Raw genomic sequence first — 134,634 nt, 5'->3', positions numbered from 1 at the left:
ATGAAACCGGAAAGAATATATACATTAGAGGAACCCTGGTCAACCCACAAACAAGGAGCAATGCAATTGCTTTCCTAATCCCACAATGATGTAATCAAAGCTTCTACAATTTAATACCTAATCATACCTCATCTTCAGCCCGCTATTAAAATGAAACCGGAAAGAATATATACAATAAAAGAACCTGGTCAACTGACAAACAAGGAGCAAAACAATTGCTTTCCTAGGAAATTTTAGACACTGATCTCCTTGATCAGAAAAATAACAATAATAATAATAAATAAATAAACCCTTCCGAGATGTACTTAAAAAGCCGGTAAAGAAGTAGCAGACCTGAAAAAGGATAGTGAGACGAGCAAGAGGCGCGGTACATGTCTTGCTAAAGGCACCCGCGATACCACCGGCTAGAAGCTGCTGCACGGTGCCAATCTGCGATTGCTGATTCAACGACGACTTGTTCTGACTTTGTTGCTGCAAAAACTTCCTGGCGCCGGCGTCGACGACGGCTCCATGGGCAGAGTTAAGAGCCTGCTGCCCTCCTTCGACCACTACACCAACTCGAGCTTCCATTTTCAGTTGCCGTATCAAACGGTGTTGGAAGCTGGCACAAGAATGGCTGATCTTGATCTCACATCCGTCTTAAAAGGAAAAAAAGAAGAAAGAATTTGGTAGCAAAGTTTGACGTTGAACAGAGCAAAAACCCTAGAAGAAGAAAACGAATAAGCCCTAAAAGAACCAAGATTATGGACTATGGAAAATTGACCCGACGGATTTATTAACGTTATTGTAACGAATGCTCTTTTTATGTTTTCATTTTTTTTTTTTTTTAATTATATATATATATATATATTTATTATTATTATTATTATTTTTTTCCCTTTTCTGAAGTTATAATTTTATCTAATTCATTTTAGAAGTTAATATTCTTTTTATTAAATATTGATAAAAATGAATAATATATTAGACTTTTTTTTTGTCGAGAATTAGAATTTTATCATCTACATCAAAGAATATTTCTCTCAATAACGAATTTTATAAAAAATTATTTTTCTTACGTAAATTTATATCAAATGTAATAGATCATATTTTCATGTTACACGAGTACGAGTACTCGTAAAAAATGTAAGAGATATTGATATCCTTAATAATATTTATTATTATTATTATTTATTGATATTTTAACCTTATCTTTAAAAAAATAAAATTTATTTTATTTAAGGTAGGTGTCCAGGAATTAATTAATATATATAGTATAATTTTAAATTATAAAATAATCTTTAATTTTGTTTAATAAATTTTTGTCAGAATCATAAACTTAAATATTGGAATTAAAAATGGATTCGCTAAACTCATAAATTAGAATATTTAAAGATGAAAATGAAAATGAAAATGAAATAAAAATAGAATAATTAAAAATCAATTATTTCAAAGTAACAGTTAATATTGACTCGTTTATTTATTTATTTTTACAAAAAAAAAAAAAACCAAATTTTAATACCGACCTACTCTTCTTTTTTGTTTTTCTACAAAAGAAAAAAAGTAATTTGACTTAAACACGTGTTGTAAAGACTTTTATTTTTGGCCCAAAATTCGCAAAATCCACCAAATATATTCAATACCGACTCAATTTATAAAACTATTCATAAATTTTAATAATATCTTTCAATATTTTAAAAAGTATTAAAAATACGAGCGGGAGCAACTGATAGAGCAAATTCTGACTAAACTCGATCACTTGGGGGTTGTAGTCTTTTTGAGCGCATCTTTTTCATATCAATCAAGCGGGTTTCATTTCATTTTCCAGATGATGATGATGTCCACTCTTGGCTCGATGCACTTAACGAAAGGGAACTCTCACGATAAAGAAAGAATTTCCTTCGTAATTAAGGAGCATCCTTTAAGTAGGGGTGCGTTGGACTGCCGACGAATAATAGGTACCCCACCCCAAGCAGAGTTAGTGAGCCATGTAATAGGTTTTTGACAGAAATACACTTAATTTTGTATAGAAACAGTAAATTTTTTTTTTAAATACATTAACAAAAATACAGTTCAACTTTAAAAAGTTTTATTGATACATTTACCGTTAATATTATATTTAAGAAATATCCATAAAATTTTAAAAATAAACAGTAACATTATTTACCTTTTTAAAAAATTATTGTGGTCAATATACGGATGAAAACCATCTATAGATACCTTATAAATTATTTTTAATGTTTTAATGTTACTTCGGAGAGTTAATATGTATTTTTGAAACCTAATATTAACGGTAAAAGTACTTTTAAATTTTTTTTAAAAGTTGAGTTTTTTTTTTCTTTTTTTTTGAGTTTTTAAAAAAAGATTAAAGATATTTTTGAAATTAAAAAATGGAAGAATATTAATGAAACTTTTCAAAAGTCAAAAATATATTTTAAACACTTTTAAAAGTTATATGGTATTTTTTTAAAATTATTTAAAAAGTTCAATGATATTTTTAAAATAAGGTTGTCCAAAACTAACCGAATATTTTTTTTAATCTTTTTAATTTAAGGTATTATTAAAATTTTAAAATATATATATGAATATTTTTAAAATAAATGCAAAATTGAAAGATATTTGTATTAATTTAGCTTTTATAAAAAAAAAATTATTTTTAAATCTAAGGGATAAAAATAATAAATATAAATATTAATAAACTTTTTTCTTTTTTCTTTTTTTTAATCTTGGCCCTTCTTACTAATTGCTTTTATCTTCTCAATTATATTGGTTTTTGTTACTGAAAAATTTTAATATTGTATGACAATAATTTTTACCATAAACTTTTAATTATATCGGATTAAACTTAGAAATTAGCATTGATTCTAACAATAAATTTTAAATATTGGTGATGTAATAGCCAAAAATAAATAAAGAAATAAACAAATAAAAATAATTATAAAAAGTAGTTAAAATAATAATAATAAATAAATAAAAACAGCATTTCCCCACTTGTCTCCACTAACCTCTCATCACTTCCCACAATTATCTCTTGTCAACTCATCCTTACACATGAAAGTAACCGTTACTGCAAAAAAAAAAAAAAAAAAATATATATATATATATATATATATATAATCTTTAGATGTATTTGAGGAGAAAAAAAGAATGAGAATGACCTTTACCCAAATGAGATTCACCTGAGATTTACGTGTTCATTTTCTTTTATCCTATTTTTTGAGAAATCACAACAAATTATAGTTAGATCTTCATTGATTATTACAATGGTCTAGCTTTGAGTTAGAAACTAAATGTCAATCATTTATACGATTCTTAAATAGGCCAGATTAGTAATATTAGATTAAATTTTTATCAGTAGCCAAATGAATAGATTAAAAATAGAATGGCCAAAAAAACTTTTGAATAGGAAACACTGAGATAAGAAAAGATTTGGAAATAGAGATCCACCCTAAATTTGGAATACATGAGAACATAATTAAAAGGCAACAGATAAAAAAAGAAGATTAGGGAATTAAAAACCACAAACTAAATATGGAGGGAAAGGTAGCGTAAATATAGAGAATAGTAAAGCTCAGAATAACTTGGTACTTTTTATACAACAGTAATCATGAAAAATGAGATTTTTAATAAAAATATAATTATAGATATATAACATTCGAAGACTTCTAACCATGGATCAATATAAATTAGAGAAACAATTTTGTAGAAATTCAAACTCGAAACTGATGTCATTGGCTCACATAGGTTGACTTGGAGTTCAATGGACTTTCATTAAGGATAACGACGAAATCAAACTTTCATTAAGGATATATTCGTGACAACGACTTAAGCTAGCCAGGTAAGTGACCTTACTATCGGCATGGTTGTATTTTGATGTTGACACGTGCCTTGTGGTTCTACACGTGTCATATATATTGATATGTGTGAATTGTTTGTGGATCGATATGCTTCCTATATGTTATGTTATGTTATAATATGTGGATTGTAGGATAATAATTATGGTACGATGTGCTCAAGGATATGTTTGAGATAGGATATGAGAATGATGCACAAAATGAAATGTAACGATAGGAGTAGGATACGTTCATGAAACGTTAAGGTTAGGTTATGTACCGGAGTGCTACGGATAGGAGAGATTGATGAAAGAATACGGTTAGGTTATGGGTAAAAAGGGATAGGTTTGTGATAGATTGATAGAACGATAGCGTTAGGATACGTTATTGTGACGATACGACTAAGGTACGTTACGTAATGATATGTCTGTGATAGGTATAAGAACGTTAAGGCTATGGTAAGTTAGAGAACGATATGACTATGAAGTGTTTACGTTATGACTTGTTTATGATATGATACATTGTATGCTAGATTATTGTGCTTAAGTATGTAGTTAGGTGAACGTGAATGTATGTTATGTATGCTTTTAGTCTGATGTGATGTGTAATGCATGTAACGATATGAGGTCCTTGAATGATTATGACATGTTTGCATGGAATATGTGAATGTGAACAGCATGAATTGTATGACATGAAACACGGTAAACTGTCTGGAACCATAACCCCGATAGAAATGTGTATGAAATGTGAAATGAAAATGAGAATGACATGAAGCCTGAAACGTGACAGGGGGGTTATGGTCATTAAAGATAAATGTAGAAATAGGGGGACCTCATGCATTAGGTGTGTTCATGCATCTGAGGGATACCCCCATCCCATCACGAGGGTACGGACATGTACATCCAATGGTAAGACAACGATCGTTATGCATTGCATAGCACTGCCGTGACGGTTCTAGTTTTAACGGGTCCCGACATAAGGGGCTCCCAGAGTATGCCCACTAGCTAAGGACTGTGGGCCAGCGGTGTGCGAACTAGCTGGTGAGCCCATACTCGCACGTATGGGCTGTGTGTAGAGTATATGGTACACATCCACGATTACCCGTTAGGACAACACCGTAGGGAAAACGAAACGAAAGATAGGTCCCATCATTTCATTGCAGGTGATTGTTGCATTTAACCTCAATAGTGGGGTCACTTACTGAGTATTTCTTTAAATACTCAAGCCACGTGCTACTACATTTTTCAGGTTAAGGCAAGGCATTCCTGTACGGCTGACGACGGCATCGCAACTCGAGATCATGGCACATGCATAGGATAGTGGTATTTATTTTCTTAGACTTAGGATAGAATAGGGTGTTTTAAACTTAAATGCTTATTTATTTCATTTCGGGTCTTTTGTTGTGTCGTTTTAAAGATGTTTTTGAAACACGTAAGTCCATGGCTGTGTTTAAAGTTAAAGGTTATGTTTTATGAAATTTAAATGAAGTCTTCCGCATTCAATGTTTATGGTATGTATACAGTAGCGACCTTCAATTAAGTAAAAAAAATTGGATCGTTACACGTAATATTAGTAATTTCAATAAAAAAAATTATGTGGGATGAATACACCAATCAATCATTAAAATTACTGCAAATTCAAAATTCAACAAATTAGCGAACAACATTCTTTCATCCATAGTAATTTAAAAAACATTATCATTTTAACGACCATCCTAAATCATAGATAAAGAGAATACGATTATATAACGGCTCATACACTTGTATTACAATGTAAATTCTAGTAGGGGTTAGCCAAACGATCCCTAATACTAAATTTGTCTTGAAGGGTAAGAGACCACATCTTGTAGTGGTAGAGGCATGAAGTCATTCTTCATGTGATTATATTATTGGATACCTTGTATGTGGAATATCAAAGGGTCGTTAGTTAACTTATAATAGTGAACCAGTTGGATACACATGGTCTAAATTAGTGTCGTGAGTTGACACGACTAGGGTCGTGCCTTAGATGCATATGCTTTGCGATGCCATTACATTATTTTATGAAGATTGCTCAAATAATATCCAATTATCCTTCGACAATCAACGGAAAAAATAGTGCAAAGAATCGCAATAAACGCATCAATTTAAATAATATTAAAAATTTACAAAATTTATATTCATTAAATAACTTTATCAAAATTCATCCATTGTAACCCAAAAAAAATATTTACCGAGTATAAGATAAAATGGATACCCTTAATAAATTATAGATAAAAATCAAATTTTTGTTCTGAAATTTAAGAATATAAACACAATAATTTAACCCTTTTTTAACCAAATTGTTTTCTTTGAAAATACAAATGAATCATATTCCACGTAAGCATTTCTTACGTGTTACAACTGAAAGTCGGTCATTTTTGACCGATTCAACTTTTGTGTCCTTCAAAAGGAACTACACATGTTACACGTGCTTTCCTTTATAAAATATAAAAAAATTACCAAAATCGTCATTTCCAAGCCTTAATTTATTAATTTAGAACATCATTATTATAATATTTTTTCGATCATATTATATTATGGCCACTGTTTTTTTTTCATCCAACTCGACTGATTTAAGAATATATTGTGACCAAGAGATCGAACATTTAAATTTTTTTACATTATTAGCAGCTCTCGTCAAATATAAGATGACACTTCAACAACTGTCATCTACTCACCGAACTCGAGTTTGAAGATTGACTCTTGAAATGAAGCAATTCTCGTCAAATATAAGATGACACTTTGATAAAAATCCAACCACTCATCAATTGCATGTATCTAATAGAGCAATTACAAGAAATAATGTAAAGAAGATTTAAGTATCAAATCAATAAAATAATGGAGTGACAATAAATATCATTTGACATTTGAAGATGATTGAAAGACATTTTATCTTATGTAGTTGAACTACATTTAAGATTATTTATTTTATATCTTATTTTCTCCCATTTATATTTAATAGGTTTTATGGTAGTTTGCAGGTGGAGGTTGAACTAGATTATGTTTGAATTATTTTTTTTTTGTCTATTTAGAGGCATGCAATATTCGAAATCACGGTGGAATACAAAAACCTAGTGTTTGAGACCTTTGAACGTTATGTTTCTTTCAAACCTTACTCTATGTTTGATGTTGAAATCGATTCATTAGATTAGTCACTATTTCTGGAGTGATTCGTCTTGGAATCTAGGAGTGATCATCATAGACTCCAAGTTTGATCTAAGAGTTACTCATCTTCTAACCCGCTCTTGGTTGAAATCATTCGTTAAGTTATCTTCTTTGTAAAAGTTTGCAAAGATATAATAAGGACCTCTAGCTCTGCAAAGTCCAGTATTGTTGACACTTATCACACTTCAACAACCGTCATTTACTCACCGAACCCGATTTTGAAGATTGACTCTTGAAATGAAGTAGCTCTTGTCAAATGTAAAATGATACTTCAACAACTGTCATTTACTCACCGAATCCGAGTTCGAAGATTGACTCTTGAAATGAAGCATCTCTCGTCAAATTTAAAACGACACTTCAATAACTGTTATCTACTCACCCAACCCGAGTTTGAAGATTGACTCTTGAAATGAAGTAGCTCTCGTCAAATGTAAGATGACACTTCAACATCTGTCATCTACTCACCCAACCCGAGTTTGAAGATTGACTCTTGAAATGATCGTTTTCCCCTACCGCGGTAGGGATGCAGCATTTTGAGAAACTAATTTAACAAATTTGGCCAACTCCAATTTCATCTAGGATTATAAAATTCTTACACGTTGCTCAAATTTTATGAGTATAATGTCTGAATCAAACAACCTAGCTGCCCATGATGTCCCAAACCGAACATCCTCAGCCAACAAATCAATTAAAACCACTCATTTACAAACCCTTCACCATTGCCTTCTAACCCAAAGTTAAAATGCTGAGCTGCATTGATCGGAAACGGTTCCGTGAGAGTGATCCCGCCGTAATTCTGGTGGAGCCCCAGAGTTAAGGAAACGTTTCCCCCGCCCCCGCCACCGCCCATATGGGCGGCTCCTGCAGCCACATGAGGGTGGTGGGTCGGAATGAAATTGGAGTTGGACAAGTTCAGTTGGTTGTGATCTTGATGTGATGAAGATGCATTGTTATTATTGCCGTTGTGGGATGAAATATGATCGTTGTTGTCGTTGTTGTCGTCGTTGTCGTTGTTCTGATGAGATTTCCGAGCTTGCCTTGTTTCTAGCATGTGGATTTCTTCCACCATTGGCTTCCAAAGTCTCACTCTTGCATTAATAAACCAATTTGATACCTGAACAAAAGTTGATTCATAATTCAACCAATCCAAGAAATTTCATGAAAAATAAGAACGTGTCGAATTCAAATTTAGAATCCTACTCCGAACAGACCTGGCTTCGCGAGAGACCAGTTTGGCTAGCCAGCATGAGCTTATCCGTGTCAGTAGGATAGCTACAACATTAAAACAATCAAAAGCTTAAGCGGATAGATTACAGTAAATTTAATCTTTTTCATCCATTCAAATTCTCAACGTGTTTCTTACGGATGAAGGAAATGTTCGAAGAGCCACGCTCGGAGGACAGTGACAGCGCTCTCCGGGAGGCCTCTTTGAGGTCGCCAAACGGGTTGGTGGTTGACAAATGGTGCATTATTGTTGTTGTGAATGGATGTTTGGCAATATGGGTTGTAAGGCTGCTGATTCTTCTTGTTGAATTGGAGCTGGTCGGCAATGGTGTTCTTTAAGAATTTGAAATGCTTAAACATGGCTGTTACGGCCAAGTTCATGTAGGGCGCTGCATTGCCAAGCCCTGCAGCGTATTCAAATGTTGTAACCACAGCTTGCATCTGTTGATAGTAAAGCTTATATCTTTTGTATACCTGTGGAAGAACATGAACAACAAAACCGCAACTTTCAGCTATCAGTTAGTAGATATCGTTTTCTTTAGACTTTTACTTTTGGGTCTTCTCTCAAAATTTTTAGACCGCCTTTAGATTTCTACACTTTTATAAAAAATGTTTCGTTCTTCTCCCGAATTGATATAGGATCTTACGTAACGATTAAAAAATAACCTAAACTTTTGACTACCTAAGATTCAATCATGGATTCCATTCACAATTCTCTCTTTTTTTTTCTTCAAAATTGAAGGAATTAAAGGGTTGCTTTAATAGAATTGTTGGGGGGTTAGTTCATTATTTTAAATCTAATCCATTAGTCCAATCAAAATCCGTCACGTCAATCGGTGAAAGTAAAAACAAATCTTTTGTCTACCAATGTAGAAATGATTTAAAAATGCATGAACATAATGAACACACAACAATAATAAAATAGCAATCAATGCAATTAGGAGCGTTTTTTTTTTCTTGGGGTTTGCCAAAGAACAATCAGGAAGTAAAAACTAGAAAGATCGGCAACAAAAAACAGTAAATTTTAAATTTTGAAACAACGCCACATCGAATCGATCAAAAAAACATCTGGGATTTGAACGAAATGTCGAAAGATTATGAAATTAACGTTTAGTAGAACATATATACCTCGTCCAGCATGGTAACAAGCCTGGATTTTTTCCTCCGGCTGTCGGCGCCGCCGTCGTCGTCGGTAGAGGTAATCGGATCAGGAATATCACCGGCCAAGCTTTCAAGAAGAGGGTCAAGGAGGAGGGGATCCGGCGGCGAGTTGTCAAACAGGTCATGAAGCAGCTGCTGAGCGGGCTTCAAGAATTTGGAGGCTTTCAAAAGGGAGGCGGAGTAGCCAACAAAAGGGAGGGCAGAGGCGTAGCGCTGCTGGAGGTTGAGGTCAAGGGACAAGGGTTGGTCAGGGAGGAGCGGGGGGACATGGGCGGAGGCGGCGGCGGCGGTGGGCGGAGGAGGAGGAGGAGGGTATTGAAAAGAGGGATTTTGAGGAAGTGGGTGGGAATCAAATTGGGAGGAGATCAAAGAAGGAGGATGATATAAAGGAAGCAAAGCAGCGGCGATGTGGGAATTGTGATTATTGTTTGCAATTCCCACACGAAGCTTATCTCTGCAGCTCTGGTGTGGGACATGGTACACTTCAAAACCCTCCTCCGCCATACCCAACACACACACACACAAAAGCTTAAAGAAGAAGATGAAGAAAGAGTTGTAATTATTTAATTAGCGAAGAGGAATGAATGATTGAGGAGAGAAGGAAGTGATTGAGGATTGTAAGAACACAAACACACAAACTAATACATAACATACACATAAAAATTGCATCTTTTTTCTCTCTCTCTCTCGGGATAGGGTTTGATGAGAGGTGAAGAGGGGAGCTGTCCATTTCAGCTTAGGGATTCTTTTTCTTTCTCTCTCATTTTTGCCCTAAAAGATAAATAGATTTAAACTTCTGACATTTTGATTGAGAATAAAAGAACTTTAGGTCGGTTGGCCCGTCTTACTTACTCAATTATTTGTTCACTTACCCTTTGTTTATTTATAGCTAGAGAATCGAATTCACTTCAAAATTCAAACACTTTGAGGTTCTAGGCATGGAACGGAGTCACTACGAACAAGTTCCGAGAGTTACAAAGGAAACCTCGAGCTCATATTGGTCATGGGTTGAGAACGGGAATTAAATTCACTGAAACCTAATTTACCGTTGTTCCTCAGTAGCTCAATGGTAGAATGAAATTCGGAATGAAAGGGTTCACTTTGACCATTAAGAGTAGGTAACTCGTTGCGTCCCCTGTGTCTTTGTTTCTATTGCATTCTATCTCATCATATCAAATTCTATTCTGCAATAGTTGAGAATCACTGTCAATACCGTCTTTCTCTTCTCTTGTTCATGTTTTGAAATGGGTTTGTTTTTGTTCTTGAATTAGAGTTTGAAGTGGATAAGCACAAAAATGGATTAAAATGAAAATGAGGAGTGAAGGTACAAAGTAATGAAGCACAATAAATTACGATGGCCCCATGTTGTCTAAGCAATGGTTGCAAGCAGCAGGGCATCGTACTGCTGTTATTATTTTTCCCATTAATTTCCCCTTTCATCTCTCCAAATTAATTATCCTCTTAAATTATTTAATAGTCCAAGAAAATAAAATAAAAAAAGAATTATATACAAAGAGTGTAAAATATGGTATATTTTGAACAGAAGGGAGATTTGGTTGAAGTGAAAGGGATTGTATAGTCAATATCCAAAACTGAGTGCTTTCAACACATCCCAGACTCCTAAATTATACCCAAAAAAATTATGAACAATTTTCCAAAAATGTCAGTCCTTTTTTCTAATTTTTAATATTAGATTTGATGGATTTCAGCTCGATTTTCCTTTTTTTTTTTCCTATTTTTTTTGTCAATTTTATCCAACAATGTTATCCATATATTCTTTTTCATTAAAAAAAAAAAAAAATCTTTTAAATTGACTTAACATCTTTTTAGGAAGCTATGTGAGTAAGAACAAAACAAAGGGAAAGAATGCCCTTTGAACTTGTAGAAATGATTTCCATTCTTAGAAGCAAAGAGAGAGAAAGTAACATGATCATGTCACAAAAGATGCAAATAAATGTTGGGAGTCATCATCCATCAAATTTGAATTTCGAACCCTTATCTGAATATTGAATATTAGTAGTTTCGTCCTGTCGAGAACAAAATATTCCTTAAAAATAACAATTTAAGGAAATTAAAAATTGAATGGAAAAGAATGTAATAATATTAAAAAGTTTTAGAAAGTAAGTTAAAATAAATAAATGAAAAGAAAAATAATTATTTGAGTGAAGTTAATTAATAAATTAAGATTTAAGGATTAGGGAAAGATCCGGTTACTATTGACGGAGGTGGCGGTGGGTCAGATGACGTCGTCATCTGTGTGTTTAAAAAATGGTTCAGATGCCAATTTGTCGTGTTCTGTGTTTTGACGGAACGCTCTCTGAATTTGTTTTTTACTGCCTTTTTCTTTTTCCACCGCTAATCATTTATCCCCTACTCTACACTTATTATTATTTTTTTTTTAATTTTATTTAATTATATTGCTCACTCTTATTTTAATATAAGATTTAAATCAATTATAATATATATATAACTGGATTTTAGAATTATTATAAGAAGACAAAAATACCTTAAAATGTTGAAATGACAGAGTGGAAATTATAATATTTTTTTTATAGATTAAATTTTAAATAATGATATTCAGACCGGGAGATGCACGTAGTTACTGTCACACTCACTGTTGGCGGCTCTTTTTACTAAATGACTGTGGTAATTTCTCATTTTGGTCTAGTGAACCATTTGTCCATGAAATGACTGCCTACTACTACCCGGATGTAGACGCATTACCAATCCATTGTCTTTTGTTACACCAAAAAATTGTTCTCGAATTGAGCTTAAACACATATTTAATGGTCGATCTTCAGGTATTGTAGTCTCCATCGTAGTCAACATCACAATATCCAACTAGATTGTAGTATTTGTTTTTTTTTTTTTTTTTTGTACAAAAGATCGTTGTCGATTGTACCTTTAACATATCTTAGGATCTATTGAGCCGCATCCAAATGAGGTTTCTTTGGACTTGGCATGTACCCATTAGTGATACCAACGACATTCTCAAAGCCCTTTGATTGGTTCATGTAGATCTTTCGATCCAAATCTTCGTGCAATAAATTATTATTCATACCCATCTTCCATAATTTTCAATTTTTACTTGTTGAAAGCACTAGTGAGATCATTGTCTAGTCCATATTGTTGAGAAACCCCTCGAACTACAGTTTGAGCCTTGTATCTCTCGATTAATCAATTTGGATGAACACTTTATTTTATAAACCTACTTGTAAGATATGGGTTTGACATCTCCTAATCTTAAACTAGTTCGCAAAATCTTACTCTATCGCCTTTTGCGAGGCCGAGTTTTTTATACTTCTTCATAAGTCTCTAACTCTTTTAACTCCATCTTCTAAATTAGCTTCATTAGCATACTTTTGGATTGCTTTTTACCGTCTAATTTGTTGAGGTATCATTTCCTTTTCACCAGGTTTGCTTGGTTGAGTCACTTCTCGCTCACCAATATCAATGCTATTTGAATCTTCAGACACATCAACACTTGACCAAATGTGTGCAGTTTTCTTGGCCATCTCTTATGGTAGAATTTCTTCAATGTTATTTGAGTATGGTAAGACTTTCTTCTCTGGAGACAACCACACTTTCACTGCACCACTTTGATCGCCAGTCATGTGGTTTGAGTTTCTTGAATCAGTGATCCAATCATTCTAATAATCTGTATGCTCTCCTATCATTGTCATGAGCACTAACTCATCTTTATATAGCAATAACGAAACTTTTGTATTCTGGTCGCATCCTGTGGATGATGATCATCTTCATTTGAGCTTCTCTGATGATAGACTCTGAATCTAGTTCAGTAATCTCCCAACAGATCAACTTAATCATGTGGAAATATTGAGTAATCATCATGTCGTTTTGTGAGATTGATAACAACTCGTTCTCCAAAAGTTAGCATCATATTGTTCTTTTTTGAGAAAAATGTCACGACATGCTTTTTTTCGATATCTTATCATCTCAAATTTGTTCAAACATCTCTTCTTCTACTATGGTTTTCAAAGAAAACATTAGTTTGTCTGCTTTCATTCTCCATTTGCGCAAGGTGCCATTAGCATCGTCTTCTAGCGGCAAAGTTTTGCTTTCACCAACGAACTCTCAAAGATCTTGTCCTTATAGATATGACATTATGCATGTTGCCCACCTATTGTAGTTGTTACTATTGAGTTTCTTGGTTCCTCCAATGACCTGAAGATCACCATCATGTTGGCAGTACATTAGTAGTACCAAACAAGCTAGTTTTCAACACATAACTTATAGAGTCACAGACTACTCACAACACAAAAAAACTTAGTCACTAATAATCTTAAGAAATCATTTTTTTTGATGTGGAAGATCAATCAGAACTGCAACCATAAAACATATTACGATTTTAAAAAGATTTAACAAACTATACCAACCTTGCTTTGATTGGAATTACTTGTATTAAAAACTTAAAGTAGTGTGGACTCGTTTTTACAGTAGAAACAAAAAGACTTATTCATAGAATATCTAAATATTTATTCCTAAAATATCGAGATACCTAAAATACTTAGGTATCTTTATTTATAAAAAAAATAATTAGATATTGTTAAGGGTATTTAGTACTAAATTATACCTTACCATATATATTATATTTAATATTTTATTATAGACAAATAACTAAAAATTTGACTTTTAACTGTATTTCTATTTATTATTATTTTCATCTCCTTGTAATTCATTTGAGTACTCGTATAGTTATTGGATTTGACCGCAGTACGTTAGTAATGATAGTTTAATTTAAAATTTTAAAATATTCTTGAAATACTCTTTAAATAAATATATATATATATATATATATACACGTATGAACTTTCAAAATAATATTAATATCCTTATCTATGATAAAAAAAAATTATTTATCTATACTTGAAAGATGATTTATAAATAATAGTGTTATTATTACTAATAAAAATTGTTAAACGTATTTATAAATAGCAAATTCTTTTTTTGTAATACATAATTACCCATTTACCTCATTAAACTATAAACTAAAGGCACTAAAATATTCTAAGCCATGGACTCTCCACTTTCACGCGCTTCATCCTCATAGCAATCGGCCACGACCACGCGCCGCTGCACATTCTTATACGAGTAGCAGCGCGTGATGAGTACATAGACGCACATATTGGCAGCCGAAACGGCAGCCAACAGCCAGTAAAACTTGTCGAGGCGGCTGCTGTTCAAGTCCTTGCCGAACCAGCTCTTACCGGTCCGGCGGGTGATGTTGTCGACCGCCGTGATCAGCAGGCTGCTCAGAAAACTTCCGGCCCCAATTACGCTCAGGTAAAACGCAATGCCGAGGCTCCTCATTGAATCAGGGACTTGATCGTAAAAGTACTCTTGGAGGCCGACGATGGCGAAGCCGTCGCCGATTCCGACGATGAGGAACTGTGGGGCCAACCAGAACACCGACATTGTTTGGGAGGCGGTTTTGGGATTCTCCGCTGCCACGTGGAGCCTCTTTTTCTCAACCACGGCGGCTGTGATCATTGTAGCTATTACGAACAGCATTCCGATGCCGATTCTTTGAAGGATGTTGATGCCTCTCTCGTTGCCGGTGGCTCGCCGGAGTAAGGGTACGAGGAGCTTGTCGTAAATGGTGAGAGAGATGATCATTCCGACGGCGGCCAGACAGAAGATGGTGGTCGGCGGGAGGGTTAACCCGTCGCTGATTTTCCGGTTCAAATTGGCGGCTTGTTTGATGAAGAACGTTGAGGTTTGGCCTACGGCGACTCCGAACGGCAGAGTGGCCAACCATATGGGTATCATGTTCAATATTAGTTTCATCTCCTCCACCTTCGTCACCGTCGCTAGCCGCCATGGACTTTCCTTCTCCGCCGGTGCTCCACTTTCTTCATAAATCGCTGCTTTGTCTAGAAATCTGAATTCCAAAGTTTTAATTTTTATTATTTGGAAATGTATTTAGGAGATTAAAAATGGGGTCGGTGAGCTAACCAAACCGACTACAACAAGTTACTAACTTACGTTACTCGCCCGCTAATTTATATAACCGAACAAGTTACTAATGACCGTAGTATAATTGTTAGTAAACGTAGTAGAACAAATTACTGAATTGTTAGTAGATTTAACCGTAGAATTGGCCGTAGTCGCCAAATTGTGGACTAAGTTTTGTGTTTTAACTACGAAGTTGGTTACCTGTTCTTAACGTAAAGTGAAAGTTTGCCAAATTAGTGTTTTAACGAGTACGATTGTCAAATTACTGAAAAGAAAGTTTAGGAAACTAGTTAGTCCTTCTTACACTGTATGTTCTTTTCAATACAACAACAAATTTTTTACTTGTTTCGATGTATTTTTTTTATTTTTTATTTTGACATATTTCGATCGAGGGTCACATCCAACATGATAGGTTAAGTTAAGTATTCAAAAGATTTATCCCCTAGAATCGTTCATTTACTTTTTTTTTTTTTTTTTTAGTTGTTTCGACGTATTTCTTTTTACTTGGAAAGATGGTAAAGTTAATACTTACTTGAGCTTGTGGGTGTGGTACAAGAACCTCCCATGAGCGTTATTAGCCGTCTTAGGAATTTCATGCAACAAACAAGGATTTGATGGGTAAGGAAGCTTTCTCTTTCGAATGGCTGCCACAAGAACCTGCAACAACGGCGTCAACGGACTTCCAGACGGTCGTCGGTACCGATAAAACGGTCGTCCGATGACAAAAATGATTATAGAAACTGCCATCACCGCTGTAAGAATCAAATCTCCAGCTCCCCAACCGATATGATCCTGTACATAAACAATAACGGTAACGCCAAACAACAATCCAGAACAAAGGCCGAAGTTCCACCAATTGAAGTATGACATTTTTTTCTTTCGTTCTTCTGGATGATCGTCGTCGAATTGATCGGCTCCAAAGCTCTCGAGCGACGGCTTGTGGCCGCCAGTTCCTATGGAGATCAAGTAAATAGCAAGGAAGAAGATGATCTCATGGATCTTCCTTGGTTGTGTGCAGTCCTTATCAGTCCTTTCACACGATTTTAAACTCGAAATCGTGGCCGACATGGTTAATAGAATCAAACCCTGTGGAGAAAATATTTAACCTTGAATTATTGTTTACCATGGACATCATATTCGACATTGATTAAACATAATTTGATATTGACATTAGAGACAAGAAAAGAACGAACCAAGACGTAGAGAACGGAAGAGAGGAGGACGGTAGCGTAGCGGCCAAAGTACGCGTCGGCGAGAAAGCCGCCGAGGAGCGGCATCAAAGTGGTGACGCCGGTCCAGTAATTGACACTCCTGGCCGCCGTCTTCAGCTCTTGATCAAGAACTTTGGTCAAATAAATGATCAAACTTGTGGCGATCCCAAAATAACTCAGCCGCTCACCAAACTCAATGGCTGCAAATCCCATAAGTTTTCAAAAAAAAAGAAAGTTTGATCATTTATGTCAAATAATTGGGAAATTCATTACCTATGATGAACAGAGAGGCTTTCCAAGCACCGGTGGAAGCTCTTAAAGGAACTCTCCCTTTGTAATCAACTGAAGAATCAGCAACCCATTTCTCATCATCACCGCCGCCACCGCCGCCGCCATTGACTTCTGATCTTTGCAATTCTTCTCTCTCGGCCAAGCTTTTCATCATCCCAAAAAAACCCAACACGAAATTTGGTTTCTTTTTGAAAAGCTATCCGCCACCAAAATCTTGGATCTTAGCTGCTCCACTTTCCACTGGTTATATAGCCCAAGATTTTGACCGTAAAACACACTTAATTTTCTTACCCTCTATGGTAAAAATGGAATAGATGACGTAGTTGAAGTTAAAAACAGGAACTTTTTGTCTTGTTTTTTCATGGTGTGGTGTGTGGTTAGTGAGGGAATAGGTTTGGTAGCCAATTTGTGTGGTGGGAAATTTGAGAAGTGGGTTAGAAGCTATACTCATTAAAGTGGAATAATGTTTATATTCCACCATACAATGAATATAATGCAATTTTAAGAAAAATGATTAAGCCCTTACATTTGGTTTAATTCTTTTATTAACATGGTGGGTACCATTTCATCGGGGAAAAGAATTAGTTCAGCACGAATTGGTTGAACACAACTATCTGTGGGAAACACTCGCACACTTTATTAATAAGACCAATCGAGGAGAAATAATATTTGTGGAAACACTAGCACACCTTATTAAGACCCATAGAAAAAAGATAACTATCTGTGGGAAACACTAGCACACCTTCATTAAGACCAATCGAGAAGAGATTTACAAAATACTCAGACTACAACTTTGTATTGTTTGAGATTTCTTAGGATGATGATCTAAATAGGGTGGAGGGGTATTTATAGGTACTCAATCCATTCCTAAAATTTCTCAAGTTTCTTCTAAAATACATAAATCATTTTCTAAATCATTTTCTTAACATAAATATAATTACTCATACAATGGTCCGGCTTAACCTTATTGGGCAAGTGATGATATTTTAACACAAATCTACTCTCATTTACATTTTTTTTAGAATTGAGACAAGAGTAATCTTGAGAATATGATGATTAAGAAAGACTTAAAAAGAATTAAATGTTACGACTTGTACCAACAATTTGCACATTCCTTTTTAGTGGTTCAATCATAAGAATTTTAAAATTAAGCGTGTTTTGTTTGGAGCAATTTTATGTTAGAAAGACGTTTTCACTCTTAAAATCGAAGAGTAAATAACATGATTTTGTCACAAGGGAATGTCAGGACCATTACATGCAGAATTCATATCCAAGTCCTGATTCGAGTCATGGGTATCGATTATTACACTGTTACTTAGTTGAAATAACTTTTAATGCTCGAGCACGAACGGTATCTCCGTACTGGTACGTTATTCAACATTGAACAATACTTGAATGTAAACCCAAAAGCAAAAGGTTTGATTTGTATTGTAATTAATTTGAAATTAAGTTGCCCATTGATTTAATAATGTTGTATGGAAATCTATAATTAAAGCCCTAAGATTTGGTCTAGAGAAAAGCAAGCATATCACTATTTATCAAAGTTTAAAATATTTTAAATTAAACATGATGGATCAAACATTGTTTATTCCCACCATTCCAAAAAATAAATAAATATTGTTCCCACCCAATATAATTAATTAATTAAGAGCTGTCCCCCATGTAATTGACCAACTAAAACCAACTTTTGACCCTTAATTCTCTCTTAATTATTCTATCACATTTTTTAAAAATAAATTCTAATTCATATCCAACGAAATTAATTTATTTAGTTCATAGTTTACACGACGACAAGATATTAAGTACTATTAAAAACATACAGTCTTGTACCATTGTGGATGACTTTTCAAGACCAAACAAATGTTGTTCGAGGGGAAGATTTTTAAGGGTGCAAAAGAAGTAGTAGAAATCATGTAACCCAAGAATTATCGGACAAGAAATGTACTCTGAAAAAAGAGGAGTGGTCCTCGATAAGAGAAAAGTCTTTGTGAAGGGAATGACTAATTTTGAAAAACTCGACTTGAGAATAAAACTAGATAAGAAGAAAATCATGAGCATATGAGTCAACGAAAACAGATACAGACGTTTCGGATAAAGCCAAAAATTAAGTAAAGAACCAACCGCGGAAGAAATCGGTAGATATTCCTTTTGATTGTGGTCATACCACTCCATTTAAAGATCATAATTAAACTACTTTGAATGGTTTCTTCTAGAAAACTTTTTTTTTTTTTAATTTTTAAATCCCCTCTCATCCATCCAATGGCTTACCCATATGACCAAATTCAGGACAGTGAGCTTCTATTGCAGTCTTTAGTGGGACATTATATGTTTGACTTTGACTTTAATTATTCCATGTATGAATGGAATGACAAATATTGGAGAAGTTAATTAGTTAACAAATGTTGACTTTATTTTCCGAAAAGAATTCGGTAAATCAGTAGTCAAACTCGAACAAAAATCGACTAATCTTACCTACATTGTATTCAATATGCGACAATAATCATTCAAAAAGACAAAGGGACATCGTTAGAACTTATGTAATCGTAAGTAAAATGGTTAAGGTTTGTTTGTCATTTTGTTGGAAAAGGAACAAAAGAAAGTTACAGTAAAAGGTAAAAAAAGAAGGCAAAAGAGTGAAAGAGCAGCCAACAGAAGCAGCTTTGGTTTTGGCTTTGGTATTGGCAGTGCGTGTGAGATTCATGGAGGTCAAATCCATCATATTCTCACTAAGATTCTCTCTTCACTTTCATTTTCAATCTCATATCTCTCCCTCTCTCTTCATAATTTGATTTGGATCCCATACCTTCCAAACCAAAATTCTTCAGCTTTTCTTTAAGGAATATATTCTATTCTATATCTTTATCTCTAACCCACATGCTATATGATATGCTAAACAGATTCCCACTAATGTTTTTCATTTGTTTCTCTCGAACCCGATAAGTAACGATCGAAAAGATCACTGATGAGTGTTGATTGAGTTGAACGGACGTTGTTTTTTTAGAAACTTTTGATTTCGTTTGATGGGATAATTCGAGAAAAAAGAATACTTTTCTTTTTACTAATTTGTAAAGAATTAGATTAGATTGCTGTATTTCACTTCAGTGTCTTATCAGTTTCTCATTCTCTTCAACATTTGAAACTGTTCTTTGATGTGTCATTCCATTATTACAACAACTTGATTTGTAATATTGAAAAACAATTGTATTGGTAGCTGAGTCAGAATCATCTTCAACGGGAGATGTTCGTAGTTTAGCAGCCTGATAAATGATAGGAGGGCGGTCTTTCTTTCTATTATTATGGTGTGTTCGATCCTTGTGGAGGGGGAAATTCTACTATGTCTCCAAGCCCTTCTTTCTCGTCCATTCCAAATTTAGAATTATAAATCTGCCCACAAAAGAGAATAATACTTTTGGGTCTGAATCATCAGAAAAGGTTAAAAACTATCATAATTTTCTCCAGCATTACCTTAGCAAAGCAGAGAAAGAGATGGTGATACCAAGTAGTCTAAACAAGATTGGTCCGTCCATGCTATATCAGTAACAATCACTTTATTTGATTGGGGTGTCTGTGGTATGTGGAAGGGTCTTTAAATGGTGCTGGACAATCTCTGTTAAACAAAAGGAAGTTTTACTACTTTACATCTGTTCTGTTTGATGATGAAAGTCTCACATCGGCTAATTTAGGGAATGATCATGGATTTATAAACAAAGAATACTCTCTCCATTGGTATGAAGCCTTTTGAGGAAGCCCAAAGTAAAGTCATGAGAGCTTATGCTGAAAGTGGACAATATCATACCATTGTAGAGAGTCGTGTTCGTCTAACATGTTCAAACAGTACTATATCTTCAAACATATAATAATCTTATCAATACTCCCAAAATATCTATCTATAGATCATAACAATGATCGAGGATGAGTTTAATATCAAATTTGGAACCGTTAATAGCATATTTAGATAACGGAAGCACTTTTCAAATTCTATGAACGAAACTATTGGAAAAATGGATGTTGTTTAAAAGGGAGTAAAAGAGGAGAAAATGTATAAGAAGATTATGAACAAGTGAAAAGGTTGAAATAGCCGCCCACCTCTGCAGAAGTCAACAAGTTATCAAAAAGCCAATGACAAAACTATTTTGCAAAACAAACTTCTCATCTAACCATACCACTATTGTAACTGTAGCACTAGTGGCGTTTTGTGATGGAACCTAAAATCCACTAAGCTGTAATCGAGTGGACACTTAGGTAAAACATGTGGAAACCAGAAGATTAAAGCGATTATGATGGTTGACCATGAAGACTTGGTCTTATTGGACTAATCAATGGGAAAGAACTATTACAAAAACGGGTCGAATATAGCTTTTCGACCAAGAAGACAGCAAGAACAAAGCATAGCATCAAATGAACCAGAACCGAAAGAAAATGAAAACAGTTATCACTTTGGTCTTATCAACAAATCTACAGCAACTGAGCAATTCTAAGAAAGCTAAAAAAACCCTACAGAAGCTAGAAAAATATTGAAGAATAGTGGTACCTGAGTTAGTAAATATAGCAATGATGCCCAGGGAAAGCAATTCCATCCCTGTGGATAATGATATCTCTAACTTATCAGTCCAAGCCTGTTAAAGCTCCTATAGTGTATTTGACATTAGGTGCATGAGATATGTACGTCATTAATACTATGAATACAGGTCAACCAAAATGGATGTGAGGCTAAACGACTAAAGGTATAAAGGGACTTACTACCTACAAAATGCGACTTTTCGATCAATGCATTATGTAGCACTCAATCATAAAGATTGGCTCTATAAGACAGTCGGATTCTAAACTTCAAGAAATCAATCACAAAGACAGCCCCAGTAGTGATTGGATATGCTTGTGAGTCACAGAGGCAATAGCAGATGTGTAATTGCAGACAATATGCTTGGACAAAAAATAACGAAGGATGCGATTCTACTATCATCTGACAAGTACAGCTAAAATGGGCGGGTGAAGTGCTCTATCAATAATATTTTATTTTCCTGTGCAATTTTCAGGACTTCTTAATTGAAATCATCACACAGAATGCAATATAGAGACAGTTTATCGGTATTCACAGAAGGGAGAAAAAGAAAACTTTCTTTAAAGAATATGATTGAAAACAGAAACTACCATGCTCTAAATGAAGCTGACGCTAATCTAGAAGATAGACCATGAGTCTGTTCTGGGATCGCGAACTTCGCTTATGTTTCATGGTTGATTTGCATAGTATAATCTGCCTAAATACTCAAATGATACTGGTTCTTCATGTTTTTTTTTTTTTTTTTTTTTTTTTTTTCCTTCAATTGTAGGTTAATAATGAAAGCATTGCACCAAATAAAATTGGTTTACCCTTTAAAATGGAAGCTACATAAGAATTCTAAGGCTGTACGAAATTAGGAAGAGGGTAGGCTAACACCCAGCATGTAAAAGAGTTTCCACCAAATTTACTTGGTGAAAGGGAACTCTAGAATAAGGGATTAGAATTTCGCTACTTTGCACACGTATACGTGTAAATTTCAGTGGTATAGAAGTTGTCTAAACCCTTTTAATTCAATATCAAAAAGTGCCAAAATGTATTGCAACCAATGAGCCAACCAGCAGATAAGATCACATAATTATTTGTCATATCTAGCATAATAGCAAAGACAATTCTAATAAAGCTAAAAGAACCTATAGAAGCAAGCAAATGTTTAAGAATAACGATACCTTGAGGTTTGTTTTACAGCGCCTATATTTGGCCAAAGCTATCTTCATCCCTGTTGATAATGCTATCTCCAATTTAACTGGCTAAGCACATTTAAGTACCTGTACAAGTATTTGACATAAAGTGCTTGAGATAGTGCGCCATTAATATTATCTCTAGAAGGCAATCGAAGGATGGCAACTCGCTACAGGGTTCAAAAAAGAATACAACAATGTGTTACTCGATGCCCAATCCCTTCCCACAGCTTCTGTAATTTCATTGACTTGTTGAAATTACAAAAAGAAGGCAGATTGCCCATCCCCTCAGAATTAAATTTCTTATAAAAAAAAAAGTTTCAAATGGGATGTGAGGTAAGAGGTATCAAAATCTGTAAGGAAAGATTAATAATGACACCAAGTAATAGCCATAAAAACTAGTGATTCAAGAAAACTATTAAATGATCTTTCCTTATCATAAAAGATGCCGCTATTTTGCGCACACATAATGGTCCAGAAGAAAGTTCTAATAAGATTACACCAAAGAATCTCTTTTCCGCCCTTGAAAGGATGCCCAAGCAGAACAGATGGTAAGAGAGCATTCAAATTGTACAAAGTGACTATATGACATTGACAGTGGGATTTTACATTTGATGGCATCAATCATAAAGTTAGCACTAGCATATAATTGGATATACTTGTGAGCTGACGGAGAGCCGCATAAAGTACCAATTGCATAAACATTGCACAAGATCTGCTTATAAAACAACAAACAGAAGAATATGAAAGGATGGTGGGATGCTACCATCATCAAACAAGTGCAGCTCGAATGGATGGCTGAAGTTCTCTGTAATAATATTCATGTTGCTGTACAATACTGTGTTCCTTGGATTGAAAACACCAAAAGGAATGCAATATCAGACAAATTTCTTCCCATTCAAAAAGGAAGGAAAGAGGTTTCTTTCTTTCTTTTCTTTTCTATCTGGACCTAAGAAGCACAAACACAAACCAATTTCTAAAGAACAAGGACACGTCCATTGGGGACATGTTCTTTTCTTTATTATTACTTCAATATATATGGAAATTTAACATAAAATACTAGACATACTCCGTTAAAAAACATAAAATGGCAAGTACTCTAATTTAGTTTAACTTACTGAAAGCTAAGAAAAAATAAAACGTAATTTAAGCGGTGAATAACCGACAACAAAGAGAAACTTACCTTTTCCTACAAAAGGTTGGCTATAAAGGATGGAATACACAATCTGCCTTACTATTAGAGGAAGGACAAAGGACAAGTTGAAGGCCTGAAGAGTCTTCAGAAAATTTGTACTGTATAAGAACAACCTAGAAAAATATGATTAGCATTTTTCCACATGGCCTTTACCAGAATGCACCAATTTGGTTCAAGTACTGTTTGGATAGTAGCCTGGAATTTTATCATCAGTGTTAACTGTTGAGGCCTCAGAGATAAAATCAAATGAGAAATTTAATCATCCATTGCATTGGCAATTATACTATCCTATCATTGAAGAAAGTCTGGGAAAAATGGTAATCTTCTCGGAAATAGATATGAAATAATATCTTGAAAGAGAAAGACCAGATGAATCTGAGACCATAAGAATTAGCAACTCCAAATCTTGATCATACAGATTTGTTCTTAGATCCAGTAACCAATCATTGTTTTGAGCATTCCAACTGTGGTATTCCATATCTTGGGAAAATTTTGAGCAAGAATGTTATCTGAATGCATAGATTAGGTCAAATCCACCCCAGTTGTATTATTCTTCATGAAATCCTTGACACTTAAAAGATGAGATAGAGTTCCGAGGGCTATAGTTGGAGAAGTTAGTGTAAAATTTAGGAGTCCATCCCACCTCCTCTTTATGGATGCTGACCCCAATAGAAGAAAGCACTGAATTGGATCCAGAAGAGGGAAAAACAACGACAACTAAGTGGTGGAGGTGATCATTTGAGATTTCAATATTTATTGGTCATTTGAAGTAGATGAATTCTATGAATAAGAGAATAGTTAGTTAGAGATGTGAACAACCAATTCACCTCAAGCAAAACTGCTAAAGAGAAGCAAATTTGACTAGTGGCTCCAATTCTGAAATGCCTTCTTCCTCATGAGACAGTGTAGACATACTTTGAGAAAAGCAGTCCATGACATACTGCTAATTTCCATGATACCACGAAAAGAGGATGTGTTACAGTGACCAAGCCCACAAATGTGCAAATACACACGGGCACTTGCGCGGGGCAAGTAAACACTATACAGTATCTGATGAGAAATTTAGACAGTTGAAGTTTTAACACAAACTAAAGATAGTAGTTACACCATAACTTTAAGCTTGTTTAAACTGTGTCAAGTGAAAATATTAGGAAGAGTTAACACTCTTGATAGACTTTTGAGGAAGACGTCTTCGTTGTTTGGCCCATTCTATTGCATCTTTAGTCAGGAGGTGTAAGAAGATCTAGATCATATCCTTTGGAGCTATGACTTTGCACCTTTTGTTTAGAGTTTTTTTCTTTCAAGTGTTCGGTTTTTGGCACGCCAGACATACAGATCATAGGGAGATTCTTGAGGAGTCCTTCCTCCATCTGCCTTTTCAAGATCAAGGGAGGTTTTTGTGGTAAGCTGTGGTGTGTGCGGTGTTTTGATGTGTGGTTCTTAACAAGATTCATTGTTTCTTGTTAATCATGATATCCACAAAAATTTCTACAGTGTGCTCATTCAGGGTTGAAGCATTCTTCCATTATAAAATCTTCCACTTTTTTATGCTTTTACAAGAAGAGAATCAAACTAATAATCTGCCTACAAGCAACATGTAAACGAAACATATTTGTGACAACAAATTGTGGAGTGAATAGACAGACATAAAGAGTTAATAAGTCAGTGCATTATACAAGACATTTACAGTGGATATGCAATAAAGTATTTCTCAGACATCTCAAAAACTAAACAAGTCCAATAGTTATGCTTAAACGAGAAGGTATTTTATACATACTTTGAAAGGCATCAAAATCAGCTAACCTTCCTATGATACATTATCAGCCTTTCCAGCTCAACTGCAGCAATTCCATAACACAATCCAGTTGAAGTTTTCTTCTTCAACCAATATGGTTGCAGTACTACAATGACTTCAGAATATGAACTCCTGGACTCAGTTCGACCGAGTTTTCATTGGTTTGAATCTGTAACTCCCATCCTGCTCCAAACTCATATCATAAACTTCCGAATATGAACCCTCGGATCGCCTTGAATCCTTGCCTTTTCCATACTGTCTATTACCATTATGCATCTGAGGACTAGGAACCCTTTGTCTTCTATCAAATCCAATTTGTCCTGAATTCAACTGCCTCTTAGAAGACTCGAGGTTTCTTCCATTTTCCTGACTCCTGAATTTACGACCATTGTTACTACTTGATGATACCATAGAACTCTTCTGATAATAATCATCTGTATCCGAGTAATCTGAATTAGCTTCTCCTTCACTCACTGACCCACTTCTCGGTTTCCGGTTAGAAGACCTCCGGTGAGTCTCAAAATCATCTACTTGAAAACTCGTTTCAATTCCATTTCCAGCTTCTGAGCCCAAGCTCGAAGATCTCTTAGAAGAATGGAGGTTTCTTCCCTTTTCCCGATTCCTGAATTTACCCTCGTATGTCTTTCCTTTTCGACCATTGCTACTTGATGGAACCAAGGAACTCCTCGTATAATAATCAGAGTAATTTGAATTAGCTTCTTCTTCACTGACTGACCCAATTCTTAATTTCCGGTTAGAAGACCTCCGGGGAGTCTTTAAATCATCTTCTTGAAAACTAGTTGCAGTTTGATTTCCATCTTCGGAATCCAAACTCGAAGAACCCTCCGACCCTGTTATACTTCTGTACGGCTTTACACTGTGAACCACACCTTTCGGGAAAAACCTAGCGGAAGGAAGTTCATCAACCGTCTCAAACAATTGAGGCCCATCTCTTTCCGTCCACAAATCGAATCCACCGGGCCTCTGAAACCTATCCGCCAAGACCTTCACCTGCTCATCGGCGCCAACAGAGAACAAATTGGGAGCCTTCTCCACAACCTCCCACGGCCTCTCCAGCTCGGACACAGCCGCCTTAAGTTCAGCCCGCTTACGCATCTCATATATCTGGCGTTCGCGACACAACCGGGCCTTGAGCAACTGCTTAGCTTTCTTAGCCTGCATCCGCTTCCACTGCCACTTCGACACTCCGCCTGGATAAGTTCTTGGACCTCCACCCATTCGAATAACCGTCGTGATCTTCGTAGCGGTCCGTATCCCATTGGGAAGGTACAAAAGGCGGTTTGAACCAGTTATGGACTGAGAGAAAGAGAATAACGGCGGTGGTCGAGGAGGGTTTGAAATTGCGAGTGAGATTGGGAAAATTGGCATTTCTTCGTCGATAATTTGAAGCCGAAGAAATCAAACGAAACGACAACTTCCAAATTGCAGATGGCTGAATGCTGCAAAATTGTGGCGGAGGAGGAGGAGGAGGAGGTGCCGAGATATTCAGTGGCGGATTGAATTTTATGGGCCGCCGGAGAATGTCAAGATCTTCAGCCGAATACTGAAAGGCCCATAACGCAAAAGCCCAATGGGCTTATACTATTTTGAGAATGATTTTGCATGAATAAAAAAAAAACAATTAAAATCTCATTTCATGAAAACATAATTTCCACGTATTATTAAGAAGTAGATAGCATAAAAAAAAATTAATTAATTAAAGAAAAAAAAAAGGTTTTGAAAATCATTAATTTCAACCATGAATATATTTATATAAAATTGATGTCATAATTTAATAATAAAGTGGTCAGAAGTTAATTATAAAAAAAAAAAAAAAAAAAAAAAAAGGAAAAGAAACATGTTGCTTACAATATAATGGACACATTAATTATAGAATAGAATAAGGAAGCTTTGGTTGCTTAAAAAAATTATGAACAAAAAGGCAATATGTTTTCAATTTTCAGAACATGATCTGATATGTAGGCTGTAGATTCCACGTTGACCATTGGCAACCTCTGCCACTCCATTGCTAGCAACCACTTTGTCGACTGCTCAAAAGTCGACCCCACCTTGGTCGGCGGTCGACTTTTATAATATCGTCTTTTATAGTATGAATTGCTTCTAAAAGTCGAGATTTCTTCACAAACTATAAGTTCTTTTAGCATGGTTTCTCATAAACCAACATAAGTTCTTTTATTAAGTCTACTGCTAATTGATATCGTTCGCTTTGATCTGTTACGTATTATCGTTAGCCTCACGGGTTAAAAATGTGTCTACTAGGGAGATATTTTCATACCCTTATAAGAAATATTCGTTTATCTCTCTAACTAGTGTGCAATCTCACAATCCACCCCTTAGAGGCCGAGCATCCTCGCTAGCACACCACCCCATGCATGTCTCTGGTACTATTTGTAACAGCCCAAGTCCAAGCCCATCACTAACGAATATTTTCTCCTTTGGCCCGTTACATATCACCTTATGATTTTAAAACGCGTATACTAGACACGTTTCTGTTAGGTTATGGAATTTGCAGCTTATTTATACCTTAGTGAACGGTAAGTTATATCTGGTAAAGTTATATATGGTAGGTAGATATATATAATAGATGATTATATCTGGTAAAGCTATATATATAGTAAGCTAAACCATATATATATATATAGAGAGAGAGCTTTGAAAATGTATTTTCTGTAATCTTGTATTCTATATACCTCAAGTCATCAATACAAAACCTTTAATCATATATTCTCCTTGCATCTTCTCTATCCTGCTTTTTGTGTTCATCTAGATCGAGTATGTGCGTTGTTGTGCGATCCTAACAGTTTCCACATCCGTATAAAAAATGTTTTGTTTCCCTCTCCAACAAATAATGGATCTGAGACACATGGTTCTAGGGAAAATATCTAGTAGGTCACTTAACATATGATTGCTCCAAACAAACATATATAACTTTAAAATTTATACGATTGAGCCACCAAAAAGAAATGTACATCATGTTAGTATAGATAATAACTTAAATTTTTTAAGCATTTTTTAACGTTCAAAATAGAGTTATAAATTAATATTTAATTGTTTCAATAAAATAAAATAAAATAAAATAAAAATTTTATATAATTATCACAGCTTTACATATAAACACATAAACGATCTTGTTCCCTCGACTACAAACCTAGGTGTACATGTTTTATATTTCCAACGTCACACCACACGTGTGTGCACCCCCAAACTTTCCCGCATTTCCCCAAACGCGCCCAATTAATTTTATTAATTTAAAACAGACCCCTCCTTCCTCCCCCCACTCCCCAAAATTGGATCTAAAACCCCTATTTAATTCCAATCGCTCAAACTCTGTTAATCGCAGCTCCAAATATATGGCTCCATTTCTCTTCCTTCTCTTCATCTTCGCCAGTGCTCTTCTCGATTCCGCCGCCGTCGCAGCCGAACCGCCGTCCGTTAGGAAGCTCGGGAACCACTGGACTGCGGCGGCTGTTTCTTCGAGTCCGTCTGAAGCGCCGCAAAGTGAAATCAAAGTATTGGAGAATCGTGAGCATCACAAGTCGAGGGATATGTCTATTGCCGGTGGGGGTGTGATATTGGGCGGACTCGCTACCACTTTTTTTGTGGCCATTATTTGTTACATTAGAGCTACCAAACGACAGAACTCAGAGGTGAAGTGAAGTGAACTTCTGAAACGACATGTCGTTAGCTGTTACTTGTAATTGTAATTATCCGTAAGTATAAGGGTCAAAGAATAAAAATAAATATTATGTAGGTACTTTTTTTTTTACCTAATCTGAGGCTGAATTTGAATGATAATTTGCACACAAACAAATAAAATACTAAAGAATCAATCCACTATTACTTAAATTTTGATTTAATTTAAATTAAATGCCTATGTGTTATTATTTAATAGGAGATGTAGCTTAAATGGTAGAGCGTTTTCTTTGTATATGAGAGGTACATGGATTGATGCCCGAAAAAATGGACATTTTAATCTCGATTTTTTATTTTTTTTTTTTTACTTTTACGTGATAATTTAAAATTTATTCTTTTCTATATATTATGATAAAATTTGATGATTATATTCTGAAATTATTTTTACTTAGATTAAATTTATTTTTAACTCATGTATCACGTCAAAAGGGGATGTAGCTCAGATGGTAGAGCGCTCGCTTAGCATGCGAGAGGTACGGGGATCGATACCCCGCATCTCCATTTTTCTATTTTTGTATTTTAAAAAACTGAATCTAGAAAAAGTAAAATTCACGTTGTGTAAACAACCGTGGGCGTGCCGGAGTGGTTATCGGGCATGACTAGAAATCATGTGGGCTCTGCCCGCGCAGGTTCGAATCCTGCCGCTCACGTTTAATTTTACTCATGAATAAATAAATATTATTTTCTTTGAACGAATGTTTCAGTATGAATATAAATAAAATCTCATTAAGTATGCTTTTTTTTTTTTTGTTTTTTTTTTGTGCTCTATAAAATAATTAGAGGTTATACTACTAGGTCTGCTAGTTTCTAATTAATACCCAAAAAAAATATAAATGTTCAAATTTAAAGATTTTTAACTTATAATCACAAACTCTATACCAATAAAATTTTAAAATTAATTCTTATGATTTGATAAAATTTTAAAAAATAATCTATACCGAGATTTATAAAATTATACCAATAAAATTTTAACTTCTTAGAATTTTAGCGAACTATTTTTCATTTTATTTAAATGATAGGGACTAATTTTATAATTTAACTTATTGTTATGAGTAATCATCTAATATTAAATAAAGTAATATACAATGCATATATTATTTTATATTCTAGTAATGATAAATTAGTGATAAAGATAATAACTAACAACGGTATGAATAAGTGTTGATAGTCATCTATCCTTACTAGACATCGGTTAGTGGAGCGTATATCAAATATAGACCTCGGTTATTGATATGTCTAAATTATTAATACATATATTAGATAAGTCTATTAGTAATTATATTTGTTATTAAAATAACAATTTATTCAATTGGTTTTATTTATTATTTGAGCTAAAAAAAAATCCATAATCTATTGTGTTCTGGAAGCGAAATTTGAATGATAATTTCCACCCAACAAATAAGGTGTGCATTGCCATTAAAGTTTATAATTAAATATATTATTCTAGTCTCAATTTTTTTTTTTAAAATTAATTTTCTAAAATTGAGTATAACTATTTTTTTTAAAGAATTTTAAAAATATTGTTAATTTTCTAAAATTGAGTATTAGTATTTTTTTTTATTTCGGTTTTTATACTTAAATTTTTTTTATCCCTTTATCCTTTGCTATATTATGATGGTTTTTTTTAAATTTATTTTTATTGTTTGGTAATTAATATTTTAAATATATTAAATATATTAATATATTTTTAGACATAGAAAAGAGGATGTAATTCAGATGATATAGTGTTCGCTTAATATGTAAGAGGTACAGAGATCAATGCTCCAAATATCCATTCAAAGAGATGAGTATGAGGTATGAAACATATCTCCTATTTCATATTAATTCCATATTTATTTGCGGGGTTAGTGTTAGAGATTCAAACCCCTTAGTAACTTTTTATTCTCAAATTCTTTTTTATTATTTGTGATTATTTAAAATTTTATTTTTTGCTATTTTAGGATAAACTTTGTTATTATTAGTATTTAGCCTCATAATATTTGGAAATTATCAAGTAAAATACTAAAAGTATCACTTCACCATTACTTAAATTTTGAATTTTAATTAGATTAGATTTATTTTGAACATATGTGTCACGTCAATAGGGGATGTAGCTCAGATGGTAGAGCGCTCGCTTAGCATGCGAGAGGTACGGGGATCGATACCCCGCATCTCCACTTTTTTTATTTTTGTATATTAATAACAAATAAATTTATTATTTATAAATTCGCCTCGTGTACAGAATCGTGGGCGTGCCGGAGTGGTTATCGGGCATGACTAGAAATCATGTGGGCTCTGCCCGCGCAGGTTCGAATCCTGCCGCTCACGTTTTGCCTTATTATTTTGTTTTTCTTTTCTACCTGATTATTCTGTTATTTTGTTTTTCTTATTTTTATTTATTTTTCTACCAAGCACACGCTTTTTAATTTTTAATTTTAATTTTTTTTTCTATTTCTACCCGATTATTCTGTTATTTTTTTTTAATTTCTGATTGAGAGTATTTTATATTATTTTTTTAAAGATATTATTTATTATAGGAACATGATATCATTTTTGCTTATGAAATTAAAAAAAAATCTATATTTAAAATAGGAATTCTTAATTTTTTTTTATTTTAATATTCTTAAACTTATTCATAAACATTCAAAAGTAGCCTCGATATACTTAAAAAAAATTAATTTTTTTACCGTTAATATATTAACGAAAATTATTCATCTACCGCTCGTATATCATCTCTTTCTTTAAATTTTTGCTATCATCTTCAACTTAGAACTATTTCTTATTTTGTACTCGCATCTCTTCCCCTTCTTAAATATTTTCTTAATTCTTTTCTTTCATTAATCCATCTCGGAAATTTCTCTCAATTTTTTTAATCTCTTCTTAAATATCAAAACCATAAATAAAAAAAAAAACAAAAAAAAAAAACTCTCTTATTTCTTTGCATATATTAAAATAAAAATACAAAAATTGTGACGCTTAAATTCTCAAATAATTATTAAATTGATTACTTTCTAATAACTTCAAAGGAATTTGGAGTTAATATATTTTTAAAGGAAGGATATTAATTAAAAATTTGAGAGTTAAAAAGGATATTTTTAATTAATAAAAACTTGGTATAAATTGAAGGAATTTTGTAGAAACCCACGAGTCTTCTCGGTTAGACTTGTCCCGTTTATAGAACTTCGAGAACTTGTCATCTCGCTGTGTTTCTCTCTTCTTCGCTCGTTCTGATCCGTCTGAATTCAATTCCAGAAGAACAAAGAATCTTCAATCCAATACAACAATGGTGAACGAGCAATCGGTAATGGCCGTCATCAGGGCAACTAGGGCTAGCTTTCGTAACGACTACGACAAGGTCGCGTTTGCAGTTCACGCCACATTTCTCGCTTCCGGCTTCGTGCTCACTGCCACCGGACCTTCTGCTTTTACTGAAGCCGCCTTTTCTTCTCCCTCTACGGGTATGAGTTCTATGTATATTGCAAACGCCTTAATTTTGTTTCATAGCTTAGTAGTTCTGAGTATTGGATTGGGGTTTAGATGAAGTTAGTATCGAGGGCTGGAACGAATTGGAGGATGAATACGCTTACGTTTACGCGAACCCTGAAAAGGATTCTAATTGGAAGAAAATGATAGTGAAGTGCCTGGTGATGAACGGGAAATTGCTTATTGATGCCTTGACTGATAAGAATTCGGACCCGCTGCATCTTGAAATTGAGTACGCTACACTCTCCTAGATCTATGCATCTTGGGAAATTGGTACTTTTCTTGCTTCGATGTTGAGTTTTTTGTTAATTTAAATTTTAGCGTTGAAGAAATCGTCAATCCGAATGGGGGAAGTAGCTATACAACTCAGTACAGAAATTTGGATAAACTGGTGGAACGCTTGGACTTGGGAATATTGAGTAAATTGCACGGTTCTTCAAAAGCTACGAGAAGTAGTTCTACAAGGTAGTGATAGTTCAGATAATCAATACGTACGATCATTTTAATTATTCATTTTCCTGATGTTATTGAGAGGGATTTTGGTTGAGCTGATTATGATAACCCTTTTTCACATTCTTATTTATTGGAGCCTTGTCACTATGGATTGAATTTAACTTAGTATTAGGTTTTGAAAGCTTCACACACTTTGTTCATGCTGCTAAATATTGAGTTCATGTTCATTGGTTATTTATTTAAGATTGTTTTAGGATTTTGCAATATGCTCAGCATCTTAATTTTTCTTTTATCCATCATGCGATTGAGTTACGAATTTGTAACAATTTAGAGAGATTTTTAAAGCTTCGATCATGTTTATGGGACTCAAATGACAATTTATTGGTCCCATTTCTAGTATTTATGTGACCTGATGTGGAAAAAATCTATATGCCTTAAGCAATCATTCTTTAATTTGCTTCTTTGCACTCTATATGCTTTTTGTGATTTGCAGGTCTGAGAGTAGTGAAAGATCATCTGCTGTTGTAAATGAACCTACTTCTGGAATCCCTGAGAATCATAGCCCCCCATCGAATATGCCTATGTTTGGAATTCCTGAGCGTCCTGGTCCACAAATCGATCCTTCAGGGTCTCTCTCTCTCTCTCTCTCCACATATGCACACTCCCAAAATATTATGACATAATTTTAGAAATATGTTGGGTCTTGACTTGAAGTTTTTAACTATTAAGTACTACTACCATGATAGGTTTGTTGGGTTCTATTATCACTGTCTCCATCATTTGGATTTGCAGGGTTCTAACCATATTTTGGATGCCATTTTTCTTTTTGTTTTCTTCATAATACATTGTTTTCTCCTTCATGGGTAGAACATGTCAGGGAGAGGTAAGATCTGTGTGATTTGAGTTTCTTGGGCTTGGGCACCATGCTTGTGTTATATATGATAGTGATCACTGGTCATGCTCCCATTGCATGGGATAGTTTTCTTCCCGAGAGACTCAACTCATCAGTTCCTTTTCTGTTAGCACAATACGGTTCCTCCCACTCACAGAACTAATACCCAAAAGAAAAAAGAAGCCAATTTGAAATTCTTTAATATCATTCTTATTTTTCTGAGCTATATTGCTACTTGAAAAATGAAAACGGTTCCACTTAATGTGCAAGAGTTGTTTTTGGCTTTTGCTCAATTATTGGGATGGTCAAATCGCTGGTAGTATTTATTGGGAAGAATTTTGTGTTTTTTGCCCAATCCTTCCTTAACAGATGACATTAACTACCAATCTAGAAACTTGTTTAATATTCAATGTCTACAAATAGTCTGTATCACATGAGTGAATTGTCATAGTCTGATCGTGTTTGATTTTGTTACTCTCTAGAGTTGTAATTCCACCTATTAATCCCTTTGGTGGTGGTGATCTTTTCCCTGGACCTGGTGCTGGAATGTACCCCAATAGGTAAATTATTTAAATCCATCGATCATCTGTGTATATGAGATTGCGTTAAGTGCAAAATATCAGGCTAATTTGTTTTGTTTTGTTCTTGTTTTTTTATTCTTCCAATAATTGATTTCAGAGGTGGTTTCAGCGGGGATGGGAGCATGCTTTTAGGTTTGTGAATTTTTGTTCTCTCTTCTAGACTTCTAGTGTTAGATTGATAGCAAGTGTAATAAGTTCACTCTTTTATTATGCAGGACCTAATGACCCGCGATGGTTTGGAATTGGTAGAGGACCTGGTTTTCAAGGCGGGCAGCCGTGAGTCGATTAGCTCTCTCATACACGCCCACTCCCACACGCTCACCCTTGCACTATGATTGCTTCTAATTCTGAGTTTTTTTATTTTTTATTTTTTATTTTTAAACAGGGGCGTTCCTCCAGGTGCTCGTTTTGATCCATATGGTCCACCTGGTGTTCCTGGGTTTGAACCAAATCGGTTTGTTAGGTATTTGGGGTCTTCCTGAGGCTTAAACTTACTTGTTGGATTAATAATTTTCTACTAGCGTTACCATGTTCTGAATGCTGTGACAACTACTAAAGTCAAACCATGTTTCTTTTCATTTTAAATTAGGATAGGTCATCCATGAAAAAACAAGTTAGGGTCATTAGCCCATATGTCTTTCATAGAAAACAACTCGAGTAATATAAGGAAAACATTTAAGAAAAGTTAGGGTTAGTTTGGAATGACTTTCTAAGTGTGTAAAAGGAGTTTTGGAGGGTTAGTTTGGAATGACTTTTTAATTTGGTGAGGACCAACAAGACTAACTTGGACGTTTCTACTTCCGATTCTTACAGAAATCCTAGGAGACCAGGAGGAGGGACTCACCCGGACCTGGAGCATTTTGGAGGCGGTTCAGATTTTATATAGTCAGCCAGGATAATGTTTTAGGGAAAGACAATAAATTATGGTATAGCTATCTTGGAGATGGCTTATTTTGAGTTACTACCCTGAAGTTCTTTTATCTGTTTTGGATGGCCTATAATGACTGTATCTATTGTGAATATGGGAATTGTGTTTACTGAATCTAAGAAAGCTTTTGGATTGTTACTTGTCTGGATGGTCTTATATTGGGCTTAAATCTAATGTTTCAACTTCCCTTCTACTGCTAATTCTTTTAACCCAACCCTTTTTTTTAAAAAAAAAACTTGGAGCTCATGCTTGGAATTCACTACTTCCTCTTTGCGTTGTTGGTATTTCAAAATAAACTAAGGAATAAAAGAACATGGGTTTATAAATCCGTTTGGGGGAAGGGATTTAATTAATTGCGGGGAAATACTTTTTCGGCATAAAAAAAAAAAAAAAACACTATTGAATAATTTGTGTCCAAGTAAGTGATCGAGAACTATAATTAGGTTAAGTGGGAGAAAATGTCACAACCATATTATGAAGAGAGTAGGTTGTGACCCTCATATTGCGACGAACAAAGCGATAGCCTTCAAGTGGCGTCTATTCGGCCATGCGAGGGCCTAGACAAGTGTTATGATGTGATCGAGGAGAACGGTGCATGATTCAACACACCAAACGCAGTGGACATAAAAAAAAGAAAAAGACGAGACATAAGTAACATATGGTCCCCGAGTAGACACAAGTGTCAAAGATAAGTTTGTTAAAGGGATGAGTAGGGCCCCGAGCCTTAACCTCGAAAAACAGGGTTCTAAAGGGAATTTGTGCATGCGGTTCTAGAGTCAAGTCTGTCCATATGAAATATGAATGTTCGCCAAATTTAGTGTCAATCAGACACTGGATGGATGCTCCACGACATCGTATGACCATTCGCCTAAATAACGTATATCTGAGGAGGATTGAAAATGCTTCAAAATGTACCTTAAAGGGGAGGCATGATGTCAGCTCTCTACCACCCCTGGTCCTTGTGGCCTAAGCGAGCTACGCATTGCTTTTCACAGTGAGAACGAGCATTGCGAGACGAGTGTCTCAGACGACTTCCTTTGACATTGGTTTTTCAAGGGCAGTACTGGGCGGCACGGATGTGCTAGTGTTGTGCCCCAACCCAGGTGTTCGAGGTTGGATCATACATCCACTATCCAGTACGAAGTCTGTAAATGACACGACATAGACACTGAGGATATAATGCCTCAATAAAACTCGGATGGATGAATATTCGAGATGTCCAAATATTATGAACAACACGTGGGCTCGTTCTTGATGGTATGACTGAGTGAGCTGCGATGGCCGATGACACCTCATGACTTAGGATGACAGCAAGATATATGAGCCATATTAATTGGGAGCCAAGATGACATGATGAGGTGCAACATTGCATTAAGAGACCTTGGCCTCGACTAGAGGCAAGGTCGACCTGAATGACTTGTCCTAGTGTAGAGGCAAGTCGGTTGTGTCGTAGATGATTGATCATATATGCGTAGGTAGCGTGTGTGGCTGAACAAGCTTGGATTCTGCACAAGTGATATTCGGTTGGTGAAGACAAACCTCACCTAAGGTCCGACGAAATCACAAAGTCGGGCAAAAAAAGAATATGGGCCTTGGGTTTTCCTCAAGGTTGGTCATGAGCGTGTCAAGATCACGACGCCACACGGTTGAAAAAGTACAACCATGATAGTTGATATGAGAGCCACACATTGTCCGTCTAGTCAGATAAGGCTGGGAACCCGAGGGTTGATTGAAGACCTTCCAAGTGTGTCAAGAGTGCTAGAGTAAGCAAGACAGTTGCGGGTCAGAATTAGAATAAGTTGTGGGTTGAAGCCATGACTCCCCCAAGTTCATTAGTGTCGTGTGTCGACACCTTAGTGTGGGGAGATCTACCTGTCAAGCAAGAACCAAGTTCATTGGCCAAGGGCTTGGGGTTCCGATGTGGGCAGAGAAAATGTAATAGAAGGCACACCAAGTCGAGTGTCTTCCAAAGAACCATTCACATTTGAGGAATAGTGTCAATGTTTGCAAGTAGAGACTCTGAGGTCAGACAAGGCGAGTGTCGACCAAGTGTCAAGTTGAGCACAACACAAGTTCTTATGGAGGACAACATTGTTGTAAAGAGGCAATCGAGTTTGAATGGAAGAGGGGCTAAATGAAATGGCTACGCACCTCGTGTATGTGCTCCAAGATGCAAGCACAAATGTATTCGTTGAGCCACCGCCTCATGCTTAATGTAGGTGATTTCACAAAAGGATCAAGACCAGCATCATTTCAGGAAGTGAGCGTCTCCCCTATATGGACAAAGTAAAGAGAAGCTAATTAGAAAATTATCTTAATTCTATTGAGAAACAACGTAATAATTTTTTTTTTAAATATAACATTTATATTAAAAAAAGAGAAAAGAATGCAGGATCATGTTTAACCCATGGTGGGATCTAAATGACATACCTTATACAATCCAGCAATTAATTTAAAACATACATTACATACATAATTAAATTAAAAAATAAAGAAAAATGGATTTGATATTTAATTTATCCTAAAATTTAAAATATATTAAATTACAATAATTTAAATTTAAGACAATCTTGATCTTCAATTACCTTTTTACTTTTGTAGCCATTACAATTGTAGTAAAAATTAGAGTAAACTTAGAGTTTAAATCTTTTACTTTTGTAATCATTACAAATATAGTAAAATTAAGGTTTTAAAATAGTAAATTCTATAATGTGGGGGCATGGTGTGATTATTCTTCCCATTATTTTGGTCAGTAAAATCATATAAATGTATATGCTTGTGCATTGGGGAATTGTTATCGTGCATGACTAAAAATCATGTGGGCTTTGCTTGCGCAAGTTTGAATCCTGCCACTCACGATCAATGCTGAAGTGCTTATCGAGGATCACTAGATAGAAACCTATGTTTGCCTTGCAAATACTACTCTTTTCAACTTCTATAATGTGGGGCGTGCCGGGTGTGATTATTCTTTCCAATGTTGAAGTGCTTATCAAGGATCACTATATAGAAACCTATGTTTACCTTGCAAATACTACATCTTCAATCTTCTATAATGTGAGGCGTGCTGAGTGTGAGATTATTCTTTCCATTATTTTGGCGAGACAAATGCGATTTTTATTTTCGTAAAATCATATAAATGCATATGCGTGGGCGTGTTGGAGTGATTATTGGGTATAACTAGAAATCATGTGGGCTTTGCCCGCGCATGTTTGAATCCTGCCTTGGGCATACTATTCTTTCCATTATTTTCGCGAGACAAATGCAATTTTTATTTTCGTAAAATCATATACATGCATATGCCTGGGCGTGCCAGAGTGGTTATCGGGCATGACTAGAAATCATGTGGGCTTTGCCCGCGCAGGTTTGAATCCTGTCGCTCACGATCATTGCTGAAGTGCTTATCGAGGATCACTATATAAAAACATATGTTTACCTTGCAAATACTACTCTTTCTAACTTTAATAATGTGGGGCGTGATTATTCTTTCCATTATTTTAACGAGACAAAGTAAAATCATATAAATGCATATGCGTGGCGTGTCGGCCTGGTTATCAGGCATGACTAGAAATCATGCGAGCTTTGCGGATCACTATATAGAATCCTATGTTTGTGCAAATATACTCTTTCTACCTTCTATAATGTGAGGCATGCCGAGTGTTTTTGGCGAGACAAATGCAATTTTGCCCGCACAGGTTTGAATCCTGCTGTTCACGATCAATGTTGTGCTTATTGAGGATCACTATATAAAAACCAATGTTTGCCTTGCAAATACTACCCTTTCTAACTTTTATAATGTGGTGCATGCTCGAGTGTGATTATTCTTTCCATTATTTTGACGAGACAAATGCAATTTTTATTTTTGTAAAATCATATAAATTTACATGCGTGGGTGTGCCGGAGTGGTTATTGGGCATAACTAGAAATGATGTTGGTGTTGCCCGCGCAGGTTCTAATCTTGCCGCTCAAGATCAATGCTTGAAGTGCTTATTGAGGATCACTATATAAAAACTTAAAATTATATGCGTGGGCGGGCTGGAGTGATTATCACGCAGGTCATTTTGATTTTCGTAAAATCATATAAATTTATATGTGTGGGTGTGCTGGAGTGGTTATCGGGAATGAGTAGAAATCATGTGGGCTTTGCTCGCGTAGGTTCGAATCTTGCCGTTCACGATCAATGGTGAAAAAGTGCTTATCGAGGATCACTATAAAAAAATCCTATGTTTGCCTTGCAAATACTACTTTTTCTAACTTCTATAACATGGGGGAGTGCTTATCGGGCTTGAATAGGAATCATGTGGTCTTTGCGTGTAGGTTATTTTGATTTCGTAAAATCATATAAATGTATATGCGTGGGTGTGTCAGCCTGGTTTTCAGGCATGATTAGAAATCATGTGGGCTTTGCCCGCGGAAGTTCGAATCCTGCCGCTCACGATCAATCCATTATTTTCGCACTTCTATAACGTGGGGGAGTGCTTATCGAGCTTGAATAGGAATCATGCGGTCTTTGCCCGCGTAGGTCATTTTGATTTTCGTAAAATCATATAAATTTACATGCGTGGGTGTGTCGGAGTGGTTATCGTGCATGAGCGCAAGTTTGAATCCTATCGCTCACGATCAATCCATTATTTTGGCGAGACAAATGCAATTTTTTTCGTAAAATCATATAAATGCATATGCGTAGGCGTGCCGAAGTGATTATCGGGCATAACTAGAAATCATGTCGGCTTTGCCCGCGCAGGTTTGAATCCTGCTGCTCGTGATCAATGCGGAAGTGCTTATCGAGGATCACTATAAAAAAAACCTAAAATACTACTCTTTCAAACTTCTATAATGTGGGCCGTGCCTTATTCTTTCCATTATTTTGGTGAGACAAATCATTTGGGCTTTGCCCGCATCAATGGTTTATTGAGGATCACTATATAGAATCCAATGTTTGCCTTGCAAATACTACTCTTTCTACCTTCTATAATGTGGAGTGTATCGAAGTGGTTGTCGGGCATGTGGGCTTTGCCCGCCCGCTTAAGTTCGAATCCTGCCACCCACGATGTGGGGCGTGTCGGAGTGGTTTTCAAGCATGTGCGCTTTGCCCGCCCGTGCAGGTTTGAATCCTGCTGCTCACGATCAATGCTGAAGTACTTATTGAGGATCACTATATAGAAATCCTATGTTTGCCTTGCAAATACTACTCTTTTTGCCTTTTATAATGTGGGGTGTGTCGGAGTGGTTGTTCGGGCATGTGGTCTTTGCCCGCCCGCGCAGGTTCGAATCCTACCGCTCACGATCAATGTTGAAGTGCTTATAATGTAGGACATGCTTGAGTGTGATTATTCTTTCTTTCCATTATATTGGCGAGAGAAATGCAATTTTTATTTTTGTAAAATCATATAAATTTATATGCGTGGGCGTGCCGTAATGGTTATCGGGCATGACTAGAAATCATGTGGACTTTTTCTGCGCAGATTCGAATCCTGCAGCTCACGATCAATGTTGAAGTACCGATGTGATTTATCCGGAGTTGTTATCGGGTGTGACTAGAAATCCATGTGGGCTGGGCTTTGCCCGCGCAGCTTCGAATCCTGCCGGCACACGATCAATGGTGATGTGCTTATCGAGGATCACTATATAGAAATATTTACCTTGCAAATACTACTCTTTCTAACTTCTATAATGTGGGGCGTGCCGACTGTGATATTCTTTCCATTATTTTGGCGAGACAAATGCAATTTTGATTCTCGTAAAATCATATAAATGCATATGCGTGGGCGTGCTCGTTATTGGGCATGACTAGAAATCATGTGGGCTTTGCCCGCGCAAACTTTAACTTATGTTTACCTTGCAAATACTACTCCTTTCTAACTTCTATAACGTGGGGCTTGCCTGTGATTATTCTTTCCATTATTTTGGCGAGACAAATGCAATTTTTATTTTCGTAAAATCATATAAATTTATATGTGTGGGCGTGAGTGGTTATCGCGCAGATTCGAATGGTTATCGGGAATGACTAGAAATCATGTGGGCTTTAACCTATGTTTACCTTGCAAATACTACTCATTTCTAACTTCTATAATGTGGGGCGTGCCGAGTGTGATTATTCTTTCCATTATTTTGGCGAGACAAATGAAATTTTGATTTTCATAAAATCATATAAATGCATTTGTGTGGGCGTGTGGGAGTGGTTATCGGGCATGACTAGAAATCATGTAGACTTTGCCCATGCAGGTTCGAATCCTGGCGCTCACGATCAATGTTGAAGTGCTTATTGTGTGCTGAGTGTGATATTCTTTCCATTATTTTGGCGAGACAAATGTAATTTTGATTTTTTAAAAATCATATAAATGCATATGCGTGGGCGTGCCGGAGTGGTTATCGAGCATGACTAGATATCATGTGGGCTTCGTCCGCCCAGGTTTGAATCCTGCTGCTCACGATCTTTCTAACTTCTATAATGTGGGGTGTGCCGGCAGTTGAGTGTGATTATTCTTTCCATTATTTTGGCGAGAGAAATGCAATTTTGATTTTCGTAAAATCATATAAATGCATATGCATGGGTGTGCTGGAGTGGAAATTAGGCATGCCTAGAAATCATGTGGGCTTTGCCCGTGCAGGTTCGAATCCTGTCGCTCACGATCAATGCTAAAATGCCTATCGTGGATCACTATATAGAAACCTATGTTTACCTTGCAAATACTACTCTTTTCTAACTTCTATAATGTGGGGCGTGCCGAGTGTGATATTCTTTCAATTATTTTGGCGAGACAAATGCAATTTTGATTTTCGTAAAATCATATAAATGCATATGCGTGGGCGTGCTGGAGTGGTTATCGGGCATGACTAGAAATCATGTGGGCTTTGCCCGCGCAGGTTCGAATCCTGCCGCTCACGATTAATGATAAAGTGCCTATCGTGGACCACTAAATAGAAACCCATGGCACCTTGCAAATACTCTGAGTGTGATATTCTTTCCATTATTTTGGCGAGACAAATCCAATTTTGATTTTCGTAAAATCATATAAATGCATATGGGTGGGCGTGCCGGAGTGGTTATCGAGCATGACTAGAAATCATGTGGGCTTTGCCCGCGCAGGTTCGAATCCTGCCGCTCACGATTAATGATAAAGTGCCTATCGTGGACCACTAAATAGAAACCCATGGCACCTTGCAAATACTCTGAGTGTGATATTCTTTCCATTATTTTGGCGAGACAAATCCAATTTTGATTTTCGTAAAATCATATAAATGCATATGGGTGGGCGTGCCGGAGTGGTTATCGGGCATGACTAGAAATCATGTGGGCTTTGCCCGCGCAGGTTCGAATCCTGCCGCTCACGATTAATGATAAAGTGCCTATCGTGGACAACTAAATAGAAACCCATGGCACCTTGCAAATACTCTGAGTGTGATATTCTTTCCATTATTTTGGCGAGACAAATCCAATTTTGATTTTCGTAAAATCATATAAATGCATATGCGTGGACGTGCCGGAGTGGTTATCGGGCATGACTAGAAATCATGTGGGCTTTGCCCGCGCAGGTTCGAATCCTGCCGCTCACGATTAATGATAAAGTGCCTATCGTGGACCACTAAATAGAAACCCATGGCACCTTGCAAATACTCCGAGTGTGATATTCTTTCAATTATTTTGGCGAGACAAATGCAATTTTGATTTTTGTAAAATCATATAAATGCATATGCGTGGGCGTGCCGGAGTGGTTATCGGGCATGACTAGAAATCATGTGGGCTTTGCCCGCGCAGGTTCGAATCCTGCCGCTCACGATTAATGAAAAAGTGCCTATCGTGGACCACTAAATAGAAACCCATGGCACCTTGCAAATACTCTGAGTGTGATATTCTTTCCATTATTTTGGCGAGACAAATCCAATTTTGATTTTCGTAAAATCATATAAATGCATATGCGTGGGCGTGCCGGAGTGGTTATCGGGCATGACTAGAAATCATGTGGGCTTTGCCCGCGCAGGTTCGAATCCTGCCGCTCACGATTAATGATAAAGTGCCTATCGTGGACCACTAAATAGAAACCCATGGCACCTTGCAAATACTCCGAGTGTGATATTCTTTCAATTATTTTGGCGAGACAAATGCAATTTTGATTTTTGTAAAATCATGTAAATGCATATGCGTGGGCGTGCCGGAGTGGTTATCGGGCATGACTAGAAATCATGTGGGCTTTGCCCGCGCAGGTTCGAATCCTGCCGCTCACGATTAATGATAAAGTGCCTATCGTGGACCACTAAATAGAAACCCATGGCACCTTGCAAATACTCTGAGTGTGATATTCTTTCCATTATTTTGGCGAGACAAATCCAATTTTGATTTTCGTAAAATCATATAAATGCATATGCGTGGGCATGCCGGAGTGGTTATCGGGCATGACTAGAAATCATGTGGGCTTTGCCCGCGCAGGTTCGAATCCTGCCGCTCACGATTAATGATAAAGTGCCTATCGTGGACCACTAAATAGAAACCCATGGCACCTTGCAAATACTCTGAGTGTGATATTCTTTCCATTATTTTGACGAGACAAATCCAATTTTGATTTTCGTAAAATCATATAAATGCATATGGGTGGGCGTGCCGGAGTGGTTATCGAGCATGACTAGAAATCATGTGGGCTTTGCCCGCGCAGGTTCGAATCCTGCCGCTCACGATTAATGATAAAGTGCCTATCGTGGACCACTAAATAGAAACCCATGGCACCTTGCAAATACTCTGAGTGTGATATTCTTTCCATTATTTTGGCGAGACAAATCCAATTTTGATTTTCGTAAAATCATATAAATGCATATGGGTGGGCGTGCCGGAGTGGTTATCGGGCATGACTAGAAATCATGTGGGCTTTGCCCGCGCAGGTTCGAATCCTGCCGCTCACGATTAATGATAAAGTGCCTATCGTGGACAACTAAATAGAAACCCATGGCACCTTGCAAATACTCTGAGTGTGATATTCTTTCCATTATTTTGGCGAGACAAATCCAATTTTGATTTTCGTAAAATCATATAAATGCATATGCGTGGGCGTGCCGGAGTGGTTATCGGGCATGACTAGAAATCATGTGGGCTTTGCCCGCGCAGGTTCGAATCCTGCCGCTCACGATTAATGATAAAGTGCCTATCGTGGACCACTAAATAGAAACCCATGGCACCTTGCAAATACTCTGAGTGTGATATTCTTTCCATTATTTTGGCGAGACAAATCCAATTTTGATTTTCGTAAAATCATATAAATGCATATGCGTGGGCGTGCCGGAGTGGTTATCGGGCATGACTAGAAATCATGTGGGCTTTGCCCGCGCAGGTTCGAATCCTGCCGCTCACGATTAATGATAAAGTGCCTATCGTGGACCACTAAATAGAAACCCATGGCACCTTGCAAATACTCCGAGTGTGATATTCTTTCAATTATTTTGGCGAGACAAATGCAATTTTGATTTTTGTAAAATCATGTAAATGCATATGCGTGGGCGTGCCGGAGTGGTTATCGGGCATGACTAGAAATCATGTGGGCTTTGCCCGCGCAGGTTCGAATCCTGCCGCTCACGATTAATGATAAAGTGCCTATCGTGGACCACTAAATAGAAACCCATGGCACCTTGCAAATACTCTGAGTGTGATATTCTTTCCATTATTTTGGCGAGACAAATCCAATTTTGATTTTCGTAAAATCATATAAATGCATATGCGTGGGCATGCCGGAGTGGTTATCGGGCATGACTAGAAATCATGTGGGCTTTGCCCGCGCAGGTTCGAATCCTGCCGCTCACGATTAATGATAAAGTGCCTATCGTGGACCACTAAATAGAAACCCATGGCACCTTGCAAATACTCTGAGTGTGATATTCTTTCCATTATTTTGACGAGACAAATCCAATTTTGATTTTCGTAAAATCATATAAATGCATATGGGTGGGCGTGCCGGAGTGGTTATCGAGCATGACTAGAAATCATGTGGGCTTTGCCCGCGCAGGTTCGAATCCTGCCGCTCACGATTAATGATAAAGTGCCTATCGTGGACCACTAAATAGAAACCCATGGCACCTTGCAAATACTCTGAGTGTGATATTCTTTCCATTATTTTGGCGAGACAAATCCAATTTTGATTTTCGTAAAATCATATAAATGCATATGGGTGGGCGTGCCGGAGTGGTTATCGGGCATGACTAGAAATCGTGTGGGCTTTGCCCGCGCAGGTTCGAATCCTGCCGCTCACGATTAATGATAAAGTGCCTATCGTGGACAACTAAATAGAAACCCATGGCACCTTGCAAATACTCTGAGTGTGATATTCTTTCCATTATTTTGGCGAGACAAATCCAATTTTGATTTTCGTAAAATCATATAAATGCATATGCGTGGGCGTGCCGGAGTGGTTATCGGGCATGACTAGAAATCATGTGGGCTTTGCCCGCGCAGGTTCGAATCCTGCCGCTCACGATTAATGATAAAGTGCCTATCGTGGACCACTAAATAGAAACCCATGGCACCTTGCAAATACTCCGAGTGTGATATTCTTTCAATTATTTTGGCGAGACAAATGCAATTTTGATTTTTGTAAAATCATATAAATGCATATGCGTGGGCGTGCCGGAGTGGTTATCGGGCATGACTAGAAATCATGTGGGCTTTGCCCGCGCAGGTTCGAATCCTGCCGCTCACGATTAATGATAAAGTGCCTATCGTGGACCACTAAATAGAAACCCATGGCACCTTGCAAATACTCTGAGTGTGATATTCTTTCCATTATTTTGGCGAGACAAATCCAATTTTGATTTTCGTAAAATCATATAAATGCATATGCGTGGGCGTGCCGGAGTGGTTATCGGGCATGACTAGAAATCATGTGGGCTTTGCCCGCGCAGGTTCGAATCCTGCCGCTCACGATTAATGATAAAGTGCCTATCGTGGACCACTAAATAGAAACCCATGGCACCTTGCAAATACTCCGAGTGTGATATTCTTTCAATTATTTTGGCGAGACAAATGCAATTTTGATTTTTGTAAAATCATGTAAATGCATATGCGTGGGCGTGCCGGAGTGGTTATCGGGCATGACTAGAAATCATGTGGGCTTTGCCCGCGCAGGTTCGAATCCTGCCGCTCACGATTAATGATAAAGTGCCTATCGTGGACCACTAAATAGAAACCCATGGCACCTTGCAAATACTCCGAGTGTGATATTCTTTCTATTATTTTGGCGAGACAAATGCAATTTTGATTTTTGTAAAATCATATAAATGCATATGCGTGGGCGTGCCGGAGTGGTTATCGGGCATGACTAGAAATCATGTGGGCTTTGCCCGCGCAGGTTCGAATCCTGCCGCTCACGATTAATGATAAAGTGCCTATCGTGGACAACTAAATAGAAACCCATGGCACCTTGCAAATACTCTGAGTGTGATATTCTTTCCATTATTTTGGCGAGACAAATCCAATTTTGATTTTCGTAAAATCATATAAATGCATATGCGTGGGCGTGCCGGAGTGGTTATCGGGCATGACTAGAAATCATGTGGGCTTTGCCCGCGCAGGTTCGAATCCTGCCGCTCACGATTAATGATAAAGTGCCTATCGTGGACCACTAAATAGAAACCCATGGCACCTTGCAAATACTCCGAGTGTGATATTCTTTCAATTATTTTGGCGAGACAAATGCAATTTTGATTTTTGTAAAATCATATAAATGCATATGCGTGGGCGTGCCGGAGTGGTTATCGGGCATGACTAGAAATCATGTGGGCTTTGCCCGCGCAGGTTCGAATCCTGCCGCTCACGATTAATGATAAAGTGCCTATCGTGGACCACTAAATAGAAACCCATGGCACCTTGCAAATACTCTGAGTGTGATATTCTTTCCATTATTTTGGCGAGACAAATCCAATTTTGATTTTCGTAAAATCATATAAATGCATATGCGTGGGCATGCTGGAGTGGTTATCGGGCATGACTAGAAATCATGTGGGCTTTGCCCGCGCAGGTTCGAATCCTGCCGCTCACGATTAATGATAAAGTGCCTATCGTGGACAACTAAATAGAAACCCATGGCACCTTGCAAATACTCTGAGTGTGATATTCTTTCCATTATTTTGGCGAGACAAATCCAATTTTGATTTTCGTAAAATCATATAAATGCATATGCGTGGGCGTGCCGGAGTGGTTATCGGGCATGACTAGAAATCATGTGGGCTTTGCCCGCGCAGGTTCGAATCCTGCCGCTCACGATTAATGATAAAGTGCCTATCGTGGACCACTAAATAGAAACCCATGGCACCTTGCAAATACTCCGAGTGTGATATTCTTTCAATTATTTTGGCGAGACAAATGCAATTTTGATTTTTGTAAAATCATATAAATGCATATGCGTGGGCGTGCCGGAGTGGTTATCGGGCATGACTAGAAATCATGTGGGCTTTGCCCGCGCAGGTTCGAATCCTGCCGCTCACGATTAATGATAAAGTGCCTATCGTGGACCACTAAATAGAAACCCATGGCACCTTGCAAATACTCTGAGTGTGATATTCTTTCCATTATTTTGGCGAGACAAATCCAATTTTGATTTTCGTAAAATCATATAAATGCATATGCGTGGGCGTGCCGGAGTGGTTATCGGGCATGACTAGAAATCATGTGGGCTTTGCCCGCGCAGGTTCGAATCCTGCCGCTCACGATTAATGATAAAGTGCCTATCGTGGACCACTAAATAGAAACCCATGGCACCTTGCAAATACTCTGAGTGTGATATTCTTTCCATTATTTTGGCGAGACAAATCCAATTTTGATTTTCGTAAAATCATATAAATGCATATGCGTGGGCATGCCGGAGTGGTTATCGGGCATGACTAGAAATCATGTGGGCTTTGCCCGCGCAGGTTAGAATCCTGCCGCTCACGATTAATGATAAAGTGCCTATCGTGGACCACTAAATAGAAACCCATGGCACCTTGCAAATACTCTGAGTGTGATATTCTTTCCATTATTTTGGCGAGACAAATCCAATTTTGATTTTCGTAAAATCATATAAATGCATATGCGTGGGCATGCCGGAGTGGTTATCGGGCATGACTAGAAATCATGTGGGCTTTGCCCGCGCAGGTTCGAATCCTGCCGCTCACGATTAATGATAAAGTGCCTATCGTGGACCACTAAATAGAAACCCATGGCACCTTGCAAATACTCTGAGTGTGATATTCTTTCCATTATTTTGGCGAGACAAATCCAATTTTGATTTTCGTAAAATCATATAAATGCATATGCGTGGGCGTGCCGGAGTGGTTATCGGGCATGACTAGAAATCATGTGGGCTTTGCCCGCGCAGGTTCGAATCCTGCCGCTCACGATTAATGATAAAGTGCCTATCGTGGACCACTAAATAGAAACCCATGACACCTTGCAAATACTCCGAGTGTGATATTCTTTCAATTATTTTGGCGAGACAAATGCAATTTTGATTTTTGTAAAATCATATAAATGCATATGCGTGGGCGTGCCGGAGTGGTTATCGGGCATGACTAGAAATCATGTGGGCTTTGCCCGCGCAGGTTCGAATCCTGCCGCTCACGATTAATGATAAAGTGCCTATCGTGGACCACTAAATAGAAACCCATGGCACCTTGCAAATACTCTGAGTGTGATATTCTTTCCATTATTTTGGCGAGACAAATCCAATTTTGATTTTCGTAAAATCATATAAATGCATATGCGTGGGCGTGCCGGAGTGGTTATCGAGCATGACTAGAAATCATGTGGGCTTTGCCCGCGCAGGTTCCGATCCTGCCCGCGCAGGTTCTTTTTATGGGGCGTGCCGAGTGTGATTATTATTTTCATTATTTTGGCGAGACAAATGCAATTTTTATTTTGGTAAAATCATATAAATCTATATGTGTGGGCGTGAATGGTTATCAGGCGACTGAGTGTGATTATTCTTTCAATTATTTTGGCGAGAGAAATGCAATTTTGATTTTTGTAAAATCATATAAATGCATATGTGTGGGCGTGTCAGAGTGGTAATCGGGCATGCCTAGAAATCATGTGGGCTTTGCCCGTGTAGGTTCGAATCCTATTTTGATTTTCGTAAAATCATATAAATGCATATGCGTGGGCGTGCTGGCTTTGCAAATACTACCCATTCTAACTTCTAGCATGTTCGAGTGTGATTATTCTTTCCATTATTTTGGCAAGACAAATGCAATTTTGATTTTCGTAAAATCATATAAATGCATATGCGTGGGTGTGCCGGTTATTTTGGTGAGACAAATGAAATTTTTATTTTCATAAAATCATATATATCTTTATGTGTGGGCGTGAGTGGTTATCGGGCGCTGAGTGTGATTATTCTTTCCATTATTTTGGTGAGACAAATGCAATTTTGATTTTCGTAAAATCATATAAATGCATATGTGATATGAACCACGAATATTAAAGCTATGGTGAGCTCATCAAAGGAAATTCTAGAAGACGTTGGAGACCTCCCCTATATGTTATGCAAAGTTGAACTTTAAGGAAGAGATGAATTAAATGCACTTTAAGTTGCATTTAATGAACTCCGCTGAATTTATGAAACTAGTCCAAGGATGACTAATAAGCACATTTTATTAATGACATTATTTAATTATAGTTTAACTATTTGTTTGTCATATTTAAGCTAGTTTTAAATATAGGAGTTAAGGTTATATGGTAACCCATATAGGTTACTATATTCGTTAACTAGCCATTTTAATATGGAGGTTATGGGTATTTCTCATATTTAAGGTTGTAAAGGCTAGGTAAAACATTGTTTTCTTTGATTAGACATCAGATTTTGGAATTAACAATAGAATTTCTATTTTAGCTTTGTTGAGAGCTAAACTTTCTTTGCAAATTCTTGTGTTTAAAACTTGCATGCTAGAGTCATTCAAGTGGTGTTGATCAAACCTCTTGTGGAGTAATTCGAATCACGAGTTTAGAAACGAGTTTTCTTTACTCTTGATCTTGATCATCAAGGTAATCCGTTCCATACTTTCCCTTGGTTTGATTCCATATCAATATGCATGGGTGTGCCGGAGTTGTTATCGGGCGGGCTTTGCCCGCACAAGTTTAAATCCTGCCACTCACGATCAATGCTGAAGTGCATATCGAGATCACTATATAAAAACCTATGTTAGTCTTGCAAATACTACCCTTTCTAACTTCTATAATGTGGGGCATGCTCGAGTGTGAATATTGTTTTCATTATTTTCGCGAGACAAATGCAATTTTGATTTTCGTAAAATTAAATAAATTTATATGCGTGGGCGTGTTGGAGTGGTTATTGGGCATGACTAGAAATTATGTGGGCTTTGCCCGCGTAGGTTCGAATCCTGCCACTCACGATCAATGGTTGAAGTCCTTATCATCATGTAAACTTTGCTTGTGCAGGTTAACTTTGCTTGTGCAGGTTCGAATCTTGCGGTGAAGTGCTTATCACTATATAGAAATCTATGTTTGCTTTCTTTTCATTATTTTGGCGAGGCAAAAATCTTGCGGTGAAGTGCTTATCACTATATAGAAATCTATGTTTGCTTTCTTTTCATTATTTTGGCGAGGCAAAAAAAAAAAAAATAAATTAAAAGGCATCATTGAATGAGACTTAAAATTTAAATATATATTAAAATATTTTAAGATATTAATAAGAAAAAAATATTATGTTGTTTTAGGATTTTTTTTTTCTTTCTCAAATTTTCTTTTTTAGTTTGGAGTGAAATTTAAATGGTATTTGTACACTTAATAAATTGTAAATTGCCATTAAAGTTTTACCTTAAGGATTTACACTATAGAATCATTAAATAATCTAAGTTTATTCTATATTAACATAACATTTAACCTTTAAATGATTTTAACTTTTTAAAATTTTAAATATTACCCTTCAAAATATTTTTTAATATTTTTAAATCATCTATAAATTCATAGGCTAAATGCTTTAAATTCACTTACGCTTTAATTTTAAATTAGATTGTATTTATGAATAGTTTTTTGGACTTCGTCAAGAGGGATGTAACTTAGTTGATAGATTGTTCATTCAACGTGTTAAAGGTACGAGGATTGATACACTGTATCTCTAATTAAATGATGACTATGTGATGGAAAACATGTTTTGAGCTAGTTAAAGGAATATAATCTTATTCTCTCTTCCATTACCTGCTCTATTTGAGACAGGTTAAATGGACATCTTTATCTCTAATTATTTTTTAATTCTTTGTGTTGATTTAAGATTTTATTACGTAGATTACAATTAATTTAATATTACTAAATTTTGATTTTATTGTGGATGTAACTAAGGTAGTAGAGCGCTTGCTTAGCATATGAAAGGTATAGAGATTAATAGCTTGCATTTCTATATATTTTCTATTTTGTTAATATCCACATTTATTTTCGGGGAGGGTAAGAAAGGAAATTTAGACCTCATTTGTTAATGAAAAATGGAGATCTTTGTGTAATTTAAAATTATATGCTTTGCTATATTAAAGTAAAACGCTAAAAATATCAATTCACTATTTCTTAAACTTTACATTTAATATAAATTAGATTTACCATTTTTCCAAAGGGGATGTAGCTCAGATGGTAGAGCGCTCGCTTAGCATGCGAGAGGTATGGGGATCGATACCCCGCATCTCCATTTCTTTTCTTATTTTACATCTCTTATATTTAAAATAAAATCAACAAATTGAACACATCCGTGGGCGTGCCGGAGTGGTTATCGGGCATGATTAGAAATCATGTGGGCTCTGCCCGCGCAGGTTCGAATCCTGCCGCTCACGTTATTTATTTATTTATTTATTTATTTATTTATTTATTTATTTATTTATTTATTTATTTATTTATTTATTTATTTATTTATTTATTTATTTATTTATTTATTTATTTATTTATTTATTTATTTATTTATTTATTTATTTATTATATTATATTACTTTGTTTATTTCTTCTTCTTGATTATTCTATTATTTTGTTTATAAATATTTTTAAATTTTGATTTAAATAATACAATTAGATGTTTTCCCCTTCTGATTATTCTATTATTTTGTTTATTTCTTCTTCTTGATTATTCTACTATTTTGTTTATTTCTTCTTCTTGATTATTCTATTATTTTGTTTATAATTTAAACTATTCTAAAATTGTAACTTAAATAACATAATTGGATTTTTTCCCCTTCCTCATTATTCTATTAATTTGTTTATTTCTTTCTTTATTAATTTTTCACTAATTCACCGACTAATGCTTACAAAAAAATTAAAAATAAAAAAATAAAAAAATTAAAAATTAAAAAATTAAAAATTAAAAATAAAAAAATAAAAAATAAAAAATAAAAAAATAAAAAAATAATGCCTTTAATATAATTTTTTAAAACTAAATTAATCGATTATAAATTTTGTGTTATATTTTTATATATTCAAAGTGCGACTTTTTATATTAATTATATATAGAAGTGTAATATATATATTTTTTTTTTCAATTGAGAAAATTGTGATCTTGCTAGCAATATGCTTTATATTATAATTTTAATATGAACAGTAATATCACATCTAACTTATTTTTTATAATCTACATTTAAAAAATCTAAAATTAAAAAATAAACATTAATTTTCCTTTGTTAAAACAAATTTATGCCCTCCTTTCATAACTGTTTCTGTTTCCATTTATTTATTATTATTATTGTTTTTGAGCAGGAGAGTTACTGACCTCATAATGAAAGTCCAACAATTATAATATTTACTTACTTGATTCACGAGTTGAATTAACTAGCTCGTGCCATAAAAATTCGCGTGGGAACGATTAACGGATTTCAATTTACTTGTTGGTTGAAAACTTGCCCACAAAGGTAAAGGACCACATGAATGTAGTAGCTTGGCACGATTTGACCTATTATAGAGTCACTAGTGGATCCCTTCTAGTTAACTAGTATCACGCGATGTTTCTCATAATGTTGTAATGCCTCAATAGTTGGAAACAGTGATAGGTCATGCCTCACTAATTCATGACAAATAAGTATGTGACACAAGAAATAACAAATTAACAAGACTAACCAATTTACCCTAAGATCCTAGATAGGTATAGACCTAGGTTGGAGAGAGCCGAATGTGAGGCATCTTGAGACAATAAAGGCCTTGACATAGGGCCAATACATGAGATATTATTTGACAAGTATGAGGTTTCTTAGTATGATTTTTGTTTTTGTTTTTTTTTTTTTTTTTTTTTAATGAAATGAAAAGCATAGTCGTTCAAACTATTCTCCAAATTGAACAATATCATACCATCGTAGAAATTTAGAGATTATTATTCAAATTAAACAATATCATAACATTGTAGAAATTTGGAGATTCATTATTGCTAACACCTTCTAAGTTAGCTTGGATCTTAGTTTCAAATTTTCAAAATGTCATACCATTTTAAGGATAGCTTATACGATACGATACGAGGTGTCTTAATCATGCCACAAATTTTCAAACTGTTTATAGCCTTGAAAAAACATAGAGTAAATTATGGCTATAAACAGTTACTCACGTTGTTGTTGTTAGTAATTTTGGATGTTAAAATGAAAGGTACATATTATGCGTTTAGATTTACAAGATAGAGTGGTCTTGATCAAGCTATTTAGTAGAATAATTCGAATCACAAGTTTAAAACCGAGTTTTATTTACTCTTGATCTTAATTATCAAGGTAATCTGTTCTAAAACGCTTAATCTTTTTTTTTTTTTAGGTTATTATATAATTTAGATCTAAAGTCTTATTACGAAGAAGGTTGTTAGATGAAATTCTAAAAAATTGGTAATAATAATAGGTGAAGAAAATGTTGAAAAACAAAAATTATTAGCATTTGTTGAAGTATATTAAAAAGAAAAGTAGATTTTTTTAAACCTTAAAAGAAGCAAATTAAAATCTTCCATCCAAATTTGGTGCCAGAACATGTAGGTTTGATCCTGTAGCCTTGAATTGGGTCAGAAATGGAAGGGTTTGATTAATCAATGAGAGAGGGGTCAGAAATGGAAGGGTTTGATTAATCAATGAGAGAGGGGTCAGAAATTTTTAAAGACCTTTGATACTTCAGCCCACAGCTTTCCTACAGCTTCGTGATGCATCACAGTACACTTTTTCATGTACCTACTTATCATTATTATTATCTTTTTATAGTTTTGATTTCTATGTTTAATTCCATAAATATTAACTTACCAAATTTTCAAAAAGGGGATGTAGCTCAGATGGTAGAGCGCTCGCTTAGCATGCGAGAGGTACGGGGATCGATACCCCGCATCTCCATTTCTTTTCTTAATTGATAAATTATATATCAAATATAAAATTAACCAAACGAACACACATCCGTGGGCGTGCCGGAGTGGTTATCGGGCATGACTAGAAATCATGTGGGCTCTGCCCGCGCAGGTTCGAATCCTGCCGCTCACGCTTTTTGGTTTCCTTTTTCCTTTTTCCTTTTCTCTTTTCTTTATTCCTTTTTAATGCATTGTTTTCTTTTTCTTCTTTTTTTTCTTTTTTTTTTCCTTTTTTTTCTTTTTATTATTCTTAAAAAAAAATAGATATATCAAATCAAGTGTGAATGAAATGATAATATAATATAATAAATATTGTGTTAGATCAAGTTGCTCAAATAAAGTAATTTTTTAATTGTTTTAGTCAATTAATTAGTATAAATTAGTGCCTATCAACCTCATATTTTTTAAATATTGGAGTAGAAAAATACGAGCCCCTCTTTCTATATTATTAAAACCACGACATCAATCATGTGCAATACTCTTATTAAATTACGGAGACATTTAGTTATTAAATTTACATTCATAAAATATTATAATTACCCATACTCAAATTAAAGATAAACATCCATATCTCGAAATAAATTTCATAACTTTAGAACTAATTGTTTTAATAATGACATAAATTTTCTCATCCTAAAAATGTTATATAATATATTTACAAATTGATTTCGAGTATAAAAAATAAAACATATATGAAAAAGTTTAAAGGAATAAGAAAATATATATTATCAAATTCTAGAAATTCTAGCTACCCTATCTTATAAAAAAGACTATTTATTAATATCAATTTCAAATATTAAAGGTTAACTAAAAATAAAATTTAAATTTCGAATACTCAATATGTCATTTTCGGAGTATTAAAAGGACCAAATAAACTTAATCAAATTCGAGATATAATATCACGGAATAAGCTAATTGATAGCTTGAAGTCCACAACAAGAGATAGTCCACAACAAGAGATCCAATCGAGGAAAAACACGAAAAAGAAGAGAATAATTAGTGTGAAAATAGTAAGAAAAGTACAAAAGAAAGACACCCATGAACAAAAAAAAGTCCCCAAAGTCGTCGAGAAACAAAACATTCCCAATTCCACACCAAAAGACATCAGTTTCTCCCCAATCTAAAAGAAAAAACAAAAAAAAGATGCAAAAAGACAGAGAAGGAAATTTCGTAAAGATTTCGAGAAAACCCCACCCATATGACGTTTGAACATATTAAAGAAGGAAACGTGTTGTATATTCCTACCTTCATTAATTAATATTATTTTTAAAACCCACAAACAACTTCTTCATTCTTTGTTGTGGGAGATGGATTTGAGGGATTGGAAATGGGCGTTGGTTGGGTTGGTTCTGGTGGGCGCTTGCTTTACCAATGGAGTGGTGGTGGAAGGCAGTAGTAGGCGGTCTTGGATGTTGCCAGTGAAGCTTCACAAAGGGGGTTTTGAGGCATATGATTCAAACATGATTGCCACCTTGGGTATTGAATGCAAGTGTTGTGATGATGAGATTGGAGGTAAATTCAGTACTCACTTCGCCGCTGCTTCTTGCTCTCATCTCCGTTGTTCTCCTTGGAAACACTATTATTAGTTCCAATTCTTCTTATAATCTATCCAACGTTTTTGTGAACTTAGTAGCAACCTCAACCATTATATGTATATATATGTATAATCTTTTAATTTTCTTCTACTTATCTTGAATTTCAGCTAAGGTATAGAATGCATTACAAACTAACCGTAAGACTCTGAATTTCTACTTACTAATGGTCACTACTAACGTCTCATGTTCAGCTAATATGTGGAATATAACTCTTAAGGAAATACCATTTCTAGCATAAATATAAACATTTAAAACGTTTATATTAGTGAGCTTCATTTTTGGACCTCATCGGCGTTCTCGTTAACTCTCTCTCTCTCTCTCTCTCTCTTTCTCTCTCTATGTGAATGGTTGCTGAATCCACCACACCTAAATGGGGTGATTATTTATAATCATTTACAGAATACATAAATATGGTAAATTACAAATAATATGGAAATAGCAATAAAAGGGAGGAATAATAAATGAATATAATATATTTGCTTTTAATAAAAGGGCAAATATGGTAACCCGTAATGTAAGGCAAATATAGATATTTGCCTTATAATAAACGGTCAACTATCCTTAACACCCCCCGCAAATTTGAACGAACGTGAAGCTTGGATCTGAAAAATTCAAAGAGAGATCGATAAATACTCTTTGTGAAGATGTCAGCAACTTGGAGATGAGAGGGTACATATTGTGTGCGAAGTTTGCCAGCGATAACAAGTTCTCGAAGGAAATGATAATCTAGTTCAACATGTTTGGCCCGCTTGTGAGAAACGGGATTAGAGCTAAAAAAAATAGCACTTTTGTTGTCACATAAGAGTAAGGGCTGTTGTGAAATAGGGACCTTGAGGTCATGCAAAAGATGCGTAACCCAAAGAAGTTCAGCAGCAGTTGTGGCAAGAGCACGATACTCAGATTCACAGCTGGAGCGTGAGACAGTGGTTGCTTTTTGGCACTCCAAGAAACGAGATTGTTACCAAGATAAATAGAATAGCTGGATGTAGAACAACGAGTATCGGGACAACCAGCCCAGTCAGCATCCGAATAAGCGACTAGCGTACTAGGAACAGTGGATGGACGAAAGGTAAGACCAAAGTGGAGTGTTCCTTTGACATAGCGAAGAATACGTTTGATAGCAAGAAAGTGATCTGCAGTAGGGGCATGCAAGAATTGACTGACAGAATTGACAGCATAGGCAATATCTGGAAGCGTAATAGTCAAGTACTGAAGGGCGCCAACAAGAGATCTGTAGAGAGTAGGATCAGAGAAAGGAGGACCATCAGCAGTCAGGTGTTGAGAAACAACCATGGGAGTGTGAACTGGTTTGCTATCGAGCAACTGAGCACGAGTAAGATTATCTCGAGCATATTTTAACTGACTAATAAAGAGATCATCAGGAGTGGGTGAAGCTTCAAGACCAAGAAAGTAACTGAGAGAACCCAAATCTTTGGTAGCAAACTCAGAATGAAGCTTGCGAGTAAAGCTGTCAATAAGAGATGAGTTGTTGCCGGTAACAATAATGTCATCAACATAAAGAAGCAAATAGATAAGGTTAGATTGCTGATGAAAGACAAAAAGGGACGTGTCAGCGTGACTGCAAGAAAACCCAAGTGTGAGAAGAAATGAGCTAAAACGCTGAAACCAAGCACGAGGAGCTTGCTTTAAGCCATAGAGATCTTTCTTTAATAAACAAACATGAGTGGAAAATCGAGGATCAATATACCCAGGAGGTTGTTCCATATGAACACGTTCAATAAGAGTTCCATTGAGAAAAGTATTCTTGACATCAAGTTGTCGAAGAGGCCATTTATTTGTAACTGCAACAGAAAGCACAACACGGACAGTGGTAGCTTTGACAACCGGACTGAAAGTGTCAGTGTAGTCAAGACCAGGAACCTGAGTATAACCTTTGGCAACAAGACGAGCCTTGAAACGCTCGACGGATTCATCAGGAAAATATTTAATACGAAACACCCATTTAGAGCCCACGATGTTGGTGTTGGCAGGGCGAGGAACCAAAGTTCAAGTATCATTTGTTGTAACGCTCGAATTTTTTCATCCGTGGCAGCCACCCAAGCAGGAATCTTAGCCGCAGATTTGAATTCTTTTGGCTCAGTGGATGCAAGAAGAGCAGAAAGAAGTCCAGATGAGCCAAAAATACCAAGATTTGCTGGATGACGAGTCTTGAATATACCAGCTTTGGCTCGTGTGATCATAGGATGAGTGCCCAAAGAAGAGAAATCAACAGGAGGTTCAATAGAGGTCGAGTTAGACGTCGAGGGTGGCAAAGTGGAACCTGCAAGAGAAGTATCAACCTGCACAGACTCATCTACAAGGTCAGAACAAATATCACACGGGGATGAACTGGATCGAGGAATGTGCGGTGATGAAGTGGTGGGGGGGGGGGGGGGGATGAATCAATATGATGAATATGTGGTTCCAAGAAATTTGAAATAGGAATAGAGGAAAGAGGTTGGGCCTGGGAGCTAGGGATAGCAGGAAAGTGAGTTTCATCAAATTGAGCATGGCAGGTGATATATAGCTTAGTGGTGGCGGGATCAAGACAGCGGAATCCTTTATGAGCAGGACTATAACCCAAAAAAATACAAGGAATGCTGTGGGGAGAAAGCTTGTTAGGCATATAATCATGCAAATAAGGATAAACACGACAACCAAACGGATGAAAATTATCATAATGTGGAGTGTAGCCATAAAGGAGTTCAAAGGGTGACTTACCTCAAAGAAGTGGAGTAGGCAACCTGTTGATAATATAAGCTGCAGTGCTGGAGGCGTCAACCCAAAAACGAGGAGAAAGATGAGAGTGAAAGAGAAGGGCCAAGCCAGTCTCAGTCACATGACGATGTTTTCTCTCAGCACGACCATTTTGAGTAGGTGTATATGGACAAGAGAGTTGATGGTGGATGCCAGAATTACGTAAATGAGTTTTGAAACAAGTACTAGTAAATTCGGTACCACCATCGCTTTGAAATACCTTGATACGAGAAGAATATTGATTTTTCACAAATTTTTGAAATTGAAGAAAAATATAAAAAAAAATCAGATTTAAATTTTAAAGGGTAAAACCAAGTAAATTGAGAATAATCATCAATAAAAATAACATAATAAAGAAAATCCGAATTTGATTTGACGGGAGAAGGACCCCAAAGATCACAATGAATAAGATCTAACACATGTGACGACCTACGTTCATTGCGGGAATAAGGCAATTGATGACTTTTCGCAAGCTGACAAGTATTACATAATGATGAAGAAGGCAATAAAGACGCAAGAGAAAGATGACCTTTTCTATTTAAAAAAGAAATAACAGAATGATTCACATGACCTAGACGAGCATGCCATAAATCATATGAAGCCCGTAAAAAATTGTTTCTAAGGGCTGAAATAAAAGCAGAGTTGCCGCGCTCCAGCACATATAGCCCTCCATCTCTTTTACCGGTTGCCACCACCCTTCCTGTTTGACGATTCTGGATAGTAATAAGATTATTAGTAAATGTAACAGAGAGAGAAAAATCAGACGTTAATTTACTTATGGAAAGAAAATTTTTAGTGAGGTGAGGGACAACCAAGACATCTAATAAGTGAATATTTGGAACAGGAGAAAGAGTACCGGTGTGGGTAATGGGTAGGGATGCACCGTTTTTTACGGTCACAGAGTCCTTACTCGTGTAATTTTTAGACTGATCCAGAATAGATGGGTCGGCAGTCATATGGGCCGAAGCTCCAGTGTCCAGAAACCAATCAGCAGCATCGGGTCCAGCAATAGAACATGACGTGTTAAAGGCTTCAGCAAGGTGAGCATGAGAAGAATTAGGTCGAACATACCGTTGGTTGCAGCGGTCAGCATAATGGCCCTCTTTGCGGCATATTTGGCAGTGAGGTGGTCGACGACCCTGACTTGAGTGGGTTCGTCCTCGACTAGAAGAGTTGTTTTTGTGAGAATAAGAACGACCTTGCTGGTTGGTAAAGGAAGCAGGGTGGCTTCCATGGGTGCGACCACGATTAGTGGCTGTGAATGCTGTAGGAGTGGAGTCGAAGGACTCAAGGGAGCGCTGGAACAACTCAAAACTTTCAGCTTTAGAGACTAAATCTGCAAAACAGGGGATAGGGGTGAGAGCCATCTGAGCAGTAGAAAAAGCTGAAAATTCGGTGCCTAGTCCACGAAGGAACCAGTGCACTTTATCAATGTCCTCGACGGGTCTGCCAATGGCATGAAGTTGGTCACAAATTTTTTTGAAGGCACGGGCATACTCAGCAACAGGTTTGGTGCCACGTTTCATCAACTGCAAGTCATCATTGAGTCTCAGTTCACGAGCTTTCGACTGATGGCTGAACGTAGTTTCCAACGCAAGCCAAACATCACGTGCAGTAGAGAGACCAACGACAACAGCCATGGCTTCCTCAGTGAGAGAGGAGAGTAGGAGACAGAGAAGTCGTTGATCGGCTGCTCTCCATGCCAAATATTTGGGGTTGAGTGTGTTGGATTTCGATAATCGGCCAGGGAAATCCTTTCTTTTCGGTGAGAGGAAATTGTCGACAGCAGGTTGTTGGAAGAAGAATAAAATGCGTAAAATAACAGAGAGAAGGACTGAAAGTCAAAATCAGGTTCTGAAATCTTCTGAACAGATTTCCTATTTAAATATAATCTATCCTAAAAATGGGTGGAGAGTGGCCAACTGAATCTGTGCCACTTCCTAGAAAATTGCCGTCTAAGAATTCGCTAATCCATTCGAAGTGTTTGTCAAATGGTCAAACGGAGAATTAAATGTAAACGTGTGAATCTAAATAAGGAAAAACAAAGGTTTTATCTAACAATCTTCTCCTAAAACCTGTGTTATATCTGCCTTATTTCGTTTTGTTTGAACTCCGTTTTGAGCCCTATGGCTCGGTGTCCCTAGCGGCATGTCCTCCAGACTCCACGTCTTGTTCGGCCGCCTCTTCTTCGAGTTGGCGCGCCGCCAGTCCAGGTGGTTCACCTCTTCCTAATAGGTCTTCCATCTTCCGGTCCCTGGCCGAGAAGTTGACTGGTTGCTCTATCTCTAGCTTTAGGATGTAAAGGCAGTTTGCCGTGCACCAAACTTGCGTGAGCAACCGTCGTCGATCATCGCGGATCCTAAGTAGCCCGCGTTTGATGGAAATGTGGCAGCCGGCCTTATCGAGTTGACCCAGGCTCACAATATTAGCCTTGAGTCTCGGGATGAAGTAGACGCCGGTCAGCTTGTGATGATTGCCTCCCTTGCCGACGAGTAGGATGGTGCCGTGCCCTTCGATCTCGACGATGGAGCCGTCGCCGAATTTCACCGTCCCGTGAATCCCCGAGTCAAGCTCGGAGAACGCAGACTTGGCCCCGGTCATATGGTTTGTTGCCCCCGTGTCGAGTGTTAGATAAAACCTTTGTTTTTTCCTTATTTAGATTCACACGTTTACATTTAATTTCCGTTTGACCAGATTCACACGTTTACATTTAATTTCCGTTTGACCATTTGACAAACACGTCGAATGGATTAGCTAATTCTTAGACGTCATTTTTCTAGGAAGTGGCACAGATTCAGTTGGCCACTCTCCCCCCATTTTTAGGATAGGTTGTATTTAAATAGGAAATCTGTTTACCAGATTTCACAACCGGATTTTGAATAGCAGTCAAAGTTTCAGTCCTTTTCTCTCTCTTATTTTTACGCATTTTATCTTTCTTCCAACAACCTGTCGACAATATCCTCTCGTGATTTCCCTGCCGATTATCGAAATCCAACAAGTGGTATCAGAGCCTCGTTGAAGCGATCGGTAGTATACCATCACAGAAGAGCCAATCTATCAACAATCAAGTTGAATAGCTCAAGTGGTCAGAGTGTCGACCTAACAACACACAGGTCTCAGGTTCGAGTAGAAGAAAATGCAAAGGGCGAAAATAAGCACATCGTGGGGTCCATCTCCATCCCGAGCAAACTCGCTCACTCCTCCACGCCGTCGTCAAGTGCCGGCATCTCCATCACCGCCACGAAGAGGCCGACGCCGTGATGACGGGCGTCGAGGTGTCGTTGAGCGAGTGATCAGGGAGACAACGACCGCCGTCGTTCAGTACCCGATGTTGACAAGGTCCAACTACAACGAGTGGGCCTTGTTGATGCGCGTCAACCTACAGGCGCATGGGTTATGGCACGCTGTCGAGCCAGAGGAAGGAGAAACAATCGAGTACCGGGAGGATCGGCTGGCGTTCGCCGCCATATTACGATCTGTGCCCCCAGAGATGCTGGCATGTCTCTCCACCAAGCGCACCGCGCAATCGGCGTGGGAAGGAATTAAATCCCGTCGGGTCGGTGTACAGCGAGTGCGGGAATCCAACATTGAGCAGCTGCGGAAGGAGCTCTCGGAGATCCGCTTTAAGGACGGCGAATCCGTCGATGATTTTTCAATGCGAATCACGGGGCTCGCCAACAGCATCACCACACTCGGTGGCAGCATCAGCGAGACAGAAATCGTGAAGAAGATGCTGCAGGTCGTCCCCGATCACCTCGAGCAAGTTGCAATTTCAATCGAGACATTGCTTGACGTGAATGACCTAACGGTGGAAGAGGTGACCGGAAGACTGCGTAACGTCGAGCAGCGGAAGAAAAATGGCATTTCAGCTGTCGACAAGGAGGGTCGTCTACTCCTCACTGAGGAGGAATGGCTTGCACGCCTAAAGCTCCGTGACGACACCGGCGAGAGCAATGGGCCCTCCAGCCGCAAAGGCGGTAAGAAGCCGTGGAAATCTCGCCGGCGCATGCACGGGAAAGAGGCGGATCAAAAGAAGGAGGAGTCGACTGATGACGGGCCAATCCAGTGCTCGTACTGTGGGAAGAGAGGTCACCTGAGCAAGAATTGCTGGAGCAAGCTCAGGAACAAGGAGACGGCCGAAAAGGCCCATGTGGCTCAATCCGAGGAGGATGAGCCGACCCTTTTCATGGTGACTGCATCAGTTCTACCTGACGTCGAACCCGAGGAAGAGCTCCCCAAATCCACAGAGGTAATCGACGACGGCATAACTGCTCCGGTGAACGTCGAACCCGAGGAAGAGCTCCCCAAATCCACAGAGGTAATCGACGATGGCATAACTGCTCCGGTGAACGTCGAACCCGAGGAAGAGCTCCAACTGTGCATAACAAATGCACCTGGGGAGCCAATTCGACTAAAGGAGGAGCGAGTGCTCGCTCAAATCGGTGAAAGAGGCGAGCAGCAAGAGCACCGGCGATGGGTCCTCGACACGGGGGCAACAAACCATATGACCGGGGCCAAGTCTGCGTTTTCCGAGCTTGACTCGGGGATTCGCGGGACGGTGAAATTCGGCGATGGCTCCGTCGTCGAAATCGAAGGGCACGGCACCATCCTATTTGTCGGCAAGGGAGGCAATCATCACAAGCTGACCGGCGTCTACTTCATCCCGAGACTCAAGGCTAATATTGTGAGCCTGGGTCAACTCGATAAGGCCGGCTGCCACATTTCCATCAAACGCGGGCTACTTAGGATCCGCGATGATCGACGACGGTTGCTCACGCAAGTTCGGTGCACGACAAACTGCCTTTACATCCTAAAGCTAGAGATAGAGCAACCAGTCAACTTCTCGGCCAGGTACCGGAAGATAGAAGACCTATTAGGAAGAGGTGAACCACCTGGACTGGCGGCGCGCCAACTCGAAGAAGAGGCGGCCGAACAAGACGTGGAGTCTGGAGGACATGCCGCCAGGGACACCGAGCAACCGGTCAACCTCTCGGCCAGGTACCGGAAGATGGAAGACCTATTAGGGAGAGGTGAACCACCTGGACTGGCGGCGCGCCAACTCGAAGAAGAGGCGGCCGAACAAGACGTGGAGTCTGGAGGACATGCCGCTAGGGACACCGAGCCATAGGGCTCAAAACGGAGTTCAAACGAAACGAAATAAGTCACATATAACACAGGTTTTAGGAGGAGATTGTTAGATAAAACCTTTGTTTTTTCCTTATTTAGATTCACACGTTTACATTTAATTTCCGTTTGACCAGATTCACACGTTTACATTTAATTTCCGTTTGACCATTTGACAAACACGTCGAATGGATTAGCTAATTCTTAGACGTCATTTTTCTAGGAAGTGGCACAGATTCAGTTGGCCACTCTCCCCCCATTTTTAGGATATGTTGTATTTAAATAGGAAATCTGTTTACCAGATTTCACAACCGGATTTTGAATAGCAGTCAAAGTTTCAGTCCTTTTCTCTCTCTTATTTTTACGCATTTTATCTTTCTTCCAACAACCTGTCGACAATATCCTCTCGTGATTTCCCTGCCGATTATCGAAATCCAACATCGAGGACCCACCGTCGGTGCTCTTGCTGCTCGCCTCTTTCACCGATTTGAGCGAGCACTCGCTCCTCCTTCAGTCGAATTGGCTCCCCAGCCGGTGCATTTGTTATGCACAGTTGGAGCTCTTCCTCAGGTTCGACGCTCACCAGAGCAGTTATGTCGTCGTCGATTACCTCTGTGGATTTGGGGAGCTCTTCCTCGGGTTCGACGCTCACCGGAGCAGTTATGCCGTCGTCGATTACCTCTGTGGATTTGGGGAGCTCTTCTTCGGGTTCGACGCTCACTGGAGCAGTTATGCCGTCGTCGATTACCTCTGTGGATTTGGAGAGCTCTTCCTCGGGTTCGACGCTCACCGGAGCAGTTATGCCGTCGTCGATTACCTCTGTGGATTTGGGGAGCTCTTCCTCGGGTTTGACGTCAGGTAGGACTGATGCAGTCACCATGAAAAGGGCTGGCTCATCCTCCTCGGATTGAGCCACATGGGCCTTTTCGGCCATCTCCTTGTTCCTGAGCTTGCTCCAGCAATTCTTGCTCAGGTGACCTCTCTTCCCACAGTACGAGCACTGGATTGGCTCGTCATCAGTCAACTCCTCCTTCTTTTGATCCGCCTCTTTCCCGTGCATGCGCCGACGAGATTTCCACGGCTTCTTACCGCCTTTGCGGCTGGAGGGCCCATTGCTCTCGCCGGTGTCGTCACGGAGCTTTAGGCGTGCAAGCCGTTCCTCCTCAGTGAGGAGTAGACGACCCTCCTTGTCGACAGCTGAAATGGTATTTTTCTTCCGTGGCTCGACGTTACGCAGTCTTCCGGTCACCTCTTCCACCGTTAGGTCATTCACGTCAAGCAATGTCTCGATTGAAATTGCAACTTGCTCGAGGTGATCGGGGACGACCTGCAGCATCTTCTTCACGATTTCTGTCTCGCTGATGCTGCCACCGAGTGTGGTGATGCTGTTGGCGAGCCCCGTGATTCGCATTGAAAAATCATCGACGGATTCGCCGTCCTTAAAGCAGATCTCCGAGAGCTCCTTCCGCAGCTGCTCCGACCTGCAGCATCTTCTTCACTATTTCTGTCTCGCTGATGCTGCCACCGAGTGTGGTGATGCTGTTGGCGAGCCCCGTGATTCGCATTGAAAAATTATCGACGGATTCGCCGTCCTTAAAGCAGATCTCCGAGAGCTCCTTCCGCAGCTGCTCCGACCTGCAGCATCTTCTTCACGATTTCTGTCTCGCTGATGCTGCCACCGAGTGTGGTGATGCTGTTGGCGAGCCCCGTGATTCGCATTGAAAAATCATCGACGGATTCGCCGTCCTTAAAGCGGATCTCCGAGAGCTCCTTCCGCAACTGCTCCGACCTGCAGCATCTTCTTCACGATTTCTGTCTCGCTGATGCTGCCACCGAGTGTGGTGATGCTGTTGGCGAGCCCCGTGATTCGCATTGAAAAATTATCGACGGATTCGCCGTCCTTAAAGCGGATCTCCGAGAGCTCCTTCCGCAGCTGCTCGATGTTGGATTCCCGCACTCGCTGTACACCGACCCGACGGGATTTAATTCCTTCCGAGGCCGATTGCGCGGTGCGCTTGGTGGAGAGAGATGCCAGCATCTCTGGGGGCACAGATCGTAATATGGCGGCGAACGCCAGCCGATCCTCTCGATACTCAATCGTTTCTCCTTCCTCTGGCTCAACAGCGTGCCATAACCCTTGCGCCTGTAGGTTGACGCGCATCAACAAGGTCCACTCGTTATAGTTGGATCTTGTCAATATCCTGAACACTCGCTCAACGACACCTCGACGCCCGTCATCACGGCACTTGGCGGCGGCGTGGAGGAGTGAGCGAGCCTGCTCGGGATGTAGGACCCCATGATGTGCTTATTTTTGCACTTTGCATTTTCTTCTACTCGAACGAACCTGAGACCTGTGTGTTGTTAGGTCGACACTCTAACCACTTGAGCTATTCAACTTGATTGTTGATAGGATGGCTCCTCCGCAATGATATACACCGATGGCTTCAACCTGGCTCTGATACCACTTGTTGGATTTCGATAATCGGCCAGGGAATTCCTTTCTTTTCGGTGAGAGAAAATTGTCGACAGCAGGTTGTTGGAAGAAGAATAAAATGCGTAAAATAACAGAGAGAATGACTGAAAGTTTGACTGCTCTTCAAAATCAGGTTCTGAAATCTTCTGAACAGATTTCCTATTTAAATATAACTTACTATCCTAAAAATGGGTGGAGAGTGGCCAACTGAATCTGTGCCACTTTCTAGAAAATTGCCGTCTAAGAATTTGCTAATCCATTCGACGTGTTTGTCAAATGGTCAAACGGAGAATTAAATGTAAACGTGTGAATCTAAATAAGGAAAAACAAAGGTTTTATCTAACAGAGTGTTGAGGAGGTTTCTAGTTCAAAGCGAGGTGGTGGAATCATAGTTCCTTCGACATAGCCCAGCATGTCTTGACTCTTAAGGAGAGGGAGAAGTTGGCTTTTCCAAAGAAGATAATTGGAGGAAGAAAGTTTGATGGTGATCATATGGATTAGAGTATTGAAAGGAAGAAGATGATAAGAAGATTCAGAAGCCATAGAGAAGAAAGGATCAAGGTTGTTAAACCGAAAGGGCTCTGATACCATGTGAATGTTTGCTAAATCCACCACACCTAAATGGGGTGAGAGTTCTCCTATTTATAATCATTTACAGAATACAGAAATATGGTAAATTACCAATAATATGGAAATAGCAAAGAATAATAAATGAATATAATATATTTGCGTTTAATAAAAGGGCAAATATGGTAACCCGTAATGTAAGGCAAATATAGATATTTGCCTTGTAATGAACGGTCAACTATCCTTAACACACACACACTCTCTCTCTCTCTTACAATGGGCGTTGGCTGAAGGATGGGCATTTGGAGAGGGTCGTAGAGCATATTTTCGAGACCCTCGCGTTATTTCCGACGGCTGCCGAAAAACTCGTGAGTATTCTAGCCACTAGGTAAATTTTATTGTCTTTTTTGTGATTCGTTACACATGGTCTCGAGTTGCGATGTCGTCGTCAGCCGTATAGAGATGTCTTGCCTTTACTTAAGAAAATAAGAATAGAGCATGACTTAGTAACACTATCAGGGTCAAATGCAAACATATTCAATTTCACGAATGAGACCTATCATAACAATCTATTTCCTACGGCGGCTATCTTAACGGACAACTTGGATGTGTACTTAATTTTGCTACACATAGTCCGTACGTGCGAGTATGGACCTACCAATTGGTCCACACATCTCCTAGGCCCATTTCTGGTCGGCTGAGCATTCTCTGGTAGCTGTCGATATCGGACACCCGTTACGAATAGCAACTGTCATGACAGAATTATGATAAACATAATGATCGTTCTCTTGCCTCGTAGCATACACGTCCGTACTATCGTGAAGGATAAGAGATATCCCCAAATGCATGAACACATGATAATGCAATGAGGTCCCAACATTTTTCCAATTTCATTATTAACTAATACAACTTCGCTAGCGTCTTATTTATATCATATCATTTTTCACATAATTTCTCATAACGTTTCTCATATCATTTATCATATCTTTCATGTTATATTTATTATACTAACAAAATTATAAGTGAAGATATAATTAAATTAGTTTCTATACACAATCCAAATGTTGTAATTCAATGGACATGACATGGCTAAATTATTAATTATGAAAAATCATTTATACTTTTAAAAAATTGCTAGTGGCAAATGTGTTATTTTTGGAATTGCTGGTCGGAGTGGGATTCTCATACTCCAATACTACATCCGATTACGAAAGGAACGGAGACAAGAATACGGCAAATGATAACTATACGTTTTTGGTGAATTGGTTGGAGAGGTTTCCAGAGTACAAAGATCGAGATTTCTATATCTCTGGTGAGAGTTACACTGGTCACTACATTCCTCAGCTCGCTCATGTTGTTCTCTCACACAATAAGAAGGTTGGAAAGACGATAGTCAATCTCAAGGGTATTATTGTAAGTATACCTCTTTCTCTCTCCGAACTTCTAGGAGAGTAATTAAATTATAAATGGAAAGACACAACCTACTTGATTGAATTTATTTTCTTATTTGTTGATTTCAGATTGGGAATGGAGCGCTCAACGATAAGACAGATCAAATTGGAATGTACGATTTCTTCGCATCTCATGCACTAATTGTCGACAGAACTGCAAACGATATAAAGAAGTATTGTGACTTCTCGTCAAACGTGACGGTACATAGTTCGCAATGCTTAGCGGCGTCGAAAATAGCGGACTCTACCATGCAAGTGATCGACATTTACAACATCTACTATGCACTATGTTTGAGTAATAGCTTAACACATCGGCCAAGGAAAGCGTCAGTGATGAACTACGATCCTTGTAGTGATTACTACACATATGCGTACTTAAACCAGACAGAGGTTCAAAAGGCGATGCATGCCAACGTGACAAATCTTGCGAACGATTGGGACCCTTGTAGTGATGTCATCAAGGATTGGTCCGATAGTGCTTCCACTATTATTCCTCTATTGCGGGAGTTCATGGACAATGGATTACGGGTATGAGTTTGTAGGTAATTTAATAATTACTATTAGTTATTGAGAAAATGGTAATAATTATGAGTATTATTATAATTAACTACAATATTGGCTTTAGTGGTGACACTGAAGAAAGAGTACCCATTACTTCCACCAAAAACTCTATTGCTACGATGAAGCTTTCGGTGAAGAAATCTTGGTACCCTTGGTTCGTTCATCATGAGGTACGTTCTTGTAACTCTATTTCTTTATTAAAATAAACGAATATTTAATTTAACCTCACTTGGATCGTCTTAATTAATTCTAATTTAATTTTGACGTTGAATTTATAGGTCGGAGCGTATGCAAAAGTATATGAAGGGGAGTTGACATTGGCGACTGTGAGAGGGGCAGGTCATGAAGTGCCAAGCTTCCAACCAAGAAGAGTCCTTGCACTTATTCTTATATACCTCTAATGCCAATATGTAATACTAATACCTATGATAGAATGAATAATAAAGGGTTAACGATCTTGATCTCGAGCGATTATGTCTGTTCCTAATATCTGTTCCTAATTGTTATTATTCAGATCAGTTCACTCATAGCTCAATGTTAAGTTTAGTAGTTCGATTTTCCATCTTGCAATTGTGAAACTAAAACAATTTTTTTTGAATTATAAGCTATGGTTTGAAATGTTCATTTAAACCACGAGGTTGGTGCTCCGAGGAGACCATCCTATGTGGGGCAATCCTCGTTTCAAATGAGAATGAGAGAGGGAGTAAGGAGATTTTTCCCGTTAGGTAAACGTGGCGGGGACAGAGACTATGTCCCCCTCCGTGCTTTTTTTACCTAAATTTCTCAACCACAATGCTTGGCATGACGCTGTAGTTGTTGCCATGAACTACAGTTCGCTGCTTCTGAGATTGTCAAGAGATCAAATTTTCATTGAGATAAAATGTCATTCCTGCGGTGCTTTTTCTATCGTCAATATCTCTAGCTAAATCACTATCGATAAAACCGACTAGTTCTTCAAGAATTCACTCTCTTTGATACTTCAGCCCGTAGCTTGTGGATGTCTTCACATAGCGGAGAATTTGCTTAACCGCTTGATTGTGCATCATAGTGGGCTTTTCCATGTACCTACTCATTATTCCAGCAACATATGAAAGGTCCAGACGAGTATGAGTCAAGTACCTTAGACTTCCGATGACAAGCCTATACTTAGTGGAATTCACCAAGTTTCCTTCAGCATCTTTCCCGAGTTGTAACTTTGCTTCTATGGAATACTTGATCGGGTTGCACTCTGCTATCTTAAATTGCTGCAACAACTTCTTAGAATAGGCCGATTGCTTTCGCGTGATGCAATCTTTTCTTTGGTCCACTTCAATGCCGAGGTAGTACTTGAGTAACTCGAGATCAGTCATCTCAAATTCTTTCTTCATTTGCTGCTTGAACTCTTTGATGCCTTCTACAGTTGTACTAGTGACGATCAGGTCATCAATGTACACGCCAACTATGAGTGTTTCAGTCTCATTGTTTCTTGTATACACTTCTTGTTCTTACGAGCACTTCATGAAATTTAGACTCTTTAAGCTCTTGTCCAGACGTATGTTCCACGCCCTTGGTGCTTGCCGTAAACTGTAGAGGGTCTTTGCCAACTTGTACACTTTGTGTTCTTCGGCTTTGATGAAGAACCCTTCAAATTGGGCAACATACACTTCTTCTTAGAGGTCACCATTTAGAAATGCTGATTTGACATCCAAGTGATGGACCTCCCACCCATGTTGAGTTGCAATGACAAGAATCAACCTTACCGTGTCCAGTCTAGCTACAGGCGCGAAAACCTCCTCAAAATCAACTCCTTGTCGTTGCACATATCCCTTCGCCACAAGTCTTGCTTTATGCTTGATGACATTTCCTTCAACTTTCCTTCACTACTCGTATTAACTAGTTAAGTTACTAACGTAACTTATTTATGGTACCTTACCCTCTTACTATTTGATATGAAATCATGTAACCCAACCAAAACGATATGAAACAATGTTTTTTTTTTTTTTTTTTTAAAGACTCAAAGAAGAAGGAAAAAGATCCTTATAAACTTATAACTATATTAAATAAACTCTTAATTTTTTTTCATAAATAAATCTAAGTTTCAAATACATAATTGTCCCTATATAATGAGCTTATCTAGGAGGTTGCTAATATCTGAATTTGATAGAGTTTTGGGTGTCACATTACATTTCTTGAGTGACATTTTGGTGAGAGTCTTTGTAGTGTAAGAGTGAGGTATTCACTTGTAACACTTTGATTATTAGTGATTGTTTGGTACCTGTGGATGTAGGAGAATTTCTTTTCTCCGAACCACATAAATATCTTGGTGTCTCTATCTGTAATTCCGTTCATTGTGGTTGTGAGTACATTCATTCCACATTCGCTACAAAAATTAGTATCATAGTTTTGTGGTTGCAGCATTTGGCGCACAACCGTTAGCACAAATATGAGTATTGATGCATGAACAATTTTCAAATTGAATATCTAAATTGATTCATTTATACAAGTTTAAGACTTTAATCGATACAATTATAAATTTGCACACACAAGAACTTTTGAGAATTGTGAGAACTTGTGCCACCACCGTGGATGTCTAATGCTATGTTATATTTTTGGAAGAAATGAGAAATAATAGAAAAAGTGACAAAAGGCTTTCGGTGGGCCTTATTCCTCATATCGAGAAAAGCCCATTAAATGCCCAAAAGGAGACCTCACAATTTAAATGTAATGAAAAAAACAACGAAAAAGATAAATTGGGGTGAGAGAGGCTCGAACTCTCGACCTTAGGATAACTCGAAACTATGAGACCTACGCGCTAACCAACTGCGCCACCACCCCTGGATGTCTAACGACATAGTGTTATGTTTTTGGAGGAATTAAGAAATAATAGAAAAAGTGACAAAAGGCATTCCGTGGGCCTTATTCCTCATATCGAGCAAAGCCCATTAAAGGCCCGAACGGAGACCTCACAATTTAAATTTAATGAAAAAAACAACGAAAAAGATAAATTGGGGTGAGAGAGGCTCGAACTCTCGACCTCAGGATAACTCGAAGCTATGAGACCTACGCGCTAGCCAACTGCGCCACCACCCCTGGATGTCTAACGACATAGTGTTATGTTTTTGGAGGAATTAAGAAATAATAGAAAAAGTGACAAAAGGCATTCGGTGGGCCTTATTCCTCATATCGAGCAAAGCCCATTAAAGGCCCAAAAGGAGACCTCACAATTTAAATTTAATGAAAAAAACAACGAAAAAAGATAAATTGGGGTGAGAGAGGCTCGAACTCTCGACCTCAGGATAACTCGAAGCTATGAGACCTACGCGCTAACCAACTGCGCCACCACCCCTGGATGTCTAACGACATAGTGTTATGTTTTTGGAGGAATTAAGAAATAATAGAAAAAGTGACAAAAAGCATTCCGTGGGCCTTATTCCTCATATCGAGCAAAGCCCATTAAAGGCCCAAAAGGAGACCTCACAATTTAAATTTAATGAAAAAAACAACGAAAAAGATAAATTGGGGTGAGAGAGGCTCGAACTCTCGACCTCAGGATAACTCGAAGCTATGAGACCTACGCGCTAGCCAACTGCGCCACCACCCCTGGATGTCTAACGACATAGTGTTATGTTTTTGGAGGAATTAAGAAATAATAGAAAAAGTGACAAAAGGCATTCGGTGGGCCTTATTCCTCATATCGAGCAAAGCCCATTAAAGGCCCAAAAGGAGACCTCACAATTTAAATTTAATGAAAAAAACAACGAAAAAGATAAATTGGGGTGAGAGAGGCTCGAACTCTCGACCTCAGGATAACTCGAAGCTATGAGACCTACGCGCTAACCAACTGCGCCACCACCCCTGGATGTCTAACGACATAGTGTTATGTTTTTGGAGGAATTAAGAAATAATAGAAAAAGTGACAAAAGGCATTCCGTGGGCCTTATTCCTCATATCGAGCAAAGCCCATTAAAGGCCCAAAAGGAGACCTCACAATTTAAATTTAATGAAAAAAACAACGAAAAAGATAAATTGGGGTGAGAGAGGCTCGAACTCTCGACCTCAGGATAACTCGAAGCTATGAGACCTACGCGCTAACCAACTGCGCCACCACCCCTGGATGTCTAACGACATAGTGTTATGTTTTTGGAGGAATTAAGAAATAATAGAAAAAGTGACAAAAGGCATTCCGTGGGCCTTATTCCTCATATCGAGCAAAGCCCATTAAAGGCCCAAAAGGAGACCTCACAATTTAAATTTAATGAAAAAAACAACGAAAAAGATAAATTGGGGTGAGAGAGGCTCGAACTCTCGACCTCAGGATAACTCAAAGCTATGAGACCTACGCGCTAACCAACTGCGCCACCACCCCTGGATGTCTAACGACATAGTGTTATGTTTTTGGAGGAATTAAGAAATAATAGAAAAAGTGACAAAAGGCATTCCGTGGGCCTTATTCCTCATATCGAGCAAAGCCCATTAAAGGCCCAAAAGGAGACCTCACAATTTAAATTTAATGAAAAAAACAACGAAAAAGATAAATTGGGGTGAGAGAGGCTCGAACTCTCGACCTCAGGATAACTCGAAGCTATGAGACCTACGCGCTAACCAACTGCGCCACCACCCCTGGATGTCTAACGACATAGTGTTATGTTTTTGGAGGAATTAAGAAATAATAGAAAAAGTGACAAAAGGCATTCCGTGGGCCTTATTCCTCATATCGAGCAAAGCCCATTAAAGGCCCAAAAGGAGACCTCACAATTTAAATTTAATGAAAAAAACAACGAAAAAGATAAATTGGGGTGAGAGAGGCTCGAACTCTCGACCTCAGGATAACTCAAAGCTATGAGACCTACGCGCTAACCAACTGCGCCACCACCCCTGGATGTCTAACGACATAGTGTTATGTTTTTGGAGGAATTAAGAAATAATAGAAAAAGTGACAAAAGGCATTCGGTGGGCCTTATTCCTCATATCGAGCAAAGCCCATTAAAGGCCCAAAAGGAGACCTCACAATTTAAATTTAATGAAAAAAACAACGAAAAAGATAAATTGGGGTGAGAGAGGCTCGAACTCTCGACCTCAGGATAACTCGAAGCTATGAGACCTACGCGCTAACCAACTGCGCCACCACCCCTGGATGTCTAACGACATAGTGTTATGTTTTTGGAGGAATTAAGAAATAATAGAAAAAGTGACAAAAGGCATTCCGTGGGCCTTATTCCTCATATCGAGCAAAGCCCATTAAAGGCCCAAAAGGAGACCTCACAATTTAAATTTAATGAAAAAAACAACGAAAAAGATAAATTGGGGTGAGAGAGGCTCGAACTCTCGACCTCAGGATAACTCGAAGCTATGAGACCTACGCGCTAACCAACTGCGCCACCACCCCTGGATGTCTAACGACATAGTGTTATGTTTTTGGAGGAATTAAGAAATAATAGAAAAAGTGACAAAAGGCATTCCGTGGGCCTTATTCCTCATATCGAGCAAAGCCCATTAAAGGCCCAAAAGGAGACCTCACAATTTAAATTTAATGAAAAAAACAACGAAAAAGATAAATTGGGGTGAGAGAGGCTCGAACTCTCGACCTCAGGATAACTCAAAGCTATGAGACCTACGCGCTAACCAACTGCGCCACCACCCCTGGATGTCTAACGACATAGTGTTATGTTTTTGGAGGAATTAAGAAATAATAGAAAAAGTGACAAAAGGCATTCCGTGGGCCTTATTCCTCATATCGAGCAAAGCCCATTAAAGGCCCAAAAGGAGACCTCACAATTTAAATTTAATGAAAAAAACAACGAAAAAGATAAATTGGGGTGAGAGAGGCTCGAACTCTCGACCTCAGGATAACTCGAAGCTATGAGACCTACGCGCTAACCAACTGCGCCACCACCCCTGGATGTCTAACGACATAGTGTTATGTTTTTGGAGGAATTAAGAAATAATAGAAAAAGTGACAAAAGGCATTCCGTGGGCCTTATTCCTCATATCGAGCAAAGCCCATTAAAGGCCCAAAAGGAGACCTCACAATTTAAATTTAATGAAAAAAACAACGAAAAAAGATAAATTGGGGTGAGAGAGGCTCGAACTCTCGACCTCAGGATAACTCGAAGCTATGAGACCTACGCGCTAACCAACTGCGCCACCACCCCTGGATGTCTAACGACATAGTGTTATGTTTTTGGAGGAATTAAGAAATAATAGAAAAAGTGACAAAAGGCATTCCGTGGGCCTTATTCCTCATATCGAGCAAAGCCCATTAAAGGCCCAAAAGGAGACCTCACAATTTAAATTTAATGAAAAAAACAACGAAAAAGATAAATTGGGGTGAGAGAGGCTCGAACTCTCGACCTCAGGATAACTCGAAGCTATGAGACCTACGCGCTAGCCAACTGCGCCACCACCCCTGGATGTCTAACGACATAGTGTTATGTTTTTGGAGGAATTAAGAAATAATAGAAAAAGTGACAAAAGGCATTCGGTGGGCCTTATTCCTCATATCGAGCAAAGCCCATTAAAGGCCCAAAAGGAGACCTCACAATTTAAATTTAATGAAAAAAACAACGAAAAAGATAAATTGGGGTGAGAGAGGCTCGAACTCTCGACCTCAGGATAACTCGAAGCTATGAGACCTACGCGCTAACCAACTGCGCCACCACCCCTGGATGTCTAACGACATAGTGTTATGTTTTTGGAGGAATTAAGAAATAATAGAAAAAGTGACAAAAGGCATTCCGTGGGCCTTATTCCTCATATCGAGCAAAGCCCATTAAAGGCCCAAAAGGAGACCTCACAATTTAAATTTAATGAAAAAAACAACGAAAAAGATAAATTGGGGTGAGAGAGGCTCGAACTCTCGACCTCAGGATAACTCGAAGCTATGAGACCTACGCGCTAACCAACTGCGCCACCACCCCTGGATGTCTAACGACATAGTGTTATGTTTTTGGAGGAATTAAGAAATAATAGAAAAAGTGACAAAAGGCATTCCGTGGGCCTTATTCCTCATATCGAGCAAAGCCCATTAAAGGCCCAAAAGGAGACCTCAAAATTTAAATTTAATGAAAAAAACAACGAAAAAGATAAATTGGGGTGAGAGAGGCTCGAACTCTCGACCTCAGGATAACTCAAAGCTATGAGACTTACGCGCTAACCAACTACACCACCACCCCTGGATGTCTAACGACATAGTGTTATGTTTTTGGAGGAATTAAGAAATAATAGAAAAAGTGACAAAAGGCATTCGGTGGGCCTTATTCCTCATATCGAGCAAAGCCCATTAAAGGCCCAAAAGGAGACCTCACAATTTAAATTTAATGAAAAAAACAACGAAAAAGATAAATTGGGGTGAGAGAGGCTCGAACTCTCGACCTCAGGATAACTCGAAGCTATGAGACCTACGCGCTAACCAACTGCGCCACCACCCCTGGATGTCTAACGACATAGTGTTATGTTTTTGGAGGAATTAAGAAATAATAGAAAAAGTGACAAAAGGCATTCCGTGGGCCTTATTCCTCATATCGAGCAAAGCCCATTAAAGGCCCAAAAGGAGACCTCACAATTTAAATTTAATGAAAAAAACAACGAAAAAGATAAATTGGGGTGAGAGAGGCTCGAACTCTCGACCTCAGGATAACTCGAAGCTATGAGACCTACGCGCTAACCAACTGCGCCACCACCCCTGGATGTCTAACGACATAGTGTTATGTTTTTGGAGGAATTAAGAAATAATAGAAAAAGTGACAAAAGGCATTCGGTGGGCCTTATTCCTCATATCGAGCAAAGCCCATTAAAGGCCCAAAAGGAGACCTCACAATTTAAATTTAATGAAAAAAACAACGAAAAAGATAAATTGGGGTGAGAGAGGCTCGAACTCTCGACCTCAGGATAACTCGAAGCTATGAGACCTACGCGCTAACCAACTGCACCACCACCCCTGGATGTCTAACGACATAGTGTTATGTTTTTGGAGGAATTAAGAAATAATAGAAAAAGTGACAAAAGGCATTCCGTGGGCCTTATTCCTCATATCGAGCAAAGCCCATTAAAGGCCCAAAAGGAGACCTCACAATTTAAATTTAATGAAAAAAACAACGAAAAAGATAAATTGGGGTGAGAGAGGCTCGAACTCTCGACCTCAGGATAACTCAAAGCTATGAGACCTACGCGCTAACCAACTGCGCCACCACCCCTGGATGTCTAACGACATAGTGTTATGTTTTTGGAGGAATTAAGAAATAATAGAAAAAGTGACAAAAGGCATTCCGTGGGCCTTATTCCTCATATCGAGCAAAGCCCATTAAAGGCCCAAAAGGAGACCTCACAATTTAAATTTAATGAAAAAAACAACGAAAAAGATAAATTGGGGTGAGAGAGGCTCGAACTCTCGACCTCAGGATAACTCGAAGCTATGAGACCTACGCGCTAACCAACTGCGCCACCACCCCTGGATGTCTAACGACATAGTGTTATGTTTTTGGAGGAATTAAGAAATAATAGAAAAAGTGACAAAAGGCATTCCGTGGGCCTTATTCCTCATATCGAGCAAAGCCCATTAAAGGCCCAAAAGGAGACCTCACAATTTAAATTTAATGAAAAAAACAACGAAAAAAGATAAATTGGGATGAGAGAGGCTCGAACTCTCGACCTCAGGATAACTCAAAGCTATGAGACCTACGGGCTAGCCAACTGCGCCACCACCCCTGGATGTCTAATGACATAGTGTTATGTTTTTGGAGGAATTAAGAAATAATAGAAAAAGTGACAAAAGGCATTTCGTGGGCCTTATTCCTCATATCGAGAAAAGCCCATTAAAGGCCCAAAAGGAGACCTCACAATTTAAATTTAATGAAAAAAACAACGAAAAAGATAAATTGGGGTGAGAGAGGCTCGAACTCTCGACCTCAAGATAACTCGAAGCTATGAGACCTACACACTGGCCAACAGCACCACCACCCCTAGATGTCTAATGACATAGTGTTATATTTTTGGAGGAATTAAGAAATAATAGAAAAAGTGACAAAAGACTTTCTGTGGGCCTTATTCCTCATATCGAGCAAAGCCCATTACAGGCCCAAAAGGAGACCTCACAATTTAAATTTAATGAAAAGAACAGCGAAAAAGAAAAAATTGGGGTGAGAGAGGCTCAAACTCTTGACCTCAGGATAACTCGAAGCTATGAGACCTACGCGCTAGCCAACTGCGCCACCACCCCTGGATGTCTAACGACATAGTGTTATGTTTTTGGAGGAATTAAGAAATAATAGAAAAAGTGACAAAAGGCATTCCGTGGGCCTTATTCCTCATATCGAGCAAAGCCCATTAAAGGCCCAAAAGGAGACCTCACAATTTAAATTTAATGAAAAAAACAACGAAAAAAGATAAATTGGGATGAGAGAGGCTCGAACTCTCGACCTCAGGATAACTCAAAGCTATGAGACCTACGGGCTAGCCAACTGCGCCACCACCCCTGGATGTCTAATGACATAGTGTTATGTTTTTGGAGGAATTAAGAAATAATAGAAAAAGTGACAAAAGGCATTTCGTGGGCCTTATTCCTCATATCGAGAAAAGCCCATTAAAGGCCCAAAAGGAGACCTCACAATTTAAATTTAATGAAAAAAACAACGAAAAAGATAAATTGGGGTGAGAGAGGCTCGAACTCTCGACCTCAAGATAACTCGAAGCTATGAGACCTACACACTGGCCAACAGCACCACCACCCCTAGATGTCTAATGACATAGTGTTATATTTTTGGAGGAATTAAGAAATAATAGAAAAAGTGACAAAAGACTTTCTGTGGGCCTTATTCCTCATATCGAGCAAAGCCCATTACAGGCCCAAAAGGAGACCTCACAATTTAAATTTAATGAAAAGAACAGCGAAAAAGAAAAAATTGGGGTGAGAGAGGCTCAAACTCTTGACCTCAGGATAACTCGAAGCTATGAGACCTACGCTTGAACTCTCGACCTTAGTTAATGCCCATGTTTTTTTCTTCTCAATGGCTTAAAGCTCTTTTTGGCCTCCTCCCACATTGGCTTAGTTGCTACCTCATGGTAGGTTGTCGGCTCCTCGACCACGAGCAATGTTGGAATTATATAATTGACCGCGTCCTTGATTGCGTCCTCTTCCACGCCAATTGTCTTGGCTCAAGTGTCACTTCCACGACCTCTACTTTGAATATTTTGAGATTAGAGTACCTTTTCATCTTTTATTGATGCCTTAGTCTGAAGCACTTGATCAAGTATCTCCTCCTTCTTTTTCTTACGTTGCTCGTGTGCCTCGAGGGAACCGGCGAGCTCATCGACCGTGAACTTCACTAGGTCCTTTGACTCTTCTATCGCATATACAACATTCTCGAAGTTGTCTGTTAACGGCTTCAAGATCTTCTCCAGAACCCGCGTCTCGGGTAACATTTCTCCGTTTCGATTTAATTGATTTGCCACGGTCTGTACGCCTGTAATGTTATTAGATACATTTTCTGACTCCTTTATCTTCATGCTCTCCAACTCGCCACAAAGAGTTTGGAGACGAACTTGCTTGACTCGGTCAGTTCCTTTGAACACTTTTTCTAAAGTGTCTCACGCTTCTTTTGAAGTAGTTTCCCAAGCAAACTTCTCAAAGCCCAACTCGTCAGCAGCCCGGAACAACATGTATAATGTTGCCTTATCTTTTGATCGCAATTCTTTTAACGCCTTGTTCTGTGTTGTCGTGTAACCCTTGGTATCCTTTGTTCTTCAAAACCTTTTTCGACCACCTCCCATGCGTCTTGAGAACCGAGAAGAGCTTTCATTTGGATGCTCCAATTCTTATAGTTCATCTTCGTTAATCGTGGTAGCGGCATTTATCCCATCATATTCGCCATCGGCTCTCATACCAATTTGTTGAAATAAAAGCCCGCTCTGATGCCAATTATTCTTTCTTGCTCTACTCTGCTTTTTACCATGAAAAACAAGTTAATTTATAGGTTTGTTAAAGGCTAAATATGGCCCTGAGAATTCTATCATTTTCTAACACTCTTTTCTAAAATAATTATTGGCCTCTCATTTTTTATTTTGGCCTTTTCTACTACTCAATTTTAAAAAACCACAAAACTTAACAAAATTAAAACTACCTTTCACCATTTAAGTTTATTCCAACAAAACTCCCCCATAACCTTTCACCATTTAAGTTTATTCCAACAAAACTCCCCCATAAACTAAATGCTCCTGCCATCTGTCATGCCAATCATCTTCTTGTATTTGTCGAAAAGTACTTTCGGTAGTGGTTTTGTAAAGATGTTCGCAACTTGATCCTGACTTGTCACATGCAGCAATTTCACGTTTCCTTCCTTCACATGATCTCGGATAAAATGAAATTGAACGTCAATGTGTTTGCTTCTTTCATGGTTCATTGGGTTCTTGGCCAACTCAATTGCTGATTTGTTGTCAACTTGTATTACGGTTGCACCTCGTTGCTTTAGCTCCATCTTACTCAACAAATTTCTAAGCTATATCGCATGACACACACACCAAGATGCTGCTACATACTCAGCTTCACACGTCAAGAGTTTCGATACGAGTATTCCATGCTCGCGGTGCTTGCTTCAACCCGTAAAGTGTCTTCTTCAATTTGAGTACCTTCTTTTCTTCTCCAATCTTCATGTACCCGGGTAGTTGTTCGAGATAGACTTCTTCTTCAAGAACACCATTCTAGAATGCCGACTTGACATCCATTTGAAAAATCGGCCATTTAAATTGAGCTGCTTGGGAAATGAGTAATCGGATTGTCTCCATTTAGTGACGGGAGCAAACACTTCATCATTGTCGATTCCCACCTTTTGCTTGTATCCCTTCGCAACAAGTCGCGCTTTGTACCGCTCTGTCTTGCCTTGAGCATTCATCTTTTTCTTGAATACCCACTTCACACCTATGGGCTGACTTTCTTTCGGTAATTCTGTCACCTCCCATGTATTGTTGCGATGAATCGCTTTAATCTCCTCATCCATGGCAGTTTGCCACTTCTTGTCTCGCACCGCCTCTTCAAAGCTGATATTTTCAGCATCTGCTAGAAGACATACAAGGTGTACCTCATTTGTTGAATCATACAAGTCTCGCAAACTTCGCATTTTGGGTTGTCGTGGTTCATCTTCATCATCGAAAATTTCTGAGTCTGTTGGTGCACTTGTTGGTGCAACGACTAATGATTCTCCAACTTTGATATTGACTTCCGTCGAATTGTTCCAGTCCCATTCGCTTGCTTCATTTACTCGCACATCGCGACTCATTATCACTATCTTGCTAATCGGGTCAAGTAGGTTGTATCCTTTTATCTTCTCATCATATCCAATAAAGATATACCTTTTGCTTTTTTTTCTTCGAGCTTCGTTCTTCGTTGATCCAGTACGTGAGCATAAGCCACACTACCGAACACTTTGAGATGAGAGATTGTAGGCTTTTGTCAGCTCCAAGCCCGTTGTGGTGTTTGATCATCTAACTTGCATGTAAACATCGATTCTGTACGTAGATGGCGCATTGCACGGCTTCTACCCAAAATTCCTTCGGTATCCTTTTGCTCTTGAGCATTGAGCGAACCATGTCGAGAATGGTCCGGTTCTTTCTCTAGGCCACACCATTTTGTTGAGGGGTGTACGGGGCAGTTAGAAATCGCCTTATGCCTTGCTCCTCGCAGTACTCCATGAAAGCCATCGAAGTATACTTGCGACCTCTATCGGATCATACAACTTTAATGTGTCTACCAATTTCCTTCTCCACCATTACTTTGAACTTTTTAAACACCTCAGATTTTCCTTTCAGAAAGTAAGCCCAAGTTTTCTGTGAGTAATCATCGATAAAGTAAATGAAATACCTCTTTCCGCTGAAGGACTCGGGGGTAATTGGTCCACATATATCTGTATGGATCAACTCAAGAGGTTGTTTAGTAAAAAATTCAGCCTTCTTTTGAATTGAGGTTCTCGCATGCTTGCTGAGCACGCATTCTTCACAAAATTTTCCTTCAAAGTTCATCTTTGATAGCCCATGTACTATATTCTTCTTCACTAACTCTTTTAGGCCGCCATGATGTAGGTGACCAAAACGGAGATGCCACAGTGATGCCTTGTTTTCTACGTGGACTCGCAAACACTTTTCTCGTATGCTTCTTAAGTTCAATTTGTATATTCGATTTCTTCTTATCTCGACTCGAGCAACCAAACGCCCTTGCTTATCCTTCAGGTGCAGCAGGCGGTTCTTTAAGAATATCGACTCAATATGTTGGTCTTGAGGTCTGGTATATAATAAACATCTTGTATTGACCCCATTACACCATTCTTTTGCAAGAAATGTATCGTACCTCGACCTTTGACCTCCACCTTTGACGTATCTTCAAATGACACATGACCATTTTCAATCTTTTGCATCTCTTTGAATAGGTACTCGTGATCGCACAGATTATTGCTTGCCCCTGAGTCGAGGTACCACAGAGTGTCGTTGTTGATGTTCTCTTCATCTTGAGCCATCAAGAGAAGACCTTGATTTGTTACATTTTCCAAGCCTAGGTTGGTTGCTCCTTCCACCATTTTTCCGGCTCGACAAGCTTTTGCAACGTGCCCCATTCTGTCACAATTGTAACATTTTTCGAAGTTACAATCATTCACATAATGACCATATTTTTGACATATATAGCACTGAATGTTTGATCGATCGCCTCTTCCTTGATTGCATCCTCTTCCACGCCAATTTGCTTGGCTCGACTGTCTCTTCTCCTTATAATGTTCTTCATAACTGCTACCTTGACCACCTCGACTATTCCTGCGACTTCCACGACCTCTACCTTGAATATTTTGAGAGTAGAATACCTTTTCATCTTTTATTGATGCCTTAGTCTGAAGTACTTGATCGAGTGTCTCAGACTTCTTTTTCTTACGTTGCTCGTGTGCCTCAAGAGAACCGGTGAGCTCATTGACCGTGAACTTCACTAGGTCCTTTGACACTTCTATCGCATATACAACATTCTCGAAGTTGTCTGTTAACGACCTCAAGATCTTCTCCATAACTCGCGTCTCGGGTAACATTTCTCCGTTTCTGACTCCTTCATCTTCATGCTCTCCAACTCGCCACGAAGAGTTTGGAGACGCACTTGCTTGACTCGGTCGGTTTCTTTGAACACTTTTTCTAAAGTGTCCCACGCTTCTTTTGAAGTAGTTGCCCTGGCAATCTTCTCAAAGCCCGACTCGTCAACAACCAGGAACATGTATAATGTTGCCTTATCCTTTGATCGCAATTCTTTTAACGGCTTATTCTGTGTTATCGTATAACCCGTGGTATCCTTTGATTCTTCGAAACCTTCTTCGACCACCTCCCATGCGTCTTGAGAACTGAGAAGAGCTTCATTTGGATGCTCAAATTCTCGTAGTTTGTCTTCGTTAATCGTGGTAGCAATATTTGTCCCATCATATTCGCCATCGGCTCTAATACCATATGACGTCTGAGTCGAGCGTGGCTGAGAACAAGAGAAATGAGGAGTTGGTGTCTCAAATGGGTTGTTCTCGAGAAGCTCCAAATGAAGTCTCATCAGAAAAGGACAAGCTCAGTTTGCCGCTCGAGGACAAGGAGAGAAATTTGAAGAAACCACGACTCAGCTCGAGAAAACTAAAACGACGCAAGTGAAATCATTGAACATAGCATTTAAGTTTATAGGGGAGTTTTGTTGGAATAAACTTAAATGATGGAAGGTAGTTTTAATTTTGTTAAGTTTGGTTTTTTGAAATTGAGTCCTAGAAGTAAAAGGCCAAAAGAAAAAAAATGAAAGGCCAATCATTATTTTAGGGAAGAGTGGGTTTATGGGTTAGAAAATGATTGATTCTGATGACCATATTTAGTCTTTAGAAAACCTATAGATTAACTTGTTTTTCATTGCAAAAAGCAGAGCAAGGTGTTAAAAGAATTGCGATCAAAGGATAAGGCAGCATTATACATGCTGTTCCAGGCTGTTGAGTCGGGGTTTGAGAAGATTGCCAAGGCAACTACTTCAAAAGAAGTGTGGGACACTTTAGAAAAAGTGTTTAAAGGAATCGACCGATTCAAGCAAGTGCGTCTCCAAACTCTTCGTGGCGAGTTGAAGAGCATGAAGATGAAGGAGTTAGAAAATGTATCTGACTACATTACACGCGTACAGACCGTGACAAATCAACTAAATTGAAATGGAGAAATGTTATCCGAGACGCGAGTTGTGGAGAAGATCTTGAGGTCGTTAACAAACAAATTCGAGAATGTTGTATCTGCGATAGAAGACTCAGACGTCATAGCTTCGTTAAGTTTACTCAATTCCCTTCGCAAGTCCACAACGACATTTTCAACTTTCATTTTTGCTTCCTCCATTTCGGCTTTATCACGAATGAGTATCTCAATCGTGTGTCGTAAATTCACTGCCTCGATTCAGGTTCACGTGGAGTGAGTCTCTCTGTTGAGTCAGCATCTCTATTTCTTTCTCCTCCCTCACTAGCTCATCCACTAGAGCATCAATCTCCATTAACAAGCCATTCTCTTTCTCCACACTTCTTCAACTTTCTTTAGAGATTACCTTCCCATTCTCTTCTTGTCCTCCTTCAGATAGAAGGAACTCTCACTCAGCTCAGCAACTTCCTTCTCTAACCTTTCAACCTTCATTTCTAACTCTTTCTTTTCTTCTCCCATTTTCTCTCCCATTCTCATCCTCTTTCTTCTTTCTTCCTCAAATTGCCGTTCCGGCCATTGGAGCTCTCTCTCTTCGAGCTCGGGCTCTTTGTTTTCCGGTTGTTCATCCTTCTTCGATTTTCTCGTCTCCGCTATGAAGATTTCGCCAAATCTGCTGCGCATCACCTCATTTTCAACAGTTTCCACCGCGTCACGATTATTGTCATCGTCTTTCTCACCATCGAGTTCTTTTGTTTTCAGCTCTTCATTTTGACCATCAAGAGAATGCCTTCGTTTTTTGTGTCATCCAAGACCAATTTGATCGTTTCTTCCACCTTTTCCTCGGCATGACAATCTCTTGCAAAATGACTCATTCTGCCACAATTGTAACATTTGTCGGAGTTACAATTATTTGCATAGTGGCCATATTTTTTACGTTTGTAACACTCGATGTTAGAATTAAATGGTGAAAGGTAGTTTTAATTTTGTTAAGTTTGGTTTTTTGAAATTGAGTCGTAAAAGAAAAAGGCTAAAAAAAAAAAGAGAGGGTTTATGGCTTAGAAAATGATTGCATTCTCATGGCTATATTTAGCCTTTCGAAAACCTATACATTAGAGTAGAGCAATAAAAGAAAAAAAAAAAAAACAGAAAGAGAAATTGTCTATATAAAGTGTAATAGAAGGAGGGCTTTTCAGAATTCTTTGTCTCCTTTCTCACTCCTCTCGACATCTCCTTCACAGTTTCGTGAGTGTTATTTTAAAAAATTACTATCAGAGCGAGCTTTTATTTCAACAAGCAACACTAACTCATTGAGATCCAATTCTTCTTTAAGTTTATCCGGATAAATTTCAGCATGCGAAACAAACTTTTTTGGTTCATCCTTTGTTGTGGATCCTCTTGTGTTCTCTTTTTCTAGAGAGTCCATCATGCCTTTTGGTGTCACCGGTGATGACATGTGTAGAATTGTGGTGTTGTTGTAGGGGCACTTTCTAGGTCTGTTGTGTCTCCCTCTTCTTTTAGAGTAGTGAACTCTGCAACAGTCTGTTTGTTATCGCCAACACTGCACCAATCTCACTTCTTCTCTTCTTGAAATATGAAATCTTTACTTACACGAATTTTCTCATGTTGCGGATCATACAATCTGTGTGCTTTGGTCCCATACTCTACGCCAAAATACACCATATTTTGGCTCCTGACACCAAGCTTTTTGATATATGGCTTTGTCGTCTTAACATGTGTTGTACAACTGAAGACACTTAGGTACTCGAAATGAGGTGTCTTGCCGAACCATGCTTCATAGGGGGTGTGAGTGTTCAACGCCTTTGTCGGTAAACAATTTAGAAGATAAACTGCATGCCGTATTGCCTTGTCCCAAAAAATCACCGGGACTTGCATGCTCTTTAGTAAGCTTTTTGTAGTGTTATTATGGTGCATTTTTTTCGTTCGACCACACCGTTTTATTGTGAAGTGTACGGTCTGGTGAGTTGACACTTGATACCTTCCTATTCGCAGAACTTTGAGAAGTTCTGAGATAAAAACTCGTCACCTCAGTCGGTGCGTATGGTTTACAACTTGTGATCATACCCGTTTTCAACGAGTCTTTTGAACTTCTTGAACGCACATAGTGCCTCTCTTTTTTTCTTTGAGCATGTACACCCACATCCACGAATATAATCGTCAACAAGTAAGAGAAACTACTTATTACCAGCAATCGATGATAGGCTGATCGGGCCACACAAATCTGCATGAACCAGTTGCAGTGGTCGCTCAGTATGGAAACTGGTTTGAGTTGGGAACGACAATCTTGTTGTTGGAAGACTAGGCAACTTTCACATAGTTGGTTCGGGTGTATAATTTTGGGTAGCTCTGTAGCAATCTTCTTCTCCACCATCATTTTGAGTGTCTGAAAGTTCACGTGCCCTAGTCTTGCATGTCATAGCCAAGCTGGGTTGCAAGTGCTGTCAATAGGGAGGTGGGATGACTGGACTACAATAGTATCTAGTATAGATGGTTATGCGATCATTTTACCTTCATTAACAAGGTTCCATTTCTGTCGAACGTCTTGAGAAATGAGCCAGCTAACTCCACTCTGCTTCCTTCTTCGGTCATCCGACCAAGATTGATAATGTTACTCTTCAAGCGATATAGTATACCTTGGTCAGTAAACTTTAGTACCATTCTTGCATTGAAACAAGATGGATCTTTTGCCTTGGATCCATACGATTGATCCATCGCCAAACTTCATGTTTTCAATGAGCTCCTTATCATGCTTCTTGAACTTTGTTCGATCTCCGATCATGTGGTTGTTTGCTCCGTTGTCAAGGTACCACATGTTGGTCTCCACTCGGTCTTCTCCTTTTGTGAGAAGGTTTGCCATAACTTTTTCTACGTTGAGCATCAACAGTTAGGGCATCTTCTCGGTCAACATTAGTGTGGCCTCTTGATCTTGTGTGAGTGTGAGGTTTGTCTCCTCATCTCACTTCTTCTTGCAGCACTCTACCGCATAGTGCCCGTATTTTCCACAAGAGTAACACTTGATCATACTCTTGTTCTTTCAAGGATTGGCATTGTCATGGGTTTGTGAGGTATTATCACGACCTCCTCCACCACCCCGTCCACGACCCTGTTTTTCTTGTTATGGCTACCACGTCCTCTCGTACTTGAAAAAGAAGACTCAGCCGCATCATTCTTTTTCATGAGTGCGAGCTACTTCTCATGTATGAGTAAGAGGTATCTTTACTGCTCTTTTATCTTCATAGTCAAGTATTCTCTCCTATAGTTACTCCATTCCTCTTTATCTTCATAGTCAAGTATTCTCTCCTATAGTTACTCCATTAATAATTTACTCTATTAAGTCTACTAACAATTCTCTTAAAAATCAATAAATAAATTATAACTTGTTTAAGTAGCTCTAAGTTTATTAGCTGACACCTTTGCCTCGGTTGGAAGCATTCATCTCTCCACGTGGGTTCAAATATATGATAAACAATTGCAGACTGTTCTAGCCATTGGAGGAGGAAGATCAGTACAAAAACCAATGAAGAAGAGAAATGCAAACCCACCACTTACGTAATGGCTTACGAAACCATTAGCTTCCACCCGAAGAAAGTCATACAATCACTGACCTTTTAAATTATTTATACTAATCTTTCCTTCACATAAGCTTTGAAGAGAAAAAGATGGCTGAAGAAGAAGTACAAGTGTTTGGCTTCCGGTCAGGCCCCTTCAGCCTCAGAGTGGAGTTGGCTCTCAAACTCAAAGCCGTGGATTACCAACACATTGAAGAAGATTTGCTTAACAACAAAAGTGATTTGCTTCTCAAATACAACCCAATCTACAAGAAGGTGCCTGTCCTTGTCCACAATGGCAACCCCATTTCGGAGTCACTCGTCATCCTTGAGTACATCGAACATAACTGGACGCACAATCCCATCTTCCCCGCACATCCCTATGATCGAGCTCTCGCCAGGTTTTGGGCCAAATACATCGATGACACGGTAATGTTTCTTTGTTTTGAGAAAAGTTATTGAAATATATTTTATATAGCCCTAATTAGAAATAAATTTTATCTTATGTCGGTATTTATTAGTAGAATATTCTCTTATTTTTTGGATTTAGTTGGTAATATTCTATTTAAAAGTTGTGAACATGGATGAAAATCAGAATTTAGATGATATTGAGATTTTCGATCCCACTTATATTTCTCATTCTTAACATAGTAATAGAGATTTTGTTTTTGGATTCCAGGTTGTGCCTGCAGTGCATAAAATTTCTCGAAGCATGGAAGAAGAGAGAGAGAAAGCCATAGAAGAAGCTCAGAAGACCTTGGAACCATTAGAGAACGAGCTTGAAAACAAGAAGTTCTTCGGAGGAGAGGAAATTGGGTTGGTGGACATTGTAGGACTTATTTTGGCCGGGTGGATTCCTGCCATTGAAGAAGCTCTAGGATTTGAGCTGCTCATAACCCACAAGTTTCCAAACCTAAAAAAATGGACTGAAGAGTTCGTGAACCACCGCGTGGCCAAGCAGGTTATGCCTCAAAAGGATGCGCTGATTGCCTTTCTTAAAAATGTTGCGCTTAATCGAAAAAATTAAAAGATTGAAATCAAAGTTTGATGCTGTCACAAATAAATTTAGTTTTTTTTAATACAGTAAATTAAATTTTAATGGTGGAGTTTTCAATTGCTCAATCTAAATTAAATAAAAGTCGTCATAAATATATTTTTGGTTAAATTATAAAATATAATTTTATTGTCAACTTGACTGAAACTGATTATGAAATTTATGTTAAATCGGAATATTCTAACATTTTCTTACTTTAATAATAATTTTAAAAACTTTATAAAAATTCAGAGGCAATATTATTTTAAATAAAAGACGTCATGTTCTTTTTTTTATAATATTATTTGTAAGGACAGTGTCTATTTTCTTTTTAAATTTTTTATTAAGAAAAATGTCAGACTCCGGAAGGTGGTAACGTGGTGATAGGTGGTATGGTTGGTAAAGCCACGTGGGTGTGTGGGTGTGTAGGATGAGCCTGTAGTTATTAGTTTATGTTTGGAATTATGCATGCTTTAGCTTCTAAATCCTAAGATATTTATACTTAGGTTTTATCTAATGACCATTAATTTTGGTTATAAATGAACTTCTCAAGATTGGTTAGATACCTTACCTAGAATCATGAATGTACGTTAGGGCAATGAGCAGTCTCGAACCTAGGTTCAGAACCTACTAAATCAAAGAAGACTAGGACAACGGGGGGTTTTTGAGACCCATATGGATAATTTAAATCCAAGGAATCTTCCTATTGGTTCATAAGGAGGTGCAAAAGCTAAATAGCTACAAATATAGGTGGCACTAAAGGTCTAAAAATCAAGAAATCTCAATCATGCAATATAAACTTTAAGAAAGATATGAAGAAAATGTTGTTCAAATTATAGAAGATGTTGTAATTCATGTCATATTAAAGAAGAATCCAGCTCTATTTACTCTTGTATCACTACAAATTTTGGGTGGATGATTAATGTATTTCAAAACATTTTATTTATTATAAGGTTGCATTTAATTAGTGGCTAATTATGGTCATAAATTATAAAAGTTACAACTCATGAAATTCCTCTAAGGTCTAGTGTTTTCATTTTGAGGCTATATAAAATCATGTATGATGACTTTGTAAAAGGACTTGAAAATGTCGTAAAAAGAGCATTTGTATCTTCTTTTAATCAAGTGCTAAGTTTCTTTACAATTATATATAGTTTAAGTTGCATGTTTAGAATAATTCAAACATGACATGATCAGTCTTATCTGTGGAGTGATTCGAATTTCAAACAAGTATTCTTGCTTTGAAATATTTGATCGACAAGGTAATATGAATCTTACTTTCCTTTGAGGTGATTCTTTATCGTTATAAGGTTCTTGTATATATTTAGACCTAAATGTCATATTCTTTAATAAGGTTGTTAGATGAATTTTATGAGAGTTGCAATCATTTGGAATGAAATTAAATTGATTTGGGAATCTTAACGGTGTGAACTAGGAGTTTACATATTTAGGTGCCGGTAAAGATTTTTATATTCAACTAGCTAGGTTTTCCATATCACCAATCTTATCTAAATTACCCATGTTTAATAGTTCAACAAGTTCCTGTGCAAGAATGGTTAGGAGGCTCGGCAACTCACTCCCAATCATGAACATGCCTCGAGGAGAGTCTAGACTCTATGTGGTGATAGTAGCTATGGAGGTTAGTCCCCATGAGCTTTATGACAATGTGAGGAATAGTAGTCAAGCCAATAGCTTTTATTAGTGAACCTATCACAAAGGTAGGGGTCCGCAACCGTCCATAATAATCCTTCAAGAGTTAGAGTAGCAAGGTCGTACCTCTTGATTGCACCTCTTACGGGTGCAATCAAGGTATCCTCAATTATCCTTTGGTCGGGAACTTGTTACAGGGGTAAGGGTAATCGACAAGGGTCGCACCTTACATTTCTTACCCAGTAAGGACACCAAAAGGGTTTAGTCATGCTTGGTTAAGTAGTTAGGAATAGGTAGGGGGTTTGCTAACTTACTATTAATCGTGAACTTGCCTTAAGAAGAGATGAGAGTGTATTTAGTGATGGTAGTTATGGGGGTCACTCCCTTTTAGCTCTATGAGATGTGTAGATGAGTAGTCAAGTTAATAGCTTCTATTAGTAAACCTATTAGTGAGGTAAGAGTCCAATGTCATCCATAATATTCCTTTAGGAGCTGGAGTAGAAAGGTCGTGCCCTAAATTATAGAGAGACCTCGTGTGAAATCCCACATCGATTGGAGAGGAGAACGAAACATTCCTTATAAGGGTACAAAAACTTCTCTCTAGCAGACGTGTTTTAAAAACCTTAAGGGAAAATTCAAAATGGAAAACCCAAAAAAGACAATATCTACTAATGGTGGACCTAGAACATTACAAATGGTATTAGAGCCAGACTAGGCGATGTACTAGCAAGGAGGCTACCCCGAAGGAGGGTGGACATGAGACAATGGGGGTGTATTGGGGGTCCCACATCGATTAGAGAAGGGCATGAAAGTCAGCGAGATGTTGGGAGGGTGGATTGTAAGATCCCACATCGATTGAGGAGCAGAACAATACATTCTTTATAAAGGTGTGGAAACCTCTCTCTAGCATATGTGTTTTAAAAACCTTGAGGGGAAGTCCAAAAGGAAAGCTCAAAGAGGACAATATCTGCTAGTGGTGAGATTGGGCCGTTACACCTTGTATGGGTACGATCAAGAGATTCACAAGAATCCCTTAGTTGGAAACTCGTCCATAGGGGTAAGGGTAATATTTAGAAGTCGCACCTCATAAATACTTACCCAGTAAGACAACAAAAGGGTTTAGTCATGCTCCAAGTTAAGTAGTTAGGAAAAGTTCGAGCTTGCACCTCACAGGTAATCGTTCATTGTAATCCTTCAAGAGCTAGAGTAGCAATGTCGGTGTTGGGTTTTATGTCCTAAAATCCATAGTTTGTAAACAAAAACATATTCTATTTTCAATAAAGTTATTATGGTTGTTTATTCAGTAAAGATTTGTTGGGTTTTATGTCCTAAAACTCATAGTTTGTAAACAAAGATATATTCTATTTTCAATAAAGTTATTATTGATGTTTATTCAGTAAAAATTGTTATTGAATAAAGTGAACTTTACGATCATTAATCTAAATCCAATAAACTAAGAACACTCTGGCTATAGTATGATTACTTGAACTATATGTAGAGACATAAGAGTGGATCAAGTTCAAGTATATAGTCAAAATGATCTATAGTATAAGGATAAGGCTGAGTACCTTATTCTGTGGACACTATGGATGCGGCCCACTTTTGTATATGATATAAACAATGTGATCACTAAATTGTGCATGTGGAGACATGTGAGTGGGGGCGTCCTATGCAATGAATATTGCATAAGATCGGACCATGAAGAAAACCACTCTCACTTTATAAAGTCATTTACTGTTGAGACTGATTTTCTTTTCATTCGATAACCTAGGTAACTCGGTTTTAATCCTGAGCTAACCATGAACTCCTTTTTATTCGGAATTATCCTTAGATTTGCATGGGTGAGAGTGACTCTAGTTCGCCGACTCAACAGGCCTCCCATTACAGGGGTAAGACTGGGTGAATGGCTGGGGACGTGGGGTGCAAGCCGGAATTCACTCCTACCCACTTTTAGGGATAGAAGAAAGGTAGTTCCCTTAAGCACTGACTCCAGGTCTTGAACAAGGGGCCCCACCCTCTCATTGGCCTGAGAGGGATTCAGTTTACTGGTTGGACCACAAACCAATTGTTCATTCGAGGATCAGTGAGACATAAGGAACAAGAAGTAACTTCAGGGGTAAAACGGTAAATTGACCCAACTCTAGTTACGAACAACCTGTGAAGGATGGACTTACTAATCATGGTTATATCAGATGGACAGAAATATATCTATAGTGAGGGGAGTGCAACTACTAGGCTAGTGCAACTACTAGGCTATAGTGGAGTGTCCTAGTAGTTAACGAATGTTGGTTAACCAGGTTAATGAGTTTAATCGGTTAATCTTGGATCGTTGGACCCATGATCTATAGGTCCATTAGGTCCCTCTGCTAGCTCATATCAGACTAAACCATAGAACAGTGTGACGAGTGAGTTCGAAGTGTTCGAATTCAAATTAGGAAATATGCGTTACATATATACGATATATTTAACCGCAATTTTGTTTTATTTACGAATTAAACGAAAAGAGAGAATCTGAGATATTTAAATAAGATTGAAATATCTTAATCAATTATGTGTCGGAATTGATTGGGATTGGCATTTGAATTAATATTAAATATTAATTAAATAGTTTAATTAATCATTTAATGTTACTTTAATTTGAAATTCATTATTCAAATTAATTGTTGAATTAAAATGAAGAAAGTCAAAATGTTGACTTTCATCTAATGGAAAAATACATGTTAGTGGAATTTTGAGGTGTCAAAATTTGGTTTAACCAAACTTGCATGTTTGTCAAATAAACCCCACAAGTTTGAGTGGAATTTTGAGTGTCAAAATTTGGTTAACTCAAACATGCATGCTTACCACATAATCCCAAACATTTGAGTGGAATTTTAAGTGTCAAAATTTGGTGATCTCAAGTTTGCATGAACATGGAAACTTGACTCTTTAAATAGAGTGATCATGATACTTGGAAGGGATTCTTCATCTTGATGAAAAACCTTGAGAAAAACCTCTCATAAACACTCTCTTTCACATATACAAAATCCCTCCCAAGTTTAGTCACTCACCGAATTCCACAATCCCGTTCTAAGGCCGGAGGATAGTGGAGAAGACACTAGTGGTGGTTCGAAACCGGTTCGTGAGGCAAAAGGAGTTTGAACTACAAAAGACACTAGTGGTGGTTCGAAACCGGTTCGTGAGGCAAAAGGAGTTTGAACTACAAAAGGTTAGTATTTAAACTCATTAAGTTTTAATACTTATAAACATGCTAGTTATTTACAATAATTGATGTTATAAAAGTGCCTAAGATCCAAATTGCTTCCGCATGTGTTATATTAACACCATCAAGATTGTTATTGAATAAAGTGAACTTTACGATCATTAATCTAAATCCAATAAACTAAGAACACTCTGGCTATAGTATGATTACTTGAACTATATGTAGAGACATAAGAGTGGATCAAGTTCAAGTATATAGTCAAAATGATCTATAGTATAAGGATAAGGCTGAGTACCTTATTCTAGGGACACTATGGATGCAGCCCACTTTTGTATATGATATAAACATGTGATCACTAAATTGTACATGTGGAGACATGTGAGTGGGGGAGTCCTAAACAATGAGTATTGCATAAGATCGGACCATGAAGAAAACCACTCTCACTTTATAATGTCGTTTACTATTGAGACTGATTTTCTTTTCCTTCAATAACCTAGGTAACTCTGTTTTAATCTTGAGCTAACCATGAATTCCTGTTTATTCGGAATTATCCTTAGATTTGCATGGGTGAGAGTGGCTCTAGTTCACCGACTCAATAGGCCTCCCATTTCAGGGGTAAGACTGGGTGAATGGCTGGGGACGTGGGGTGCAAGATGGAATTCACTCCTACTCACTTTTAGGGATAGAAGAGAGGTAGTTCCCTTAAGCACTGACTCCAGGTCTTGAACAAGGGGCCCCACCCTCTCATTAGCATGAGAGGGATTCGGTTTACTGGTTGGACCACAAACCAATTGTTCATTAGAGGATCAGTGAGACATAAGAAAAAAGTGTTAGGCTATGGAGCCTGATACTTATTTATAACTTGGTCAACGGTTATATCCGGTAAAGCTATATTTGGTAAAGCTATATATAGTAAAGCTATATATGGTAAAGCTAAATCCGGTAAAGCTATATATGGTAAATAGCTATATATAGTAGATGGCTAAATCTGGTAAAGCTATATATAGTAAACTATACCATATATATATCTGGTCCGGTAGAGCTTTGAAAATGTACTTTTCTATTCTCTGTACTCTCTCTTGTTGTACATACCTAAAGTCATCAATACAAAATCCTTTTAGCCAGAGTTCTCCTTGCAACTTTTCTCTATCCTTTTTTTCTTTGTGTTCATCTAGATCGAGCGTGTGCGTTGTTGTGCGATCCTAACAACTGGTATCGATCCTAACAACTGGTATCAGAGCTAGGCAGTCAGAGCGAGGCGGAAGTCAGAGCCAGGCGGCAGTCAGAGCTAGGCAGTTAGAGCCAGGCGGAAGTCAGAGCCAGGCGGCAGTCAGAGCCAAGCGGAAGTCAGAGCCAGGCGGAAGTCAAAGCTAGACGGAAGTCACCACGATCTGTGAAGATGGAAAGTTCAAAGATTGGAACTGAGAAGTTCGATGGATCCGATTTCGGTTTCTGAAAGATGCAGATTGAAGATTATCTGTACCAGAAAGATCTTCACGAACCTCTGTTGGGGGTGAAGCCAGATACCATGACCACGAAACAGTGGAAGCTCAAGGATCGATAAGCCTTGGGGCTGATCCGGTTGACGCTATCCAGAAACGTGGCATTCAACATTATCAAGGAGAAGACAACGTCAGGTCTATTGAAGACGCTGTCGAATATGTACGAAAAATCGTCGGCTATGAACAAGGTGTATTTGATGCGGAGATTGTTATGAGTCCTTGTGAGAACTTCGTTATGAGCAAACATAAACGAGTTAGCTTCACAAAGACTGTTAGAGAATTGAAGAAAAGTACCGGAAGAAGCGCGCTGAAACTCCAGAGGGGGTTGCGTCGTCCGGAAGCGTCGCTGAAAGCTCCAAAGGGGGTTGTGTCGGCTGGAAGCGTCGCTGAAACTCCAGAGGGGGTTGCGTCGCTGAAGATCCAGAGGGGGTTGCGTCGTCCGGAAGCGTCGTTGAAGCTCCAGAGGGGGTTGCATCGTCCGAAAGCGTCGCTGAAGCTTCAGAGGGGGTTGCGTCGGCCGGAAGCGTCGCTGAAGCTCTAGAGGAGGTTACGTCGCCCGGAAGCGTCGCTGAAGCTTCAGAGGGGGTTGCGTTTTCCGGAAGCGTCGCTGAAGCTCCAGAGGGGGGTGCGTCGCCCGGAAGCGTCCCTGAAACTCCAGAGGGGGTTGCGTTTTCCGGAAGCGTCGCTGAAGCTCCAGAGGGGAGTGCGTCGCCCGGAAGCGTCGCTGAAGCTCCAGAGGGGGTTACGTCGTCCGGAAGCGTCGCTGAAGTTCCAGAGGGGGTTGCGTCGGCCGGAAGCGTCGCTGAAGCTCCAGAGGGGGTTGTGTTGTCCGGAAGCGTCGCTGAAGCTCTAGAGGGGGTTGCGTTGGCTGGAAGCGTCGCTGAAACTCCAGAGGAGGTTGCGTCGGCTGGAAGCGTCGCTGAAACTCCAGAGGAGGTTGCATGGGCCTGAGACTCTTGCTGAAACACCAGAGGTGAAGCAAGTGGGAGTTAATGTTGAGTTGCTCAAAGATTCACAGAGTGATGTTGTAGCGGATACTCAAGAAACTCCTGAGACTCTTGCTGAGAAACCAGAGGTGAAGCAAGTGGGAGTTGAGGTTGAGTTGCTCAAAGATTCACAGAGTGATGTTGTAGTGGATACTCAAGAAACTCCTGAGACTCTTGCTGAAACACCAGAGGTGAAGCAAGTGGGAGTTGATGTTGAGTTGCTCAAAGATTCACAGAGTGATGTTGTAGCGGATACTCAAGAAACTCCTGAGACTCTTGGTGAGAAACCAGAGGTGAAGCAAGTGGGAGTTGAGGTTGAGTTGCTAAAAAATTCACAGAGTGATGTTGTAGTGGATACTCAAGAAACTCCTGAGACTCTTGCTGAGAAACCAGAGGTGAAGCAAGTGGGAGTTGAGGTTGAGTTGCTCAAAGATTCACAGAGTGATGTTGTAGCGGATACTCAAGAAACTCCTGAGACTCTTGCTGAGAAACCAGAGGTGAAGCAAGTGGGAGTTGAGGTTGAGTTGCTAAAAGATTCACATAGTGATGTTGTAGCAGATACTCAAGAAACTCCTGAGACTCATGCTGTTGGCGAGGAACCCGGTCTATCATTCAAAACACAGAAGGCGATACCATTTCACTCGGAGGTTAGTTAAAGATGGTGATGTGTTTTGAGAAGATAGAGGGTGCAAAGAATCCAGCAAACATGTTGACAAAATGTGTTGATGCTGGAATATTGAGGTTGTGCAAAACCTCAATTGGTATGGTGCAGTGGATGCTCATGGTCGTTTGAGAGTGAAATTCTTGGTTGACTAGATCAGTCTCCAAGTGGGAGAATTGTTAGGCTATGGAGCCTGATACTTATTTATAGCTTGGTCAACAGTTATATCTGGTAAAGCTATATATAGTAAAGCTATATATGGTAAAGCTAAATCCGGTAAAGCTATATATGGTAAATAGCTATATATAGTAGATGGCTAAATCTAGTAAAGCTATATATAGTAAACTATACCATATATATATATCTGGTCCGGTAGAGCTTTGAAAATGTACTTTTCTATTCTCTGTACTCTCTCTTGTTGTACATACCTGAAGTCATCAATACAAAATCCTTTTAGCCAGAGTTCTCCTTGCAACTTTTCTCTATCCTTTTTTTCTTTGTGTTCATCTAGATCGAGCGTGTGCGTTGTTGTGCGATCCTAACAATTGGTATCGATCCTAACAACAAGAAGTAACTTTAGGGGTAAAACGGTAAATTGACCCAGCTCTAGTTACGAACAACCTGTGAAGGATTGACTTACTAATCATGGTTATATCAAATGGACATAAATATATCTATAGTGAGGGGAGTGCAACTACTAGGCTATAGTGAAGTGTCCTAGTAGTTAGCGAATGTTGGTTAACAAGGTTAATGAGTTTAACCGGTTAATCTTGGATCGTTGGAGCCCATGATCTATAGGTCCATTAGGTCCCTCTGCTAGCTCATATCGGACTAAACCATAGAATAGTGTGACGAGTGAGTTTGAAGTGTTAGAATTCAAATTAGGGAATATGCGCTACATATATACGATATATTTAACCGCTTTTTTGTTTTATTTACGAATTAAACAAAAGAGAGAATCAGAGATATTTAAATAAGATTTAAATATCTTAATCAATTATGTGTCGGAATTGATTGGGATTGGCATTTGAATTAATATTAAATATTAATTAATCATTTAATGTTACTTTAATTTGAAATTCATTATCCAAATTAATTATTGAATTAAAATGAAGGAAGTCAAAATGTTGACTTCATTTAATGGAAAATTCCATGTTAGTGGAATTTTGAGGTCTCAAAATTTGGTTTAACCAAATTTGCATGCTTGTCAAATAAACCCCCCACAAGTTTGAGTGGAATTTTGAGTGTCAAAATTTGGTTAACTCAAACATGCATGTTTGCCACATAATCCCAAACATTTGAGTGGAATTTTAAGTGTCAAAATTTGGTGATCTCAAATTTGCATGAACATGCAAACATGACTCTTTAAATAAAGTGATCATGGTACATGGAAGGTCTTCTTCTTCTTGGTGAAAAACCTTGAGAAAAACCTCTCATAAACACTCTCTTCACATATACAAAATCCCTCCCAAGTTTAGTGACTCACCGGATTCCACAATCCCGTTCTAAGGCTGGAGGATAGTGGAGAAGACGCTAGTGGTGATTCGAAACCGGTTCGTGAGGAAAAAGGAGTTTGAACTACAAAAGGTTAGTATCTAAACTCATTAAGTTTTAATACTTATGAACATGCTAGTTATTTACTATAATTGATGTTCTAAAAGTGCCTAAGATCCAAATTGCTTCCGCATGTGTTATATTAACACCATCAGTCGGGCCCTAAAATACAATGTGTCATATAGAGGCCTCATGTGGGTACAATCAAGGGATTCCCAACTGTCCCTTTGGTCTAGACCTTATCCACAAGGGTGAGGGTAATGTTAAAGGTTGCACCTCACAAATACTTGGTAAGGATACCAAAAAGATTTAGTCAAATTCCATATTAAATAGTTAGGAATAGTTAGAGGTCACCCCTCACAGATAGTCATCAGTAATTATCCTTTAGGAGCTATAGTAGTAGGATAATGTCCTAGAAGATAGCATGTAATAGAGACACCTCATGTGGCTACGATCAAAGGATCCCATTATCCTTTGGTTGGGAACTCGTCCATAGGGGTTAGAGTAACAGATAGTTGGGCGCCCCTAATAGATACTTACCCAGTAAGAACATCAAAGAGTTTATAGTCATGCTCCAAGTTAAGTAGTTTAAAACTATTAGGAAGGCCATGCCCCAAGTTAAGTAGTTTAAAACTATTAGGAAGGCCATGCCCTATCCCTTGCCCTATCAGTCGGGTCATGCCGGGAGAACATAGTAACATTAGGAAGGTCATGCCCTATCCCTTGCCCTATCTTTGTGGTAGTAGTAGGGTCATGCACGGAGAACATAGTAACACTTTACGAACATAGTAACCAAAGAACTTACAACCTTAATGGGGCATAACCGCAAAATTTAGCTCCTACGTGGAATTAAAGAGTTGTAGGGTTCACCATATCTAACCTGAGGAAACAAATTAGAAGAGTTGTAGGGTTCATCCATCTTGCAAAAGCATCTTATGGAGCCGTGGTACTATTTCAGAAAAAGAAAGATTGGACATTATGTTTGTGCATTGATTAAAGGGCGCTAAATAAAGTGACAGTACACAAAAATTACCCATTACCATTATATTCGATTTGTTCTATCAGCTCCATGAGGCCAAATACTTCAAAATATTGGACTTATGTTCGGATACTACCAAGTGTATATTGCTCGAGAGGATGAACTTGGAAAACTTGTGAAATAAGATATGGGTGTTTAAGAAATGCTAGGCCGAATTGACTTTCCAAGTGTTCTTCAACATAATGTAAAGTTGTGGAGTATTTGGACATCTAGGATAGAGTTATTCATGTTCTTGATGATAACGTTTAAGTGATTCAAATGTTTTCTAGAAGAATATTTACGACATCTAGTTCACGCTTGTTGGGGGGGGGTGCAACTACTAGATGTGGCTCAATTATGCTTTAATTGTCAAACTACCCGGCTACTTGAACGTTTCTCCTTCCCGGGGATGGACCCCACGGATGTGTGTATTTTCGCGCTTTGCATTTTCTTCTACTCGAACTTGACACTTGTATGTTGTTAGGTCGACGCTCTAACCACTTGAGCTATTCAACTAGACTATTGATAAATTTGGCTCCTCTGCAATGATATACCACCGATGAAAAACGGGCGAAGGAAAATTTCTGGAAAGAAAAAATAACGGAAAGTAAAAGGAGAGAGATTTGCTGAAGACTGGATCATATAATTTCCATTCTGTTTGAATAGTTTAAATAACAACTGTAATTCTAAAAATCGAAAGTAGTGGGCAAAAACTTGCGCACAAATTTGGCCAAATGGCCAGCAAAAATTACGCTCTTGCATTTGGTAGCATTAATTCAGACTTTTGAAAAGTAAAATACAACTAACGAAATCTAAGGAAACCATACCTTTTATTTAATATCCTTCACCATCTTTCCCGAGTTGTGACTTTGCTTCCATGTGATACTTGGTTGGGTTGCACTCTATCATCTTAAATTGCTGCAACAACTTCTTAGCATAGGTCGATTGCTTACGCATGATGCAATCTTTCCTTTGGTCCACTTCAATACCGAGGTAGTACGTAAGTAACCAAAGATCATTCGTCTCAAATTCTTTCGCCATTTGCTACTTGAACTCTTTGACGCCTTCCACTCTTGTACCAGTGCTGATCAGGTCATCAACGTATATGCCAACTATGATTGTTTCAGCCCCACTGTTTCTGGTATACACTCCTTGTTCTTGCGAGCACTTCATGAAGTCCAGACACTTTAAGCTCTTGTCAAGACCTATGTTCCAGGCCCTTGGTGCTTGCCGTAAACCGTAGAGGATCCTTGACAACTTGTACACTTTGTGTTCTTCGGCTTTGATGACGAACCCTTCTGGTTTGGCAACATACACTTATTCTTAGAGGTCACCATTTAGAAATGCTGATTTGACGTCCAAGTGAATGATCTCCCACCCGTGTTAAGCTGCAAGGGTAAAAATCAACCTTATAGTGTCCAGTCTGGCCACAAGCCAAAAACCTCCTCAAAATCAACTCCTTGTCGTTGCACGTATCCCTTTGTCACGAGTCTTGCTTTATGCTTGATGACATTTCCTTCACTATTCTTCTTCAACTTAAACACTCACTTCAAACCGATGGGCTTGTGTCCGAACGGTAAGTTAGTTAGTGCCCATTTCTTGTTATTCTCAATGCTTGAAGCTCTTTTTGCATGCCCTCCTGCCACATCGTCTCAGTTGCTGCCACATGGTAGGTTGTGGGCTCCTCGACCGCGAGCAACACTAACTCATTTAGATTCAATTCTTCTTCAAGTTTATCCGCATAAATTTCAACATGAAAACGAAACTTCTTTGGTTCATCCTTTGTTGTGGATCCTCTTGTGCTCTCGTCTGAGCTCTCTTATTCTAGAGAGTCCATCGCGCCTTTTGGTGTACCGGTGATGATATGTGTGGACATGTTGGTGTTGTTGTAGGGGCACTTTCTAGGTCTATTGGGTCTCCCTCTAGTTTCACAGTAGTGAACTCTGTAACAACCTGCTTGTTATCGACAACAATGCACCAATTCCACTTCTTCTCTTCTTCAAATACAAAATCTCTACTCACGAATTTTCTCATGTTGCGGATCATACAGCCTGTGCGTCTTAGTCCCATCCTCTACGCCAAAATTCACCATCTTTTGGCTTCTGTCACCAAGCTTTTTGATATATGGTTTTGTCATCTTAACATGTGTTGTACAACCGAAGACTCTTAGGTACTCGAAGTGATGCGTCTTGCTGAAAACTCTTAGGTACTCGAAGACTCTTAGGTCTTAACATTTGTAACTACCTTAGATCTTTACTTAAGAGTGATTATCGAAAATAATCGTTTAAACTTTATCAAAAAATACTAGGACTTACATGTTCGAAAACATCTTTAAAACGACACAACGAAATATTAAATAAAATAAATAATTTTTAAAATAATAAAAAAAAACCCCGATTCTGACCTAAGTCTAAGAAAATAAGTACAACTATCTATGCATGTGCCACGGTGTAAGGACCCTAGATTTCTGCTTACTTAGAGTCCTACTAACGTCTCATGCTTATCTCTAATGCAGAAATATAACTCTTAAAAGAAAACATCATCTATCGTATAAATGTCAAAAACATTTAAAACATCATCTTGTCTAGAAAACCATGTCAAAAACATTTAAAACATCATCTTGTCTAGAAAACACAGTCATGGTGTTAGGTGTTTAAATACGAAATATTAAAATTTAGAGAAAACAAAAACAATTAAAAAATAATTTAAAACAATGAAATGCAAGATTACGAATTTAAATATGAATCTACTCTATGCACATGCCACAGTCTATGCTAGCGATGCTGCCGTCCTCTGTACACGTGCGTCTTGCCTTCAAAAAATATTCAGTAAGTGGCCCCACTATATAGGAGGTCATGCAAATGCAAACACATACAATCATGCTCTTGGGACCTATCTCTATCTCATCTAAGGGTGGCCTCCAGTCTCGAACAACTATGAATGAGTAGTACTTCCCTACACACGACCTACACGTGCGAGTGTGAATCTCTAGGTGGGCTCGCACACCTCCTGGACCCTCTCTGGTCACGCTAATGCGTAACGACGTCTGGAGGTTAGCGGAACCCCACCCCATAAACAACTTCATCATCGTAATGTGCGCGTCCGCACTCATATCTCTGGCAAATATCCCAATGCCTATAACATACAACATGCATAATGTCCCTCTAAATCCCATCTTATCATCTCTTCTGACACAACCTCTAATATCATCTCTTTGTTATATTAAGTAACACATGCTCATGAATATTGATATTAATATCATTTTCATGTGTCCTATATTGGTCTATCGACATGATGAAATATGACACTCATCATCATAAAGCATGTATAATATGGAAAACATCAACATATTAAGTTAAACATCATGCAATCATCATATTCATCATATCGCCATAAACTGTATCAAGCATATCAAGTACATCATACATCAAAATATATATATTACGCACATCATAATGTATCATAACTCATACATCATCATATACTCATGCATCATCATCTACTAGTATACGACATCATACGATATACCTCATACATCATCATAACTCATATATTATCAAAAATTGTAACTCATACAATTTCTAGCCTATCCTATAGTAAGACCACGTACTTGATTAACCTTAGCCGAAGTACTCCCTAATTTAATTAACGTAAGCTCCCGTTCCTCGAGAGCTGCTCCAAAGATTACTGAGGTTTGCTTCCTATCGCACCATTCGTCACTTTTCATTAGTATTTCACATTTTAACTAAAAATCTAACTAACAATGTGAAATACGAATCTAAAACGGCCTCGATTACCTTAACCGGGGCTGGAAACAGGTCCAGGAGGGTCGAAAAAGTAGAAACAGAGCTAAAAATGCAAGCCGAGCCAAAAGCAGCAGACGAGCTGCCGGAAAAGCCGTCGCGCCATCCCAGCCGCTCAAGCTGAAGGGCTGCTTATGCCTCAACTTGATACGGGTCAAGGCGCGGATCAAGGTTTGGTCCGGATTAGCTCGCAGGTCGCGCTTACGACTGATCTCCTGCAGGTTGGGATATCGAGCTGAACTTGGGTTTTGGGTCGAACTAGAATTGGCCTCGGATCCTCGGGTTAGGCTGCAGTTGCATTTGGTTGCCGGTTGGGTTGGTAGTTCAGGTTACGGGGGCGGTTCGCGGATCAAGTACGGCTCGCCGGGTTGCGGCTGGACTGGGCCGATGATTTAGGGCCGCAGGTATCTAACAGATCTCTTCTTCCTTACCCGACTCAAAGCGATTCTCTGGCGCTATTTTTTCTCTCCTTTCCGCAACGAATTTTTACGTCGTTTCTCTTCCTTTTTCTCTCAATGTCTCTCTTTCGACTTTTCCTACTCTCTCCCACGAAGTTTCGTGGTTGTTGGACGTTTGTGGAGTGAGATCGAGAATTCATCCAAAAATCTAATTTTCGATTTTCCTCTCAACGATGATGCGACAACGATGGCACTGCATGTAACATATTGATCGCTTGTGGATGTATATAATATAAAATGATGTAAAATTCACAAGAATAAGTGCAAGTATACACTATCACAAGTATAAGTATCTTTTTGGTTAATTGTAGAGCTAAAAATGAAGTGAGTTTGTGGGTAACATTCAAATGGTGTTGGTGATTTAAAACTAATGAAACGAAATTAGCTCAAAGTGCCACTACTGTCGAAAAACAGAAAATGATGAGAAAATAAACAATAACGAGGAAGGTTCGACTAAGAGAGATTAGATAGATAAATTGTTGAGTTTTTTGTGGTAGATTTTAGTTTCTTTTAATAGATTCTCAAGCTCATTTAGGAGGTGAGGGTGATCCATACTTATTAGTAGTTTGAAATTTCTATTAACAAAGCAGTAGGAGAAGAATTATTCCTAACCTTTTTATTACCTTCGAGTATCATTGCAATGAAACTAGAGTATTAAACAGGATTCATTGCTCCCTCTCTTCTCTCCAAAGAAGAGAACAATCATGCATATAGAGTAGCTAATTAAACACACATGCAAATAATTAACAATAACTCTTTAATAAACTAAAATCATACCGTTAACATACTTAAACTATATAAAACTCTCTCGACTCTCCTATAAAGTTTAGCTCTCCATACAAATTAAATTAAATAGAGAAACCCACATCTCAATCATATAAAAGTGATGGAAGAAGAGAAAAGAGTAAGGAAATAGAGAGTAATCAAGCTTTGTTGCATTTCTTGAATGATAGTTCCCTTCTTTTGAGATCTCACGTCCACCTCTTTGCCCTAATCAATCCTTCTTGGTCTTCTTTTTCGTGCCGTCAACAACTGCTCGATTAGGGTTTTCTTTTTCTAAAATGTGGCTCCCCTCTTTTTAGGTATTCATTTTTCTTTTATATTGTGTATTTCCTCCCATTTAGGGCCGAGAAGGAATAAATTTTCAATGTTCCATATTGGGTAGTCAATGACCCACTTGTACGGCTGATGTGGATTAAAATTTCCATGTTATTCTCGAAAATTTACTTTTTGAAAGTCAACAATTTGTTTCAAATATACCAACAGTGTTGTTCCCAGATTTGCTACAGCATCATGCTTCAGCATAGATGTTCTGAAATTTTTCCAACTAACTCAATTAAATATACAATTAGACTCGATTCATGCAAATTGATATTCTTTTCATGTTGAACCACAATGAACTATGTTATGCATACTAATTAGAACAAATGGAGAAAATAATGAAAAAATGGTTTGTATGAGTTCATAGTTAACTACAAAAAATGCTTTATATAATTCTACTTTTGGAGAGCTATCACGTGTCCTACAGGTCGACAGTCCCTTTCACAAGCATTTTGAGCATTTCGACGTCCGATCTAGTTGTTTAAGGTCGTGGGTTTAATTTTCAGACATCTCCGGAGCTCTCTCTCTCTCTCTCTCTCTCTCTCTCTCTCTCTCTCTCTCTCTCTCTCTCTCTCTCTCTCTCTCTCTCTCTCTCTCTCTCTCTCTCTCTCTCTCTCTCTCTCTCTCTCTCTCTCGTGGGTTTAATTTTCAGACATCTCCGGAGCTCTCTCTCTCTCAAAGATGGGCATTTGGAGAGGGTGGTGGAGCGTATTTTCGCGACCCTCCCGTTATTTTCGGCGGTTGCCGAAAAACTCGTGAGTTTTCTAGTGACTGGGTAATTTTCTTTTTTCTTTTTTGTGATTCGTTACACATGGTCTCGAGTTGCGATGTCGTCGTCAACTGTATAGCGATGTCTTGCCTTTACGTGAGAAAATAAGAATAGAGCATGGCTTGAGTACACGTATCAAGGTTAAATGCAAACATATACAATTTCATGAATGAGACCTATTATAAAAGTCTATTTCCTACGGCGGCTATCCTAACGGGCAACTTGGATGTGTACTTAATTTTCCTACACATAGTCCATATGCGCAGAGTATGGACCTACCAATCGGTCCACACACCTCCTAGGCTCATTTTTAGTCGGCCGAGCATTCTCTGGTAGCTGTTGATGTCGGACACCTGTTAGGAATAGCTACCGTCATGCCAGCATTTTGATAAACAAAATGATTGTTCTCCTACCTCGTAGCGTACACGTCCGTACTACCGTGAACGATAAGAGGTATCCCCAAATGCATGAGCACACATAATAATACATGAGGTCCCAACATTTTTCAACTTTCATTATTAACTAATACAACCTTGCTAGCGTATTCTTCGTATCATATCATTTCTCATAACGCTTATCATATCATTTATTATATCTTTCGTGATTTATTTATTGTACTAACAAAATTGATATAATTAAATTAGTTTCGGTAGACCATCCAAATGTTGGAATTCAATCGACATGACATGGCCCAACATGATTCGAGGGTGACACAACAAATTAATTGGTTATTTTAAGTTTTGAGGATTCTTACCAAACCCTCGTGGCCTTCAAACCATTCTTCAAACAATTGTATGAATTTAGAGATTGTACAGATAGATATTCATGAGCCTGGATTAGAAATTCTTTCCTTATTTAACTCCTCCGTTTTCCATTCCGATTTCATCCACCGGAGACTACCAACGATCTCAATGGTAGCCGATCACTCAATTCTCCTATGTTTCTTCGTCTCCTTCTTTGCGTTTCAAATCGCCGCCAAGAATCAGAAGGAAGCTCTTGACGCTCTCTACAAGGCCAAGTTTTTCACCAACTCCGCCGATTCATCCGATTTTTTCGTCCGAAACCACGTGCCAGATCAAAACACCGATGTTTTGCCGACGGTTGAGATTTACGATCAGACCGGACTGAAGCAGCAGGACAAAATCGAACGGCTGCCGGGACAACCGCCTAGGGTTGAGTTATCGCAGTACGGCGGCTATGTGACAGTCAACAAATCCGCCGGCCGAGCTTTTTATTACTACTTCGTTGAATCTCCTGAAAACAAGGCCTCGTTGCCGCTTCTTCTCTGGCTCAATGGAGGTTCGTCGGCGACCTGGATTTAAGTGAAATTAAAAAAAATATGTTATTTCAAATGATAAATTTTTTTCTTTCTAATATAATTTGAGTAAAAAAACATGATGGGATGGGTTAATAAATGATTAATTGTGTAGGGCCTGGGTGTTCGTCTCTCGGTTATGGAGCCATGGGTGAACTCGGTCCTTTCCGAGCTGGTAGCGACGGGAAAACCCTCTTTCAAAACGACTTCTCATGGATTCATGGTACTAATTGTTTAAACATTTATAGATTTTCATGGTTAAGTTATTAATTATGAAAAATTATTTATATTTTTAAAAAATTGCTAGTGGCAAATGTGTTGTTTTTGGAATCTCCGGCAGGAGTGGGATTCTCCTACTCCAATACTACATCGGATTACAAAAACAACGGAGATAATAATACGGCAAAAGACAACTATGCATTTTTGGTGAATTGGTTGGAGAGGTTCCCAGAGTATAAAGATCGAGATTTCTATATCTCTGGTGAGAGTTACGCTGGTCACTACGTCCCTCAGCTCGCTCATGTTGTTCTCTCACACAATAAGAAGGTTGGAAAGACGATCGTCAATCTCAAGGGTATTATTGTAAGTATATCTCTTTCTCTCTCCGAATTTCTTAAGAAGAAATTAAATTCAAAATGGAAACAATATATGAGTTTCTTTAAAACCTTTTAAATTGGGATGGGAAGAAGAAGGAAACTTTTTATTTTCCTCACTTGATGAACTTCATTTCAAATGGGTTTTCCCCACACGACCTACGTCATTGAATTTCTTTTCTTATTGGTTGTTTTCAGATTGGAAATGCAGTGCTCAATGATGAGACAGATCAAATTGGAACGTACGATTTCTTCGCATCCCATGCACTAATTGCCGACAGAACTGCAAACGACATAAAGAAGTATTGTGACTTCTCGCCAAACTTGACGGTACAGAGCCCGCAGTGCTTAGCGGCGTCGAAAATAGCATACTCTAACATACAAATGATCGACATGTACAACATCTACTATCCACTATGTTTGAATAGTAACCTAACACATCAGCCAAGGAAAGCGTCAGTGATGAACTACGATCCTTGTACTGATGACTACACATATGCGTACTTGAACCAGGCAGAGGTTCAAAGGGCGATGCATGCCAACGTGACGAAGCTTGCACACGATTGGGATCTTTGTAACGATGTCCTCAAGGACTGGACCGATAGTGCTTCCACTATTATTCCTCTATTGCGCGAGTTCATGGACAATGGATTACGAGTCTGGGTTTTTAGGTAATTGAACAATGACTATTAGTTCTCGAGAAAATGGTAATAATTATGAGTAGTATAATTAACTACAATATTGATTTTAGTGGTGACACCGATGGAAATGTACCCATTACTTCCACCAAAGACTCTATCGCCACGATGAAGCTTTCGGTCAAGAAATCTTGGTACCCCTGGTTCGTTCATCATGAGGTACGTTCTTGTAACTCTATTTCCTTATTAAAATAAACGAGTATTTAATTTAAGCTCACGTTAAATTAATAGGTCGGAGGGTATGCAGAAGTGTACGAAGGGGAGTTGACGTTGGCGACCGTGAGAGGGGCAGGTCATGAAGTGCCAAGCTTCCAACCAAGAAGAGCCCTTGCACTTATCACACACTTCCTTAAAGGGACTTCTCTCCCGCCCTCTTCTCCTTCGTCTCATTCTTCATAACATTTTTTCCATATGTAATTTTAACTTTCCATTAATCTTTTTTAAATTAGGTTCTTCTTAGATACCTCCAATGTCAATATGTAATACTAATACCTATAATCGGAATGAATAATAAACCGTTAACGATCTTGATCTCAAGTGATTATGTCTGTTTTTAATTTTTTATCCAAATCAATTCACACATAGCTCAACGTTAAAAGTTTGATTTTCCATCTTGTTATTATTAAACTAAAATAATTTTTTTGAATTATAAGCTTTGGTTAAAAATGTTCATTTAAGCTGCGAGGTTGGGGCTTTGAGGAGACCCATTCTATGCGGGGCAATCTTCATTTAAATAGAGAAGGAGAGAGGGACTAGGTACTTGGCATGACGCCACAGTTGTGGTTGGAAAAAGGGATAGTAAAAGAGATAGGAATAGATAGAAGCTGCCGTGCTTTATTAATGTTTTTTAACTCAATGCTGAGAGGGTTACACAATTCCAGTATTTATAGCTTATACACTGGATCAGAAATAAATAAATGATGGAAATCTACCTCAATTCAAATCTACTAGCAATCTCCTAAAATCGGTAGTTTGAATATTTGAACATATCTCAACTGCTTTAAATCATATCTTTATTTTGAATACTTTGAATCCTATCTCAACACTCCCCCCTTGATTCAAAGTTGCAGATGTCAAGTACAGAGCTTTTCTTTTGACAAGGCCTTTATAAGTATGTCTGCTTTAACCCGTACAATGTCTATCTCAGCTTGTATACCTTTGTTTCTTTGTCTTCCTTTGTGAATCCCTATGGCGGTGTTACATAAACCTCTTCTTGTAAATCTCCATCAAATTGATAAACAGGCCACCGCAATGGGCTGCATGTCCCATGTAAATCTCCATAGAACTTTTCGTTTGGCAAGTCAACCATATCTCATGTTCCATTTTTCTCAATGGACTGCATCTCTTCTACCATAGCTTTCTTTCGCTCTTCTTTTTCAGTTGCTTCTTCATAATTCATAGGGTCTGAAATAGTAAGAGCAAGCTGACATGATGCATATATGTCAGCTAAAGATTTATACTTCCTTGGAGGTATCTCATCTGAAAGCTCTTCCGAAGAATTGTTGTTCAGTGATGCTGAATATGATGAATTTGACACACTTTGTGTTGCAGTGGATGCACTACGAGATGCATTGGAGTTGACCATTGTCTCTTCATGTGGGGAAACTTCAACTGTAATCTTTTGCTGCTCCTGTTCTTTACTCCAATCTCATCTCACGTTTTCATTAAATATTACATCCCTTCTAACTAAAATCTTTTCACTGATGGGGTTGTATAATTTATATGCCTTTGACTGATTACAATAGCCAATAAAAATGCATTTTTTAGATTTTTCATCAAGCTTTTGATGAATTTGAGGATGTTTCAAAGCATAAACAACACAACCAAAGATTCGTAAATGACTTACAGATGGTTTCCTTCCATGCCATACTTCGTAAGGAGTTCGATTCATAACCGCCTTTGTTGGTGAGATCTTTAATAGATAAACAGATGTTGCTACGGCTTCTGCCCAAAATTGGTTTAGAAGTCTCCTTGCTTGTAACATACTTCTTGTCATCTCCACAATAGTTCGATTTTTTCGTTCAGCGATTCCATTTTGTTCTGGAGTGTAGGGAGCTGTTAACTCCCTTTGGATGCTCTCTTCTTCACAAAACAGATTAAACTCTTTAGATATGAACTCACCACCTCTGTCTATGCGAAAAACTTTAATGTGACAGCCACTTTGATTCTCCACCGTAGCTTTAAAAATCTGGAACTTCTGAAAAGTTTCTAACTTATGTTGTAGGAAGTAAACCCAGCTCATGCGACTATAGTTATCACTGAATAGTAAAAAGTATGTACTCCCACACAAGGGCTTCGTTTGCATTGGCCCACATAAATCAGCATGAATTAGTTCTAGATAAGCTAAAGCTCTTTTAGCTTTTCCAACAGGAAAGGACTTCCTAGTCTGCTTGCCATAAATGCATCCTTCACACAAATTAGTTGAATCAATTCTTGGTAATCCGAAAACCATACATTTATCCTTGAGTATTTTCAGGCCGTTCATATGAAGATGTCCATATCTGAGATGTTATAATGTTGAGTCATCTTTCGTGCTAGCAGTAAGAGCAAAATCCTCCATGTTAGAAACATGGAGTGGAAACATCTTATTTGAAGTCATGGCAATTTGAACTTTATGGCCTCATTTCTTATGTGTAATGACACATGCGTTGTCATCAAATAGAACTGAATATCCTCTGGTCATCAATTGTCCAACACTCAATAAATTGTACCCTAAATCAGGTACAGATTGAATATTATCTAATTGTTTTATCTTACCATGACTAGTTTTGACTTTCATTGTACCTTTTCCCTCAACTTGCATCTCTTTTGTGTTTCCAAGTTGCACCTTAATTTTTTGCGTCTCATCAAGCTCTTTGAATAAGGATTTGGTGCTTGTCATATGGTTCGAGCATCCACTATCAACAAACCATAAGTTACCTTTTTTTGGATTAGTATCCATGCACGCCATAAGCAGCTTTTCTTCTTCTTCTTCATTCTCTGCTGCAAAATTCATTCGTTGATTTTTATATCAACAATCAGATTTTGTGTGCCCATACCTTCTGCAATGGTAACATTGTATGACATTCCTTTGTTCATTGAATTGTCTCTGTCCATCACTTCTCCACCTGTTATCACGACCACCAATGGAAGTTGCGAAATCCTCCTCTTCCATGACTTCTACCTGCTAAATGAATATTTTCTCTTTCGTTGTTTTCGTGGTTGGTTGTCTCCTTCACTTGAAGTGCCTTTTTTTCGTTCCTTTCTGATGATCTATTGATTCTTGCCTCATGAGCCTGAAGCGAGCCCATCAGTTCATAAACGGAGAGTATGGATAGATCCTTAGCTTCTTCTATGGCAGCCACCACATGGTCAAACTTTGGAGTCAAGCTTCTCAACACCTTTGCAACAATTGTTTCGTCTGAAATTTTCTTTCCATAGGTACGCATCTGACTGACTATTGTCATTGCTCTTGACAAAAAATCAGCAATTGATTTGCCATTCGTCGTTTCAAAATCACGTCTTAGAGATTGCAATTTCACTATTATGACCTTTGAATCTCCTAGAAACTCCTTCGGTAGAATTGACCATGCCTGCTTTGAGGTGGTCGTGAAAAGGTAGTCTCATGAACTGCTTGCTGAATAGTGAATAGGGCCTTGGCATCGTTTTTCTTGATTTCTCTTCGTCTCTCATTTTCTTCTATTGTCTGCTCTAATACATCAACTATAATACACATTCGATAAAAAATAATAATAATAATAATAATGAAATAAAATAAAATAAAAAATAAAAATAAAAGAAAGAAAGAAAGAAAGCATGAAAGAATGAAAGAATGAATGAAAGAATGAATGAAAGAAAGCGTGTGGCAGGGGGACTCTGCCTTGCCACCGCCGAAAACCGCAGGCAGAAAAGACTGTGGAGTAGCCCATTTTCAAGGACCTTTCGAGGGCAGAAGAAGAGGGTTTGAGAGACGTCGGAAATGGAGGAGGAGCTCACAAACTCTTGGAGACCAACCATTGGGAGAACTCGTTGCGAGTCCACGTTGGCCGGAAGCTTCGCGGTTGAGACCCACAAGCGCCATCTGATCGATTAGGGGAAAAGTTTGAGGATTTCCACCGCCGAGGCTTGGAGCTTGAGGTTAGTGGAGAAAAAGAGTCGAGATGGGCAGAAGGGAACGGGGAATCGAGATATCACTTTGGATCTACGAGATTTGAGGATTGTAGGCGTCGGAAACGAATCAGAGGGAGAGGCGACAGCGAGCATGCAGAGGAATTATCTGGGGAGTTTGGCAAATTTTGGAACCCTCCAAAACAAAAATCCGAACAAAAACATCAAATGTTTTAGGTAAGTGGCACCTCGGAACCTTGGATTTAACTATGCTCATAGTATACATGAAACTATGATATAAGAAGTATGTTTTAGAAGTTTGAGCATAGAATGAGTATGTTTGTTGAAATTTTACTGAAACGCGTATGCAACTACCTTAAGAACTGAGATTCATGACTAGCTTTCCATGATTAGATGATTAAGTTATGCCTCCGTCACGCATGTTACAGTATTAGCGGTTACCCGGGGACGATTAGGGGTTCGCCAACTAACCCCTAACCGTAAACCTGACTTGATTGTCAGGGGTCCGCATAACTATAGAACTAGCCATTTTATTCTTGAGAGTACCTTGTGGGGACTTGTGGGAAGTTTGCCACTTAATTTCCTATTAGTGAACCTGTCACGAGTGATAGGGGTCCACAATGGTACATTAGAGTTGGTCGAGGTGATATTGCTCATGCCTATGAGTTAGCGGTTATCCAGGGACGATTAGGGGTTCGCCAACTAACCTCTAATCGTAAACCCGACTCGATTGTCAGGGGTTCGCGTAACTATAGAACTGGCCATTTTATTCTTGAGGGTACCTTGTGGGGACTTGTAGGAAGTTTGCCAGTTAATTTCCTATTAGTGAACCTGTCACGAGTGACAGGGGTCCATAGTGGTACATTAGAGTTGGTCGAGGTGATATTGCTCATGCCTATGAGTTAGCGGTTATCCGGGGACGATTAGGGGTTTGCCAACTAACCTCTAATCGTAAACCTGACTCGATTGTCAGGGGTCCGCGTAACTATAGAACTGGCCATTTTTATTCCTGAATGTACCTTGTGGGGAATTGTAGCAAGTTTACCCGTTAATTTCCTATTAGTGAACCTGTCACGAGATTTATTGTTCATGCATATGAGTTAGCAGTTATCTGGGGACGATTAGGGGTTCGCCAACTAACCTCTAATCATGAACTTGACTCGATTGTCAGGGGTCCGCGTAACCATAGAACTGGTCATTTTATTGTTGATGGTACCTTGTAGGGACTTATAGGAAGCTTGCCAGTTAGTTTCTTTTAAGTGAACCTGTCACGAGTGACAGGGGTCTACAGTGGTACACTTGAGAGTTGGTCGATTCCTAAAATGCATGAACCTTGAGTATCGAGGTCGCGCTTCGAGGTCGTTGAGATTTGATGATGAAGAAGAGAGACTAGTAGAGACAATTAGCCTAGTGACCTAGAGAACTTAAGAGTATTTCGAGGGCTGGAGGTCCAGATAGGACCATGAACTAAGAGAAACTAGAATGAGAAAATTTAAGGTGTGATCTAGACAAAGTCGATACGAGGGGGACAAATCCCCAAAAGAGAATAAGATACCAAACGATGAACAAGATCAATAAGACTTAACTAAGAGATTCAAACTACCAGCAAGCTGCTTACTGAGTATATTTTATATACTCATCTTCAGGTGGAGTTTGATGTAGCAGTCGAGGCAAAGGCACACGTGGGTTGTTGGCTATAGAGAATCCCATCACATTTGAGTCTGTAGTCTTCTTTGTGCTTTGCCTTCAAATCCTGCATTTCACGTGTTTTAGATCGTTTGATGTGATGTATTTTAGTGATCTCTTCTTGTCTTTGTGTGAAAATAAGATTTTCATTACTATTTTTAATTAGATCTCAAATTGCATGCATGAGTTTAAATATTTTAAATTTTATGCATTTTCATTTTTGTACGTCACCGAGTAACGATTCGTTGCTCGAGACTTTTGAAATTTCGGGTCGTTACATCAACAAACTCGTGCTCCACCAAGTCCCATAGCTCCTGCGATCTGAGCAAGGTCTTCATCTTGATGCTCCACCACTCATATTTCTCACCATTAAAGATGGGTAACAACGGTGCAGAGGAAGAAAAACCAGCTACTACCATTTTTGTTTTGTGAAAGAAAATAATCTCTCACCCTCGTGTCAAACGAACTTGGCTCTGATACCAAAATTGTTGGAAAAGGATAGTGAAAGAGATAGGAATAGATAGAAGCTGCAGTGCTTTATAATGTTTTCTAACTCAATGCTTGGAGGGTTAACAATTACACTATTTATAGCTTATCCAGTAGACCAGAAATAAGTAAATGATAGAAATCTAGATAAATTCAAATCTACTAACAATCTCCTAAAATCTTTGTAGTTTGAATATTTGAACATATCTCAACTACTTTAAATCATATCTTCATTTTGAATACTTTGAATCATATCTCAACAGTTGCTGCCATGAACTACAGTTCGCTGCTTCTAAGATTGCCCAGAGATCAATTTTCCGTTGAGATAAAATGTCATTCCTACTGTGCTTTTTCTATTGTCAATGTCTCTAGCTAAATCACTATGGGTAAAATCGACTAATTCTTCAGGACCTCACCCTTTTCGATAATTCAACCCCTAGCTTGTGGTTCCATTCACATAGCGAACAATGTGTTTAACCGCTTGATGTGCATCATAGTGGCCTTTTCCATGTACCCACTCATTATTTTGAAAACATATGAAAGGTCCGGACGAGTATTTGTCAAGTACCTTAGACTTCCGATGACATGCCTATACTTGGTGGAATTCACCAAGTTTCCATGGGATACTTGGTTGGGTTGCACTCTATCATCTTAAATTGCTGCAATAACTTCTTAGCATAGGTCGATTGCTTTTGCAAGATGCAATCTTTCCTTTGGTCCACTTCAATACCGAGGTAGTACGTGAGTAACCCAAGATCATTCATCTCAAATTCTTTCGCCATTTGCTACTTGAACTCTTTGACGCCTTCTACCCTTGTACCAGTGACGATCAGGTCATTAACGTATACGCCAACTATGATTGTTTCAGCCCCACTGTTTCTGGTATACACTTCTTATTTTTGCGAGCACTTCATGAAGTCCAGACTCTTTAAGCTCTTGTCCAGACCTATGTTCCAGGCCCTTGGTGCTTGCTGTAAACCTAGAGGATCTTTGACAACTTGTACACTTTGTGTTCTTCGGCTTTGACGACGAACCCTTCTAGTTTGGCAAAATACACTTATTCTTGGAGGTCACCATTTAGAAATGCTGATTTGACGTCCAAGTGAAGGATCTCCCACCCGTGTTGAGCTGCAAGGGTAAAAATCAACCTTATAGTGTCTAATCTGGCCACAGGCGCGAAAACCTCCTCAAAATCAACTCCTTGTCGTTGCACGTATCCCTTTGTCACGAGTCTTGCTTTATGCTTGATGACATTTCCTTCACTATTCTTCTTCAACTTAAACACTCACTTCAAACCGATGGGCTTGTGTCCGGACAGTAAGTTAGTTAGTGCCCATTTCTTGTTATTCTCAATGCTTGAAGCTCTTTTTGCATGGCCTCCTACCACATCGTCTCAGTTGCTACCACATGGTAGGTTGTCGGCTCCTGACCGCGAGCAACACTAACTCATTTGGATCCAATTCTTCTTCAAGTTTATCCGCATAAATTTCAACATGAAAAAGAAACTTCTTTGGTTCATCCTTTGTTGTGGATCCTCTTGTGCTCTCGTCTGAGCTCTCTTGTTCTAAAGAGTCCATCACGCCTTTTGGTGTGCCAGTGATGACATGTGTAGACTTGTTGGTGTTGTTGTAGGGGCACTTTTTAGGTCTATTGAGATTTTCGATCCCACTTATGTTTCTCATTCTTAATATAGTAATAGAGATTTTGTTTTGGATTCCAGGTTGTGCCGAGAAAGCCATAGAAGAAGCTCAGAGGAACCATTAGAGAATGAGCTTGAAAACAAGAAGTTCTTCGGAGGAGAGGAAATTGGGTCGGTGGACATCGTAGGACCTATTTTGGCCGGGTGGATTCCTGCCATTGAAGAAGCTTTAGGATTTGAGCTTCTCATAACCCACAAGTTTCCAAACCTGAAAAAATGGACCGAAGAGTTAGTGAACAACCAGGTTATGCCTCAAAAGGATGCGCTGGTTGCCTTTTTTTAAAATGTTGGGTTTAATCGAAAAAATTGAAAGATGAAATCAAAGTTCGTGTTATGCTATCACAAATAAATTCAGTTTTTTTTTTTTCTTTTTTATGTCCTAAATTAAATTTTAATAGTGAAGTTTTCAATTGCTCAATGTAAATTAAATAAAAATAAAAGTCGAATATATTTTTGGTTAAATTATAAAATATAATTTTATTGTCAACTTATTATGAAGTTTGTACTAAATCTAAATATTCTAACATTCTTTTTAATTTTTTTTTTTTTTTTACTTTAATAATAATTTTAAAAACTTTATAAAAATTTAGAGGTAATATTATTTTAAACAAAAGACGTCTCTTTTTTATAATATTATTTGTAAGGACAGTGTGTATTTTCTTTTTAAATTTTTGGTTAAGAAAAATGTCAAACTCTGGAAGGTGGTAACGTGGTGATAGGTGGTATGACTGGTAAAGCCACGTGGGTGTGGGAGAAGTTTTAAGTTTAATTTAAACTAAATTATATAAAATAAAATTCACTTTAAAAAGACATCTTTTTTAACTTTTAAAATTTTCAATAATTCCGAGTTGATTTCAGATTTATTTTGCACAAATTTACTCGTAGGATAGACATGGAATAGTATGAGAATGTAGTTTTTAGTTTATGTTTGGAATTATGAGTGCTTTAGCTTGTAAATTCTAAGATATTTATACTAGGTTGTATCTAGAACCTCATGACTGACCATTAATTTTTGTTATAAATAACTTTTCAAGATTGGTTAGGAACCTTACCAAGAATCATGAATGTACGTTAGGGCAATGAGCAATCCCGAACCTAGGTTCAGAACCTACCAAATCAAAGAATGTGGCAAGTGTCGTACCCTCCGTCCCTAGGAGACTAGGACAACCGGGAGTCTTCGAGACCTCGTGTGAAATCCCATATGGATTGGGGAGGAGAACAAAACATTTCTTATAAGAACGAAACATTTCTTATAAGGGTGTGAAAACTTCTCCCTAGCATATGTGTTTTAAAAACCTTGAGGGGAAGCTCAAAATGGAAAACCCAAAGAGGACAATATCTACTGACAGTGGGTCTGGAATGTTACATATGGTATCAGAGCTAGACACTAGGAGATGTGCTAGCAAGGAGGCTGAGCCCCGAAGAGAGGTGGACATGAGATGGTGGGGGTGGACATGAGATGCCCAAAGATGACAATATCGGCTAGTGGTGAGCTTGGGTTGTTATACCTTGTGTGGGTACGACCAAGAGATTCACAACAATCCCTTAGTTGGAAACTCGTCCATAGGGGTAAGAGTAATATTTAGAGGTCACACCTCATAGATACTTACCCCAGTAAGACACTAAAAGGGTTTAGTCATGCTCCAGGTTAAGTAATTAGGAAGAGTTCGAGCTTACACCTCATAGATAGTCGTTCATTGTAATCCTTCAGGAGCTAAAGTAGCGTTGTCGGGCCCTAAAATACAATGTGTCATATAAAGGCCTCATGTGGGTACGATCAAGGGATTCCGAACTGTCCCTTGGTCGGGATCTGGTCCACAAGTGTGAGAGTAATAGTTAAAGGTTGCACCTCACATATACTTGATAAGGACACCAAAAGATTTAGTCAAATTCCATGATAAGTAGTTGGGAAGAGTTACGTCCCCATGCCCTATCCCTTGCCCTATCTTTGTGGCAGTAGTAGGGTCATGCCCTACGCTCGATTAGTGTAGTAGGGTTCTCCAAGTAGGGTCATGTCCTAACCTTTGGTAGTGTGCAGGATATTGATATTTATACTTTTCACATGCTAAACGAGCGTTCTATAATCTTTGTACTTTAAGCATATTAACCGAGTGTTCTACCATCTAAGCTACTTCTCTTTACATCAATTCATAAACATTTATAACTTAATATGAAAACAATGAACTTCAGTAGCATATAAAATCATGAATGATTTTAGAAGCATACTAAACAATTAACAAAGTCTATCAATAATATAACAAAAATTAAGCTTTTAAATTTGCACAAAGATTAAAGAAAAAATGGAGATGTAGGGTATCAATTTTCATACCTCTCGCCTACTAAGAATGTGCTCTATAATCTAAGCTAGTACATATCATTACAATGAAACCTAATGGTTCACATAATCTAAAGTAAAAGTAAATTTTAAAAGCATATAAAATCATGAATGCTTACTAAACCATTAACAAAGCTGATCATAAATAACAAAGATTAAAATTTTAAATTAGAACAAACAAAAAAAAAGGAGAAATGTAGATGTGAGGTATTAATCTCAGTAAATCTTGCATGTCGAGTATAAAGGTCATATTTATTCAAGACATGTTGCCTGTGCCCGCATGGCCGTGCCATGTCAAACTCTTTTACTGGCTTTCACGTTGTATTACTTTCATATTTCATTTTATGTTCTATGACCATTCGACGAAATCATGTCTACTCCAGTCAAATATGAATAGCCTCAAAATGTATTAAGGGGACTAAGTAGTCATCAAACCTCTCTGGACCAAGTATTTTCTCTTGCCTACATATTTTCAATGCAATTGACTTTTACGATGCTTACTTTCAACTTGTTTTCAATGATTTTCCTCGACCACATTTTCTAAAATATTTTCTCTCAAAAAGTGGCTCGAGCTCGACTATCGTATTATTTTTACGTAAACTAAGATTTTTACACGGCTAACTTGTTCGCTAGGTTAGAAAAAGTGGTGCAAAATTGTTGTTATTTTGTCGAAAGGAGTGTGATTGTGATAAGTGGTAGCAAAGCTGAGTTAGCTCTTAGTCCCGTTAAAGAAAAAAGACGATGTCTGCAACAAAGCATTCGAGTAAGTCGTAAATTGAGCGACTCATTGAGGTCGAACATGAAATGTTGTTCCTCAAAGAAGTACTTGACATAGGCATCCTAGAAGAACGAGTGGTGGAACTAAATGAAAACGTCACAGGAATTGATGCTATGAGCACCCGCCTGGATGGGTTGTCAATAAAAGAATTGATATTTAGGATTAACTCCCTAGAAGAAAGAGCTACACAACCGAGTAGACTAGAAAGTCGAGGTAGCTCCTAGAGCCCTATAGCACACATGAAAAAAAACGTGTCAAAGAGTAAGATAGTTCACAAAGAGATGCTGAAGCCTTTTAATGAGTTGATTGAAGACTTCATGGCAACAATAGACAGCATCAAGCTAGAGATTGTCAAAATGAACACTACGATATGCTCCCATCCAGGCCAGAGATTGTCAAAAGACCATCCTCGACCAATTCTCGAAGTATGTCACATTCGTACTCCCATCCAAGATATGCTCGGTCAAATTGACTCTCTAACTGCTCTTCAAACATATTGTAAAGTTGTGGGGTATTCCGTCAAGCATCGTTAGCGACAAAGATGGCAGATTTATCAAGACATCCAAGACATAGTTATTCATGTTCTTGACGAAAATGATGAATATCTCCTCGAGCTACGCCCCTAGACTAATGGACAAACCAAGTGATTCAAATGTTTGCTGGAAGAATATTTACGACACTTCATTGATGGTTGTCAAAAAAATTGGGTACAGTTAGTAGATGTAGCCCAATTCTGCTTTAATTGCCAAACTAGTTCATCAACTCGGAAGAGCCACTTTGAAATTGTGAGACAACCATCCCTACCCCATATTATTGACCACCCATTTGCACGGAAGAATCTTCATACTCAAAACTTCACAAGGGAATGGAAGCAGACAACATATATAGGTCAGATTTTACCTAAAAAAATCTTCCAAATGTATGAAGAAGTGGACAAACAAAAAGCTTTGCCCCCTCCAATTCTGAGTAGGAGACCAAGCCCACGTAGAAAGCATACATGTGTGCCTATTTAGTTAGCCTTGAGGCTAGAACATTTCCGTATTTACAAAAAAAAAAAAAAGACCAATGACTTGTTATAAAATACGAGGGTCCAGTTAAAGTTCTTAAGAAAATCGAGGGTATGTCTTATATGGGCATTACCCACATGGACCAAAATTTGCCCAGTAATCCATGTGAGTAACCTAAAGTCTTACCACCACGATCCAAACGACGACAAACCCAGAATAGATCTAAAATAGAAAGATTCAGGAGAAGTCAAGATGATCCTAGCAGACAGAGTTAGGAAAGTAAGAAGACATGTACAGAGAATTCGAGAATTCCTCGTCAAATGAAAGAACCTCTCTATAGAGGAAACGCCGAAGACCTGGACTCCGCCACGATCTATAAAATCGAGAATTCCTCGTCAAATGGAAGAACTTCCCTAGAGAGAAAACGACTCCGCCAGGATCTATATTGCAAAATTTAAACATAGTTGGTTGACGGGACAACCATCAATATAGATGAACGTAAGGAACAAAAGAGAGACACTATCAATGGAGATGTAGGGTATTGATCCCCATACCTCTTGTATGTTAAGTGAGTGCTCTACCATTTAAACTAGATCCTCATACAATGTTGCTAACCTATTGTTGAACTTTTGTAATAGTAAATTGAACCATTTAATTTCTCGGAGGTTATTTATGATTTCAAAATATTACAAAACTTATCAAACAATTAAAAAAAAATCATCCTAACTAAAATAGAAAAATGGTTATATTAAAATTTTAATAATTAAAATTTCTTAAAAACTTAGAGATTGTAATACCAGAGTCCCAACAAAGTATTAAATACCCAATTTTTTCCTATAAAGTCCAAAGTTAAAGTCTTAGAAACTAAATTTTAATATTGGGTAGAATAAAAATTTTCTTAAACGAATTCCATGAACCCAAGAAAAATATAAATAAAATAGTAAAAATTAAGAAAAAGTCGGTGAAAGTCAACCGAGCAGCAAAATGATCCTTTTGTCACCTTGCCTAATTAGGGGTCTTGTTAAGCCCTAAGAGTTCTAATGAGTAAGGAGGAGAAAAAAAAAAAGAGAAAAAAAAAAGTTTAGGAATTCTTGAGAGCGAGTTTAGAAATAGAAGTTCGCCGATTTTCCTTCACAAAACGCTGAATTAGGTTAGCGTGCGACATCTATTTTGGGCCTTTGAGTCACTCAATTCCGTCAAGAATTGAAGAAAGGTAAGTATAGATTTTAGGTGTTTTTTTAACTCAAGTTTTCCTCTAAATCCAAGAGTTTTTCTTGGAATTAGGGTTTGATTTATAGGTATGTTGGAGGATTTCGTACAAAATTCATGAAGGAAGCCATAGTTAGTTCGAATTGGAAGACGACATTCCAAAGAACGTCAAGAATTTACAAGATTGCAAGTTATACTGTTTTAGTCCATATTTTAACGTGTTTATTTCCTTCTCTATTTGTCCTAAAACTAAGAGAAAAATACTTAGGTATATATGGATTAAAAGTTTATAATTTTTTTTTTTTTTTCAAAGAAACTAAGCTAATTTGAGATAAATAAGAAAATTTATAAACTCAAAACAAAATAGGTTGAATATGTGAAAAACACAAAAATCTGGAAAGCTAAATAAGGAGGATGAATTGCAGGTGAACATGTGTCAAGCGCTAAGTGGATGAACGTGGCAGGCGGAGAGCGTGACACGCGTCAAGCGTTGGGTGGACAATCACAGCTAGCTGAGAGTGCGACACACGTCCGCCAATGGCAGGGGAAGCACATCCGACGGACAGCGTGCCACGTGTCACGGTCGTACTTTCTCAACCGTGCGGCGTTGTGAACTTGACATGCTTACGAGAAGTTATGAGGGGAACCCAAGCATATATATTTTTCACCTGCTTTTGTGGCTTCGTTAGATCTTAGGTGAAATTTGTCTTCGCCAACTAGACATTACTTGTGCGGGATCCAAGCTTGTTCGATCACACGCCGCCGGCACGTGCATGTTCAATCATCTGCGACACAACTAATTTGTCTCTACACTAGGCCAAGTCATTGGGCTCGACCTTGCCTCTTCACAGGTCTTGACGTCATCCCAAGTCACAAGGTATCATTGGCCATCGCAGCTCACTCAATCATGTCATCGAGAACGAGACCACATGTCGTTCATAATCTCAAAACATCCCAAACATCTATTCATCTAGGTTCAATCAAGGCATTGTCCCTCCTATACCCATGTCATTTACGGACACCGTATTGGATAGGGGGTGTATACCTTCAAAATCAAACTAAAACTATTGTCCAAAAACTAACCAAAACTATCCTTTACGAAAGAAATTAGAGATGAAAATACCCTAAATCATGCAATCGACCTGCTCACAAAAACCTACCTCTCTACCAACTAAACAAGCTGACATCTCAAAGTCAAAGACAAACCCATTTTGAATACCCACTTTGATGTCGCATGGGCTTACGACATATAGAATACTCATTTAGGAGCTGCTATAAAAAGAATGAAAGGAAGAGGAAATGGCAGAGGAAAGGTGAAATGGGAGAAAAAGTGTTGGTGTTTGGGGCATGGTTCAGTCCTTTCAGCCGACGAGTAGAATTGACTCTGAAACTAAAGGGTATTCAATATGATTACATTGAAGAACAAATATACAAGAAGAAGAGCGATTTGATTCTAAAATATAACCCTGTTTACAAGAAGGTGCCCACCTTCGTCCATGCCGGCAAGCCCATTGCAGAGTCCATTGTTATCCTTCAGTACATTGACGAGACTTGGAAGGAAAACCCCCTTTTGCCTCAGGATCCCTATCAAAAAGCTCTGGCTCTGTTCTGGGCCAAGTTCATGGATGACAAGGTAAGCACTTTTGATATACATGTGTGTGTGTGTGTGTGTATCAGGTGGTTGATATCATTTGGGTTTCTATTTTTGTGGATTCACAGCTGCTGCAAGCATTGATGAAGGCGAGGAGAAGGCAGGGGAAGGAGAAAGAGGAGGCAGTGGCAGAGGCAGGTGAGGCATTGAGAGCATTAGAAGAAGAGCTGAAAGGGAAGAAGTTCTTTGGAGGAGAAACGTTGGGATTTGTGGACATTGTTGCTAACTTCATAGCTTATTGGACTCCAGCCATGGAAGAGGCTTTGGGAGAGGAAGTACTAACCAGAGAATTGCAGCAGCTTCCAAGGATACGTCAATGGTGCCATGACTTCGTTGAACATAGCGTCGTGAAACAGACTCTGTCCCCTAAAACTGAACTCCTCGAGTTCATGTCGACTCAGTTTGGAACTAAACCAACATGAATGCTTAGTGAGTGAGGAGTGTGTTGGACATGTCCCACGATCAATTAAAGGAATAACTTGAAAGCTTAAAAACACTTACGTTTATCAATTATCTTTCTACAAATAACGAGAGAAATCATAATTGATCTCCTAAACTTTCCCTTCAAATTCCTAAACGTTAAGCAACTACCAACCATTCTTCCTACTTAAACACTAGCAATTTCCCTAAACCTATTCAAGCCAATAACTCCTAAACAATTATCCTAAAATTCGTCTAGGTTAATAACTTTTTTTTGCTAAGGCAAGCTTATTAACTCACATTCTCCTCCGTAAGCTTGACTATGTTCAAGTTTTTTTACTTTGAGCAACTCCCGCATACCTACAAGGCGCTTGACTATGTTCAAGTTTTTTTACTTTGAGCAACTCCCGCATACCTACAAGGCTTAACCCTTGCTAGAGTCTTTGTGAGAATTTTTGCACGTTGCTCTCTAGTTTGGTCCCTAATCAACTCTGACTTTTTCATAAAAAATTTTAAGTCTTCTTTATAAAAAAATTTAAGTTTGCTGCATGCAATTTCTTCCACTCGTCTCTTCTACTGCGGAGAGAATTCTTCATCTTGTAGGGTACTCCTTTGTCCTTCAACCTTCTTTTTAGGCTGCTCTCTAGGTTTCTTTTGATTCTTCATCATCTTGTAGGGTACTCCTTTGTCCTGCTCTCTAGGTTTCTTTTGTTAAGATGGCAAGTTTGAAGTCTCATTTCTCTTACGCCCTTTCTCTGGGCCATCTTGGTTGAGATGATAAGTTTGATGAAACATATCAACTTGTAGGTTGCACTTACGCTGATTAAAGCAACCTCTAGTTGCTTCTTGGATCAATACACCTTGGTCAATAGACGTTGATCACCGTTCTTACACTGGAACAAGATAGATCCTTTACCTTGTATTGATATAATTGATCCGTCGCAAAGTTTCACGTTTCCAATGAACTTCTCATCAAGCTCCTTTAACGTTGCTCGATCTCCAGTCATATGATTGCTCGCTCCATTCTCTAGGTACCACACACTAGTCTCCACTTGGTCTTCTCCGTCTGTGAAGGAGTTCGCATAACCTTTTCTTCATTGAGCACCAACTGGTTGGACATTCCCTCGACCAACATCAATGTGGGCTCTTCATCTTCCAAGAACATGAGGTTTGCCTCCTCATCGCTCTCCTTGTTGCGGCACTCTACCGCATAATACCCGTATTTTCCACAAGAGTATCACTTGATCATACTCTTTTCCTTATGAGGGTTGGCATTTTCATGGGTTTGCGAGATATTGTCAAGACCTCCTTTGCCACCATGTCCAGGGCCGCGTCCATGATCTCTTTTTTCTTTGTTATGGCTGCCATGTCCACTCGAACCAGAAAAAAAAGAGTCATCTGCATCTTTCCTTTTCGTCCGTGCGAGTCACTCCTCATGTGTGAGTAATAGGTATTTCTCCTCCTCTTTGTCTTCATAGCCACGAAGTCTCTCCTCATGGACCTTAAGACAACAACGACCTCCTCAACCGACATGATCTTGAGGTCGTCGAACTGCACGGAGGTATCAATCTGCATGAATCTTGAGGGAACAGCTCAAAGGAACTTCTTGACGACAGAGATCTCCTTCATCACGTCGACTAATGAACAGATGTCACTAACGATCGTCGTCAACTTCATGGCAAATTTGTCTATTGACTCACTTTCCTTCATGCTGATAGGCTTGAACTCAGTCTTCAAGGTCTGCACCTTTGCTTCCTTAACACGTTCTACACCCACATGCATTGTTTGCAGCGTCTCCCATGCTGCCTTTACCGAGTCCTTCTCTGCCAACATGAGAAGGACGTCCTCTGGGACTGCTTGGTAGATGGCGATAAGAGTCATCTTGTCCTTACGCTCCTCAACGTTCTCACCATGCTCGATGGCGTCTCACCTGCCTTGTGCTTGTAAGTTAACACGCATCTTTATCGACCATGCTGCGTAGTTACTCTTCATGAGTAGCGGGTACTGGAGCTTTACACTCCCCTCCCTTCCACTTCTTATCGTTGTCACATCTCCTCCAACGACTTTGTATAGTGACAACATTTGTTTAGGCATCCTAGTTCTGATACCAAATGTTGGAAATGACCCACAATCGAAATATGTCAAAACAAACAACTAAGGTAGAAAGAACAACCCGACCAAAGAGACCTTTTCGAGAAAAGAAAGCTTAAGCACTTATGCTTATTAATTCTCTGTATTATGTGAAAATTCTCTATATTGTGCGAAAATAAGATACAAGAGTATTTAGGGTGGAGAAAGCACAACAGATCTCCTAACTTTGTCCTCAAATTCCTAAACTTTCTCCAACTACTCACAATTCCTCCAAACTAACAATTTCCCTAAACTTATTCAACCATTAACTCCTATCCAATTATCCTAAAATTGCTCTCGTTTAATAACTTCTTTTTTATTAATTCACAAGAGAGTGAGGATGAATATGACCCACGATCAAAATAGGTAGAAACAAGTAAAATAAGTAAAGGAACAACTTGAGAGGAGAGATCGAGGTCGAGCTCTGAAACTGTGTTTACCGGGGCGGGGCTCGTTAATTTAGCTATGAGACTGGGCTTCTCTTGAGCCATACTCTAAAGCCCAGTGTTTGAATTTGTGCTGTGTGTTTAAAGCAGAAATAATAAAGAAATGGAAGTTGAAAGAGAGAAGGAGACAGACAGTCAAAGCTAAGGAACAAGAATATGCCTAAAACACAGACACAGACACACAGTTGTATAATGCATGGCTAAACGACACTCCCCAACCCTGTCCCGCTAATCAACCTCACATGCTCCCACCACTTTCTTTAATCACCTTTTTTTTTTTTTCTTTTTTTTCTTTTTTTTTTTTTTTTTGTCGTCGTCTCTTTTTCTTCTTCTACTCATCTCGATCTTGAAACTATAACAAATTATTTAGTGATTTATTAAATTTATAATTGTTAAATCTTCATTTATTAATCTCGATCTCGAAACTATAACGAAATATTTAGTTTGTTGGTGAATGAGAGTTTATTAAACTTATAGTAATTAAGTCTTCATTTGTTAATCTCGAACTCGAAACTGAAACGAGTTGTTTAGTTTGTTGGCTTACGAGAGTTTATTAGTGTACTTAGCTTGTCAATAAGAAAATTATAATACATAATAGACGAGTTTAATTGATATATTATTTTTAATTGAAGTAATAAAAAATATATTTAAAATGTAATATTTAAATAAATATTTGGTGGTCTATGAAAAATAGTTTCTTTAATGCAAATATAGCGTACACATAAAACCAAGCATTATAAATTGTTTCTTTAATTATTCATAATTTGGTATGCTAACAATTTTAAATAATATTATTTTAAAAGCTAATAACTTTAATTAATTTTATAAATATTATGCATTTAATTGACATGATTCTTACATTTTCACAAAAGAAATAATTTTTAAAAATGGGGATTTAGAGAAATGTACAATTAGTAATTTATAAATATTTAGTTAGTTTTGTGATTATTATTCTTCTATATATTTATTTCTAAATTAGTTATTACTATATAAATAATAATAACAAATCAAATAATCTCTAAACAAGATTAAATGAGAAGATTAATAAACCGTTCAAATTCAAATAACATATATTGTGGTAACATATGCTCAAGATTTGGATCAAAATTCAAAATTTAGATTGGCCCCGACATTCTGGTGCGACATGATAAGGTTACTTCTCACTTTGAAAAGTGAAAAAAAACTATCTCCACAAACCAACCTTCTTACTTGCATGTTTCCTATGAACCAAAGTATGTTTAACTGAGTCACTGAAAAAAAAAAAAAAAATGTATAGTTTATTGGTATAGGCAGTAACTTTCAATTCTGTAAAGTTTTTCTTAATCATACGATATAGATGCGATCCTGATTCATTCATGTATCCCTGTTTTACTCGGATGTCACGTATGCATGTCTCACATACCCAAATCAAATAAGTATTTTGGTTGGGAAGCAGCCAAAAATGTTAGTCAAAGAAATTGAAGAGAAGAACATGCAAATTGAGAGACAAAACTAACCAATTTTGGTCCCGATGACTAAATAATTTATTTTCCGTATCTTCAAATCCAAAAGCAAAGGTAGTGTAGGAATAAGGGGCCCAATGCTGTGAAGATGTTCCTAATGCACATACAACAATAAGTAAGCGTGCTGCATGAGCCATAATAATGACCACAATCATAGTGCCTCAAATTGACGCCAACAGAGCCCATCCCATCCCATCCCATCCCATCCACTCAGTCTGCGGTGTCGCCGACTCGATCAGCCACCGTGGACGGCGGAGATATGGTGTGAAATTCGAAGGGGAAGATCGGGGGTGAGAGATTGTTGAATTTGGGTGAATTTATGCAACAGTGGAGGAGGGGAGAATATGTGGAAAAGGCAGAGAGGGCGGTGGGGGCACTGAGGGACAGAGGGGGCCAAGGAGATTTGCGATTGGGGATTTTTGTTGAACAGCTTTGGGGCAATTCCCGCAATTCCCATAACCCATATCTCTCAAATACATATTCAATATCTTCTTACTTCCACTTTCTCCCCGGTGGGTGCAAGTCTAACAACGAATCGACCCATTTGAATTGATCAAAGATTCTAATCATTGATCTGATTACTACGTTCTTTTCAAAAAAAAAAAAAAAAAACAATATTAACATAACTATAGACATCATATCAAATATCATCATAGATGAACTATAATCGATGATCGAGTTCTTGTGGGCGTCGGCCCTCGTTCTCAAGGTTGGTTTCTTTGGTGAAGGTAATGCAGCATAGAGTGTTTGAATTAAGCATAGCAAATTAAGCTTTAAGTAAGTTTAAAGGCAAAGGAGAAAAGAAGAAGGCAATGCTTTGATAAAGGAGACATTATGAGTATGGGTGGCTACCCAAGTAGGGTTGGCCAATCTTAACACTCACTCAAAACATATTAAATTATTACTTCTATGTCAAGCTTCACGAGGCTCTCGAGGGCCACTACTGCCTCTTCTCGACCACTTACGATGCTAATTATGAAATTTAGCAGCTATATGTCAACTTGAGTATAGCTTAATTGAATCAAATATTATATTTCTCACTCCAAACGAAATGATTTAAATTGTTATAGGTAAAACTACGCTTGCCACCTAACCAAACACTAAAGGACATGTGTCTACGGTCAAGGGTGAAGTACGTCAAGATTGCTCTTGACTTAACATGAAGCTCGACTGAGAATGTATGGAACATATTGACAAAACACTCCTTGTCTACTAGGTAAAGACTATCTAAGAACGTCTATTTTCCCTCTAACAGAAATCTCATATCAACAAAGATATCGATAAACCTCGAAAAATTCATATATATATATATATATATATAGATTAAATCTGAAAATCCCTTTTTTGATCTCCCACCATGTGGGGTTGGCATTTTGATTATGGGCTTCAATGATGTTCACTTGAGGAATGTCTTTTTTTCTTTTTCTTTTTCTTTTTCCTTTTTTTTTTTTTAATTATTTTTTCTGTGTTTCTCTCTCCATCTTTACCAACGACAGCTTTAAAATAAAATTTAAAAAAAAAATCTTAAAATAGAAAATTAAAACAAATAATAATGCCATATTAACATACAACACAACATGTCGTCTCATTTTAATCTCGAATAATAATAATAATAATTAGAAATAATTACACATATTATATCCTCCGTCATTATTTCAAACATACTCGTGTAATATAAAAATATTCAAAAGTATGAATTTGTAAGAATATATACAAATAAATCATTAAAAAAGTCAACTTTTAAAAATATGGTAGAGGTATTTAATTTAATTTTATATTTAATGGATTCAATACACCATCCAACTTCTAATTTTGTGTTTATTAATTTTTACAAAAATTAACTGATATAATAAACATAAAAGTAAATAAATTTGAAAAAGAAAAAAAAAAGATTTATAATGATAGATAGGATTAATATGATTTTATATAATTGTCTCACCCCCTTATCATTCAAACATGCTACCCATAATCATGGCCTCACCATTCCCATATGAGTCGATTTATTTTATTTTATTTTATTTTATTTTTCAATAAATGAAAAAGAAAAAAAAAAAGTGAGTGGAAGAAGAATAAATGGGAGGCACGTTGTTGGTATGCTCCTCATTAATGTTTTTCCTTAAATTTATTTTCAACATCTCAAAAATCAAACAGACATTAATTAAAAAAAAAAAAAAAAAAAAAAAAAAAACATATATTTGCAATTGCATGCTCTGTTCTCTATGTCGGCGCCGGCATCCTCTGTTTCTAAAGATTTTGCCCTGTTTTCTCAATGACGGCGGCGGTTCCTCCACAGCTCAAAAACCCTAAACCCTAAACCTAATCCATTTTCATTTCATTTAATTATATTAAATTAATAATTAAATTAAAACCCTTTTTTTTTTGTAAGTCTAAACTTTAGGCCTTCATTTCCCAATTTTTAAGAACAAATTATATTTTATTCCCAACTCCTAGCATTTCTTCAACCAAGTTGACTCTTCATCTATTTTCATATATATATATATATATATAATGTTGACTTTTTAAAAATTCTATCATAAATACGAAAAATACTTATCCTACAAAAATACTAATAATTGACTAATAATATATTTATTTATTTAACAAACAGAAAGAAAAATCATTTTAAGCTTATAAAAATATAAATAATAAATTAAGGTTGAATATTTTAGATGGCATTTAAATGACAAAAATATACCGATTTTATAATTATAATTTTAAACTTCTAAAAATATTTAAAAAATATCAAAATTATTCTTAAGTTTTAAAAATATTTTATTTAACTTTTAAAAATAAAATACCTTTAATTAAAAAGTTCAAAATATTTTAAATTTTATATTTTAATACGATTATTTTTATTAATTTAGTTATATTATTAATTATTAATTATGATAATTTCTTTTTATTTTTTTAATTTTTTATTTAGAAATATCTGGTCCGATGGGGACAGACTAGAGAATCACGCAGAAAATCAGAGAGCACCGTTCCGACCAGTCGGTCCCACTTTCACCTTCTCACTTTCCTCACGCGCCGAAATAGCGGTGCCGAACAAATCCAAACGAATACGACCTTTGCCCTCCTGGTTCCCACGTCCTCGCCACGTCACCTGCATATTTTGAATTTTTAATTCCGAATATTAAAAAAAAAAAAAAAAAGGAATAATGGCTGTAATTATTTAATTCCCGGACGTTAAATCGATAAATCAAATTTAGTATATGGACTAGTATTGGTGTCCACGACGGAGCCGTTAAATCTCGCCGTTCCACACCGGCCGTTTTCCCCGACTTTGAGATTTTGTTTCTTTTTTTTCTAATAATGAAGTCAACATTTATTTAAAATTTAAAATTTAAAAGTCTGTTTTTTGGGCTGACGTGGAAAAGCAGACAGTGATTTGGGAAGACAGGCTAAATTCGTCGCTGGCAAATTACAGGGCGTTGGCCGAGGCGGGGTAAAATTGGAAAAGTTGAAAAAGTAATTATTTATTTTTCAAAATAAGTTGAAAATATTTAAATTGGAGCAGAAATAATTAAATATTCAACAGAATGCCGAGTACTTCTGCCACGTGTTCTAATGTTCATCATTTATTCATGATATTCATAAATATGCATGTCCTACGTGGCTGTCAAACTCTTTTACGAGAAATTTTATCAATTTTGTCTCATATATTTAAAAAAAAAAAAACTATAAAAACATTTTAGAGTAATTTTTACGTCAATATTTTCCATTTTAAAATTTTATTTGAAATGACAAAAACATGTTCGACTAGTTTCTCTTTCAAATTTCTAGACGACCCTAATTTTTAATACGATCCCCATAATTCATACGTGTTCCATTTTCATTTAGATTTGTACGAGCCAAGACTATGTCATCGAGAATTTTTCCACAACAAATCTCATGTCGTAAAGAGATTTGGAACATATCACAATGTGCTCTCTTTTTTTTTCGTTTCTTTGAAATTTAAAGATTATCTTATATTTGAATGATATGATTCTATGTAGTTTTTACGTTAAATTTATTGAAATTTGATGTGCGTTATTTTAATTATTGTATGTAGAATTTGAAAAGGGAGTTAATTTGAAGGGATATATATTGGAAACAGCCACCTTAGAATTACTTTTTGGTATAATTATGTGAAAATTAATTTTAAAAAAAACGAAAAAGGAAATAATTATTTGAATTATTATCACTAAATAATTATTTGAATTATTAATACTAAATTATCAAACACAATTTCAGTAACCAACGTATATTGCTAAATATTTTGGTCAATTATTTTCAATAAATTACCAACCTCTATTTAAAAACTAAAATAATAAAAAATATAAAAGGGTAAAAAGGTAAAAATGGGGGCAAATGGGGACGGCTGAAATATCTTCTACTGCACGCAAATCTTCGGGCAGTTCATTGCTTTATCACGTCCTTATCACTCCGACAGAAATATCACACACTATGCGGGGGCAAATACGTCATTCTACTCCTACCCTAAAACCTTAAATATCTTGTCCTTTTTAATTCAATTTTTTCTTTATAAAGATCGATTTTGTCAGTGAAATTTGACCATTAGAACAAACACAAAATATAAAAAACTTCGTAGAAGTCCAAGTTTCATGTTTTACTTCGTGTGAGGAATGTGTGCAAAATGCTCTCGGTCTTTCTGATTTTAGTCCAGTCCAGTTCAATATAATTATCTTTTGATTCACGTACATGTCAAGTGCATTACGTTGGTTGAAAAAACTAGCATTAAAAATATTTGTCATATATTTAAAGAGTGAGGAAGAATATGAGAAAACAAAAGTGGAACCAAGATAGACGATTCAAATGAGGATCTTTATGTGATATGAACTAAGACATCAATCATGCAATATAAATTTAAAGGAAGATGTGAAAAAAATATTGTCAAAATTGTCAAAATATATATATATATATATATATATATATATATATATATATATATTTCAATCCATGTCATATTGGAGAAGAATAAGTTTCATTGTTATAAATTTTGGGTGGATAATAATTTTGAGTTTATTTATTTAATGTATTTTAAGGCTTATTTACATACTAGTTAATTATAATTATAAAGTATATATCGTGGCTAATTATAGTCATGAAATATAGTTCCAACTTTTGGAATGTCTCGGAAAGGTTAAAAGTTTTCATTTTGATGTTATATAAAGTCATGTATGTTATATTTGTAAAATAGACTTAGAAAACGTAGTAAAAAAAGCATTTATGCTTTCCTTTGGCCAATGACTAAGTTTTTTTTGCAATTGTGTGTAATTATTCATGTTAGACATGATTCGATCAACAAGGTAATCTGAATCATACTTCACTTACAGTGATTCCTCATCTTTATATACAAAGAATACAGGAAGCTACAACTCAGTGATCTTCTACTCAACAAGGTTGACCAAGAGAAGAGAGCGTGAAACTCGAGAAAAAGAATGAATGGAATATGTCAATACTTGACTTCGATCTTAGAGAGGCTCGTTAATCAAGTTCCTTGTTGATCAAGCAGGGTCGAATAAGACCTTGTGAGATCTAAACACTATAACAATAAAACACCAAACCCTTTTAAGAACACAAACCCACTAAAATCTTACTTAATCCATAATTATTTAAAAAAAAAAAAAAAAAAAAAAAAAAAAAAATATATATATATATATATATATATATATATATATATATATATATATATATTATTGCTAATACAGAAGTGGCTGACTTAAAATGGGGTTTTGGTTTCTACGGAAAACGGAACAAGTGAGAGAGGCCCATTGGCCCACTGCGATTTACCCGTTTAAATAAAAAATTAAATAAAAAATTAAAACAAAAATTAATCATTAATTAATTACTATTTTCTTAAACAAATTAGAAAATTAAAAAAAAAAAAAAAAACATGGGTCCTAGTCACATGGTGGGAGCGAGTGGCTTCCATTTGCCAAGTGGTCCCCACAAACTCCTTCCAAATGGACCACAACTTGCCCAGCCACTTATGCATGCGCGTATTCTCCAAGCTCCAAAATACGCGCGTGACTCTCAACCTCTCTCTCTCTTTTATTTATATAAACTTTTTCACTTCCTCTGCTTTTTTAAAAAACGTACTCCGAGGCTTCCCTTTCAGTCTCTTCTTCTTCTTCTTCTTCTTCCTTCTTCGTTTCTCTCTGTATTTTATTTTCATTCTGGTTTCTGGCTTTTTGTTAATGGTTTATTCTTCTTCCCTTCCCCCTTCTTATACTGTTCCTCTCACTGTGCGCTTAAACCCTTGACCCCATTTCCTCTGTTTTCAATCTTTTCTTTCTTTTTCCTTCTGATTTGACTGCATCCCCTTTTTCACTTCCTTCAAACCCTACTCATTCTCTTCTTCTTCTTCTTCTTCTTCTTCTTCTTCTTCTTAAGCCTCAACCAATCGGCTAAAAAAACAGACCCCCCTCCCCCCATCTCTGCATAATACTCTGTTTCTCTCTCTTCTTTTGGGGGTACTAATCGTTGGTTGCTTTAGTTCTTTTGGGGCTTTTTTCAGCTTTTTCGAAATGGCTGAGAGTTTGGATGATGGTGAGTTTTGGCTTCCTCCCAAGTTTCTTAACGATGACGACTTGTTCTTGGAGGAGAAGTGTGTGGGTAATGATGCTAAGAAGAGAAGAGATGGAGCTGGAGTTGGGTTGCACCCATTTGAGTATTCTCTTGGATTTGGGCCTTTT

At 37.9% G+C, this 134,634-nt stretch overlaps 11 protein-coding genes, 61 non-coding genes and 1 pseudogene across 76 annotated transcripts in view; 46 read left to right on the top strand and 27 right to left on the bottom strand.

Annotated features, from left to right (window-relative positions):
- Window positions 1-768, bottom strand: part of LOC111782261 (uncharacterized) — a 3,172-nt gene extending 2,404 nt beyond the window's left edge. The window contains exon 1 of the mRNA XM_023663099.2: window positions 334-768. Coding sequence (XP_023518867.1) covers window positions 334-570 — 237 coding nt within the window. The 5' untranslated portion in view covers window positions 571-768. The remainder of the gene's footprint in view (window positions 1-333) is intronic.
- Window positions 769-7,539: 6,771 nt separating this feature from the next.
- Window positions 7,540-10,122, bottom strand: LOC111781953 (BEL1-like homeodomain protein 9). The gene is made up of 4 exons (XM_023662697.2): window positions 9,347-10,122; window positions 8,358-8,692; window positions 8,206-8,266; window positions 7,540-8,108 (listed from the first exon to the last, which is right to left on the bottom strand). Exons 1-4 carry the CDS (start codon window positions 9,881-9,883, stop codon window positions 7,683-7,685), a joined length of 1,359 nt encoding a protein of 452 aa, XP_023518465.2. The 5' UTR covers window positions 9,884-10,122; the 3' UTR covers window positions 7,540-7,682.
- Window positions 10,123-14,342: 4,220 nt separating this feature from the next.
- Window positions 14,343-17,257, bottom strand: LOC111781309 (protein NRT1/ PTR FAMILY 5.6). The gene is made up of 4 exons (XM_023661822.2): window positions 16,840-17,257; window positions 16,549-16,766; window positions 15,888-16,441; window positions 14,343-15,281 (listed from the first exon to the last, which is right to left on the bottom strand). The coding sequence occupies exons 1-4, from the start codon at window positions 17,009-17,011 to the stop codon at window positions 14,408-14,410; spliced, it is 1,818 nt and encodes a 605-aa protein (XP_023517590.2). The 5' UTR covers window positions 17,012-17,257; the 3' UTR covers window positions 14,343-14,407.
- A 2,688-nt stretch (window positions 17,258-19,945) lies between these two features.
- On the bottom strand, window positions 19,946-27,100 carry EMB1513 (copper ion transmembrane transporter). 5 transcript variants are annotated; one of them, XM_087120100.1, is made up of 6 exons: window positions 25,592-27,100; window positions 23,360-23,439; window positions 22,582-22,680; window positions 21,389-21,485; window positions 20,323-20,464; window positions 19,946-20,241 (listed from the first exon to the last, which is right to left on the bottom strand). In XM_087120100.1, exon 1 carries the CDS (start codon window positions 26,970-26,972, stop codon window positions 25,722-25,724), a length of 1,251 nt encoding a protein of 416 aa, XP_086976226.1. In that variant the 5' UTR covers window positions 26,973-27,100; the 3' UTR covers window positions 19,946-20,241; window positions 20,323-20,464; window positions 21,389-21,485; window positions 22,582-22,680; window positions 23,360-23,439; window positions 25,592-25,721. The 5 variants fall into 5 exon arrangements, with proteins under 5 accessions (XP_086976226.1, XP_023517592.2, XP_086976227.1 ...); XM_023661824.2 differs by having other exon boundaries at window positions 21,389-21,436; XM_087120101.1 differs by lacking the exon at window positions 21,389-21,485.
- A 2,625-nt stretch (window positions 27,101-29,725) lies between these two features.
- TRNAA-AGC (transfer RNA alanine (anticodon AGC)) lies at window positions 29,726-29,798 on the top strand. Its single transcript has one exon. It is a non-coding gene; the product is annotated as a tRNA-Ala (tRNA).
- Window positions 29,799-29,865: 67 nt separating this feature from the next.
- Window positions 29,866-29,947, top strand: TRNAS-AGA (transfer RNA serine (anticodon AGA)). Its single transcript has one exon. It is a non-coding gene; the product is annotated as a tRNA-Ser (tRNA).
- A 1,433-nt stretch (window positions 29,948-31,380) lies between these two features.
- On the top strand, window positions 31,381-31,453 carry TRNAA-AGC (transfer RNA alanine (anticodon AGC)). Its single transcript has one exon. It is a non-coding gene; the product is annotated as a tRNA-Ala (tRNA).
- Window positions 31,454-31,522: 69 nt separating this feature from the next.
- Window positions 31,523-31,604, top strand: TRNAS-AGA (transfer RNA serine (anticodon AGA)). Its single transcript has one exon. It is a non-coding gene; the product is annotated as a tRNA-Ser (tRNA).
- Window positions 31,605-32,417: 813 nt separating this feature from the next.
- On the top strand, window positions 32,418-35,753 carry LOC111781312 (putative proteasome inhibitor). The gene is made up of 9 exons (XM_023661828.2): window positions 32,418-32,734; window positions 32,814-32,991; window positions 33,081-33,224; window positions 33,706-33,840; window positions 34,587-34,664; window positions 34,783-34,817; window positions 34,901-34,961; window positions 35,071-35,148; window positions 35,499-35,753. The coding sequence occupies exons 1-9, from the start codon at window positions 32,560-32,562 to the stop codon at window positions 35,569-35,571; spliced, it is 957 nt and encodes a 318-aa protein (XP_023517596.1). The 5' UTR covers window positions 32,418-32,559; the 3' UTR covers window positions 35,572-35,753.
- Window positions 35,754-42,416: 6,663 nt separating this feature from the next.
- On the top strand, window positions 42,417-42,498 carry TRNAS-AGA (transfer RNA serine (anticodon AGA)). Its single transcript has one exon. It is a non-coding gene; the product is annotated as a tRNA-Ser (tRNA).
- A 141-nt stretch (window positions 42,499-42,639) lies between these two features.
- On the top strand, window positions 42,640-42,721 carry TRNAS-AGA (transfer RNA serine (anticodon AGA)). Its single transcript has one exon. It is a non-coding gene; the product is annotated as a tRNA-Ser (tRNA).
- A 141-nt stretch (window positions 42,722-42,862) lies between these two features.
- TRNAS-AGA (transfer RNA serine (anticodon AGA)) lies at window positions 42,863-42,944 on the top strand. The gene has a single exon. It is a non-coding gene; the product is annotated as a tRNA-Ser (tRNA).
- A 141-nt stretch (window positions 42,945-43,085) lies between these two features.
- On the top strand, window positions 43,086-43,167 carry TRNAS-AGA (transfer RNA serine (anticodon AGA)). Its single transcript has one exon. It is a non-coding gene; the product is annotated as a tRNA-Ser (tRNA).
- A 141-nt stretch (window positions 43,168-43,308) lies between these two features.
- TRNAS-AGA (transfer RNA serine (anticodon AGA)) lies at window positions 43,309-43,390 on the top strand. Its single transcript has one exon. It is a non-coding gene; the product is annotated as a tRNA-Ser (tRNA).
- A 141-nt stretch (window positions 43,391-43,531) lies between these two features.
- On the top strand, window positions 43,532-43,613 carry TRNAS-AGA (transfer RNA serine (anticodon AGA)). The gene has a single exon. It is a non-coding gene; the product is annotated as a tRNA-Ser (tRNA).
- A 141-nt stretch (window positions 43,614-43,754) lies between these two features.
- TRNAS-AGA (transfer RNA serine (anticodon AGA)) lies at window positions 43,755-43,836 on the top strand. Its single transcript has one exon. It is a non-coding gene; the product is annotated as a tRNA-Ser (tRNA).
- A 141-nt stretch (window positions 43,837-43,977) lies between these two features.
- On the top strand, window positions 43,978-44,059 carry TRNAS-AGA (transfer RNA serine (anticodon AGA)). Its single transcript has one exon. It is a non-coding gene; the product is annotated as a tRNA-Ser (tRNA).
- Window positions 44,060-44,200: 141 nt separating this feature from the next.
- Window positions 44,201-44,282, top strand: TRNAS-AGA (transfer RNA serine (anticodon AGA)). Its single transcript has one exon. It is a non-coding gene; the product is annotated as a tRNA-Ser (tRNA).
- Window positions 44,283-44,423: 141 nt separating this feature from the next.
- On the top strand, window positions 44,424-44,505 carry TRNAS-AGA (transfer RNA serine (anticodon AGA)). Its single transcript has one exon. It is a non-coding gene; the product is annotated as a tRNA-Ser (tRNA).
- A 141-nt stretch (window positions 44,506-44,646) lies between these two features.
- TRNAS-AGA (transfer RNA serine (anticodon AGA)) lies at window positions 44,647-44,728 on the top strand. The gene has a single exon. It is a non-coding gene; the product is annotated as a tRNA-Ser (tRNA).
- Window positions 44,729-44,869: 141 nt separating this feature from the next.
- TRNAS-AGA (transfer RNA serine (anticodon AGA)) lies at window positions 44,870-44,951 on the top strand. The gene has a single exon. It is a non-coding gene; the product is annotated as a tRNA-Ser (tRNA).
- Window positions 44,952-45,092: 141 nt separating this feature from the next.
- Window positions 45,093-45,174, top strand: TRNAS-AGA (transfer RNA serine (anticodon AGA)). Its single transcript has one exon. It is a non-coding gene; the product is annotated as a tRNA-Ser (tRNA).
- Window positions 45,175-45,315: 141 nt separating this feature from the next.
- TRNAS-AGA (transfer RNA serine (anticodon AGA)) lies at window positions 45,316-45,397 on the top strand. Its single transcript has one exon. It is a non-coding gene; the product is annotated as a tRNA-Ser (tRNA).
- A 141-nt stretch (window positions 45,398-45,538) lies between these two features.
- TRNAS-AGA (transfer RNA serine (anticodon AGA)) lies at window positions 45,539-45,620 on the top strand. The gene has a single exon. It is a non-coding gene; the product is annotated as a tRNA-Ser (tRNA).
- Window positions 45,621-45,761: 141 nt separating this feature from the next.
- On the top strand, window positions 45,762-45,843 carry TRNAS-AGA (transfer RNA serine (anticodon AGA)). Its single transcript has one exon. It is a non-coding gene; the product is annotated as a tRNA-Ser (tRNA).
- A 141-nt stretch (window positions 45,844-45,984) lies between these two features.
- Window positions 45,985-46,066, top strand: TRNAS-AGA (transfer RNA serine (anticodon AGA)). Its single transcript has one exon. It is a non-coding gene; the product is annotated as a tRNA-Ser (tRNA).
- A 141-nt stretch (window positions 46,067-46,207) lies between these two features.
- TRNAS-AGA (transfer RNA serine (anticodon AGA)) lies at window positions 46,208-46,289 on the top strand. The gene has a single exon. It is a non-coding gene; the product is annotated as a tRNA-Ser (tRNA).
- A 141-nt stretch (window positions 46,290-46,430) lies between these two features.
- TRNAS-AGA (transfer RNA serine (anticodon AGA)) lies at window positions 46,431-46,512 on the top strand. The gene has a single exon. It is a non-coding gene; the product is annotated as a tRNA-Ser (tRNA).
- Window positions 46,513-46,653: 141 nt separating this feature from the next.
- On the top strand, window positions 46,654-46,735 carry TRNAS-AGA (transfer RNA serine (anticodon AGA)). The gene has a single exon. It is a non-coding gene; the product is annotated as a tRNA-Ser (tRNA).
- A 141-nt stretch (window positions 46,736-46,876) lies between these two features.
- Window positions 46,877-46,958, top strand: TRNAS-AGA (transfer RNA serine (anticodon AGA)). The gene has a single exon. It is a non-coding gene; the product is annotated as a tRNA-Ser (tRNA).
- Window positions 46,959-47,099: 141 nt separating this feature from the next.
- On the top strand, window positions 47,100-47,181 carry TRNAS-AGA (transfer RNA serine (anticodon AGA)). The gene has a single exon. It is a non-coding gene; the product is annotated as a tRNA-Ser (tRNA).
- A 141-nt stretch (window positions 47,182-47,322) lies between these two features.
- On the top strand, window positions 47,323-47,404 carry TRNAS-AGA (transfer RNA serine (anticodon AGA)). The gene has a single exon. It is a non-coding gene; the product is annotated as a tRNA-Ser (tRNA).
- Window positions 47,405-47,545: 141 nt separating this feature from the next.
- Window positions 47,546-47,627, top strand: TRNAS-AGA (transfer RNA serine (anticodon AGA)). Its single transcript has one exon. It is a non-coding gene; the product is annotated as a tRNA-Ser (tRNA).
- Window positions 47,628-47,768: 141 nt separating this feature from the next.
- TRNAS-AGA (transfer RNA serine (anticodon AGA)) lies at window positions 47,769-47,850 on the top strand. Its single transcript has one exon. It is a non-coding gene; the product is annotated as a tRNA-Ser (tRNA).
- A 141-nt stretch (window positions 47,851-47,991) lies between these two features.
- Window positions 47,992-48,073, top strand: TRNAS-AGA (transfer RNA serine (anticodon AGA)). The gene has a single exon. It is a non-coding gene; the product is annotated as a tRNA-Ser (tRNA).
- Window positions 48,074-48,214: 141 nt separating this feature from the next.
- Window positions 48,215-48,296, top strand: TRNAS-AGA (transfer RNA serine (anticodon AGA)). The gene has a single exon. It is a non-coding gene; the product is annotated as a tRNA-Ser (tRNA).
- Window positions 48,297-48,437: 141 nt separating this feature from the next.
- Window positions 48,438-48,519, top strand: TRNAS-AGA (transfer RNA serine (anticodon AGA)). Its single transcript has one exon. It is a non-coding gene; the product is annotated as a tRNA-Ser (tRNA).
- A 141-nt stretch (window positions 48,520-48,660) lies between these two features.
- TRNAS-AGA (transfer RNA serine (anticodon AGA)) lies at window positions 48,661-48,742 on the top strand. Its single transcript has one exon. It is a non-coding gene; the product is annotated as a tRNA-Ser (tRNA).
- Window positions 48,743-48,883: 141 nt separating this feature from the next.
- Window positions 48,884-48,965, top strand: TRNAS-AGA (transfer RNA serine (anticodon AGA)). Its single transcript has one exon. It is a non-coding gene; the product is annotated as a tRNA-Ser (tRNA).
- A 141-nt stretch (window positions 48,966-49,106) lies between these two features.
- On the top strand, window positions 49,107-49,188 carry TRNAS-AGA (transfer RNA serine (anticodon AGA)). The gene has a single exon. It is a non-coding gene; the product is annotated as a tRNA-Ser (tRNA).
- A 2,998-nt stretch (window positions 49,189-52,186) lies between these two features.
- Window positions 52,187-52,259, top strand: TRNAA-AGC (transfer RNA alanine (anticodon AGC)). The gene has a single exon. It is a non-coding gene; the product is annotated as a tRNA-Ala (tRNA).
- On the top strand, window positions 52,234-56,810 carry LOC147786646 (uncharacterized). The gene is made up of 3 exons (XM_087120218.1): window positions 52,234-52,258; window positions 54,284-54,303; window positions 56,135-56,810. The coding sequence occupies exons 1-3, from the start codon at window positions 52,234-52,236 to the stop codon at window positions 56,495-56,497; spliced, it is 408 nt and encodes a 135-aa protein (XP_086976344.1). The 3' UTR covers window positions 56,498-56,810.
- TRNAS-AGA (transfer RNA serine (anticodon AGA)) lies at window positions 52,320-52,401 on the top strand. Its single transcript has one exon. It is a non-coding gene; the product is annotated as a tRNA-Ser (tRNA).
- Window positions 54,828-54,900, top strand: TRNAA-AGC (transfer RNA alanine (anticodon AGC)). Its single transcript has one exon. It is a non-coding gene; the product is annotated as a tRNA-Ala (tRNA).
- TRNAS-AGA (transfer RNA serine (anticodon AGA)) lies at window positions 54,963-55,044 on the top strand. Its single transcript has one exon. It is a non-coding gene; the product is annotated as a tRNA-Ser (tRNA).
- Window positions 56,811-67,048: 10,238 nt separating the features above from the next.
- On the top strand, window positions 67,049-69,840 carry LOC111781630 (serine carboxypeptidase-like 40; annotated as a pseudogene).
- A 2,329-nt stretch (window positions 69,841-72,169) lies between these two features.
- On the bottom strand, window positions 72,170-72,253 carry TRNAM-CAU (transfer RNA methionine (anticodon CAU)). The gene is given in 2 exon segments: window positions 72,170-72,205; window positions 72,216-72,253. It is a non-coding gene; the product is annotated as a tRNA-Met (tRNA).
- Window positions 72,254-72,424: 171 nt separating this feature from the next.
- On the bottom strand, window positions 72,425-72,508 carry TRNAM-CAU (transfer RNA methionine (anticodon CAU)). The gene is given in 2 exon segments: window positions 72,425-72,460; window positions 72,471-72,508. It is a non-coding gene; the product is annotated as a tRNA-Met (tRNA).
- A 172-nt stretch (window positions 72,509-72,680) lies between these two features.
- Window positions 72,681-72,764, bottom strand: TRNAM-CAU (transfer RNA methionine (anticodon CAU)). The gene is given in 2 exon segments: window positions 72,681-72,716; window positions 72,727-72,764. It is a non-coding gene; the product is annotated as a tRNA-Met (tRNA).
- A 171-nt stretch (window positions 72,765-72,935) lies between these two features.
- Window positions 72,936-73,019, bottom strand: TRNAM-CAU (transfer RNA methionine (anticodon CAU)). Its single transcript is given in 2 exon segments — window positions 72,936-72,971; window positions 72,982-73,019. It is a non-coding gene; the product is annotated as a tRNA-Met (tRNA).
- A 171-nt stretch (window positions 73,020-73,190) lies between these two features.
- TRNAM-CAU (transfer RNA methionine (anticodon CAU)) lies at window positions 73,191-73,274 on the bottom strand. The gene is given in 2 exon segments: window positions 73,191-73,226; window positions 73,237-73,274. It is a non-coding gene; the product is annotated as a tRNA-Met (tRNA).
- A 171-nt stretch (window positions 73,275-73,445) lies between these two features.
- On the bottom strand, window positions 73,446-73,529 carry TRNAM-CAU (transfer RNA methionine (anticodon CAU)). Its single transcript is given in 2 exon segments — window positions 73,446-73,481; window positions 73,492-73,529. It is a non-coding gene; the product is annotated as a tRNA-Met (tRNA).
- A 171-nt stretch (window positions 73,530-73,700) lies between these two features.
- TRNAM-CAU (transfer RNA methionine (anticodon CAU)) lies at window positions 73,701-73,784 on the bottom strand. Its single transcript is given in 2 exon segments — window positions 73,701-73,736; window positions 73,747-73,784. It is a non-coding gene; the product is annotated as a tRNA-Met (tRNA).
- A 171-nt stretch (window positions 73,785-73,955) lies between these two features.
- On the bottom strand, window positions 73,956-74,039 carry TRNAM-CAU (transfer RNA methionine (anticodon CAU)). The gene is given in 2 exon segments: window positions 73,956-73,991; window positions 74,002-74,039. It is a non-coding gene; the product is annotated as a tRNA-Met (tRNA).
- A 171-nt stretch (window positions 74,040-74,210) lies between these two features.
- Window positions 74,211-74,294, bottom strand: TRNAM-CAU (transfer RNA methionine (anticodon CAU)). Its single transcript is given in 2 exon segments — window positions 74,211-74,246; window positions 74,257-74,294. It is a non-coding gene; the product is annotated as a tRNA-Met (tRNA).
- A 171-nt stretch (window positions 74,295-74,465) lies between these two features.
- On the bottom strand, window positions 74,466-74,549 carry TRNAM-CAU (transfer RNA methionine (anticodon CAU)). The gene is given in 2 exon segments: window positions 74,466-74,501; window positions 74,512-74,549. It is a non-coding gene; the product is annotated as a tRNA-Met (tRNA).
- A 171-nt stretch (window positions 74,550-74,720) lies between these two features.
- Window positions 74,721-74,804, bottom strand: TRNAM-CAU (transfer RNA methionine (anticodon CAU)). Its single transcript is given in 2 exon segments — window positions 74,721-74,756; window positions 74,767-74,804. It is a non-coding gene; the product is annotated as a tRNA-Met (tRNA).
- Window positions 74,805-74,975: 171 nt separating this feature from the next.
- TRNAM-CAU (transfer RNA methionine (anticodon CAU)) lies at window positions 74,976-75,059 on the bottom strand. Its single transcript is given in 2 exon segments — window positions 74,976-75,011; window positions 75,022-75,059. It is a non-coding gene; the product is annotated as a tRNA-Met (tRNA).
- A 171-nt stretch (window positions 75,060-75,230) lies between these two features.
- Window positions 75,231-75,314, bottom strand: TRNAM-CAU (transfer RNA methionine (anticodon CAU)). The gene is given in 2 exon segments: window positions 75,231-75,266; window positions 75,277-75,314. It is a non-coding gene; the product is annotated as a tRNA-Met (tRNA).
- A 172-nt stretch (window positions 75,315-75,486) lies between these two features.
- On the bottom strand, window positions 75,487-75,570 carry TRNAM-CAU (transfer RNA methionine (anticodon CAU)). The gene is given in 2 exon segments: window positions 75,487-75,522; window positions 75,533-75,570. It is a non-coding gene; the product is annotated as a tRNA-Met (tRNA).
- Window positions 75,571-75,741: 171 nt separating this feature from the next.
- TRNAM-CAU (transfer RNA methionine (anticodon CAU)) lies at window positions 75,742-75,825 on the bottom strand. The gene is given in 2 exon segments: window positions 75,742-75,777; window positions 75,788-75,825. It is a non-coding gene; the product is annotated as a tRNA-Met (tRNA).
- Window positions 75,826-75,996: 171 nt separating this feature from the next.
- On the bottom strand, window positions 75,997-76,080 carry TRNAM-CAU (transfer RNA methionine (anticodon CAU)). Its single transcript is given in 2 exon segments — window positions 75,997-76,032; window positions 76,043-76,080. It is a non-coding gene; the product is annotated as a tRNA-Met (tRNA).
- A 171-nt stretch (window positions 76,081-76,251) lies between these two features.
- TRNAM-CAU (transfer RNA methionine (anticodon CAU)) lies at window positions 76,252-76,335 on the bottom strand. The gene is given in 2 exon segments: window positions 76,252-76,287; window positions 76,298-76,335. It is a non-coding gene; the product is annotated as a tRNA-Met (tRNA).
- Window positions 76,336-76,761: 426 nt separating this feature from the next.
- Window positions 76,762-76,845, bottom strand: TRNAM-CAU (transfer RNA methionine (anticodon CAU)). The gene is given in 2 exon segments: window positions 76,762-76,797; window positions 76,808-76,845. It is a non-coding gene; the product is annotated as a tRNA-Met (tRNA).
- A 171-nt stretch (window positions 76,846-77,016) lies between these two features.
- Window positions 77,017-77,100, bottom strand: TRNAM-CAU (transfer RNA methionine (anticodon CAU)). The gene is given in 2 exon segments: window positions 77,017-77,052; window positions 77,063-77,100. It is a non-coding gene; the product is annotated as a tRNA-Met (tRNA).
- Window positions 77,101-77,271: 171 nt separating this feature from the next.
- On the bottom strand, window positions 77,272-77,355 carry TRNAM-CAU (transfer RNA methionine (anticodon CAU)). The gene is given in 2 exon segments: window positions 77,272-77,307; window positions 77,318-77,355. It is a non-coding gene; the product is annotated as a tRNA-Met (tRNA).
- Window positions 77,356-77,526: 171 nt separating this feature from the next.
- TRNAM-CAU (transfer RNA methionine (anticodon CAU)) lies at window positions 77,527-77,610 on the bottom strand. Its single transcript is given in 2 exon segments — window positions 77,527-77,562; window positions 77,573-77,610. It is a non-coding gene; the product is annotated as a tRNA-Met (tRNA).
- A 171-nt stretch (window positions 77,611-77,781) lies between these two features.
- Window positions 77,782-77,865, bottom strand: TRNAM-CAU (transfer RNA methionine (anticodon CAU)). The gene is given in 2 exon segments: window positions 77,782-77,817; window positions 77,828-77,865. It is a non-coding gene; the product is annotated as a tRNA-Met (tRNA).
- Window positions 77,866-82,132: 4,267 nt separating this feature from the next.
- On the bottom strand, window positions 82,133-83,448 carry LOC147786623 (uncharacterized). The gene is made up of 2 exons (XM_087120217.1): window positions 82,749-83,448; window positions 82,133-82,308 (listed from the first exon to the last, which is right to left on the bottom strand). The coding sequence occupies exons 1-2, from the start codon at window positions 83,446-83,448 to the stop codon at window positions 82,133-82,135; spliced, it is 876 nt and encodes a 291-aa protein (XP_086976343.1).
- Window positions 83,449-88,212: 4,764 nt separating this feature from the next.
- On the top strand, window positions 88,213-89,302 carry LOC111781157 (putative glutathione S-transferase). Its single transcript, XM_023661608.2, has 2 exons — window positions 88,213-88,566; window positions 88,817-89,302. The coding sequence occupies exons 1-2, from the start codon at window positions 88,249-88,251 to the stop codon at window positions 89,162-89,164; spliced, it is 666 nt and encodes a 221-aa protein (XP_023517376.2). The 5' UTR covers window positions 88,213-88,248; the 3' UTR covers window positions 89,165-89,302.
- Window positions 89,303-106,646: 17,344 nt separating this feature from the next.
- LOC111781636 (serine carboxypeptidase-like 40) lies at window positions 106,647-109,017 on the top strand. The gene is made up of 6 exons (XM_087120216.1): window positions 106,647-107,173; window positions 107,305-107,412; window positions 107,497-107,771; window positions 107,981-108,453; window positions 108,534-108,639; window positions 108,712-109,017. The coding sequence occupies exons 1-6, from the start codon at window positions 106,669-106,671 to the stop codon at window positions 108,877-108,879; spliced, it is 1,635 nt and encodes a 544-aa protein (XP_086976342.1). The 5' UTR covers window positions 106,647-106,668; the 3' UTR covers window positions 108,880-109,017.
- A 13,632-nt stretch (window positions 109,018-122,649) lies between these two features.
- LOC111780921 (glutathione S-transferase U8) lies at window positions 122,650-123,934 on the top strand. Its single transcript, XM_023661278.2, has 2 exons — window positions 122,650-123,420; window positions 123,507-123,934. Exons 1-2 carry the CDS (start codon window positions 123,022-123,024, stop codon window positions 123,858-123,860), a joined length of 753 nt encoding a protein of 250 aa, XP_023517046.2. The 5' UTR covers window positions 122,650-123,021; the 3' UTR covers window positions 123,861-123,934.
- A 10,023-nt stretch (window positions 123,935-133,957) lies between these two features.
- Window positions 133,958-134,634, top strand: part of LOC111780920 (TIP41-like protein) — a 2,601-nt gene continuing 1,924 nt past the window's right edge. Inside the window, exon 1 of the mRNA XM_023661277.2 lies at window positions 133,958-134,634. This exon is cut by the window's right edge and continues 147 nt beyond it. Within this exon, the coding sequence (XP_023517045.2) occupies window positions 134,467-134,634 (168 nt within the window). The 5' untranslated portion in view covers window positions 133,958-134,466.

This window comes from Cucurbita pepo, chromosome 19, assembly GCF_057944985.1.
Source record: "Cucurbita pepo subsp. pepo isolate OVF chromosome 19, ASM5794498v1, whole genome shotgun sequence".
Taxonomy (NCBI): domain Eukaryota; kingdom Viridiplantae; phylum Streptophyta; class Magnoliopsida; order Cucurbitales; family Cucurbitaceae; genus Cucurbita; species Cucurbita pepo.
The sequence above is the reverse complement of the archived record's forward strand: the minus strand, read 5'-3'. Positions and strand labels throughout refer to the sequence as shown.

What these genes read in the sequence shown, in the direction of transcription:
- EMB1513 (XM_087120100.1), bottom strand. Translation starts at nt 26,972, where the DNA reads ATGCCAATTTTCCCAATCTCACTCGCAATTTCAAACCCTCCTCGACCA.
- LOC111781636 (XM_087120216.1), top strand. Translation starts at nt 106,669, where the DNA reads ATGAATTTAGAGATTGTACAGATAGATATTCATGAGCCTGGATTAGAA. An exon ending in TCAATCTCAAGGGTATTATT is followed by an intron (nt 107,772 to 107,980) that starts GTAAGTATATCT and finishes GGTTGTTTTCAG; the next exon opens with ATTGGAAATGCAGTGCTCAA. An exon ending in CCTGGTTCGTTCATCATGAG is followed by an intron (nt 108,640 to 108,711) that starts GTACGTTCTTGT and finishes TTAAATTAATAG; the next exon opens with GTCGGAGGGTATGCAGAAGT.
- LOC111781309 (XM_023661822.2), bottom strand. Translation starts at nt 17,011, where the DNA reads ATGATGAAAAGCTTGGCCGAGAGAGAAGAATTGCAAAGATCAGAAGTC. An exon ending in CTTCCGTTCTCTACGTCTTG is followed by an intron (nt 16,442 to 16,548) that starts GTTCGTTCTTTT and finishes TTTTCTCCACAG; the next exon opens with GGTTTGATTCTATTAACCAT. An exon ending in TACCACACCCACAAGCTCAA is followed by an intron (nt 15,282 to 15,887) that starts GTAAGTATTAAC and finishes TTTGGAATTCAG; the next exon opens with ATTTCTAGACAAAGCAGCGA.
- LOC147786623 (XM_087120217.1), bottom strand. Translation starts at nt 83,448, where the DNA reads ATGGAGAAGATCTTGAGGTCGTTAACAGACAACTTCGAGAATGTTGTA. An exon ending in GGTGGAGGTCAAAGGTCGAG is followed by an intron (nt 82,309 to 82,748) that starts GTACGATACATT and finishes TGATCCATACAG; the next exon opens with ATATATGTGGACCAATTACC.
- LOC111781953 (XM_023662697.2), bottom strand. Translation starts at nt 9,883, where the DNA reads ATGGCGGAGGAGGGTTTTGAAGTGTACCATGTCCCACACCAGAGCTGC. An exon ending in TTCGAACATTTCCTTCATCC is followed by an intron (nt 8,267 to 8,357) that starts GTAAGAAACACG and finishes TTAATGTTGTAG; the next exon opens with CTATCCTACTGACACGGATA. An exon ending in CTGGTCTCTCGCGAAGCCAG is followed by an intron (nt 8,109 to 8,205) that starts GTCTGTTCGGAG and finishes ACTTTTGTTCAG; the next exon opens with GTATCAAATTGGTTTATTAA.
- LOC111781312 (XM_023661828.2), top strand. Translation starts at nt 32,560, where the DNA reads ATGGTGAACGAGCAATCGGTAATGGCCGTCATCAGGGCAACTAGGGCT. An exon ending in CCACAAATCGATCCTTCAGG is followed by an intron (nt 33,841 to 34,586) that starts GTCTCTCTCTCT and finishes GTTACTCTCTAG; the next exon opens with AGTTGTAATTCCACCTATTA. An exon ending in GCTGGAATGTACCCCAATAG is followed by an intron (nt 34,665 to 34,782) that starts GTAAATTATTTA and finishes AATTGATTTCAG; the next exon opens with AGGTGGTTTCAGCGGGGATG.
- LOC111781157 (XM_023661608.2), top strand. Translation starts at nt 88,249, where the DNA reads ATGGCTGAAGAAGAAGTACAAGTGTTTGGCTTCCGGTCAGGCCCCTTC. An exon ending in CCAAATACATCGATGACACG is followed by an intron (nt 88,567 to 88,816) that starts GTAATGTTTCTT and finishes TTTGGATTCCAG; the next exon opens with GTTGTGCCTGCAGTGCATAA.
- LOC147786646 (XM_087120218.1), top strand. Translation starts at nt 52,234, where the DNA reads ATGGGGATCGATACCCCGCATCTCC. An exon ending in GATCGATACCCCGCATCTCC is followed by an intron (nt 52,259 to 54,283) that starts ATTTCTTTTCTT and finishes AGTTTTATTTAC; the next exon opens with TCTTGATCTTAATTATCAAG. An exon ending in TCTTGATCTTAATTATCAAG is followed by an intron (nt 54,304 to 56,134) that starts GTAATCTGTTCT and finishes ATATTAAAGAAG; the next exon opens with GAAACGTGTTGTATATTCCT.
- LOC111780921 (XM_023661278.2), top strand. Translation starts at nt 123,022, where the DNA reads ATGGGCTTACGACATATAGAATACTCATTTAGGAGCTGCTATAAAAAG. An exon ending in CCAAGTTCATGGATGACAAG is followed by an intron (nt 123,421 to 123,506) that starts GTAAGCACTTTT and finishes GTGGATTCACAG; the next exon opens with CTGCTGCAAGCATTGATGAA.